This window comes from Sorex araneus, chromosome 2 (genome assembly GCF_027595985.1).
Source record: "Sorex araneus isolate mSorAra2 chromosome 2, mSorAra2.pri, whole genome shotgun sequence".
Classification (NCBI taxonomy): Eukaryota; Metazoa; Chordata; class Mammalia; order Eulipotyphla; family Soricidae; genus Sorex; species Sorex araneus.
The window spans coordinates 278,438,725-278,582,903 of NC_073303.1; the positions used below are offsets into that span (position 1 = coordinate 278,438,725).

Sequence of the window (144,179 nt, forward strand, 5' to 3'; positions counted from 1 at the left end):
TTCCCCTTGCTTTTTCACCTCTGCCTGTGCCTACAAGGGAAGTAGATCACTAGAGACCATCTATCTGTGGCCCTGCAAAACCTCCTGAAGCTCTAGAATGAGGTCAGGACATCCTGGGGTCAACTACGTAGGGTCAAAGAAGAGGGAAGGCAAAACCACCAACTCACCCCTGATACTCGACCGAATAGTGGACCTGATGCCCGGGCACCGTCACTGGGCTCCATGTCAGGAGATGCTTCATGTTCACTGATTGTACAGAGAGGTTCTGAGGGGCGGGCAGAATGGACACACCTTCTGGAAAGGAGGCAGAGAGACAAGCTGCAGGGGCGAAAATTAGGAGGGGCTCAGAGCTTCCACTCAGTATTACATGTTAATAATAAACCAGAGAAAACCCCATACTAATGTTGAGCACCCTTCATGCTAAGTTTTGTCTAGCAATGTTTGCAGCATTCACCAATGGCCGCTTATGTTTAATGATGGTAAATGTTATTGAGCACTGACCATGTGCTCTCTAGGCCACGTGCTGGATGAGGACATGATTCGTTCAGGTAAACCTCGGGACCGTTCTGGGAATAAGGGCTTTAATATCTCTACTGTACAGCTTAGGAAGCAGAGGTTCCTTCTTCACAAGCAACATCCACCCATGCAGGCTTGGTACTGCCACTTACAATGCGACCTTGAGTAAGTTGTGTAACAATTGTTGTGTGTTTGCTATTGTTTCGAAGTCACACCTGGAGTTCTCAGGGGTCACTGCTGGCTCTGCTCTGAGAGATCACTCCTGGTGAGGCTTGGGGGAGACCACACAAGGTGCCGGGTCACCCACATGCAAGGCAAGTGCCCTACCCACTATACTACCACTCCCGACAATAAGTCATATAACTTTAGCCTTGCATAATCCCGTGGTAAACCCACAGAGACTCCTGCTGGCTCTTCATCGTGCCCCTCTCCTGCTACTGTCCTCCTTGGGGACCTGATTCTATCCTCCTTGCACCCCAAACAGGCCTCATGGGCACAGCTGCTGGCTGGCAAGTGTAGTCTGTGCTGTGGGGGGAAGGGCATTATGCCCCACTGCAGGCCCCTGAGCCAGTGGGAGACGCCCCCACAAATGAGAGGGGCCCACGAGTGCACACAGGGGAACTACAGTTTGCACACAGAGTGAAAGCTTGTAAAGTCACAAAGACATGAGGCTGCTGGAGGCCAAGCCTTGCATGTAATCCAGGGTGCATTCTGGACCCTCCGTGGTGGCCCTTCTCTTGCCACTTTCACACGCTCCTCCTACAATGCCAACACCTGCCTCCTGGACTGTTACCGTCGCAGTGATAACATCAGCACCACAGTGGGGCCCACCTGGGGCCTGGCGCATCTCTGTGCACAGCGCATCTCCTGCTGGCACCTGCTGTTGGTTATCAAGTTCCATGACCACAAGGGATGGGGGTGCAGGGGACACCCCCTGCCTCCTCTGCTCCTTCTCTAATGAAAAACCTTAGTCAAGTACCTCCTTCCCACCCTTAGCATCTTTGGTCTGCCCCGTGAGGAAACACCTGGAGGGTACCCTCAGAGGGGACTTCCTGTCCTCACCACCCGTAACCTTCCGTCACCCAAGGACTGAAAAGAGGGGCAGCTGCGAGGGCAGCCTGGGAGTGTGGACATGGTTTTCTGACAGTTCCTGAGGGAAAGTCCACTGAACATATTTCTAGCAGGCTAGGGGCCGTGGAGTGGTGGGGGATTTAAAGCTGTATGAGTACTGAGAATACATGTTATCACTTCAAAGCTCTCAAAAAGGAAATTTCCAGAACCAGATGTTTCCACTGAAGAATGCTATCAAATATTTAAAGAAAAATTAGCCCTGAGCCAGAGAGATAGTATAGGGGTTAAAGCACTTACCTTGCATGTGCTGACCTCATTCTATCCTGATACCACATTTGGTCCACCAAGGACTTCCAGGAGTGATCCCTGAGCACAGAGTCAGAAATAAGCCCTGAACACCACTGGAAGGGAAAAAAGGAAAGGAAGAAGAAGGGGAAGAAGAAGAAAAGACTAGGAGGAGGAGGAGGTGGAGGAAGAGGAGGAGAACAAGGTGGAGGACGAGGAGGAGGACAAGGAGGAGGTGGAGAAAGAGGAGGAGGAGGAAGATGAGGAGGAGGAAGGAAGGAAGAAAAGAAGGAAGGAAGGAAGGAAGGAAGGAAGGAAGGAAGGAAGGAAGGAAGGAAGGAAGGAAGGAAGGAAGGAAGGAAGGAAGGAAGGAAGGGAGGGAAGGGAGGGAGGGAGGGAGGGAGGGTAGACGAAGGGAGAGAGGGAGAGAGGGAGAGAAGGAAGGAGGAAGAAAGAAAGAAAGAAAGAGAGAGAGAGAAAGAAAGAAAGAAAGAAAGAAAGAAAGAAAGAAAGAAAGAAAGAAAGAAAGAAAGAAAGAAAGAAAGAAAGAAAGAAAGAAAGAAAGAAAGAAAGAAAGAAAGAGAAAGTGCAGCAAGTTTTATTGGACATGTATAGATAAGATCTTTCTAAAATTGTAACAAAAAAAAGGCCAAGAAAGCAGAATAATTAGAACTATTTTTCGTAAGAATAAAGCAGGAGGACCAAAGATAATACAGGGACTTAGGTTCTTGCCTTGCATGTGGCAGACCTGGCTCTAAGCTGAACTAGGGCTGGAGATGCTTGCTTTGCATTCAGTCAACCCCAGTTCAATCCCCAGCACTGTACATGTCTCTCCAAGGACAGGCAAGAGAAATCCCTGAGCACAGGGTCAGGAGTAAGCCCTGAGCATCGTCTGGTGTGCCCACCCCCATTTGTCTCCTGCCACCCTACCCCAAAGCCCTACAAGGCCTCCAACATGCATTTAAGACTGAGTACTACTGATCTAGACCTTACATTTTGGTAGCTGAGTAGTTAAACTATCATAGCTAAGTCCCCAAATGCCATAAAGTAAATGTCCTAAAATAAATGCAATAAACTAAAATGCCATAAATGGAAATGCCGTGAACTAAATGTCCAAAACCCATAAACATACACTTAATGTATTTTCCAGCCAGCTCTTAGGTTTCTTGATGACAAGAACACTGCTTCTTCCATCTCTGACAGCACCTGAGCTAGAGCCTGGGGTATGACTTCTCGGCAATGTTCAGTGAAATGTGGAGTGAAAACTAAACAAGTGAACCAACCATGTCTTGGGTCCCTCTGTTGAAATTCACCTCAACCTGATTTCCCCCCCTTAAAAGACTAGCATATCATTCTTAAATTAGATTCAATGATTTATGTTGAGCACCTTTTATGTTCATGTTTCCTAAAATCTTGAGTTAATAGTGAGAACGCAGCATCAGAGCCTTGGGCAGCTTCTCCAGGGAGAAATCTTTGCATCTGATCTCTGGAATGAGGCCATGCTGGCTTTTCCCCACTGGCCAGCTGTCAACTCTTCTTGTTTAAATAGATTCTCTTCTGTCACCTTTACCTCCCACAGTCCTTATGGCAAATGCATCAGAAAAGGTTTCTCTGTATTTCCACCTGTATTTCTTTTCATCTGACCCTCTTCCTGCTCTAGCCTGCTTCAAAGTCTCTCTTCAAGTGCAAGATGGACAAATCAGAGCCATGCTAACCAGAGTCAAATTCCAGTTCTTTCTCTTCTTTACATAGGTACTTGAGAGGCAGGGAAACAAAAAACCTGCACGTTGGGGCACGTTAGGAAAGGCACCTGCCTTGTAGCCAGCCTGGGTTTGACCCTCAGAACACCATATGGTCCCCTGAAACCCTGCCAGGAATAATCTCTGAGCACAGCTGGCTGTGGCCCAAAAACAGAAACAAAAACCCAAAACCTTGAACCTCTCTGACAGTTGTTAGAGTGTACAACGGAAAGGACATCGCCTATCTATCTGCAGGATTGATGCAAGAAGTTAAAAAAACATTTTTGTGGTGTTTTGTTGTTGTTGTTGTTGTTGTTTGCCAGTGGAGAGCAGTGTGTGCGACTCAAAATGGCAGTTGAGATTGTCGGTGTTGTATTATATTGGTAGTGAGGCCAGACTCTGATTTGGAAGAGACAGGGCAGCACAAATGAATTCTATAAAAGAGAGCAAGAGATCTACCCATCTATCCAGAGACCTACTAATAGATATTAATTTGGAATTTGTAGAAATTTCTACAAAATACAGAGGACATGGTCAAACTACATTAAGGCAACATCTGTGAAAGCAATCACCTGCCGACACCTATCAGTTTGCACAATAATGACTAGCAGGAGATTGTGTAGGCAGTACACTGACTTCTTCAGTGGTCTTTGGTTTGCAGCATCCTATCCAACAACATCCGGTCCCACCCCACCATCCCAGTGCCAAGGTAGTTCTTTCAGCCGTCTCACAGATGACTATGTCACAGTCAAAGTTCATATACAGCTTTTTCTGACTCCAACATCCCATGGTTTCTGCCACTAGCTTTCCTTCTGTGTATATGTACAAGAGTAAGAAGTGCAAACTTACTTCTAAGTCTATTTAAAACAGGGATTTCTAGATAAAGGCCTAAAATTAATCACCCACTAAAGAAAACAGTAACCTTTTCCCTTTTCAATTCGGCTCTTCATCTTCTTTCTTGGGCTTAGTGAAGGAAAGTGTCCTGGGAAGTTTATTTGTCCCAACAACTAACTGATCAACTAACTACCAATCGGCCAATATGCTTTACTTAGGTTATGGGGGATGGGGACACCAGGAAGGATCCCCAGGCTCTTCCCTCAGACCAGTGCAGGTAGCAGAAGTCACTCACCAGAACACTGTATGAGGGGTCAAGGGTCAAAGGAAAGAGAAGTCTGGAAGGGATTAATAGGAAGAGGGAATGTCTTGGAATAGGGAAAATAATTGGAACCATGCCTGTTATAGGAAATTATAATCTTAAAAGTTAGGAGGAGGGGCTGGAGCGATAGCACAGCAGGTAGGGCATTTGCCTTGCACGCAGCCGACCCGGGTTCAAATCCCAGCATCCCATATGGTCCCCTGAGCACCACCAGGGGTGATTCCTGAGTGCATGAGCCAGGAGTGACCCCTGTGCATTGCTAGGTGTGACCCAAAAAGAAAAAAAAAGTTAGGAGGAGAAGTGTGGGGATATGATATGCAAACTGTGAAGAGAGCAGTTGCCTGAGATCTGTAGTTGTTTTTTAAAAAAGCGAGAAAGAACAATCTGCATAGGTCATAAAGAGGGATCTATATAGATCATGAATGGATCCATGTATTATGTGCTGAGGGGCTGGGAATTATGAGGGGTTTTGTTTGATTTGTGACGTCAGGCTCTAACTGCTGGCCTCATAAATGCAAGGCATATTCTCTTCTTCCGAGTCACATCCATAGCCCTATAAATGTTTTTTTTTTTCTGAGGGGTTGAGGAATGGAGGGTGAGGTTGAGCTCTGTAGTGCTCTGGGATCACTCCTGGTGGTGATGAGGGGACTATATGTGTTACTGGAATTGAATCTGGGTGGCCACGTGCAAGTCAAGTGCCTTAACCCCATATTAACTCAAACCCACGTAACTTTTTAAGGGGGGAGGGACACCAAAAAATTTGATGTTTAAGCCATTTTGGCACATTTGCTAACATTATATAATATGTTATATTATATAATATAGTACCCAGGATCTTAGAGTATTTAAATTAGAAATTTTTCTTAAATGTGATTTGTCATGATGAATTATTAAAGGTCTAGGAGCTTTGGTTTTGGAATAATAAAGCATGTAGGTACATGCAGACAGTAGCGAACCAGAGAAAATTATGTAATCTTCTTGGCAGGAAAAATGCCCAAACCAATTATTTTAAAAATACTATGTAATATCTGACTGCTACTTTTTTCTACAGTGAACAGGAAAGAAATGTAGTTTTTATAAGATTTATGCTCAATATTAAGGCTGCAAATTATCTTTTAATGCAATGTGTGAAAAAAAATGTTGAACTATCTATATTAAATTTCAACTTGTCCTTACAGTTAATACCTCGCAGGCACCAGCAGAAAGACTGAGATACCTATTTGAAACTTTTAGAACCAGATGAGTTATATAACAAAAATGCATGAGGCTCTGCTAACTTTTCGACTACTGGTTTTGATGCTTTATCCATATAGTTCTGTGGACATTAGAAGAGAGATTTTTCATTAGATTATTTTTCCCTTTGAGATGTGGAAATGGTAGCTTCAGATGTGAGAAATATTTTCTACAAGATATCAAGATGTCCTACGCATACAGTTCAACATAAATGTTCGGAAAGTAACTTTCACCTTCTTGAGCTATTTTTCAAGTCCCAGCTTATTGGCTAATTCATGCTTACCTGTGAGCAAACACGGAACCAAGAAGTAGAAAATCCATGTAAGACGTGTCAAGATTTCTTCTAGGCCCATCGTGAGATGTGGGATTTGCACTCAGCTTCACCTGGAACATAGTTTCCTTCCAGAAGGAAGCCTTCGGTACATCCTTGCTTCAGAATGCAGATGCTGGAACTGAAATGTAAGTGGCTGTGAAGCCTGAATTGCTGGGGAAGGAAGAGCCAGCCCAGACAGCTCAGAAGGGGCGGGCTAATGCATCACACTTCTGCCAGTGCCGATACTGCACCAGAGGGAGTGGCCTGGGAGAGTTCCAGAGCAAAAAGGAGCCTTAGAATTGACCTGAGGGTGGAGTTGGGGGGACACCTAAACCAAAGGCTATATCCTGGGACACCCTGCACGTGACTAACGGCCCAATAGCAGTGAGCAGACAAGATTGTTAACCCTCTAGTCAGAGTTGTCCTCTTCCAACTGTTGCAAGTTCATTTATTTCGGGCACTATTAGCTCTTAGAGGTATGTTATTTGGGTATCTTAGCTCTTACAGGCTAGAGAGATGGCTGGAAGGGGTAGGCACATGTTCTCCATGCAGCAACCCGGGTCTGATCCACAGCACCACACAATCCTGAGAACTACCAGGAGAGACCGCTGAGCACAGAACCAATAGTGACTGCAAAACGAAACAAAATTAAAAATAAATAAAATTAGAAGTTAAAAAAGTGAATACCTTTTTTAAAGTCAGGGGGTGTGGCGCCTGAGCAATAGTACAGAGAATAAGGCATCTGCCTTGCATGTGGCCGACCTGGGTTCAATCCCCGGCATTTCACATGGTCTCCTAAGAAACATCAGGGGTGATTCCTGAGTGCAGAGCCAGGAGTAACCCCTGAGCATTACTGGGTGTGACCCAAAAAGATAAATAAACAAAGTCATGGGGTGAAGAATTACATGTATATGTGCATACATATGTATGTGTATATATGTGTACAGACACATATACATGTGAACATATACATGTATACTATATAATATATATATTCTTCACATTAGCTTGTATTTTCAAAAAGAAAACCTGGAAGCAGATTATAAACTAACAAAACCAGGACAGAGGGGAGCGGAAATTGGAAAGACAGAGGAGAAGACTAGAATAAAACTATTCCTATTACTCTTTTGAGTTAAAAAATTTTATTGTGGCAAAATAGACAACATAAAACTTACAATTTTAAACTATTTTTTTAGTATACGGTCCAGTGATACTAACTACCTCCTTATTGCTGAGCAGCTATCACCATCATTCTTCCCCATAATTCTCGTATATAATACTGATAACCATTAAAGAGTAATTTTTCATTCTTCTCCCTGACTCCCCGACTCTAAGCTTCTGGCAACCACCTTTTTTTGTCATCCTTTTTGGGCAGGGGTTGCCACACCTGGTGATGCTCATGGTTAACTCTGGCTCTGTGCTCGGGGGTCACTACTGGTGGACTCGGGGAACCATATGTGATGCTGGGAATTAAGTCTAGGTTGGCTGAATGCAAGGTAAGTGCCCTACCAGCTATACTATCACTTTGGTCCTTTTTATGTCTTTCTTTACTGTCTTTAGGATTTTTATTATTCTAAATCTAAGTCTATGATTTCTATTATTCAGAATCTCGTGCCTCCACCAGGCTGTCTTCACCAGGGCGCCCTTGGGGGGGACAGGTTGAGTTTTCCTACCCACCCCAAGCAGACCCCCACAGCCAAAAACCTCCAGAACCCAGTCACAGCCATGCTCAAGGCCACTCTCCAAACATTCGGACGAGCCTCACCCATGAAGGAACCAACAGAGGAACCCCAGAGTACGGGACTAGTGGTTGAGATCTCCAAGCCTGCTCGTTATCAGGATTGGACCTCCTCCACCCAGATCCCAAGTTTTCCAGTAGCTTGGCAGTTACACCCACAAACTCCCCCGGTCAAAAACTGGTGCCATGCACTCTCATCAACAGCCACAATCCAGAGACTATAAAACAAAGCTCCTGGAAGAGAACGACACAATTTTTCCTGGACCTCTTTATTTTTATTTTTATTATTTTTTATTTTTTCCCGCACAGCAGAGCCTGGCAAGCTACCCGTGATGTATTTGATATGCCAAAAACAGTAACAACATGCTTTTCATGTTCCTGGAGCTAACAGACACCATTGGGCTACACTAGCACGTGATAGGGACAAATGAAGATGTTACTGGTGCCCGCTCGAGCAAATCGATGAATAATAGGATGACAGTAATACAGTGATACAGTGATTATTCTAAATATTTCACAAAACTGGATTTATGTAACATTTCTCTGAGACTTAGCATGTGAAATTCATTTAATCTTTGACTTTGTATTCCATTAGTCCTCAGGTTTATCCATGTTGTAGCATATGGTACGATCTCTTCCTTTTTAAAATTAAATAATATTCCCTTGTATATACATATCATTTTGCTTATTCATTCATTGATGGATTCTTAGGTTGCGTCTATAGTTTAAGTTACAGTGAAAATACTGTGGGCATGGATTTGCAAATATCTTTGAGACTCTACTTTCAAATTACCTGGAAACTGTAACTTTTACATGGCTTGGTTACTGACCAAATAAATATATTTTTGAAAATTAATTTTCAGTGTGGTGCCACTCTGGGCCTCCAGAGCCAGCATTACTCAGCCACTCCAGCACTGCTAAGAGCTGCACCTGGTGATGTTAAAGTATTAGGTACCAGGTGATATTAAGGAACCAGGTAGGTGATGCTAAGGTACCTACTGAGGGTCAAACTGGCCCTAGGAACTTCTTAACTGTTAGAAAAGATGCACATATGAGTACTACAAATCACTCTGAGTTCAACGGGACAGGGAAGGATATCCTCTGCCCGCATCCCCGTCTCTGGGAACTCAGCAGTCACACCCATAAGCCACCTCTGGCTGGCACCAGATAATCTCATCAACGGACACCATCCAGATCATACGTCCTCCTCTCCCGGAAAGGAGCATAACATGACACTCTTCATAACCATGCCGCCGGACCCTGTGCCAGGTTGTTTCACTCGGGGTGCCCCAGAAGCAGGCGGGTGAGACCCCTCCCCACTCCCAGGGACCCAGCCCCAGCAGCCAAAAACCTCCAGAACTCAACCTCCACCCCACTCTACACACGCTGGGGCCAAGCCTCACCCATGAGTGAACCTATTCCTGGATCATGTGGCCGATACTTCATACAACACACCACCCATACTCCAAGAGTACCATACCACACTTGGTGGGGTTCAAAGTAGGAGGAAACCAATCTTAGAGAGAATTTATATATATATATATATATGAATAGTTTTTGGCATATTGAGTATGCCACGGGTAGCTTGCCAGGCTCTGTCATGCATTTAGTAAATAACATAAGTAAATCGTTAAACTATCTTGTTTCCTTTTGTTTCTTTGTTTGTTTGGGGGCCACACCTGGCAATGCTCAGGGGTTCCTCCTGCCTCCACAATCAAGAGTCATTCCTGATGGTATTTGGGAAACCATGTGGGATGTTGTAGATCAAACCAGGCCCCCAATATGCTAGGGGGCTACATTAGCATGCGACAGGGATGAATGGAGATGTTACTGGCTCCTGCTCCAACAAATCCATGAACAACAGGATAACAGTGATATATATATCATATATGTGATATGTATATATCATACATATCACATATATAATATATATATCACTGTTGTATATATTATATACATATGACATATATCATATGTATGATATATCATATATATATACAGTGATATATATAGGCACACAAGGCTCAACCTTTAACAACATGTTAGTGATCTCTTTTAGAAGGGCCAAATGGTGAAATACAACAAACTTCACACTCCTTCCTCTAAGAATAGTTTTTTGTAGCATTTTCAGCGGTTTTTCATAACAAATAGTATAAAATATATTATTTCGGTTCTGCTTTGGGGCAGGGATTGGGATTTGGGATGGAAGCATCCAAAATATGGTCATGGAAAGATGTAATGGTGGTGCAATTGGTGTTTGAATATTAAATGTAATCAAATATTGTGAAACTACCTTATAGCACTGCACTGCACAGATGTAGAACTGTCTTCCCATTGTTCATCGATTTGCTCCAGTGGGCACCAGTAATGTCTCCATTGTGAGACTTGTTGTTACTGTTTTTGGCATATTGAATACATCACAGGGGGCTTGCCAGGTTCTGCCATGTGGGCGGGATATTCTCGATAGTTTGCAGGGCTCTCTGAGAGGGATAGAGGAATAGAACCTGGGTTGGCTGCATGCAAGGTAAATGCCCTACCAGCTGTGCTATTGCTCCAGTCCCAACTACCTTATAAAATAAAAAAAATTAAATATATATGCATATATATGTTACAGCCCTGCGCACTGTTGCATATGCTCAAAAACAATAGAAAAAATAAAAAAGAGAGAGAGAGAAAAGAGTACTCAAAAATCAGGGCCAAAGCAATAGTACAGCAGGTACAGCATTTGCCTTGCACATGGTCAACCTGGGTTTGATCCCCAGTACTCCATGTGGTCCCCTGAGGCCATTAGGGGTGATTCCTGAGCTCAAGCCAGGAGTAAGCCCCTGAGCACCACAAGATGTGGCCCCAAAGCAAAACAAAAACAGAATACCCATAAGTCAACATTGAAAATGAATTGACAGAAATATTCATAAAGGGCACTAAGAAGAAATATCTAATTCAGACTTGTAGGATGAGAAAAGTTCCTGGAGGAAGGGATGAGTATTGAACACTAAAAAAATTACAAGGTGGAGCCAGGAATGTGGCTCTACTGCAGAGCATTTGCCTTGCAATGTATAAGACCTGCGGTCAGTCCCTGCCACTGAAAATAGGAAATTGTCAGGAATGATGGGTTTAGGAAACTACAAGAAGTTTGGTGAAACTGGAGTGCAAAAATAAAGTGGCAAGAAATGGGACTCGGGGCTGGAGCGATAGCATAGCGGGTAGGGCATTTGCCTTGCACGAGGCCAACCCAGGTTCGAGTCTCAGCATCCCATTGGTCCCCTGAGCACCGCCAGGGGTAATTCCTGAGTGCAGAGCCAGGAGAGACCCAAAAAGAAAAAAAGAAAAAAGAAAGAAAGAAATGGGACTCAAATAACAGATAGAATTAGGAATCCAGGGAGCATTGAATGCCTTATTGATGACCCTCAAGTTTATCTTGATGGCAAAAAAAGGTCAAAAGAGAGGTTTAAAGCTCAGTTTTGGGAACTGGAGAGATAGTACAGTGGGTAGGGCATTTGCCCTGCATGCAGCTGACCTGGGTTCAATTCCCAGCACCCGATATGGTCCCACAAACACTTCCAGAAGTAATTTCAAAGTGCACAGCCAGAAATAACGCCTGGGCATCACCATGCGTGGCCCAAAAAACAAAAATTCAAAAAATTAAAAGCTCAAATCTGATCTTGGATTTAAGCTTTGAAAAGTTTATGACTAGATCAATTATTCATAACAGCAATACAAAATAAATATTCAGCATCTGCCTTTGGGGTAGGCTTGGGTGGTGGTGGGAAAACTCGAAATAATGGTGGTGGAAGGTGTAATGGTGATGGGACTGGTGTTGAAATATTGACTGCAATCAATTACTGTGAACAACTCTTTGAAAATTAAATTAAAATAAATTTTTTAAAAACAAAAGCTTATGATTAGAATGAAGAAAATAGTGGAAAGAGCCAGACTGGTGGGTTAAAGCTATGTGGGTCAGTTATGGAAGAGAAGTTATTGACATTCACTAGGTGTTTTTGCCTATGGGGAAAGAAAGGAAACTAAATTCTAAAACTAAAAATAAAGACGGGGGCCAGAACGATAGTACAGTGGATAGGGCATTTGGCTTGTACTCGACCAATCTGTGTTTGATCCCCGGCATATCATATAGTCCCCCAAGCACCACTAGGAGTAATTCTTGAGTGCAGAGCCAGGAGTGACCCCTGAACATTGCTGGCTGTGACCCAAAAAGTAAAAGAAAAAAAGCAGATGGTAGATTTGACAGCTTCTAGATACTGAGTAGATTAAAAGGGTGGGGGAAAAGGCTACAAACATGACTTTCAGGTTCTAGTTTGAGTAACTGGGTGGATGACAGTATTCATCCAAAATAATGGGTAGGAGGGTGGAGTAGGAATTAAAGCAAGCAAGACTGGGGCGGTATAGAATAATGTTGCATGTGCTCAGCTAGATATTTGAACTTGAGATGCTTACACAAGCAGAGGGAGTCTCCAATATGCAAATCATCTCTTTTCAAGAGTATACACCACTTCCCTTCCCTTCAGCATTTCAGTGGTAGCTGAAACCAGGACGTGCTGAGGGCACTCATGAAGAGTACAGAGATCAAGGAGGCGTGTGGGTGTGGGTGCTTCCGAAGAGGACCCAAAGTTAAGGAACAGCACAAGGGTTGGAGAGATAGTACAGGACGTTAGGCACTTGCTCTACATGCAGCTGAAGTGGGTTGAATCCCTGTCATATAGAGCCTACTGAGCACTGTTAGAGGTTGCTCCTGAGCAGTCATAAATAAACCCTGAGCAGTGGGGTGTGTGGCCATCCACACCCTCCCCACTGCCCCACACACATAAAAGACAAGCACAAGGAAAAGAAAGATTGGTGGGGTGGGGGGATCAGTCTGAGAGGTGGTCCTAGAAGTGATAAAGAATGGAGTGCTGATGAAGGGAGTAGAAAAGGGTCATCAAGTTAATCACTGAAAGGTGTCCCCTGTAGCCTCTGGGATATAAATGGCCCAGATTCACTGCTTCAGGACAAATCTCAGAAGAAATGCCAAGCGATGGAACTTCCAGGTACACAGGTCTTGAGGCTGAAAACTCTGGGACCTTCTTGGGAGGGGTGTGGGCCAAGTCTCACACCCACACCCACTCCCCACAGCCTCCAGCATACAAGCATCCAGCTTCACTGCTCCACGACTAATCTCGAGATGCCAAGCCAAAGAATCGTCCCAGTTCTACAGCTCCTAGAGCACACAGTTGCATACATGGTCATATGATACCTCCAAGTTCTACAAGCCCAGTAGGAGCACAGCAAATTAGATGGAAATGTAGCACAGAAGCCCACTAATAAACAAAAACAGTAACAGGCTCAGCTAGAACCAAACAGTTCAGAAAATCCTCCATGACTGTAACAATACCATGGTGAGATGTAACAATTTTTACAATTTTTCTTTTACTGAACTTTTACTGGGCTGGAGTGATAGCACAGCAGGTAGGGCGTTTGCCTTGCATGCAACCGACCCGGGTTTGATTTCTCTGTCCCTCTCAGAGAGCCCAGCAAGCTACCAAGGGTATCTGGCTTGCACAACAGAGCCTGGCAAGCTCCCCGTGGCGTACTGGATATGCCAAAAACAGTAACAAGTCTCACAATGGAGACGTTACTGGTGCCTGCTCGAGGAAATTGATGAGCAACGGGATGACAGTGACAGTGACAATGACAGTGAACTATTATTTCTATATTCTATCTACCATTTTGTTGTAAAGAGTAATATAAAATAAACCATTTTGTGCCTGCCAAAGGGACAGTCTTTGGAAGAGTGTGGAAACTGGGGATGATGGTGGCAGGAAAGTCACACTGGTGGTGGGATTTGTATTGAACCACCGAATGCTTGAGACAACTGTTTTATGAGCAACTTTGTAAATCAGGATGTTTAAAGATAGGGAAAAAAAACCAAAAAATGTTCCCTGGATGTATGTCAGAGATCATCTGTAATCTCAGTAGAGAGAAGTTTCATTGTAGATCTTGGATTAGAAACCAGAAACTAGGCTGAGGAGTAGGCAGGAAAGGTGATGGATATGAAGAGAGGAAAAAAAAAAAAAACAAGAAAGCAACTCCATAAATTTTGGTTTTCCCCTCCAGTTTTCAATTATAAAAAAGGGATCAGAGAGATAGTACAAGGTTAAAGCTCTTGCCTTGCAGGCACCAAACCTACTATAATTCCCCAGCACCACAGATGGTCCCCTGAGCCACACCGGGAGCGACCCCATAACATAGAACTAGGAGTAAGCCCTGAGCACTGCCAGCTGTGACCCAAATAAAATAGATATGAGGTCTGAAAATATAATGAATCCAGATAAAAAAAAAAGTGCCAAGAACACATTAGGTCTTCATATGTGGTGTTTATCTTTTGTTGTTATGAATAGGAGCAGCAACTACATTATTTATTTGCTCTGACTTCCTGGCAGCACACTTATCTTTCAGACTTCTCTTTGGAGATAAACCCTGTAGATGGCAGCAGTTAAAAGCATTGGTTCTGGAAATGGACTGCCTAGGTTGGCACACAGGCTCTACACATACTAGTTGTGTTGGGTGTTTTGGGTTTTGTTTTGGTTTTTTGGGTCACACCCAGTGATGCTCAGGGGTTACTCCAGGTTCTGCATTCAAGAATCACTCCTGGCCATGCTCGGGGGAACAAATAGGATGCCAGAATCGAACCTGGTTTGGCCGCTTGCAAGGCAAATGCCCTACCCGCTGTACTATGGCTCCAGCCCATGTTTTCATTTTAAGGTAAGTCACTGAGACAATGTTTTTAGTGTTCTGAACTTCATCTTCGAGGCAATTGTAATATCTAAGTCACAGGACTGTTGTAAAGACTATATGAGATGATATACAAAACAGGGTCTGGCAAAGTAAGTCTAAGTATTGGCTGTGTTTTTTTGTTTGTTTGTTTTGTTTTAATTATTTATTTATTTATTCATTTATTTTTACTATTCCAAGGCAAAGAACACTTTGGTGCTGATTCTCCTTTATCCCAGCTGAGTCAGTGACCACCAGCTAGGCGTGCCGACCTCTGAGGTTCATTCAATCTCTCCAACTGTCCCGGTGTCTGATTCGTCTTTGGATCTGGATACACAACCTGGGAGTTTTCAGACATGTTGACCCCCCCAAATCTTATCTTTGTTCTCCTCACCCTGGCTTCCTGATTCCTCTCTCTTAAATCCATTTCTATAGTTTCTACATGTTAAAGGTGAATAAAAGTCAGCGTGTACTGATTTATCTATTGTGTGCCAGAAACTGTCCTAAAGGCTTTCCATAATTATTGCATTTTCATATATTATACAACAGGCACGTAAGGTAAAACTTGGTGCAAACTCAGTGTTTCTCATCTGAGAAGTTAGACTTACTATAAATCACAGAGCTGGTCAGGGTGGAGATAGAATTCCATTTGAGGTGTCTGAACTCCACATTCTTTTTCCTTACCGAATTGCCCCCCAGTTAACACCGAAGGCTCACAATATGACTGATGGAAATAGAGGAGTAAAATGATGAGATTAGCTGAAGCTTTAGAAAATAAATCTCTACATGGATTTCAAAGATTTAACCATTTAGATTTGGGGAGGGGATGCGGTCACAGTTCAGCATTCCACCTGAGAAATGACATGGGAACGGCCTATGGACAGGAAAAGCTAAGGGGAATACGGACTAAAAGGTGAGAAAACAGAAAGTGGAAGAAAAAACTAACCAGCAATGCAGTGGAGGAGGAAGGGGACCTGTTCACCAAACCCTGGGGTCACCTAAGAAAGCCCTTCCAGCACTGGCATGGTAACCTGAGAAACTGCTAGTCGCTGCAAGAAGGCTGCTCTGGGCTCAACACACTGCAAGGGGTCTGTCCTCTCAGACCTGGCTCATTACACAGAAATCGGCCACTCTTGCTCTGGACAAGCCATTCTGTTGAGTGAGGACTTCCGGAGGGCTGCACCTCACCTGCTAGTTCCTGCCATTGCCCAGAAAGCCCAACTGATCATCAACCAACTACAATCTTGGCGTTCCCTTTTGGCTATAAGGTATTTCTTTCCTCATATCTTTTCAACTGGTGGTGATCTCTTATCAATGAACATGCTCTAACAATCCTCCTTCCTGTTGCTTAGATCTGTTAATTTCCATTGCTTTAATGATTGAAGGATTCTCTGCATTTGCTAGGTGAACAGCTAAAAGATTGGACCATATTTCCTATCACAGGTAGTCAAGAAATAAGAATTTCTTTTCTATTACACATTTGCCATTTAGTTATTTGCTATTTAATTATGGAAGAAAGAGCAGTCATACAAAGATATATAGAAAAGTAGAGAGTAAACAAAAAGGGCTAAAGAGGTTGATGGTCAGTAAAGAGATGCCCGCTCAGCCCTCTGAGCACTACAGGAAGAGAATTTGAATAGACAGGCACTAAAATATTTGAGGCACTCACTTTTAGGTTGATTCAAATGCAGGGTAGATCTTGTGGCAGAGACTACATGGCAAATCACTCCATTTCAATAGTATTTCCTTGCCCACAAAATAGATCCCTTCCCTTTATGAAGATTTGTTTTTGGAACCCAGCTGGTGGAACTCAAGGCTTTCTCCTAGCTCTGGGCTCAGGGATCCCTCCTGTCCTGCCTGGGGAATTATATGGACTGCAGGAAATGGAACCTGGAATGGAACCAGGGTTGGTCATGTGCTCGAGCTCCCCTTTAACAAGATCTTTATTATCTATGTCCTGTGTTTCAGCACACCTGATATTTAGTTGGAAGTCTCATCCCACCCACCCCTGTACCTGGAAGTAACACAGGATAGGAAACAGGGAACACTGCCCTTCTCAATTCTCTCACTCCCACTAAGTTGACTTCATGTGTGATTTCCACATACTTTTCAGTCCTCATTTTCAGGATTCTTGTCTCTCCTTTGTACCTCATTTGTCCTAATTCCTTCCTAGCATACTTGGCCTCCAATGTAGAACAACCTCACCTCTTCCTTAGGTAATGCATACTTTATTAAAACTCTTAATTCTGGGGGCAAGAGTAAAAGTACTTGGCACTTGCCTTGCAGGACCCAGGTTCAATCCCTGGCATCCCATGTTGTTCCCCAAGCACCACCATGAGTAATTCCTGAGTAGGTCAGGAGTAAGCCTTGAGCACAGCTGGATGTGGGCCCAAAACAAAGACAAATAAAATCCTTAATTCTATTAAAAAAAAAAGTCCTACTTTAAGTAGTTTGAATTTTTTTTTTTTTTTGGCTGAATAAATGTAGGGCTGGAGCAATGGCACAGCGGTTGGGCTTTCGCCTTTCACGCGGACGACCCGTGTTCGATTCCTCCGCCCCTCTCGGAGAGCCCAGCAAACTACTGAGAGTATGGAGCCCGCATGGCAGAGCCTGGCAAGCTACCCGTGCGTGTTGAATATGCCAAAAACAGTAACAATAAGTCTCTCAATGAGAGACGTTACTGGTGCCAGCTCAAATAAATCGATGAGCAACAGGATGACAGTGACAGTGAATAAATGTAATGTAGCAAAGAGAAGATGCCCAAACCGGACCCGAATTTAGGGAGAAGGAAAAAATCAAGAGGGAAAGGAAGATGATGAAAAAGGGAAGTAATGGGTAATAGGAGTCGGGTTATACTTTCGGTGTAGGAGAGTGGTATAGTTGTATGACCGAAGCACAGACCCAGAAACACTGAAAACATGAGATAGAAACTGAGGCGACTGAACTTAGTAACATGCCTGTCAAGGACACGGGTGGGAGGAGTTGTGGGGTCACTGGTGAAGGGAAGCTGACGCTGGATTGTTACTGAAATGTTATATTCCGAAAACTCAACTAAAATAACTTTGTAAATCACAGTTCTCTTAAACTTTTTAAAAAGTTTTCCTTTGTATTGGACCTCTGCAATATTTTTTGATAGTCTCTTCTTGATACTTTTTTTTTCAAGGCTCTGTCTATCTTTTAAACACATTTTTCCGAAGGCCAAAAGTGATTATACTGTTTTCTGCATAAAAATCTTTATTGGTTCTCCACCAAACTCAAAATAAAATCTGAATTATAATATAGTTTAAGAAAAACAGCCCTGCATAACCTGTAGCTTTGGTACTACCTTAACCTTTTTGTTCTTCTACTTTAGTGCTATTACAGTTGCATCAACAGTAATAATATTAGCACGGGAATAGGGGCTGGAGCGATAGCACAGTGGTAGGGCGTTTGCCTTGCACGAGACCGACCAGGGTTTGAGTCCTCCATCCCACACAGCAGAGCCTGGCAAGCTCCCCATGGCATATTCAATATGCCAAAAACAGTAACAAGTTTCACATTGGAGATGTTACTGGTGCCTGCTCGAGCAAATCGACGAGCAATGGGATGACAGTGATATAGGTTATTTTTGGCAGGGTGTGTGTGTGGGGGGACAACCGATGCTCAAGGATCAAGGATATGCAGTGACAGGGATCAAAATCATACGCAAAGCACACACTATAGTCCTTAAGTGTTACTGTGTCCAGTAACATTCCCCAACAAGTCCTCTTAAGATGTAGAACTGGGCTTTATTCAGAATAGCCCTTTTTCTTAGAACTTTCACATAAATACAACAAATACCATTTTTATTTGTATTTAAAAAATCTGAAAACCAGAAACAGTGATGTTAAAAATTTAGCATCATCTTTAAATGAACTTGGTTGCTATATTTACACTTAGTTTAATCCTAGTCATCAATGATTCTATAAAATAGGCATACAAGATGCTCAAGTAGTTTTTATCAGAGGCCTCCTTTGATACTATATAGATCCAGAAGCACACTCTAACCCATTACTTCCATAGTACTTCTCCACCAAGCATTATGTTCTCTGAGAGCCTTTGGGTAGCTTTATTCATTTTCTTCACTATTATATTTCTAAGTTAGAATAGTATGACACCTGAGCAAATATCTGAGGTGAACTGCTTAGATGAATACCTTCAAAAGCTGAACACTGACACAATTGTACACATCAATAAAATTTAAAACACATTTTCCCTTCTTGACACCATCATTATGTAATCATCATTATGCTGATGAAATCAATACTCATTTTCTAAAACTTTCCCGTATCTGTAATCTGAAAAACATCCTAGTAAGTTCATTGGGCATAACTTCCTCCTAGAAAAGACATGCCTACTCTGATACTTTCTCTATTAGGGACTAAAATACCAATTACCCACCATTTGTGTTTAACCTAAAATAGGCAACACTCGGTATTCTTCTGGAATTCACATCTTAATCTTTAACAGGGGTTATCTGTTTTCTCCATAGTTTGAGATATAAATTATGAGTCCAGATTTTTTTAATAAAGCAATGTCTTTAAACTACCTTAAGTGTCTATTTTTATGTCTGTTTATGTTGTTTTCCTGTTTGAAGTCTTTATCATTCTATAAAGTATAACAAAAATGGAAAGAGGAAATTAAGCAGTCTTTGTCTTCTATAATTTTAAATACAAATAAAATTTGACATTATTCCAAAATACTGAAACCAGCTTTCCCATGAGCTTTAAAAATAGCTTAGAAAATAATGAGTGGAAATATTTTAAAAATCAGGCAGTCAAGTAATTAAATGCTTGTGTTAAGCCACTGTAGGCATCCGGTCAGTTCTGAAATATCCGAGATAATGAAAGCTCCAGTTAACAATCAACGCAAAAAAGATACTTTGGTTTTAAACATTTACCTCTCCGAATATTGTCAATGTTTTGTTTTGGGGGAGGGGGAAGGTACACCCGATGCTCAGAGCTTACTCCTGCTCTGCGCTCAGGAATCCCTCCCGAGGGTACCCAGGGAACCACAGAAGTGTGCATTCAAAGTAGAAGCCCAGCCCGCTGTACTCTTCTTCCTCCAGGCCCCCAAAAGTCATGAATTGAAACAACTCTTAAACTCCAAGCCCAAAATAGGCTCCAGTTCTCATTAAACACCTTATCAACAAACTATGTTTTCAAATCAAAGATTATTGGTAAATTTGGTTTTGAGGTGACTTAGGTCACAGAAAAGCAAGAAATTAGGGTGTGCACAGTAATCTTGTATTTAAAAGAGAATAGAATTGAGTCATATGAACTGGCTAAACCAATAGGACCAGCTATCAGACTGAATTCCTATAGAAGCTTTCCTCAGATACAGTAACGTGATATTAAAATAATGGGCTTCTCAGAAATAGTAATGAGGTATTAAAACGTAAATGGAGGGGCTGGAGCGATAGCACAGCGGCTAGGGCATTTTGCCTTGCACGTGGCCGACCCAGGTTCGATTCCCAGCATCCTATATGGTCCCCTGAGCACCGCCAGGGGTAATTCCTGAGTGCAGAGCCAGGAGTAACCCCTGTTCATCGCCACGTGTGACCCAAAAAGCAAAAACCAAAACCCAAAAAACCGTAAATGGAGGCTGGAGATAGTATAGGGATAAAGGTCCTTGCCTTGCACCCCAGTTCAACCCCCAACACCTCAATTCCCCCAGGTACCACCAGGAGGGATCCCTGAACAGAGGCAGCAGGAGCCCCTGCACACTGCAGGGTGTGACTCAACACCCTTCTCCCAGCATTTCATAATACAAGAAAATGTGGATATCATCTACCTTATAATCAAATATCCCTTAAGGAAAAACTATTGTTGTGAAGTTATTTGGAAACAGTTTTATACCCAAATCTTATGATTACAAGGGAGCATCAGCCTTCCCTCCACCCTTGTCTTAGGGCCACACTTGGCAATGTTCAGTGGCTACTCCTGGCTCCGCACACATATATTATCACTTCTGGTGGTGGTCTGGGGACCATATGGGATGTTGGGGATGCGGGACTAAAGCTGATGAGCTGAGTGCAGGGCAAACGCCTCATCCACTATGCTCTTTGGTGCCAGGACTCCCTTACATTAAAGAAAATCAGTGGAAGTGCTTAAATATGCTATAATACACTGCTTACCGATTTGGATTGCTTCTGAAGTATTTTGGGGAAGTTAGCTGGCAGATTCCAAACTGCTCTCACATTCGGGAGACGTGAACTTAGGTAATAAGAGTGGGATAAAAGTCTTTTAACACTGGTTGAAATGAATGTTTACTCTGTATATTGGTACAAGGTAGTTATCACAATAACAAGCATTATTGTGATTTGAGAGACTTCTACAGTACGAAGGGGAGGAGAGGGAAGGAGGAGGGGAGAAATGAGGAAAGGGTTTTGCCTTTTCCCAGATAATGGTCCTGCTTTGCAATCTCTGAATTAACTGACAGAAATAGAACATTAATACTGGAGACAATTTATGTGCCATGCATTTATAAAGATGATCTTACTTTGATAATTGATGATTAACATGACCCAAATTTTAATGACTTGATCATTAAATAGTGATCATCACTATTTTGTTTAGTGATGTATCTGTGAAATAGTTTTAAATAGTTTTAGGTGCCTGTTACAATATAAAACAATAAAGATACATGCAAATACAGATTCAGCTGAAACCTCACAACCGAGTAACAGAGTATAAGAAGCAACAGCCTTTCATTATTGAACTTATGTAAAAAGTTTTAAGAAATCTGCCAAGAATTTTCAGAAATCACTTAGGCAGTTATGCATACTTATCTTTATAGCTAAGTATCTCCTTACATGTGGAAAAACTTACATAATAATGTTCTTCCCCGAGTTTTCTTGGTCTACAGCTCAGACAGGGCACTGTGTCATGATGCAGAGTATCAAGTTCTGAGAAATTGGTTTCTAATACAAATCTGGCCTCTAGCCAGCTATTTCAATGATTTTTTTCTTTTTTGGCTTTTGGGTCACACCTTACAGTGCTCCAGAATCACTCCATGCAGGCTTGGCTCGGGGACTATATGAGGTGGGGGTATTATAGTCATTGGTATAAGGACTGAAGTTTTAAGAAACTCAATAAATTGTTGAAATTTAAAAAAAAAGTTCCTAGTGCTGTTTTCATCCAGTAAAGAGCACTTAAGAGATATTTCTGGTATACGTGCACTATCTGGAAACTCCAATTATGGCATTCTGCTTCTGTATAGTTCACACTTTTCAAAATCTTTAGAGTGCTAAAAACCAATAATGTCTGCATTATTTCCTTTTACAAAAAACATTTAAAAACCTAAAAAGAAAAATCCACTGAGATGAAGAACCCAAAGAAAGCATTACTCAGTTTGTTTAAAATTAAAGTTTTACTGTTTAAAAACTGCTTTAAAACTATTTTCCTTAATTTATATTCAAGTGATTTTATAGCAAAAAAGTCTATACTTTTTATTTCCGAGCTGATTTTCTAATGAGACGCTAAGATAAAAAATATTAAAAGATTTTTAAAGCAGAATAAAAATGAAAACTATCAACCAATAACTTAATTATATCAACCAGTATCTTAATTGTATTTGCTGATTCCTAGAAATCAGAACAGTGGGAGAGGCCAGAGCTGCCATCCAGTGGCAATACACATCTTTAACATTTTAAGAACTAATTTAAATAACAGCAATTAAGATGAAACAATAGAAGGAAACCTCCAAACAAAAGCCTCACAAATTCAGGGCCAGAGATGTGGCTCAGTGATAAAGCATTTACCTTGCATATTAAAGACCCTGAGTGCAATTCCCAGCATTGCAAAGAAAGAGAAAAAAAAAAAGCCACAAATTAGATACCTTTGATTATAGCACCAGGAATTATGGTATAAAGTTTGCTTATAACATACTAAATAAGGAAAACCTTTTGTTCACTCAACTGCCATTGGGGAATTTTTTTACAAATATATTTCAAGTGTATCACTTCCTATTATTTATTATGTGGTTTAAGCAGTAAAATATTACTGGATTTCTTCTGTGACCTACAAAGGCAGATTTAAAACTCTTTCACTATATCACTGTGTCATTGTCACCCCGTTGTTCATCAATTTACTCGAGCAGGCACCAGTAACGTCTCCATCCGTCCCACCCCTGAGATTTTAGTTTTTTAAAAACTCTTTAGTAGACTCTAATCTATAATCCTAACTTCTACTTGGTTAGAAAAAAAAAAAGTATATATACTTGCAGAAACAAGATTTTAAAAATTATATTTCTCTAACAATGAATATAGTCCATCCTTTCTCAAGGATACTTCAATTATGTCTCAATCAACAAAATTTAAAGCTAAAAGGAAATATATAAAATAGTAGGAATACCATACTTTTTTTTTGGGTTATTCAGATCTGGAGAGGGGGCTAGTGGTCAGAGCTGACTCCTGGCTCTGCAATGAGGGACCACTCCTCGAAGGCTCAGGGGACCATACCGGGTGCTGGAGTTTGCTGGCAGGTACTTATATCTGAATATATGATGCTTGGCAAAAAAATATTAGGTGAAAAAAAAAAACAAGTGCATCTCTATCTAATATTTCAGAGATACCTTTGTTGTCTTCAATAATCAGATGAGAAGCACACAAAAAATTCAAGAGATTGTTTTCAAACCCATAGCTTGTCCTGCTTTACATTAAAGATAATGGATAATTTTTAAAAAATGGAAATACAACATACTTGATATTTACAATGGTTTATGACAAATACCTGAAAATAATTTCTAATTTTTCATTTATTATTGCTATTTAGTCACAGAAAAAACATTCTCAAAGAAATTTATTTTAGGATGTGACACATATGGAAATAATTTTATATGAAATCATTGCAGAAGTGACTAACATGGTACCCTTACAGGGAAATAAAGGAAAGGCAAAAAGGAAATTTTTCATATAAAGACTCTTGATCTACATCATTTTTTCAAATTATAAAACCTTAACATTACAAGTAAAAACAGCAAAGAAAACAATAAAACAGAAGACCAAAAATAAGGAGTTGCTTTATGCAGATGCTTTGCATACGTAGCATACATGTATGAGTTATGTATTATAGTCAATTCTCATATAAAGTTAGAAACAGCAGTTTCCAATCAAGCACAACTAAACTGTCATTTTCTGGATCTTCAATACTAGGATAAATCACAGCTGTGCAGCAGTCACTTCTGGTCCTCAGTATCAAGATAAATGCTTGATAAGATACAATTTTTCTCCTTGTTCACTTGTGAAAATTGGAGCCTTTTTGTAATGTTCTACCAGTTCTTCCATGGTGCTGAATTTACGCTGTCCGATGCAGTAGACAGTGTCCTTTAGCTGAACTTTAAAATGCTTGTTTTTCCCTTGTGCTTTTAGTGATACTGAGAAGTCATTTGGCTAAAAAGAGAAAAAAATATGTAAACACTTTTCTTAAAATCCTAACAAATTAAATGTTAGCACTTAACAAAGTATCTGGAATTATGCTCAATTATTTTTAGATTATCTACTTTAGATTTTCCTTTATAGATTTTTAGATTATCCTTTGTCCCCAATAGTAAACTATTTAATATCTGAATAAGAACTATTTTCTGTAAAAGGAACACAGAAAAAAATCCAAAACATTCTTAAGAGACTGAATTCTCGGGGCCAGAGCGATAGCACAGCGGGTAGGGCGTTTGCCTTGCACGCGGACGACCCAGGTTCGATCCCCGGCATCCCATATGGTCCCCCAAGCACTGCCAGGAGTAATTCCTGAGTGCAAAGCCAGGAGTAACCCATAAGCATCGCTTAGTGTGACCCAAAAAAAGAAAAAAAAAAAAAAGAGACTGAATTCTCAAATGTTGAAGGACACAAAAATAGTAATTAATTTGAAGTGAGAGGTCTTAAATTCAAATGGCTACAAGGGGCAGAAATTATATATGCAGGAGCTGGAGAGATAGTGGCAGGATGCTTACCTTGCATGCAGCCGATCAGGGTTCAATTCCTGGCACCTTATTTGGTCCCCCAAGCACTGCCAAGAGTAAGCCCTGAGAACCACCAGGCGTGGCCTCCCAAAAACCAAACTGTGATATATACAATATTTTAATATATATTATATATTATGGACTGGAACGATAGCACAGCGGGTAGGGCGTTTGCCTTGCATGTGGCTGACCCGGGTTTAATTCCTGTCCCTCTCGGAGAGCCCGGCAAACTACCAAGAGTATCCTGCTCGTACAGCAGAGCCTGGCAAGCTACCCGTGGCGCGTTCGCTATGCCAAAAACAGCAACAAGTCTCACAATGAAGACATTACTGGTGCCCACTCGAACAAATAGATGAACAAGACAACAGTGCCATTATATATTTATATGTATTACATAATTAGGTTATATATATTATATACACACTATATAACAGATGGAGAGGGCACTACTGACCAATCTAAAAGAGCTGAGGTGACAACTTAGGAAGAGTATGAGATCATGGGGGTGGCAGGGGGATAAGTTAGGGAAGGAAACACTAGGACAATTGTGGAGGGGCAAAGTGTCTGCCAGACACAGGCTATGGAGTGGGAGGGAAACTGGGAGACATTGGTGGAGGGTAGCTGGAACAATATATGCCTGAAATTCAATCATAAATATCTTTGTAACTTTGTAGTTCATGGTGGTTCAATTAAAAAAATTTTTTTGGGGGGGCTGGAGCAATAGCACAGCAGATAGGGCGTTTGCCTTGCACGCAGCTGACCCGGGTTCAAATCCCAGCATCCCATATGGTCCCCGAGCACCGCCAGGAGTAATTTCTGAGTGCATGAGCCAGGAGTAATCCCTGTGCATCGCCGGGTGTGACCCAAAAACAAAAGATAAAAAAAATAAATAAATTTTTTCTAAGAAAATTTAAATCTAAGAAAAATTAAATTTCTAAGCACTGATAATAAATTCATCAGTTAAAAATATTATGCAGAACAAAAAATGCCTGTTTGAGAACTCTCCTAAAAAATAATATTATGGTTGATGGTCTATTTTAGCTAACATCTATACTCAATTAGCCATAAGAAAATGCCCAATATTCTTGGTATTCTTATACATTATTCTATTGTAAATGAAAAACTCAGTGTTCACAAAACATTTCAGGAAAACAAAACCAACAGAACTAGACATGGCCAAATAAGCTAGAGTAACATCAGTGCTATGGCTATACTTTATTTAAATCCAATGCAGCTGTAAATAAATGCTGACTTGAGATTCATCAACGTTCATGCTCATGTCCTATCTTTCTAACCTGGTTAACTTTAGAGAAGTCTTTGAATGTCTCCAATCTTTTATTATTTTTTTAATACCCCAATCTCCATTTCCACTCACTTTTGAAACCAACTTACCGAAGATTCACTATCACGAATGAGGAAGTCGCCTTCATGCCCTCTTTCATTCAATGCCATTTCTGCTTGATGCCTGGTGACTTTCCCATAATACCACGGATTGCCAGCAAATTTTCCAGTGAGTGAAGGCCTAATGTAATCACACTGTGGAGGTGATGGCTCCAAACCTGAGGTTAATGGATTATTCTGCATAATAGTAACATAGTTTTTTGGCACCAGACCAACCATTCCATTGATCTTCCTGCATTTCCACCACTCAGGATCATTTTCAGGTTTTTCAATAACATCCATTACATCGCCTTTCTCGAAATTAAGTTCTTCATCATTGGATGAGCTGAATGGGTAAAGAGCTTGTACCACATGCAACACTTGCCCAGTGTTTAGGTTATTGACAACTGCTGCTAATTTCTCTGACAAAGAACCCACATGGTCACCCAAAGGACTGTCACCTTCCTCAGTTACATAATTTGAAGGGAACCATCCAACTTGTCCATTGTAGCTACCTCGCCACCAACCATCACTGCATTTCTCCATGACGATCACCTTTGTCCCTTTTGTCAATGACAATTCATCCTCTCTCTCGGCCATGTAGTTAAATTTGACATAAGCAGGCATGTTGAGGTCATAGAGGCGTTCTCCTGGGTCAACAAAGCTATCATCAGCAGGAGATGCAGAATCGGGAACACTAGGTTTTCTTTTCACCTTTCCAATTCCTGTTTAAATAAAAGGGGGATGGTCAGAAGAGACAACAATGAGAACCCAAACAACTCCAATGCATTCATTTATTTAAAAAGGACCTCCATGGCCTGGAGCAAGAGTATAATGTGGGCCGTTTACCTTACATGTGACAGACCCAGGGTTTCATCCTTGGCACCCTATATAATCCCCCAAGACCCGCTAAAAGTGATCCCTGAGTGTGGAGCCAGGAGTAAGGGTGAACACTGCTGGGTGTGGCATCCCTGCTGCCCCCCCACCCCCAAACTAAGAGAATGATCAGATTATACAAGAGGATGGTTTATTATACAAGAGGATGGTTTATTATATGAGTTCCATGTGTTTGGGAATATTCATATACTGGCTTACTATGACTCTAGGAAGTTCCACATGAAGTGGTAAAAAAAAAGATAATGTACTGCTAGGTGCTGATGAACATGGATATGAAAGAAGAGAGGGCCAGCCCAGTCTCTGGGGCCTGTGGACACTGCTGGCATGCCTGACGGGAATGACAATGCCCAGCTCGTGGAAGGAACCCTCCGGGTGCTGAAAGGAGACGCAGATCACCTGCCCTTTACTTCAGATACTTGTCTTAGTTCAACCCTTCAACAAGCTTCACTTGTTTTTTTTTTTTTGGGGGGGGGCCACACCCAGTGATTCTCAAGGGCTACTCTGGACTCTGCACTCAGGATTTCCCCTGCTGGTGCTCTGGGGATCCTATGGGATGCTGGGAATCAAACCCAGGTAGCTGTGCACAAAGAAAGTGGTCCACATGCTATACTATCACTCTGGACCACAAGTCTGACTTTTTAATAGTCAGAGTTCAGTTTTCAAACTGGGGAGAAAGATCCAAGGACTAAAGCCCTTGCTGTGCATTGCGAAAGGTAAACCTAGGTCAGCTCCCTGACCTGCACGGTTCCCCTGTGCATCGCCGGGTGTGACCCAAAAACCAAAAAAAAAAAAAAGAAAGAAAAGAAATAAAAAGACTGAAATCTTCTCTCCTAAATTAAGCACCAAGCCGCCCCCCACCGCCGCCCCAATTTAAAAATAAAACAACACTGCTCTTTTCAAGGCTTTCAATTTTCACACAAAAATGTGTTTTTTCCCCCTTTGGCAGAAACATTCACCATTCTTGTTCTTCAAGATTCAGTCCAGGGTTTTAGGTATTTGCCCTGCATGCAACCAACCTGGGTTCTATCCCTGGCAGTGTCAGGAGTTGGCATTATATTCCCTGAACACAGAACCAGGAGTAAGCCTTGAGCATTGATCAAAACAAAACAAAGAAAGCAGCAACATCCTCCCTGCCACCTGAAGATTCCCCCCTCTCTTAACCAGTGATACAGGCTCAAAGAGCTGTAGCATGTGCTTTTCATGTGGGCGGCATGCTTGATTTCTGGCACCATAAAGTAGGTCCCCAAGCACCCACCCCTGGAAGCAAATCCTGAACATAGTGCTGGGAGTAGTTAAGTACTCCTCCAACCGAATTCCCTTTCTTTCCCCAAAACAAAGTTGATGCATTCTTCCTTTTGTGCCACAGCCACTCTTGGTAGTTTTACCATAAATCACAATACATATATACCCAAATTATATATTTTGAGATAAAACATATCTTTAAACACCTTTATCACCAGTGCCTGTCCATACTATGTGCTTCATTAACGTTTGTCATGTGAATGACTGAACACCTGCAAAATCCCTGGATTGATTTTCCCTCAGTCTACATTCTCGAGAAGAGTTTTTCTATTGCCTTTGTTGTATTAGAAGCTGGTCCTTTCCATTCTGCAATCAACAGAGTAGATGCGAAAGTACTACATGAAATTATAAAAATATAAGATGTATCTTAAATTCTCGATCATTAATCAGCTACAATTATATCATTCTACACATTCTCAGATCAATGTATTATTTTTTTTCCAAATTCTTCATTGTTAATCATTATCTTGCTAATTTCAGTTAGTGCCATTTATAGCAAAACCTACCTAAACCATCACTTATCTGGCTCTAGTAGACCCAAGTTTAAATTTGGTCCTCTTCCTTACTGGTTAATTTGATCCTGCATCAGTTACTTACTGCTGAGGGGTGAAGGGGTGGTGGGAGTTGCCCACACCTGGCAGTGCTAAAGGGTCATTCTCAGTGGTGCTGCTGTGGAAATGGGAGTCAGTCACATGCATCTAGTTATCTTTCATTTTGTGAAAAAGTGATAATATATAAGTACTCACCCATAAAATGTTGTAAAGAACTTTGAAAAGTTGTATGTAAAGCACTCTGTGCAAACACTCTACTAATGCAGTTACTACTTTCCTACTGCTTGGTCCTTCTGTTCATTTACTTTTAAACAGATTAAAAACAAACAAAAAACAACCAGAATCTCACTGCAACAGCCTCGAATCTCACTATATCATATAGGTGGACCTGGCCAAGATTTGTGGGGATATGCTCAGGTGTAGACATGAAAGGGTATGCACACTCTCGACAGTCACCCTTTAAAACATCCGAAGTTATTTTACTGCTCCCTCCCCTTTGGTCACCTCACTTCTGCAGAACCTAAGGGTTTTTCCAACGAGCATTGTCTAGTCCCTTGCTTTTACATGAGTATTTGTCTTTTTCCTTCTTGGTTTACGTAGCATGCCCCCTCCCAGTTCCACCCACCTATGTTTGTAAAAGCCAAGATTTCATCTTTACTAACAGCTCAGTTAGTGTTCTAATTGTGCATTTGTACCATATCTTCTTAATTCACTCATCTGTTGATGGGCACTTGGGATTTTTCCAAATCTTGGTTACTATAAATAGCACTGCAATAAATAGAGATATGCACATTATCATTTGGATTTACTGTGTTATTCAGATACTCAGGGGTAGAAATGTTGGTCAGTAGTTCTATTTTTAATTTTTGAGATATCTTCATGCTGTTTTCCATAGGGAGCAAGTGGTAATTGACATTTTTGCCAATACTGTATGAGAATTCCTTTTTCTCTACATTCTCAGCACAACTTTTGTCTCTAACCTCTTTGATATAAGCCACTCTCACATGTGTGAAGTGGTACACCACTGCTATTTTGTTGTGTGTTTCCTGCTTGCACATGATGTACAGTTTCTTCATGTGTTAGTTGGCCACTTATATATCATCCTGGGTACAAAGTTAGTTCAACTCTTCCTTCCATTTTCTGACAGTTTTTCATGATTGATTTTTGTGCATTCTTGTCCTTTACTAATAGTTCTTTATTAGATGTATGGTAAGGGAATATTTTCTCACATTCTTTTTATTTCAAGACAGATTCTTTCACTGTGCAAAAATGTTTTAGTTTGATATAATTCCATTTTTCTATTTTTGTTTTGTTTTCCTTGCTTGATAAAAGTGAAATTCCCAAAGTCAGAAATGAGTATCATGAAGTGTTTTTGCCTGTTCTCTTCAATGTTATTTATGGCTGTTGGTGTAAAGATCAAGTCTTTAATCCATTTTAAGTTAACTTGTATGCATAGTGTTGAGATTGTAGTTTAATTTCATTCCTTGGCATGTAGTTATCCAGTTTTCACATAACACCATTTGCTGAGTTTATTATCCTTTCTCCATTTTATACTTGTGGTCCTTTGTCATAAATTTCTGTCCATGTAAGTGAGGATGGACTGGAGCATGGAGGGTAGGGCATTTGCCTTGCACACCGACAACCCGGGTTTGATTCCTCCGTCCCTCTCGGAGAGGCTGGCAAGCTACCGAGAGTATCCCACCCGCACGGCAGAGCCTGGCAAGCTACCTGTGGCACGTTCGATATGCCAGAAAAAGTAACAACAAGTCTCACAATGGAGACGTTATATGTCCGCTCGAGCAAATCGATGAACAATGATGCTACAGTGCTACAGACAATAAGTGAGGATTTAATTCTGGGTTCTCAATTCTATTTCACAGGCTTATATGTCTTTTTATTCCAATAGCACACCACTTTTATATTTTGATTACTGTAACTTTAGTGCATAATGTGAAGTTAGGGAATATATGAAGCAGCCAATTTTACTGTTTTCAGTGTCACTGTCACTGTCATCCTGTTGCCCACCAATTTGCTCGAGTGGGCACCAGTAACGTCTCCATTGTGAGACTTGTCTCAGTATACATACTAATCTTCTCATTTTAGAGAAGTCTAGTCCTAGCCATTTGTCTTACTTTTCTCTTCTGACAGAACTGTTTCCTAATCTCAGTAACTCACATATTTTAATCAACACCATTCTGAGGTGCTGGAGCCATAGTACAGTGGGTAGGGCACTTGTCTTGCATGCAGCCTGCCTGGGTTTGATCTCCAGCATCCTATATGGTCCCCCAAGCACTGCCAGGAGTAATTCCAGAGTACAGAGCCAGGAATAACCCCTGAGCACTACAAGGTGTGGCCCCAAAACAAACAAAAATATGTATCATTTTGAAGTATGTCGAGATTTTTCTTAATATCTACATTATTATAACATCACTTAGTAAATAAATCTTAGTAATCATCTTTTTTTAAGCACTGTCACTGTAGCACTGTCATCCCGTTGCTCATCAATTTGCTCGAGCGGGCACCAGTAACGTTTCCACTGTGAGACTACTTGTTACTTTTTTTTGGCATATTCAATATGCCATGGCTAGCTTGCCAGGCTCTGCCGTCTGGGCGGGATATTCTCGGTAGCTTGCCGGGCTCTCTGACAGGGACAGGGGAATCAAACCCAGGTCAGCCTCAAGCAAGGCAAACACCCTACCCGCTGTGCTATCGATCCAACCCAGTAATCATCTTTTTTTTTAAAAAAAAAAAACAAACTTATTTGGGGCCAGAGACGTGTACTGCTATCGCTCTGCAGGGTAGGGTGGTCCCTGAGCAGAATCAGGAGTAAACCTTGAGCTTACTCAGAGTGTGGCCCAGAACCAAAAACAAAAGTTACTTTTACTTGTAAGGAAGGTGGTTTAGGGTCACAGAACAGAGGTCAGAAGCTATTCTTGTCTCTGTTCAGAAATAACCCCTGGGGGTGCTAAGGAGCCCTATGTGTTATCAGGTATTTAAACCTGAGACAGTGGGATGCATCTTTCTTTTCCAGTTTTTAGCTTTCACTTATATTTCTGAACCTAATGCGTTAGAGATTCTTCCAGCATTAGGTCTTCTTTATGTGGTTTTCCTCCATCAAAATCAGTGGGTTCTATGAATTCAACCAAAGAAATTATTACTGATTTTTCCTATTCTTAGTGAACTGTAATTTTTTACTTATGTTCCTACTTCTCCAAAGCCAGGTTTCTTTATCATGGATTCCTGGAATTCTCTGACACATGTAAGACTGATCAGTCTTATGTTTCACTAACATTGTATGATTTTTAGCATACAATGGGTCTTTCCAGGGCCTAGGAGCCTCCATTAACATTTTTGAACAAAACATGTTTTGTCCCTGCATGAGCTGACACCAAAATTCCTAGCATGCCACATGAACTCCTGAGCACAGCCAGGGTGGTCCCGATGGCCCCAGAACTGCTGGGCCATACTGCTGGCTTGGGGCACTAACGGTGAACTCTCAGACCTCGGGAGAGCGATCCCGAACCCCACTCCCTCCAGCACTGGTTGAGAGGTAAGCGCAAAAAAAAGAGGTGGAGAACTTTTCAGGATCATCTCACTCCCTTTACAAATAAGAAAAATGTCAGGGAAGTTTAGTTGTAAGCCTTTGATGACATGGCTAATAAGTGGTCTAAGTAGAAGCAGAATGGAGGTATGCTAAGTATAAATATGTAGTGATTTTTCATAGCTTTAATTTGTATTACAAGTTTTAAATCTATTCATTTAATTGATATAATTTTAAAATTGTTAATATCTGTTTTGTGTAAGACAGACATTTCTCCAGGATATTCAGGATACCCAACAAGGATATTCAGGGTACCAACAAATTGTTTCTCTATTTTTAGTTTTGTTTGGAGAATAAATCCCTGGTGGTGCTGAAGGGCAATACTAAACTCTGAGCTCAGGGGTTGTTTCCAGGAGCAATTGGGGAATATGCAGTGTCGGGGGCTGAGGCTAGGCCTTGGGCCTGTGACAGATCAGTAAGCTGAGCAAATGCTTGCATGAAGGACGAGACCTGGGCTTGATCCCCTTTATCACATGACCCTGAGGACTGTCAGTGTAAATCCCAGCACCACAGGGTGTGGCCCCCAAACCAAAACCATTTAAACATTTTAAAAACTAAGATGAAATTAACGAGGCCTCCATCATCCAAAACATATGCTCAATCCCTGGAATTATCTTTCCAGCCCTGCTCCTCCATATTTTAAGTACAACTGATTAACAGGTAAGTGAATAACTGTTTCTACTCTGACAAACAATACAGCTCCTCTTCACCCCCAAAGGAAAGAGATATTTTGTTATAAATGGCAAATTCTGAGTCCTCAGTCTACAACTGCATTTAGAATTAATGATGAACTTTCTAAGATCAGAGAAATAAAATTTTTATTTTACTGAGAATACTGCATCTTTATTTCACATAATATATACTATCATTTTTGGTGTATAATAACATTTCATGATCAAATAACATCTTCATAACATCATCTAAATATAAAATCTACTTTATTATTCTTAATAACAATCATATACCTTCTCACCAGAATGTTAATTCTGTGAAATTAATTACTAGTTTTTTGTTTAATGATTTTGCCTAGCTTGCAATACACTCAATAAAAAATGTGCAGATATCAACAGGCTCTTTAAAACGAAGATTCCTTCAAAAACTAAAGTTACTTGACCATTAAAATGAACAAATAACAAAAAACAAAAAAAGAAAAACAGGGGCTGAGGTGATAATACAGTGGGTAGGGCACTTGCCTTGCACATCACCCACCTGGGTTCGATCCCTGGCTTCCCATATGGTCCCAAGCCTTCGAGGAGTGATTTAGTGAGCGAGGAGCCAGGAGTCAGCCCTTGAGTGTAACTGGGTGTGGTTCCCCTCCCCCCAAAGCAAGTTAAAAAAAAAAACTTTAAGAACAAATTTATTATTAATATTATACATTTTTTTTTTTAAAAAAAGGGTTGCTTCTTTTCTACTGTGCCTTCTTCTCCGGAAACTCTCAACAGTTATTATTTCTTTAGGCGCCTTATGCTTAAGAGATTTCCATAATTCCTCTGTTCACTTTTCTAGAAACACCACACAAATGTGCTCTAAAACTTAAGTCAAGTTGGCTACCACAAATCATAAGGCCACCAGCAGAGAAAGAGATCAGAAATTTAACAAATATTAGTATATTTTCTGACTTAAACTTAAAAAAAAATTCACGATTTTTCTGTTTCCTGCTCTCAGATTTCAGTTACCAAAAACACCATTTTCTACCAATTCTACATGGATTAGTCTCTTTACTTCTATTAAATATTACTTCTATTATTTTCTGTACATTCATTTAATTACAAAGTACTAAAACACTGTGCTCAAATACTGAGTATAAAGGAACTTCCTTTATACTAAATCTATTTTTTCCTAAAGTTTTTATGTTCAGAACTTTCAATGTTAACACTAGGTTGAAAGTTACCATATTACAAATGCAACTCAGTCTTTTCCTATATGCTGTTTAAACCTTACTACTAAAACATTTTAAAACTATCTAATACTGTAATAAATCACCAACTAGTTTCTTTCATAAACAGCATAAAGCACTAGCCTATATAAATGAAAAAACGTTCTCTCCATACAGTTCCCTTTTAATTTAAGAATTTGAAGAAAACAAGGATTTAATAAACTTACTGAAAAGGTCTTTAACGACTTTTAGCCAGTCCATTTTCGTAAACTCCCAAGTTCTTTCGGTTTGTTAACACAGCTCAGGATAATTCCCTGAGCTTCCTGGTCTGTTCTGCAACACTGAAACTCCCCACCCAATCCATGTGACTTGGCGCACACCCAGGCAATAGAAAGTTTTTACTGAGGCTTCTCTCTCTTCAAAACGTTTCCCCCCTAACATAACTATACTGGAACCTGTAAAACAAGTTATCACAAAGGCCACAATTGTGCTCTTACTGAGATTTATTTTCGGAGAAGCTTTAAAGCATAAATATTTTCCAATAGGTGAAAATACATTCAGGTATCCATTCTTTCCTTTGTTTTCCCCATTTTTTCCTAAGCTTTCAAACAATGCCTCTACCAGCAGTACAATCACTATAAGCAAATCTATTAATTATGAGGGACACTTAAATCACCAAAACGGTTAAAAAAATTGTGAGAGAAAACAAAACCCATCTCTGATGCAAAAAGCTGAATTTACATTATTTTATCAGGTTAACCATAGATCACCAATTTAAAACAACATTTTGAAGTACAGGTAACAAGAATAGTAAATTTTAATTATAACCTTTAATACTGTGATTGCAGTATTAAAATTAGGACTTACACACATATAAAATTCTGCCACAATTATTTGAATAATATTAAAAATACAATGAAAGACTTCCCAAGAATACCATAAATACTAAGTCAATATGTTTTAATTTTTTTTATATGCAGCAATATCTAAAACTAGGTTATTTTCCTCTGCTCTACAAGGCTTTATTCACTGTCACATCTGCCCTAGTCCCAGGATACCAGTGACCCTTCTTAAAGGGATTTTAATTTTTATTTATTTAGTTTTAGGGCCACACAGAGCTGTGTTCAGGGCTTACTCCTGGTGGGCTAGGCTTATTCAGTGCTAGGTATTGAACCCAGGTTGGCCATGTGCAAGGCAAGTGCCTTACCCATTATTATTTCTCCAGTCATCTCAAAGGAATTTTTTTAAAAGTCTAGGCATGATCTTTACCCTTTTGAGACTTCATAGCTATGAGGATTTCTCGATATAAGCTACCTTTTTATCAACACTAATAAACTTCTTTTAAATATCTACTTTATTGGCTTTAAAGTCTAATCTCTTCAGCTAGTCAAGGAAAGTCTTTTAATCTTTTGTTTCACTGTCGGTAGCACACAGTCCTCCCGTTCATCGATTTGCTCAAGTGGGCACCAGTAACGTCTCCATTGTGAGATGTTGTTATTGTTTTTGGCACAGCCAATATGCCATGGGTAGCTTGCCAGGCTCTGCTGTGCAGGCGGGATACTCTCAATAGCTTGCGGGGCTCTCCAAGAGGAATCGAATCCGGGTCGGCAGTATGCAAGACAAACACCCTACCCACTGTGCTATCGCTCCAGCCCATCCTTTGTTTAAAAACTAATGATGATGGTCTTATATTTGCTAAAAGAGATAACCTAAGAAAAGTTATTTAAGTACTTCATGATTAAAATTCACATTAACAGCTCCATTTATGGGGGCTAGTGAGATAGTACAGGGTAAGGCACGTGCTTGCACATGGCTAACCCCAGTTTGCTAACTGACATCACACTATGATCACCTGAGCACCAGAGTGTGGCCCCCCAAAATACAAAATAAAAACTGACAAAAAAAAAAAAGACTTTACTGACATCAACAACACAATTTGGGTTAATTAAACTACAATCAACTGCAAACCAGTGGTGATAATGCACTGGTATTAACTACATTTAAGAATACTAGAGGGGCTGGAGCAATAGCACAGCGGGTAGGGCGTTTGCCTTGCATGTGGCCGACCCGGATTCGATTCCCAGCATCCCATATGGTCCCCCGAGCACTGCCAGGAGTAATTCCTGAGTGCAGAGCCAGGAATAACCCCTGTGCATTGCTGGGTGTGACCCAAAAAGAAAAAAAAAAAAAAAAAGGAATACTAGAAAATGTTGATTGTTTCTCTTTTCCGTAGTCTGAATTCTTTGTTTCTTGGGTCATGTGGCTACTCCCATCTTTGTGCTCAAGGGTTGTTCCTGGTAATGCTAGGCCATGTAGTTACCAGGAATCAAACCTAGGCCTGAAAAGCGTGCATTCAGTTGATTGAGCCATTTCTCCAAGTTTTCAATTAAGAAATTGATATTTTTGTATTTTATATCTTACTTTGAACTATATTAAAATTTAGTTTTTCAGTCTGTAAAAACAAAGATTTGTACTCTACTGTTGATTTTTGGGCTTTTTCCCCAGTTGTTTTATATATACTATTTCCAAATTATCTTTACAAGGAAAATTTTTTGCTTTCCCTCTACATAATATACAAAGAACCACAAGCAACAGCATACTTGCCTGAATACCAAAACTGAAATATGGTCCCTCCCAATTCCTTCCTGTCAGCCTAGAAGAGTTGAATTTATTTTTAAAAAAGGTGGGGGGTTGGGAGAGCCCAGTTCTCATCTGTGCATATTTCCTTCCTATCAGCTCAGTCAGACTCTATGTGAAGCAGGTTCCACTATCTCTAGCCTTAATAGAGGTTGGTAAAAACAAACAAACTACAGTTAGAGGAAGAAAGAAAAGAAAAGAGAGAAAATACAATAGGAAGAGATCAGCATTGTAGGTATCTATCTACAGCAATAACCCACAATTTAAAACTACCAGACATATAAAGAAACACAGTGATGGTTTGCTAATTTAAAAACTAAACTCAAAATATAAATCAGATAGTGAAACAGATCAGTGTGATGTGTGAAATTACTGCCAACAGGATATTTTGCATTTCACTCACTAATCCCTGTTCCAAATAGATGCAGAATTTGCCTACTAACTCTAAACTACAAAGAGCACCCATACTTCCAAGAGTCTCATGAGAGGTGTCAGTACAACTCAGGCTTCACCTTGAACTCCAGCCTTATAGACTAACAGAAAGCCTAAGATCTTCACTGCTCTTGACTTGAAAACATGCCATCAACTAAACTTATCTTGCTGAAACAGAATTCTAGTTCTGGCCTTTTCTACTAAAGTCTGTTTATTGCTGCCAGTCCTATACCAAGAACCAAGCTCTACAATCCCTTCCTCCCCACCCCCCAAGTCCCTGCACCACCCTGCCTTTTTAAAAGGTTTACCAAAGAAACAACTTACCTAAGGTATCCTTTAGGTTTTTTACAATAGATGCCTTTCGAGCACTATTTTTCCTCTCCACATAATTAGAAGGCACAAAACCTGTTTTATTCATGGAATTTCGAACTCGCCACCAGGACTTAGAATCATCCAGAAGCCATAATCTCTCATTCTTCTTGATGTCCAGCTCTTGTTCTTGTTGGGCCACATAGTCAAATTTGGCAACTACCACCACTTCTTCTGCCATCTTTCACCAGTTTCAGCACTGTAAGCACACCAAGAAAAGAATTTTTCAAGAGTTGCACAGAACTGTGTAGGATTAATCCATATTTTTTAAAAGAGTCATACCAAAAAGCTCAAGACCACCAAAAGGTGGCCCAAAAAGGCCACCAAAAAGTGGGTGAAAAAGTGGCTCAAATTGAGGTTAATGAAGGTTTGAAACTTTCATAACAACATGAAAAAACTGGGGCTGGAGCAAAAGCACAGGGTAAGATGTTTGCCTTACACGTGGCCGACCCGGGTTCGATTCCCAGTATCCCATATGGTCCCCCGAGCACCACAAGGAGTAATTCCTGAGTGCATGAGCCAGGAGTAACCCCTATGCATCACCGGGTATGACCCCCCAAAAAAAATAAAAATAGACTAGGTGAATATCTACCTATTTACTTCATTAATAGTCAAAGTAGCATTAACATTAAATTTGAGAAGTGTGGGGCTGGAGTGATAGCACAGCGGGTAGGGCATTTGCCTTGCACGCGGCCAACCCGGGTTCGAATCCCAGCATCCCATATGGTCCCCTGAGCACCGCCAGGGGTAATTCCTGAGTGCATGAGCCAGGAATGACCCCTGTGCATTGCCAGGTGTGACCCAAAAAGCAAAAAAAAAAAAAAAAAAAAAAAAAAAAAAAAAAAAATTTGAGAAGTGATATTAAAACCATTAAGTTTAATTTTAAACACAAAACTATTTTCCAGAGAAAAGAACATATGTAAAAATTGATCTATTGCAAGAACATACAGAAAATTCTAGTAAGTTTCATTTATTTTGCATCATATAACACCTGTATTCTCTGACAACCATAACAAAAATGAAACCATTTTGAAATTTTACCCCTTAGGTTTGGAAATTTCTGAAAATTCAGTCGTCAAACAAGAAATTTTGAAAGCACTTAAGAACCAAAAATAAATTGGACATCTCAAGCAGTCAGAAAAGTAGACTATAAAATAAAAAAAAAAACTACATGAAAAAGCAAAATTTAGTGTGAAAGAGAAAGCAAAGTACAGATACCTCAACAACAAAGTAGTTCTTTGTTGCAACCAAAAGATATATTTGTAGCAACTGACCTAGTCAAAGAAAGGAAAAGAGCCATGCTCAAATAATAAATGAAAAAGGAGTCATAATTACAGATGCTGAAGACTTTCAAAATACACGGCAATATGTGCTTTCATACACATAACTTACACATGTACATACATATATAATAAATCTGAAACAAGTAAATCTACAATTTACAGAAAAATAAAATAATTGAGTCAGTCACTAGGAAATTTTCCCATAGTGAAAAACAACACGGTCCCATAATGTCCGTATAAAAGACAAGCTTTACTAAAACTCAAGGAATGTATAATTCCATTATACAGAACACAGAAACCATTTTATAACAAAGAAAAAGGAGGGGAGCAAAAACAGGAATGTGGTTCAAAGGGTAACAGAGCCTTGAATGTGTGAGGTCCCGAGGCTTTAGTCCTGAAGTAGTTCTGAATGCCCCAGACACCAGAAATGGGGTGTCTGGGTGTATATATAAGGAATGCCCCCCTATAAGAAAAAATACACACATTCACTCCTGAGCCTAAATCAATTGTGCTTTCTTCAGGAGAAAGCTGTTCATAATTTTTAATGCATAGCTACATGTCTTTCAAGTGCCAACATATTAAAAGAAACTATGTGCTGGATGTAAGACAAAATTTAAATAATTAAAAAGACCTGAAGTCAACAGAGTGTTTCTGATCACAATAATACTTTAAAAAAAAAAAAAGTATCAGGGAAATCTCCATATGTTTGGAACATACTTCTAACTTATACATGTGTTAAAGAGGAAATCTCAAGGAAAAGCGACACTGAAACGAAATTATCATGTACTAAAATTTGTAGAACACTGTTTAAAGCAAGACTGAGACAAAATTATAGCCCCAAAACACATAATTAGAAAAATAGTTTCTAAGTTCCACCCAAAAACCTAGCATCGTAACTGCGGATCCCCAGCCCACATGGAGTTGCCCCCGCCCCGCCACAAAGGCAAGGAAGATTTCTCTCAACACAACCAAACATTTATTCAAAATCACATGAACAATGAATGTGACAGTGCTTGTCCATCCCATATATCTTTGGTGAAAAGAGGTCACAAGAGGAAAAAGGTGAAGCAGTCTAGCCATAAAGGAAAGTAACAACATTGAGGCCAGATGGAGACAGTACAGGGGGAGTCAGGGGCTTGCCTTGCACGCGGCCAACCTGGGTTCAATCTCTGGCAGCCCATATGGTTCCCTGAGCCCACCAGAGTAATCCCTGACTACAGAGCCAGAACTAAGTCCTGAGCACTGCCAGGTGTGGGCCGCAAACAAAACACAAACAACCAAGGAAAGCAACACAGGACCAAAGAGATGGCTCAGTGGACTGGAGCAGATGCTTTGTATGAGTAAGGACCATGCAAGTTCACCAACCTTTTTATATACTTTATATAAAATGTTAACTCAAAATAAATGATGGTATTCAATAATAAACAAAAGAACTTTTTAGAAAAGTGTGCAGGAGAAAAATCTTCAGGGTTCAGAATAAGACAGTTATTTCAAGACCTGAAACTTTGAGACTTGAAACCAAAAGCAAGGTCAACAAAAGGAAAAACAGTGCAGAAAACAAATACAACGAGAAAACAAAAGACATGGTTAAGACATTTACCGAAAAAGGTAAGAAAATAACAAACACATAGAAAGATGGTCATCATCCTTAGCTGCTAAAATTGCAAATTAGGGGCCTACAGTCCTTGTAAGCTGCTAAGCCAGGTTCAAACCCTAGCACTACATATACCCCCAGTTTTACCAGGTGTAACGCTGGTGGCCCAAAGCACCACATGGTGGCTATGAAGGTCTTAAGTACTGATGGGCAATACCTGGCACCACACGATTCAAGCAGCACTCCTGCCAAGAATGATCAGAAGAGTCTCTACAATGACCGGAACCCACCTGCAAGTCCTCCCCAAAATGCCAATTTTAAGACCACACTGAGATGTTACCACATAACTCAGAACAGCTAAAATAAATAATATCAAATATAGATAAAGTATATTGAAAAACTAGTATCTGTACACTGCTCGCAAGAATGTAAAATTAGTGTAAATATTCTGGAAACTGCTTTGGCAGTTTCTTCTAAAAGTAAACATGTCCCCACCAAAAAATAAATAAATAAAAGTAAACATGTTAGTACTAAATAATCTAGCAATAATACTCCTGGCATTAATCCTAGGGAAACATGATGTTCACGCAGAAACTCTTACATGTGTAACAACTTTATTTAAAAAGTAAAAAAAAAAAAAAATTAAAAGTAACTAGCTCAACAATGGGAGACCAAGCCATGGAATAAGTACCAGAAATAAAAACTTCACTGATATGGGCAGTAACATTCAAGTATCTCTGAGGAGATCTTGACAAGTGAGGGGAAAAATAAGTCACTCCCCTGCAGGATATATATGTATATTTCATTTATATGACGTTTTGGGAATGTCGGGGAGAGGACGTCACAATGATGGTACTCAGGGGCGATTTCCGGCATGCAAGCCAGACTTAATTTTTAGTACCACATGAGTAAATCACCAGTTGTTGTGTGGTACTGGAGACACACACACTTGTGCAAAGTCCAGATGGGTGCCAGTACTGGCCCAGTATACCAAGTTGTGGCGCCTGAAGACCCTGAGCACTGCTTGGTAGTAGCCTCTCCCACCTCACTAGCAAAAAAAAAAAAAAAGTTCTATGAAGATACTCATTAAAATCTAAATAGCGGTAGCAATAGTGAGTGGTAAGACTGATTAGTTTCACTCCTTATTCCATAGATACTTTTTTTATTATTTTACAATAGGCACAAAAATTTTGTATTTTAATTTTTTTTGTTTTATTGGGCCACACCCTGTGGTGCGTAGGGGTTACTCCTGGCTCTGTGCTGAGGGATCCTATTTAATGCTGGGAACGAACTTTGGTGAGCTGCGTTTAAGGTAGGTTCCTTGCCTGCTATACCATACCTTCAGCCCTACACTGTTTGCTGCTTGATTTTTAAGCATATATTTAAAGAAAGATAAGCAATTTGAAAAATACAGCTAAAAGGAAATAGCATTCAGAACAGAGGGAAGGGCACCTGCCTTGCACAGGCCTACCCCAGGGTTCGTTCCCCAACAACCCATATGGCCCACTGGGGAGTGATCCCTGAGTGCAGAGCCAGGAGTAAAGAAACCCTGAGCAATGCCTGGTGTGGCCCCAAAATAAACCAAAAGAGGAAAACCATACTCTCCCTCTCCCTCTCTCTCTCTCTCTCTCTCTCTCTCTCTCTCTCTCTCTCTCTCTGGGTGAGAAAAAGAAATATGGAGACATGTGTACAGAGAAAAATATGAGCATCAGTTACAAAAATAGAACTACTTCATAGTAAAATCACAATTAGAATCTAAACCAGTACCAAAGCAAAACAAAAACCAAAAATCACAACTTAGAATTCAACTTTCCTTGGGTGACCTTTCCTTTAGCTAAGTACCAGATAAAAGAGCTAATCTGAATAGAGTCCTGTAGTAGGGAAAACTTATTCTTTCAATACAGTGAAATTATATTCTTACACAACAAGCAAAGTTGGTGATTGAGGCTAACTGAAACAAATCCCATGCTTCCTCTGGAAGAGACAAAAATATCTGTATTATTTCCCCTCCTCATTGGGGGTCCCATACAGCAGAACTCTCAGGATCAGCTGAGCACATACATAAATTCACAGCCACATGTTTGCCCTTTGCACTATTTTTATGCCTCTTCGACATCTTAGGGACTTTCCTATTGCGGATTCCAAACAGCAGAAGAGAGCTAGCTGCCAAAATCCCCATGGTATGTGCAGAAAGCACTGGGATCTGAAATTCAGTTTTACATTTGCCAGGCAAGTTTTAGGCCATAGGAATCATTTCAGAGACCCCATTAATCAACACCCATCCATCCACCTACCATCCCTACCATCCCTTCATCCCTTCTTCCCTCTCCCTCCCTCTCTTTCTTACAGCCAAGCATAGTTCAAATTATATAAATATGAAGCAACTCCACCCTACTTTGATCCAATCCAGAGGTCTGGTAGTAAAGGTCATCATTTGTAATTCTATTTCCCCCTACAAATGTTTTAGCACTGTATTTATTATCTATACTTATTCTCACTGGGATGTTCCTGGCCCCTATTCCTACGTTTAGAAACTGGATTCCTATCTTTTTGTCTCAAGTGTCTACCTGGCACCTGACCCAAACAGTGTCCAAGCCCTTTAATGTAAGTGTTGTGTTTCCTTTATAGAATCTTTGCTGCCTACTTTGATCTCCACTGCCTGACCTGCTTTGGTTATATAACATCATGGACTCTAGATATTAGTCCCAAGTAGTCAAATCCTGCTTGTCCTTTCTTTATAGGCTTATTTACTAATCTATCTGCTTTTTAAATTTACCTACAACCATTCCCAAACTGAACCTGTACAACACATTATAAAATGCCTTGCATGTAGCCAACCTTAGGTAAATCCCCTGCACCAAAAACAGTCCCCAGATGCCTGCCAGAAATTGTGACCTCTGAATACTGCCAGTTAAACCCCCAAATAAAAATTAAAAAAACTCAAGGGGATTCCTGATCCTGTTATCACAACAGGATCAATTTGAAATTACTGTTTACCCCATTCATTCTGCTGTCTGGGTATAATCATTTATCAATTCACCTACTGAAAGTTATCCTGGTTGTTTTTGGGCTTTACCAAATTTTATGAACTAAGCTGCCATTAAAATAAAGAAAAACAAACCAATCTTTTCAGTATGTGACTAATTATACTACAACTTATTACTAAAAAAAAAAAAGAAAGAGATCAGCTTATAAGTTGGGGAATGCCTTACCACCTTGAGATCAGTGGCTTGCACACCACTAAAGTTAGGAGGTGCTAAAAAACCTTAACTTTATACTAAGCAAAGTTTACCGAATGTCCAATATTCAGGAATTATCGTAGCATTTCCTTCACAATTCCTTTTTTTGGGGGGGGCCACATACAGTGATGCTTAGGGTGGGTTACTCCAGGCTCTGCACTCAGGAATCACTATGGCAGTGCTTGGGGGACTATATGGAGCACCAAGAATTGAACTTGGGTCATCTACATGCAAAGCAAGTGCCCTACCTGTTGTACTCTCTCCCAGACCCCCTCACAATTCTTCAAAATATTTCCTTCACTTGGAGCTAGAGAGATAGTACAGACCGTAGGACCAAACTGGGTTCAATCCCTGGCATTTCATATAGTCCCCAAAGCATTGCTAGGAGTGATTTTTGAGTGCAAAGCCAGGTATAACCCCAGAGTACTGCCAGGTGTGGTCCCAAAACCAAACATAAATAAATGTATAATAAAATTTCCCTCATTTTCCAAAGCATACTAGACACTGAGAAATAGTTTCAACCTTGGAAAATAGTGATAAAAATGTAGTCAAATGCATGCCCTTTTCACCTCCCCAGAGTTCATGTTCTTTTGACTATAATGCTTAAAGAACAGAAAAATGTTACAAATACATGGAAGTCAATTACCTGCAAAGATCAGTGATCCTCAAATTATTTTGTGCTAAAACCCTTTTTCACACATTTAAAAATAAAGAGACTCAATGAGCTTAGCTTACATTGGTTTTATCAATCAACATCTACCACATTAGGTATGAGAAGCAAGAAAATCAAAATTATTGTTTAATCCAAATAAATACTCAACATCATCTGACATTTTAAGAAACTGAAACAAAAGCTTTAATGAAAATACAGTATTATTTCTGGGTGTGGCACAAAAACCAAACCAGAAAGAAAAACTCTTTACTTTATCTCTTGCCTTCAACAGCTATCAGCACTCCTGGACTACATTACACTGCCTCCTACTGCTCTTCTATCAAATCTCTCAACTGCACCACAGGTCACTGGAATAGGGCCTCCTAAATACTCCACAAGCTTCCCAGTCAATATCCTTAACTCAATCATACCTTTGCCACATCAAGGTATGTTCAGGAATCTAAGGAGTGGAGATATGAACTTTTTTTGGAGGCTGCCATCCTGAGTAATAGAGGAAAGTCTGTGAACCTAAACACAAATCAAAAAATGATCCAACCTGCAGAAGACATAGGGGATAGTTTTAAAGGAACAGTATTTTGGGAACCAGTAGGACAATACCAAAGTATGCCTATTCATGTCTTTGGAGTCCCTAAAGAAGAGGGCTGATGTAGAAAATACTTGAATAATGGTTGGCATTTTCTACGAGTTAACAGAATCGTAACTTTATAGTTACATAAGAAACTAAGCAAACTGCAAATGGGATAGATATACTCAGAGGATGTTGAGAAGATTACAAGTGCAAAATCATCTATTAAAAGAAAAATCTTAAAGACAGACAAAAGAGACAGACAAGAACAATCTATTACAATCTGAACAACTAAAAATTATTTCATATCCAGAAGAATATCTGACAATGTCTAGAGTCATTTCTGATTGTCATATCTGGGGAAAGAAGTTGGGGAGAGGGATGTTTTACTGGGCAGGGGCCAGAGAAGCTGCAAAACATCTTGGGTTAAACAAGACAGTCCTCCACACATGCAATTAGTGAGAAAACCTGATTTGGGTGCAATTTTATCACTAAGGTTTTCTCATCAGAAACCATGAATCATATCTTTAAAACACTGAAGGGGATGGAGCGATAGTACAGCGGGTAGGGTGTTTGCCTTGCACGAGGCCAACACCCTACCCGTTGGTGCTGCCGGGTTCGATTCCCAGCATCCCATAATGGCCTCCGAGCGCCGCCAGGAGTAATTCCTGAGTGCTAAGCCAGGAGTAACCCTTGTGCATCGCCAGGTGTGACCCAAAAAGCAAAAAAAAAAGTAACACACTGAAACAGATGACAACCGAGAATTCTACAGTCCATGAAAATACCTTTCAGCAATGAAATTAAATAAAAGACATACTCAGATGAAGAAAAATTCTGTTGTCAATGAACTGGCACTAAAAAAACCAAAATTCTTAAAGCTAAAAGAAAAATTATGTCAAAGTAAAATGTGAAACCTCAGTAATGAAGAAAAAGTTACCCAAAAAGGGGGGTAATTATCTCAATGACTCTAAGATTATTTTATCATCTTGTAATCTTTTTTATAACAGGCACAGCATTTAAAAGGGGCATTATAAAACTATCATGGAGGTCAGAATCTTCTGACCCCTCGTCAGGCTGTCTTCACTGGAGCATTTCAGAGGGGGGCGGGTTGAGTTTCCCTCCCTGCCCCAAGCCAGAACCCGGGCAGTCGAAAACCTCCAAGACCCAGCCGCACTCATGCTCAAGGCCACTCTCCACACATTTGGACAAGCCTCATTCATGAGGGAGACAACAGAGGAACCCACGTATGTGGGACCGGTAGCTGAGATCTCCAAGCCTGCTCGTTATCAGGACTGGGCCTCCTCCACCCAGCTCCCCCGTTTTCCAGTAGCTAGGAAGTCACACACACAAACTGCCCCCCCGCCATACTCCAGCCCACTGATGTAACTAAAGTAGCACACATTTGTTTGGTTTTAACATACTTGCTTATATTCTCTTATATATGGCTTAATTTACTCCAGAATGAAATACAACAACCTTCATACACTTCCTTCTTATTGTGGTGGGAAGATGCTCACTGGTGGGGTGGGTGTTGAATATTATCTGTAATGAACTATTGTTAACTACTTTATGAAAATAAAATGTATAAAAATCGGGAAATTTTTTTTAGATAATAAGAACTATAATGGGGTGATTATGTATTACATATATGCATATAATTCAACAATAATTATTATGAAAGTGAGGTGGGCCTATATGGCTATAATATCCTATTTGAAGTGGTTAAGATATAAACTCTAAATATACTGAAAAGTATTATATACAGTGTATCATAATCTTTAACTGTTAAAGAAATCAAAGAGATAAAGACAAAAACAAACAGACCCACTAAATTGTATTTTATTTAATAATGAAAGAATCCAAAATATAAAAGCTGCCCCCTAGTATCACTGAGAGTGGACCCCAGCTTCACCAGAAGTGACCTCTAAATTTTAAAAATGAACTCAAACATATGTTACACTAAACAAAAGATCTAAATAAACTGAAAGACCAAATTGCTGCATGGGAATAGTTGACCCCAGCTTCACCAGAAGTGACATCTAAATTTTAAAAATGAACTCAAACATATGTTACACTAAATAAAAGATTTAAATAAACTGAAAGACCAAATTGTTGCATGGGAATAGCAACTAGAACCCAATATAGGCAGGAACCAATTTAAAATATAATGGATAAATTGAAGCATATATAAAAGGTTCATGCCAACACTAATTAAATGAAAGTTGACAGTTTGGTGTCAGAAGAGACAGCATAGCATGTAAGGTGCTTGCCTTGCATATGATCAATCAGTGTTCGACCCCCAGCACCCCATACCATCCCCAGAGTCCCACCAACAGTGATTCTTGAGTGGAGTGCCAAGTCCTGCCAGCAGTATCCCTAAAACAAATGGAAAAAAAAAAGGAAGAAAATAAGAAAGTGAACAGCTCTACAAGAACTTTTAAAAGAAAAAAATAGGGCAATAAAGTTCTAGATAAAGAGGGAAAGAAAAAGACCAACTCATCAAAAGCACAATTCTAAGCATACATGTACTTAACAGAGTTCCAAAATTACATGAAACAGGGGCTCAGAGGTGGGCAGCAGGGTATTACCTATTCTGCAGGCATGAAGTAGAAAGTTTGATAACCCACACCACACCAACACATATGCGAAACTGATGTTAGCAGCACCACTATCTGGGATAACAATTGCCACTGCGACAAGTTGTGCAGCCCCAGGCAATGAAAGTATTGTGGGATCACAACGGGGTGTGTAGCAAGGATTTTCCCACCATCATTACAACTGTCACAAAGGGAAAGGGGAAGAAAGAAACAGGGAAGAAAAGGAAACCAGGAAGCTAAAACTGAAAAGCAAACAAATCCACAATATTCTTAGGAGCTTTAATACTACATACTTACACTAGTCCACAGAACAAGTGGAGCAAGAAAAGCAGCAAGTAAAACAAGAAAAGCAGCAAAGATACTGAAGATCTAAACTCAACTAAGAGATTCTGACTTTTTGTTTGTTTGTTTTGGGGGGCACCCAGCGATGCTCAGGGGTTATTCTTGGCTCTGCACCCAGAAATTATTCCTCATGGCACTTGGGGGACCATATGGGATGCTGGGAATCGAACCCAGATCAGCCATTTGCAAGGCAAATGCCCTACCCGCTGTGCTGTTGCTCTAAACCCAAGATTCTGACTTTTAAAAAAATGTTTTTTAATTGAATCACCATGAGAGGGAGATAATTACAAAGTTATTCATGATTGAGTTTCAGTCATACAATGTTCTCTCACCCATCCCTTCACCAGTGCACATTTCCCACAACCAGTGCACCCCACAGCCTGCTCTATGGCAGACACTTTCTTCTTCCTTCCCTCCCCTCCTCATCTTCCTTTTAGGCACTGTGGTTTACAATACTATCAGGCTTATCACTTTACCTCCTTTCAGCCCTCAGGTTTTGTCCAGAATGATCAGCCTATTGACTTTCATACAGCACTATACTCAACTACAGCAATATGTTCATCTTTTTAAGTGTACCTGGAATATTTAAAATAAGCTGATTCTGAAACACAATTTGGGGCAGGGAGATAGATACTGCAAGCAATAAAGCACATGTCCAGAAGGTACACAGCCCTGAGCTCAACTTGGTCCTATATGTAGCCCCAGGCATTACTAGCTGTTCCCCAGGCACTGTCAGACTATTGCAACATAGTTGCAGGGCCTAACAAATTCAGGAGAGTGGTCCTGGCCTTTCCCCTAACTTCTCTCAAGGTAAAAAAAAAAAAAAAAAAAAAAAAACCTCACATTAAAAAAAAAAAAAGGTGGGGGGGCCCTAGAGAGATTATACAGGCTGGGTTCTTGCTGTGTATGCCCTCCACCTGAGCATCCTGTATGGTCTCCCAAGCATGGAAAGTAATAATCCCTGAGCACTGCCAAGTGCCGCACGGAAGTCCCTCCAACCCCCAACTCCCACCAGAAAAAAAAAAGGGACTGGGAAGATATTAAAACATAGGGGTTGGAGAGAACACCTTGTATGCACTACATGGCTCCAGTATCACTGGATAGTATCACCAAGTAAATAAACAAATCCACAATACTCTTAGGAACTTTAATGCTACATATTCACACTAATCCACAGGACAAGGAAAAGAAAAGCAACAAAGATACCATGATATCCCCAGGACTCCAACAGTGCCACACCCTCTGCCTCTTGCCCAGTTGGCCAAGAATCACAGGGAATGGCCCTGGGATCTCCTGAGTCTCCAAAAACTGGTGTCACACAGCACACGTTCTCTGGTCATGATAAATTTAAACATATGCAAGTCAATAATATTTACTAGACCTACAACCACCACCAGGTAAGCTCATCTTGTCAGCCCAGCTTTACAGACACATGATTAAATGTCAGAAGAGAATAACCAGCCACAAAAATTCTCACATACACAGGTTTCCAAATGAGAACTTGGAGGCGCACTCAAGAGGGGGGAAAGCCAAGTCCCTGCCCTGCAGAAACCCTGGCAGCAGCACTCACGGCTGCTACCATGCCAATGGCCAGACTCCGCCACCTAACAATGGGCTCTTCAGAGGTGCCAAACTGCCAGAGATTTCAGTCCACCAGTTGTTAGAACTTCTCAGAGTGTAGGTGGGCATGCTATTCCCCTCCCGTCCACCTCGGACGGGACTTGCAGAACCTGGGCAGACACACCCACATCCCTTCCCACAACAGCTGCCATATTAGTTTACCACCCAGTTAACTATTCTGGATTTTCTGAAGCACGTAGGCAACATCTCCAAACTCAACAAAATTTATTTTAATTAAGTACTTTTGATAATTCCATCAGACATTGGTAACAAGCAATATAAAAAAAATTTGGAGCTTGCTATCGAGGAAGCTTGAGAGGTGGTTGAGAAAATGGGGACAATGGTGGAGGGAAGGTCACAGTAATGATGAGACTGGTGTTGGAATATTGAATGCTTGTAACAAATGCATCAAAAACAACTTTGCTTAAACAAAGTGAGGAAAACATTACCAGATTTTTTTCTAAAGGCAACAGCAAACTGCTAATAAAAGTCTTTAAGTTTTTTATTTTTTTAATTTAATTTTTTAAGTCTTTAAGTTTTTTAAATGAGAAAAAAAATAAAAGCATGTTCAGAAAAGAACACTTAAGAGTGTAATGTAAACCTAGGGCTTAATCATTTGTTCCAGCAGAAAAAAAGGCCCATCTAAAATGGAACAAGACAAAGAAGATTGAAGACTTTTATTTTTAAGATATCACAGGTTGGGATCTAGTGCCATTAAGCTGGGAAGTCAAAATACAGGGGAAAAAGGACATCCTGAAAGGCAATTGAGAGATTTTAATCTATAAATTTTGATTGCATATTATGAATTATGAATCTGTTGGAGCCAGTTATGCTTCAAAAGAGAAGGGTTGTAATAAATTTAGGACTCATGGCACCAAGTTGGACCAAACTTACAGAGTCACTTAGTGATTTCAGCATAGGAAAAGAAAGGTACTTCAGACGGCAAATCATCAGTTATATGAGAAATGCAAGTAAAATACCACGAAATGGATTGGAGAAACAGTATAATAATGGTTACGGCATTTACCTTACACACAACTAAGCCAGGCTAAATCACAGCCCTGCATATGGTCCCCCAAGCACCACCAGGAGAGATGCCGACCACAGAGCTAGCAGTAAGCCCTGACCACAGCTAGGTTTGGCCCCTAAACCAACCAAACAAAAGCACTGTAGCACTGTTGTCCCGTCGCTCATCGATTTACTCGAGCGAGCACCAGTAATGTCTCCATTGTGGGACTTGTTACTGTTTTTGGCATATCGAATATGCCATGGGCAGCTTGCCAGGCTCTGCTGTGCGGGCAAGATACTCTCGGTAGCTTGCTGGGCTCTCAGAGAGGGCCAGAAGAATCGAACCCGGGTCGGCCGCGTGCAAGGCAATTGCCCTACCCACTGTGCTATCACTCCAGTCCAACCAAACAAAAAAAAAACCACAAAACGCTATCCTTACACAGCTATTAAATTCCTAAAGATAAGGAAAAAGGAAGTCTGATGCCAGTGCAGACAAAGAGCAACAAGAAAGCATTCGTCACTTCTGGAAACGCAAAATAATTTATCCACTGAGGCTATTTCATTAATTATTACTTACCATACAACCCAGAAATCTCTAACTTAGATTCAAAAGAGTACTTTATAACATCTGAGAAAGGCAAAACACTAAGAACCGAAAACAAATCAGAGGTTTCACAGGTTAATCATATAAAGAGAACATGACTACAGAATGTGAGGCAAACCACCTAAAAACATGGATTTTTTCCCCCAGCCTGTTTTACAAATTTATTAGGTGCTTGAAATGTCAGTTTGTCAACTGGTTTACCAATAATATTGTGTATGATATGTGAACTATCTGTAAGGGCACTGTTTGCTATATAGACAAGTCATGATAAATATGACCCTTTTGGCAACCCATTTGTTATAATTTGTGGAAAAAAGGAGCTAGCTAGTAATTGAAAAAAAATATTCTAAAGGGAAATCTCTCATGCTATTATAAAAGCAATTTTAGATTCTGCTGTACTTTACACATAACTTGACAATTTCCTGTTTCTGATAAAAATCAGCAGTAACAATACCCAAGTGACTAACTCCGGAAGTTTGGTTGGGTTAAAGATCTTTCAGTAAACAATGAAAGGGGGGAAAATCCCCAAATAACTAAGTTCAATATCCTACAAGTAATGAAAAAACATCAGGAAATTCACATAATTTTAATTCAATTTTTAAATTCTACTATCTTGTCTTATTAACACTTATTAATGAAACACACTGATAAGAATCCCACTACCTGAGCCAGAGAGTATAGAAGTCAGGCACTTGCCTTGCATGTAGGCACAATTCAAATCCCAGCACTGTATGCTTCCCTCCCCAGCACCATTCGGTCCTTCACTCCCCCATCAGCGCCACATGTGGTACCTCAGGACCATCATGTAAAGGCGCCCCTTTGCCCAAAAAGAAATACACTTAAAAAAAAAAAAAACTCAGGAAAACTGATCAAAGAGCTGGAGTACATACCTGCAATGCAGAAGACCTCCTAGGGTTTGATCCCAAGCAACACATGGCCTCCAGGTACCACCAGGTCTATCTCTGGTGATCCCCACTACATATAAGAACACCACGACCCTCAACAACCTCACCATTGAGAAAACAATAATATACTGACTAAAAGAAAGATTGCTTCAAATTGAAACCTTTTTAAATGCCATTTTATACTTTCCATTTTGGGAAATTCACTTTGAGAATATCCCAAATTTGAGATGGTTTAGTAATATAACAAGGCAAAAATCCTGTTCATATCCAAATTATTCACTTCTTTGTTTTAACAAATATTTATTGAGTAGTTATTTTAGAGAAGACTTGAGATAGGATCTGAAGAGTCAAAGTATATGAAACAAAACTGCTCTCAAAAATCACAACCACAGGGCTGAGCAATAGCACAGCAGGTAGGGCATTTGCCTTGCATGCGGCCGACCCAGGTTCGATTCCCTGCATCTCATACGGTCCTCCGAGCACGCCAGGAGTGATTCCTAAGTGCATAAGCCAGGAATAACCCCTGTGCATCGCCGGTGTGACCAAAAAAAGAAAAAAATCACAACTACTGAGGCCAGAGAAATAGTACAGACAGTAAATACTCGCCTACATGCAGCTGACTCCCCACTCTGATCCCTGCCAGGAGTGGCTCCTCAACAGAGAGCCAGGATTAGCACCTGAGCTTGGTATGGCCCAAGCAAACAAAATCACAACTGTAATCCTATTTACTGACAATCTATTTAATGGCATATGTAGATACATGGCATTATTCCCTAAATTAGCTTGTCAAGCATCAGAAAATTTTACTTATTGTTCTTTCTGAAGTGCAATAAGAAATTGAAGACAAAACGTGCAATCATGGTTTCCAAAATGTGCTATGTGTAATCCCCAGCACTACAGCAACTAGAAGAACATAACCCACTTTATAATCTGAATTTACATTTTACATAATATAAAGCCATTATGTGTTACTACTAAATTAATAGCAATATTTTGCTAATACTCTCTAATAATCCTGCTAATATTACTTTACTAAAAGCAGACAATTATAGTATAAATATAAAAGTGTAGCATTATATGCCAGAATGTAGATGAATGGTTGAGTACATACTTTGCATGTATGAGGCCAGAGTTCAATACTCATATAGGGGCTGGAGTGACAGTACAGCGGGTAGGGCATTTGCTGTGCAAGCAGGTAACCTGGCATCCCATACGGTCCCACAGCACTACACCCAGAAGTAATTCCTGAATGCAGACAGGACTAACCTCTGAGCATCACCAGGTATGGCCCAAAAACCCTTCAAAAATTCCTCAGCATACCTTCTCACACCCTCTCTCCCAAAACAGTAAAATAAAATGGATTTAATGTCACAGTTAATCAACATAAGCATGCTATTGTTATGCATGACAATTATATAAGTAAATGGGTTGATAATTATATTCTTATTTTTCTAATAGTTTCTGAATTGTGGTCAAACACAAATAATGGACTAGATCCTACTCTTCCCCTCCACGATCACACACTTAAACCCTAGCCTCAGAATGTGACTATTTGGAAAAGGGTCTGTAAAGAGGCAATTAGGGTAAATGAGGTCATTTGGGTGGGTCTTAATCCAGTAGGGCTGGTGTCACTTGAAAGTTGATTAAGTCACAGGGCAGAAAGATAACTTGAAGTCAGTGGGAAAAGGCAGCAACCAACAGGTACAAAGAAGCCCACTAAATCAACCGGATCACAGACTCTAGATTCCAGGATTTTGGACAACCAATTTCTGCTATTTAAACCTACAATCCCATAATACTCTTTTACACAATTTGAACCAATACAATTAAATTTATCATATGTATCACTGTATCACTGTCATCCTACTGTTCATCGATTTACTCGAGCGGATGTCAGTAACATCTCCATTCATCCCAGCCCTGAGATTTTAGCAGCCTCTCCTTCCTCGTTTTTCCCAATGATTGGAGGCTCTTTTCAGGGTCAGGGGAATGAGACCTGTTATTTATTGTTACTGTATTTGGCCTATCGAATACACCACGGGGAGCTTGCTGGGCTCTCCAAGAGGCATATACATATACATATATATATATACACACACACACACACATATATATATATATATATTTAATTTCCCTTTATGATGCGGCCGCGTGGTCAGGAATATGTGTACTCATGCGAGAGGCTCGGCCCAAGCATGTGGAAAGCGGCCTAAAGCATGGTGGCGGTGAGGTAGTGGAGGTCGGCTGCTGGGGCTGGGTCCCTTGGGGTGGGGAGGGCTCTCACCCGCCCCGCTTTGGGGCATCCCTGGTGCGGAGTCCAGTGGCATGATTATGGGGGTCACATTTTATGCTTCCTTCAAGGAGAAGCAGCTGTGAGTTTAAATTTATCATATGAACTCTTTCAAATCCTTTCCCCCACACCTGCCGCCCCTTTTCTTTGGTTCTTGGGGCACACCCAACTCTGGGCCACACCTAACTCAGGAGTACTCAGAATGTCCAAGGGGCCCCACCAGTGAACTGGGCTGATAGTTCAACGCAACAGCCCGATGATGCCACGCAGCTCGGGCCCTGTAGTGCTGGGGATACCCAGGCCACCCAGTCTGCTGGGGGTTAGTGCTATTTCTTAATAAAATTTTATCTTTAATAAGCTGACAAACTTATTTGTAAATCTACTAACATCATAAACTATGCCAACTGTATATGTAAATTGGGTCCAATAAGCAGCAATTGTTAACCTCTAACTAAACCAATGAAACTTACCTGTCTTTTCATTTTATAAACATATTTTCAGGGTCCTCTAAAATAGCCATCGTAAGATATATTAAAAAATATATATACTATCTCTCAGGGGGCCAGAGAGATAGTACAGCAGGCAGGCAGGGTGCTTGCCTTGTGCACAGCCGGCCTGTGTCAAATGATCCCTACAGCCACACCAGGAGTGATGCCTAAGCCCAGAGCAGGAGTAAGCCCCAAGAACAGCTTGGTGTGGCTCAAAAACAAATGGCTTTTCTTGAACAAATAATCTAAAGAGCAAAAAAGTAAAATGGTCTTAATGATAAAAGCTAGATATAAGGTATAAAATAAAACAGATCCAGAAAACTAGGGTAACTTGTTTTAAGACAGAGGACATGCATTCTCCTCACATAAGCTATGCAAAAAAAGAGGAAAACTGGAGAAATACTGCAAAATATTTTTTTTAGGACGAGTAGTTTTATTCAATCTGGACTGTATCTAACCCTAAGTGTTAAGGAAAAGGGTTCTCATAAAGAAACACCTAAGCACAGAGGCTAAAGTGTGTGCCTTGCATGAGGCCCCCAAGCACTGCCAGGAGTGATCCCTGAGTGCAAAGCCAAGAGTAACCCCTGAGTATTGCTGGGTGTGGCCCAAAAAACAAACAACCCAAAAACAACAAAAAGAAACATCTAAGACAAAACAGAGGTGAGTTAGTTGACTTCACATTCAAAAATAAAATTTAGGGAGCTAGAAACTAGAAACCAGAGGGATATAAGTAAATATTTGAATTATTATCTATAAAATGTTTTTTATATTGGGCTATGTGTGCTGTAAGCTAGAGGGAATGAAAACACTAGGTTATCTAACTCTTCAGAAAAACTTGAGAGAACTATTAAAGAATTATGGAGGCAAAAAACAGTTAAAAGAACGAAGAAAACTGCTCTGAGATCAGTTTCAAGGTAAATGGGATCAAACTAGACCTGAGGACAGTGTCCTCACAAGATAATCAATATTCCACAAGTTCCTGTAAGCTATTAGATATCCACACAGAAAGGTCAGGGCCAACAGGATGATTCTCTTCTACCATCATTCCATCTAGTCTCTGCAGACCATGCCTAATACCTTATTTTACTACATAACTGTCACAGATTTTGACAATTTTTTTCTACCCAAAAGTGGAATACAACCATTAGATAAAATTTTTTTTAAATACCAGAATTTTTCTTTTTTAAAAAAAGCCAATCCATTACTTATAATTGTTTTATGCATTAGTCAAAATATAACTGAGATCATTTACAACAAAGTGGCAAAACACAAACTTAAAAAATTTAATGTGTTCTAAAATTCTGTACCACTGTCATGTTATTTGTTTGATGCACCAGTTTCAGTGCTAACTCACATGACATGTTTCTATCGCTTTGCCACAGTGATATCAGCTCTTCAAATCCCTGTGATACATTTGAAATTCATGTCCTTTTGAAATGTTTGACAGCTGTTTCGAATCTGGCATAAGGTCCAGGCTCTTAATTACCCATATGCAGAACAGTTCCATGGACCAAGTGGGCGTCAATTGATCTGCTGTTCATCATCCATTCATTAGGATCTGTTTACACATACAGACAATGCCAGTGAGCTGAGAATTCTAGGTTTGCATATTGCAGTGCACAAGACAAATTCACATCCATGTGCCATTAGTTACACTGGTTATATTGCTGCCCTGTTTACCTTTTAAGTAGCATGATGAATAGAATTATACCATGTGACAATTACATGATGAGAGATTATAAACATGATGAAAGACTAAAAAAATAGGGTTCAACACTTATGCAGTGGCAATGATTATGCAGTGAAGAGAAGACAGAGCTGAAAGGTATCTTTTAGCTCTTTTACACTTTAAATTCACAAGCTATTCTGATACAGAAGGATTTTGCAAGTTTGGTACCTTGGGGAACTTGCTTGCCTGACTCTCATCTCCACTTTGCTTCACTGTCTACATAAGTAGGCTATGACAGTCAATTTCCTTTCTAACCACATTCTAGGTACAAGTCACCACTCTACTGTAACACAGGGAAGTCATGAGTCAAGGAAGGTGGTATCAATCTCCCTCACTATTTATATGCAAAACAAGGTAACTGAAGTGTTCTATCAAAATATCTTACATCTATATATAGCCAAAGGCCAGCACTCTCCGCAGAGTGACCAAAGGGGCTCAGGCTACCACAACCACATGCAGCAGTGAGCAGTGAAAAATGCAATGTTGAAGACAGACCTCAGGGTCATATACAAACTAGGTATGTGTTCTACCATTTGAACTATCTTCCTGCCTCCACAGCGTACTTAAGAGCACCATACCATGATCTACATTTCCTTTAAAATTTTCTGAAGTGGTTAACCAGGTTTGTGTTGTAATTTTTACATTGTAGTAACCCCTAGTTAGACCAATCCTTACCATTTAAGATACTCAACTTTTTCTCAGAATAGAAGCACCCATAAGTTTTTTATTTTTTGGAAAAAAGTAAAACTGACACGGCTACTTCTCCCGGAAGAGAGCATAACATGAGGCCCTCATAGCCATGCCAACAGCTCTGTGCCAGGCTGTTTCACTCAGGGCGCCCCAGAGGGGGGGCGGGTGAGAGCCCTCCCCGCCCCAAGGGAACCAGCCCCAGCAGCTGAAAACCTCCACAACCCAATCCACACCACGCTCAAAGCCTCTCCCCACATGCTCAGGCCGAGCCTCACGTTCGTGTATTCCTGGACACATCGTAAGACACTCCCTACTCATTCTCCATAATTACCACACCATATTTGATGGGGTTCAGACAATAGGCAACAAATCATAGAGGGAAATATATATATGCATATATACATATTTTCAGATATATATACCAAAGCTCTCATCACCCAAACTTTAACAAGTTAGTATTCTATAGAATGTCTTAATGGCTCCTGCCAAAATAGAACAATCTTCACACTGTTTCCTATATGAACACTTACATTCCAAATTTGGTGGTGGGAAGCTGTAATGGTGGTAGGATTGATGTTTGAATATTACAGCACCACTTTGGGAAAAAGAGAAAGGCTGGATGAAGTAGATGCTGTCTCCCCACCTGGACAACAAACACATTAGTAGCAGAATCTGCCTGATACAAATACTTTAAAATTCAGGCGTTTCCTAAGGCATAAACTTTGTAGGAGACGGTGGTTCACCTCAGTTCACTTAAACTCTTAGATCAGCAATAGCTACTCATCCTCCATCCCACCTCCTCAATACCCCTCCCCCCAGGTAACTATGTATGAGATCCAGGAACAGATTAGGGGAGTTAGATATGAATCCTGTCATTCACAAATACTAGAAATCTGTTGAGAGCTAATATTTCTAATCACAGAGGGAGGAAGTCAGTGCATGCTTTCTCCCTGTCTCTTCCAATTATGTAAAGCCACTCACCATCAAAATGAAGCTAATACAGAGGGCTAACACCTTTAGTCATTTCTTTCATTTTCTTTCCCCCATTTTAGGAGTTGGATATTAAGGAACTAGAATGTTAAAAAGCAAATAAATATACAGGGTAGTAAATCCCATACATACACAGGTACAGACTCAGAAAAATCTAAGGAGAGTTTAAGATTACATTACATGAGATTCCTGGCACAGGAATAAAGGAGAATCTGATTTTCATATTTATCACATTAGATTCAAGCAACCAGTTGTCTCTAACAAAAATAAATAAACAAAGACATTCCCAGAAAGTATGGTCCATTAAAGTGAAAAATAAACCAACCATAGCCATTCATAGAAAGAACCAGATGACAAACTTATAAACAAAGACTTTAAACATCTTAACACATTGAGGATGGTGCATAACTATAGGGCTCACACTCGGATGTGACTTAACAACACAAATTGACATCCAGCATCAACATGTAATGACCTCAAATGCCTGAAGGATAGAAACAGAAAAGGTAAATATATATTATTACAGAATATAATTAATAAATGTAAAGCAAAACTTCTCAAAAGAAATTCTTAAATGAAAGTTTAAAGTTCGCCACAGGGATTAAAGAAAGATCTGAGTAAACAGAAAAAATAGATTCTGTGGACAAGTCAACTGAAATGATCAATGCTGAAGGCCACAAAGGAGACAACTAATAAAAGACTTGTGGAACAACGCCAAAGGAACCAACATATTGTGATAGTATCAGGAGGGAGACTGAAAAAACAAAAATAGGGGCTGGAGTAATAGCACAGTGGGTAGGGCGTTTGCCTTGCACACGGCCGACCCGTGTTCGATTCCCAGCATCCCACATGGCCCCCTGAGCACCGCCAGGGGTAATTCCTGAGTGCAGAGCCAAGAGTAACCCCTGTGCTGTGCCGGGTGTGACCCAAAAAGCCTAAAAACAAATTTTTTTTCTGAAGAAAAAAGTATCTAAAAACATTACTAATTTGATATGAGGATTTGAATATGAATATTTAAAACTTTTAATGAATTCTATTTAGACAAAACATACTGATAAATCATTATCAGAATGTTGAAAGTAAGAGAGAAGAGGAAATCACATACTAAAGATTCCCATTAAAATCACCAGCAGCAGAAAGCCAGAAAGGCAGTGCAGGGGCCAAGGCACTTGCCTTGCATGCCTCCAATCCTAGCTAAATCCCTGTCACTGAAAGGGAGCCACCAGGAGTGGAGAGAGCACAGAGTCAGAGCAGCCTTGGGCACTGCAAGGAAAGACCTACAAGAAAGCTCAGAGCTGGTTGCGAACTGCTGGAGGGTCTTCACTCCGACGTCAGCAAGAGGAACCTCCTGGCAGAGTCAGTTGCAACTCCTGATAACTGCCTGAAGAGGTCAAAATTAAAAAACAAATAAGATAGAAGATGAATAAAAATTTCTAAAAGAAAAAGAATATAGTCAATATAAATCACCTGAAAAGTTGACTCAATAATACTAGCAATTGGGGAAATGCAACTCAAAACCAAAACCACTATCAACAGGTAAGCCAAGTCTCATAAGTGTAACGTCCCTTGGAATCAATCCCTGGCACTGAAGGGGGACAGTGGGTAGGGAGAAGGGGTGGAGAAAATGGTTACTAGGGAAGCAGGAAACAGTGAAAGAAAACAGCACATATTGACAAGGACATGGTGAAACACCCTGCAATTGTATTTCCAAGAACTCTACCTTTAGGGACATCATCACTATTAATTATAGAAACAATCCATAAGACATTAATATTTGATCAAGGATGTTGTTGCACTTGTTTATCAGGCACAAAAAGATCTGGGACCTAAGCTGATCCCATAATAAGATTATACTACTTTGGGTAATCAGGTAAATAGATACGCTTCTATATTTCCACTTGGTTAAAAAGTGACTGAGTTATAAGCTTAACTCACCAAATTAATCAACTTAATTTAGTCAATTAATCAAACTTGATGACCATCAATTCATCCAAAGGCAAGAAATGAGAAGGGGAGGGGAAAAACCCTGTGATAAAGCAAACCAAAGGAACATCTATTTGAATCATGATCAAATTAAATATGAATGATTAAATTCATTTACAAAAGGTTATGACAGATAAAAAGGCAAGGGAGATGGCTCAAAGGAACAGAAAGCACAATTGACATGCCAAGGCCATGTTGTGATGACATCGGCACAACATGATGCCCTAAGCACTATTCTCAAGAGACCCTTAAGTACTGAGTCAGATCACAGATCAGCCAAGCATCACGGAGCATGGCCCTTGCCAAAAAAAACAAAAAAACACTTATCAACAAGGGGCCGGAGCGATAGCACAGCGGGTAGGGCGTTTGCCTTGCACTCGGCCGACCCGGGTTTGATCCCCGGCATCCCATATGGTCCCCCAAGCACCGCCAGGAGTAATTCCTGAGTGCAAAGCCAGGAGTAACCCCTGAGCATCGCTGGGTGTGACCCAAAAAGCAAAAAAAAAAAAAAAAAAAAAAAAAAATCACTTATCAACAAATAAATGTAAAATGCAAAACTTAGGGACCAAAGACATGGCTCAACTAGCAGCAACCCCACCACCATGAGCAGCTCCTAAGTACCACCAGTGTTTTTCAAAAAAAAAACAAAACAAACAAAAAACCCCACAAAACTCAACTAAGTCTATTTCTAGCTAAAATCAAATGAAAATATAATTTAGTAAATTCTAATACAAAACTGAGATGTAGAACTTTTAGCATCATACAAAATATTGCATAGAAACATTAATAGCTATGGATCAATGTTGTAGAGTAACAGTAATAAAATATCAAAATATTATAAATATCTGACTCTAAAATAAAACAGAATTATAAGAAAAAATGCATATGAATAAAATAAAATATCAAAATATTATAAATATCTGACTCTAAAACAGAATTATAAGAAAAAATGCATATGAATGGACTCAAAGTCAACAATTATATTACTCTATAATTTACTAAAATTATAAACTAAAAATAACAAAGTCAAAACTTAAGGATATAGAAATATATAGCTTTATTACTTTATATTACAGTAATTAAATTACCTTAATAACTGCAGGCTAATAACTAATAAATTCAATCTGTTATACACAACCCTCCAACAAACTAAAAATATTAAATACACAGAATATGTATTTTCAAAATTTGCTCATATGTATTCACAAAGAAAAATACAAAAACCCCAATAATTTAGATATAAGAAAACATTCTCCAATTACAATGTAACAACTATTTTTTAATGTTTGAAAACTCAAAATGGATTCCTACGGGAAAAGAATCAAAAAGAAAATCACGATATAAATTATAAAATAGGGGCCAAAGAGCTAGTACAGTAGGTAAGGCACTTGCCTTGCATGCAGCAAACCCAAGTTCAATCTCTAGCACCCATATAGTCTCCAAGCACATGAATGCAGAGCCAGGAGTAACCCCTGCTCATCACCAGGTGTCACCCTAAAGCAAAAAAGTAGCAGCAGTAGTAGTTTGAGTAGTTTGGTGGCCAGGAAGATGGTACAGGAGGTATCCTGTATCCTTGTGATATTATATGAGGAAACTGGCCGACTGGCAGGATGGAAAAATTATCACCTCAGCCAAGAAGCCACCTGTTTGGTCTTCCAGGGTACAGTTTGCACATGGTAGTAATGGCTATGGTGTTATTCCCTAATACCTAGAATGCATGAGTTAGAATTACTCTATCTGTAAAATCTGATTTCCCAACCCCAAGATTTAAAATTTCTCCTGTTAGAGGTCTTGAAATAATGCCTCCACCAAAGGACCCAATAAGAGTTTCACTGAGGAAAAAAAATATATATATGAAAAAAAGTCACTGTGGGGATTCTCAAGGTGACAAACTAGCAGGCAAATACAAGGTGTAATTATATTAGCTGTGATAATTAAGATTTTTGTAATGGGAGAAGCAGTCTGTCTGGAATTCAGTGCTTGGTACTAGAGCAAACTGCAGCAAGCATTACCCAGACAGGGAAAGGCAACTAAGGGCTCTATTTTTCTGGCATTAAAGTCTAAAGTCACAAGCAACCTAGAGCAACAGAGTAACTGGCTCAGCAATTGACTGGTGGTCAAAGAAAACAATGAGTATTAATTCCTAGTTCAACACCAGTTGTAGCACCACTACCACTAATATCTGTATTTCTTAAATGACTGCAGTGACTGAGTGACTGCATATTAAAATCACTGTAGGACCCAACCAGATCTGAGAAAATCAAGAGGCAGTTTTGTGGTAACAGTTACACCACAGCAGGAAACTTAATAAAAGCTAGAATCAGGGACTAGAGTGATAGTATAGCAGGTAGGGTGTTTGCCTTGCATGCCACCAACCTGGGTTTGATTCCCAGCATCCCATACGGTTCCCCGAGCACCGCCAGGAGTAATTCCTGAGTGCAGAACCAGGAGTAACTAACCCCTGTGCATCACTGGGTGTGACCCAAAAAGCAAAAAATAAAAAATAAATTAAAAGGCTAGACTCAAAAGAAAAGCCGATGGCAAAAAAAAGATTCAATCAGAAATCCCTCAAATTTTATTATGTCATTAGTGTCTCCTTTGATTCTGGCTGAATAACATTTTCTACTGCTGTGTAACAAATACCATAAACTTAAAGGTTCTTGAAACAAAATTTGTTATCTGAAAGTTCTGAGTTCCAAAATTCAAAACAGGTTTTTACAGACCACAGATCTAATACAGTAGGTAAGACACTATCCTTGCATAAAGCAAACCTAGATTCAATCAGTGTTACCACATTAGGGTCCCCTGAGCACCATCAGGAGCCACTCTTTTTTTTTTTTGGTTTTTGGGTCACACCTGGCGATGCACAGGGGTTACTCCTGGCTCTTCACTCAGGAATTACCCCTGGCGGTGCTCAGGGGACCATATGAGATGCTGGGATTAGAACCCGGGTCGGCCGCGTGCAAGGCAAACGCCCTACCCGCTGTGCTATCACTCCAGCCCCCTCAGGAGCCACTCTTTAAAGAGAAGCTGGGAGTTAAGTCCTGAGCACCACCAGGTGTGGTCCAAAAACAACAACAAAAGGTTTAAGATAAATTTTCTTTTATGACTTGCCTCAGTAAATGTTTGGTTAGCACACCTACATTATAGTCATATATAACGAAGGCCACAAAAAGCTTCTCCGATGGAAAGGGAAGCATCACCAGCAGAAAATGGTTGAAAAGCTCTGCCACTGAGGTTCCACAAATTCATTCCTGTAGACTCCTGCTCTTTTCAGCTATGGGGTTTCTTTGAGAAGAGATCTCTTGGGAACCCACCATGTAGGTTATTATGTGCAAAGTCAAGGCGGGAGGGGGAAAGGAAGAATTAAAATCTTACACTTGCCTTGGAGCCAGAGCGATAGTGCAGAGGGTGTTTGCCTTGAACGAAGCTGACCCAGGTTTGATCCCTGGCACCTCTTGTGGTCCCCAGGGCCCTGCCAAGAGTGATCCCTAAGCGCAGAGCCAAGAGTAGGCCCTGAGCACTGCCAGATGTGGCTAAACCAAAATAAAACACACACTCATACACACAACTTACACTTGCCAGAGGTAACAAGAGCCAAAAGAGTAAGAGCAGACAGGGACCCAGAGCAGATGGAATGGATTTGCTCCTGTCCATCTGACAGTTCATGATTTGAAAAGGACCAAGTATTTTAGAAGTTCCCACTGGGATTGAGTCCTAACTGCCAAAGGAGTGCATAACTCAACACGATCTTGCGTTGGCTTTTTTTTGTTTTATTCACCCTGGTCCCTTGTTCATGATTCCTAGGATCATCTGACAAATCGTCTGCAATTTCTGCTTTCAGATTGCATGTTAAGGGAGAAAACGGAAAGACCTGGTTAAAAAAGAGAGCTTCAAAAAAAAAAAAAGAGCTTCAGAAACAAAATGAAAACATCATGGTTAAATAAAATGAAAGCAGCATACAAATAGTGTACAAGTTATTATACAGTATATGACTTTGTGTCAAATCTCTTAATTTCTTTTTCAAGTGTTATAAATTATAAAATTAATGTTTAACTTCTCTAGTTCTCTACAGCCCTTATATCTCTAAACGTTGACACATTAACAGTACGATGTATGAAAAGTATACCGATGAAAGGTAGCAGCAGGAAAACAGAATGGCAAGATTATCAAGAGATCAAATCGGAAAATTACTGACATAAACTTGTAGAGATAATGTGGTCTGGATTAAAAGGTCATGGTGAAATTAGAATCTTCAAACATGCTGGTGGTAATGTAAAATGGTACAGCCAGTTTTGAAAAAATTTTTCATTTCCTCAAGATGCTAAAACATAATTACCTTAAAATCCAGAATTTTTTTTTTTTGGCTTTTTGGGTCACAACTGGCGATGCACAGGGGTTACTCCTGGCTCTGCACTCAGGAATTACCCCCAGCGGTGCTCAGGGAACCATATGGGATGCTGGGAACCCAGGTCGCCTGTGTGCAAGGCAAACACCTTACCCACTGTGCTATTTCTCCAGCCCCAAAATCCAGAATTTCATTCCTATCTTTATATTCAAGAGAAATGAAAACATATATTCACATAAAAATTTAGAAAGTTGGACTCTTACTTTACACTATAAACAAAAATAAACTAAAATGGATCTAAAACCTAAACTGTCACTGTCACTGTTATCCCGTTGCTCAATTTGCTCGAGCAGGCACCAGTAATGTCTCCATTTTGAGACTTGTTATTATTGTTTCTGACATATCGAATACGCCACGAGTAGCTTGCCAGGCTCTGCCGTGCGGGCAAGATACTCTCGGTAGCTTGCCTGGCTCTCCGAGAGGGGCGAAAGAATCAAACCCAGGTCAGCCGCGTGCAAGACAAATGCCCTATCCGCTGCACTATCGCTCCAGCCCTAAGTGCTAAATCCATAAAATTCTCAGAAAAAAGGCAAAAGTTTCACAGGCTGGATTTGGCAATTTATTAGTTCTTTTTTTTTTTTTTTCTTTTTTGGGTCACACCCAGCGATGCACAGGGCTTACTCCTGGCTCTACACTCAGGACCATATGGGATGCTGGGATTCGAACCCGGGTCGGCCACGTGCAAGGCAAACACCCTACCTGCTGTGCTATCGCTCCAGCCCCAGTAATTTATTAGTTCCGATATGGAAAGAAAAAATGTCAAACTCCATCAAAATTAAATTATTTTATGAATCAAAGGATACTATCACGGACTAGGAAATAACATTTACAAGTCACACATCTGATAACAGAATCCTGAAAACTTACAACTAATAGAATCTTACAACAAAAACCCAAACAATTAAAAAAGTTATAGAAACTGAACAAAAATTTCTCCAAGGAAGTTGGGAATGGCTCAGTAATTAAAGCACCTGCCTTGCCAGAAGCAGAGTGTTTGATGGCCAATGCACCAAGAAATACCTTGCTTGTAGCTGGAGGCTCTGCTGGCTTTGTGGTCAGGCCTCAGCTCTTTAAATACCTTGTGCTACCCTGAAGTCAAAAACGTGCAAGTACCACAACTAAATTGCCACACTGGAAAATAACTAAAAGATGTGTCGGTGATGCCTTCAAGATCACATGTGCAAGCACCACACCCTGATGTAGAACCCCAAGCAAGCACCACTAAACGCGCCAGCACCAAAGCCAAGTGTGGCCAATCAAACCATCCCAACAACAGCAACAACAGAGGAAAAGGAGGATAATGGATTTAATGTGTTTAGTGATTTTTAAAAAATTTTTTCCAAACATATGTAAATTGAAATAAGCACAAGTAAGAATGATCAACACCATTAATCATTAGGAAAAGCAAATCAAAATTATAATGAAATATTCACATAAATGTGGACTATTATCAAACTATAAAAATAACAAATACTGGTGAAAGTATGAATTATAACCCGTAAGTGTTGATAGTAAGAGTGTAAAATGGTAATCAAAACACAAAACCATTTTTTTTAAGAATTACTTTCTAAAAAGATACATGCACACCTATGTTCACTGCATTACATAGTACAATAGGCAAGATATGAAAACAACTCAGATGTCCAACAACAGCTAAATGATTAAAAATGTTGTGGTATAGATACACAACAGAATACTGTGCAGCTGTAAGAAAAGATGAAAACACAAGAGTTGAGTTCACTGGATAAAAAAAAAAAGGATAAACTGGTGGGTATCATGTTAATGAAGTACATCAGAGAGAAAACAAATACCAGATCTCATTCATTTGTAGAACAAAGACAAACTTAGAAAACAGTACCAAACAATGACAAACCTGTGGTCTTATATTATAAAATTCTGTAATAAATAGGGGGGGGAGAAATGTGGGGAATAAAAATCAGACTAGGGATAGCAGCACACTGGTGGGGTGGGGGGGTCATGAGCACTTTGGAGGCAGAGGTGTACAGTAACTGTGTATCACACTATAAACTTTAATACCATTATAACTGGGTAACTTTTCATCAATTTATACTGCAACCTAGCTTTTTCCCCCCATTCCTTCATTTTATTCGTCTCAGTGTGGTTTGTTCTGTTTGGGTTTATTTTGGGTTTTGGGCCATACCTAGTAATGCTCTGGAAAGACCCCTGGCTGTGCTCAGAGGAACCATATGCCATATGCAAAATCAAACTAAGGTGGGTAGCATGAAAGGCAAGCACCTTACCTTCTGTACTATCCCTTCAATCTTTTGTTTCCACCTAGAGTGGGGCTGAAGGTTGGGCCTTCTAAGCAGTACTTCTGGGCCATTACTAAGTCTTATATAGATCACTATAAGGCAAGAGAGACAGCTCAAAGGGCTGAGAGCATGTTTTGCATGTAGGTCTGGTTTGATCCCAACATAATGGTTCCCTGAGTGTAGTCCCAAGCAGCCCCCAAGCACCGCTAGGTGTGGCCCAAGCCCTCCCGAAGCCCACCCCTAACCCCCCCAAATTTTTTCTATTATAATACACAGCATGAGGAAAAAACACTGATCACTGAAGCAATGAAGGCATACTAAAGTCTGTCCTGATAAACACCACGGTTGCTTGAATAATACAAACTTCAAAGAGACGAGAATGATTTAAAACAAAACAAACAAAAAACAATAAATCTGCATCTTTTCTTTGTGTAAATGGTTCTCTTATCTGGACACGGAATTCTGAGGCATCTATAAAAGAGAACTGAAATTTTGCCATATTACCCATAACTAAGTTTCACTACCAAAAAATGGCAGATGCTCTAATGTTGACATAGTAAACTAAGCTTCTATTTTAAACATACCTTCATTTTATTTCAGTGTTATATAAGAACTTATTCTTAAGTTATTTTAAATGCCTTTCAAAGGGGCAACTGTGTTCATTCTCTGGCATCTCATATGGTCCCATGAGCACAACCAGAAGTAAGAAAGCCCAGAGCCATCACCAGGTGTGGTCCAAAACAAACAAAAAACCATTTCTTTTCTCCTACAAATTTCTTACTGCCTTCTTTATACCTTACTGCATATATCACTGTATTCTACTGCAAAAAGTTCACTGACATTTAGTGCACAGAGAACATTTGCTAAGAGCTTTTAATACAATGTTATTAATTCCTACAGAAACCTTTAAATATTAATAATGCTATTTTATAATCTCCATGGAAGCCTTCAAATGAATAGCCATACTAGAGACAGTCACACTAACCACCCCTCTTTCTAAAACTGTCTGCTGGTTTCCTTAATGCTGTAATAAACTGGTTCTCCTCCTCCCTCTCCACTTACACTTACTCCTGGTCTCCATTTTGAAACTCCTCTTTTATCTACTCTGAAGTCAAAGTTCTTCAATACAGACCCGCTCTCTCAATAGATCAACCATTTTTATGACTTTACCTTATCACCTTCGGGCCAAACGATTCCCAAATTGCTTATTCCAACTGTGTTCCCTAATTCAAGTGCCTAGTCCTTGGCATTTTCACTTGAATGTCTTATCACCTCAGTCAACATCAATTGTGACTCAACATTATTTTCAAAATGCCATCTTTTATCTCCTTTACTAATCTCTGTTAAATACAAATCACAATTTATTCATATATTCCTGTTAAGGTTCCCTGTTAAGCTGCATAGTAATTGTAGTAGATTTTCCTCTAAACCATTACTCATTCATTTTTTTTATTAGTAGCCACCACTAAACTCAAGCCCTCATCAATTCACATAAATTATGTGAATTATCAATTCACATAAATTATGATAGAAGCCCTTGGTTATAATTCATTCCAGGATTTCCACCTCAGTCTGTTCTGTGTAATAGTCACTCACTCATTCAACAGATTTACAGATGACTTTTGTACACTAGCATTAGCAGGGTGCTATCGAGATATAATAATAAGAAAGATCTCCAGCAGAGGAGATAAATAAAGCAAACAAAATTCTTATTAAAATAGAGATCATGGGGCTGGAGCGATAGCACAGTGGGCAGGGCGTTTGCCTTGCACTCGGCCGACCCAGGTTCAATTCCCAGCATCCCATATGATCCCCCAGCACCGCCAGGAGTAATTCCTGAGTGTAGAGCCAGGAGTAAGCCCTGTGCATCGCTGGGTGTGACCCGAAAAGCAAAAAAAAAAAAAAAAAAAAAAAAAAAGAGATCATGGCCTTGCACCAGCAGCATATACACTAAAATTGGAACAATACAAAGAAGAGTATAGCCCCTATACAGGAATCACATGCAAATTTGTGAAGCATTCACTATTTTTAAAAAACAACAGAGATTTGATAAATCTTGTCATAGATTTATCAAATCAGTGCTGTCATAAAGGACTGAGAAAATGAGTTACTTCGCTGAGAGGCTGAATTTTTTTTTTTGTTTGGAACTCAATAGTTAAGTATTTAAGTAAGAAGACCCAGACCCAGACCACCACTGGATGTGGTTACCTAACACACACACACACACACACACACACACACACACACACACGGCCTCAGGGATATCTCAGTGGTTAAAACTACCTATCCTGAAAATGTGGAGATATGAGTTCAATTCCCAGTAATACCCACATACAACCAGTGTCTCCCAATGGCTCTGCTGTCTGGAACACCCATAGCCAAAACAGTGTGTGCTTTCTGGCACAGAATCAGTGTATATATACAATGCAACAAAGAGTGTGTGACCCCTGGCAAGCACAGCAAACATTGCAGCCAGGAATGTGATGCCCCCTCAAGGCCAATACATGTGAATACTACAGTGACCCCCCCATCAAACACTACAACCCTAATACAAAGCACTAAGTGTGCCCCAGATAAACACATGTGCAAGCACCACAATGGAACTTGCAACACCCAGTGAGAAAAACCAACACACATGCAACCACCACAACCAATGTGCAGCCCCCAGTCACTGCAAAAAGAAGAGCACAAAGTAAAGTAAAAGGAATAGAAACATTCTTTTAAATTAGAAAAAGGTGTGAACAGGGCCTGGAGAGACACTGAACACACTGGACTGCATGCGTTGCACATAGGAGACACAGGTTTGGGTCACTCCTGGCCGAGCTCAGTAGACTGTATGTGGTGCCAGGGATTGAACCTGAGTGGCTGTGTGCAAAATAAGCAACACAACTCACTGACTGTACATCACTCCAATTCCTAACTAAAAAGGTTTTAAGCAGGGTAGCTCGAATCCAACATACACTATGACACAAACTACAAGTGTTCATTAATATCTGTATTTCTGGACCTAAAAGATTATGGCACAGTGGTCATACATTCATGAACTCAACTCTTCAGTGTCCTACAAGCACCACACATGGTCCGAACAACTGTGTGCTATTTGTCAGGTGCATGTGAGCACCCCAAAAAGGGAGCAATAACCAGCAAGCACCACAACCAAAAAGATATGTGAGCACCACAGCCAAGAAGTACAACCCCTGGTTGGCAAGATATGTGAGCACCACAGCCAAGAAGTGCAACCCCTGGTGAGCACTGCAGAGCCCCCTAGTGAACAACGTAACCATAATTCGTGTGCCTCAATGAAGAGAACCCCCAAGAACATGTGTGCAGACACTACAACTAAAGGAATACAAAACTCATGGGCACCATGGTTGAGTGTGCAAGCACCACAACCTGATGTGCAATCTGCTGGGGGGTGAGGGGAGGCACATGATGACAAGGGGACAATCAGAGCTGTAAGTGTGCAAATTCCAGTCAACTCAACAAGAAAGAAGGGGAAGGAGGGAAGGAACTACCAATTAAGTCTAGGGGACATAAACATAGTACTGGGGGTTAAGACTCCAGCTCAATACCCCAACAACAGTTCGATCCTGTGCATCACATGGTCCCTCAAGAACAATGAGAAGACAGCACCACTGCTACCACTGCCAAGCATAGAACCAGAAACAGCCCCCAACCACTAGGTGTGGACCAAAACCACAAAACAATATAAATACATCTGGGGCTGGGGATAAAGCTCAACAGAACACCTTACTTGCATATGTGAGGTCCTAGGTTCAATCCCTGACACAAAGTAGCACGGTCATCCATGTTCATAGATTTGCTTGAGCAGGCACCAGTAAAGTCTCCATTTTGAGACTTGTTACTGTTTTTGTTTTGTTTTTTGCTTTTTGGGTCACACCTGGCGATGCACAGGAGCTACTACTGGCTTTGCATTCAGGAATTACTCCTGGCAGTACACAGGGCACCATATGGGATGCTGGGAATCGAATCCGGGTCGGCTGCGTGCCAAGGCAAAGCAAAGTCCTAGCACAGAATTGGGAGTAGTCATGAACCACTGCTGGGTGTGGGTTAAAAACCAAAAAGCAAAAATTAAAACTTAACAAAAATTAAACTTAGGCATTTCTCCAACTGGCCAAAAAGCATACAAAAGGGTATAGCAGATTTGGGAAAGAAAAATCAAAAGCAAAGTGGGAAATCATTCCCTAACCAGTACGAGAACTTTGATCAAAATAAAAACGAGAGAGGTTGGAAAGATAGTTCATGGTACAGGAGTGTTTACTTTGCAGGAAAAGCTCTGGGTTCCCACGCATTACCCATCATCCCCTCCAATACTCCAAGATTGAAAAAAAAAAAAAAAACCAAGAGTTGGTGACAATGTGGAAAAAATTCCGTGGAATAAATAATGGTGCAAATGCTGTGAATAGCAGTAGGTTCTCAAAATTAAATAAACAGGGCTGGAGCGACAGCACAGCAGGTAGGGCGTTTGCCTTGCACGCAGCCGACCTGGGTTCGATTCCCAGCATCCCATATGGTCCCAAGCACCCCCAGGAGTAATTCCTGAGTGCATGAGCCAGGAGTAAACCCTGTGCATCACCAGGTGTGACCCAAAAAGAATAAACAAACAAACAGATAAATAAATACAGAATTACTACATGACCCAACAATTCCTGAAAGGAGAAACTAGAAAGGGTATTTGCAAACTCATGCTCAATGCAGCATTTTCCATAGCTAAATATTCTAACACATTCACTGTCATCCCATTGTTCATCGATTTATTTGGAGCAGGCGCCAGTAACGTCTCCATTCGTCCCGGCCCTGAGATTTTAGCAGCTTCTCCTTACTCATTTTTCCCAGCAATTGGGAGGCTCTTTTCAGGGTCAGGGGATGAGACCTGTTATTGTTACTGTATTTGGCATATAGAATATGCCATGGGGAGCTTGCCAGGTTCTTCCTTGCAGGCGGGATACCCTCGGTAGTTTGCTGGGCACTCCAAGAGGCATATATACATTAACAATGGACTAGCCGTATATTTATGCTTCTGGGATAGATCAGTGGAGCAAGCATGTGACTTGAAACGTGGGGGTTCAGACTCCATCCCCAACAAATGGTCTCTTGACAGCTCAGGAGGAAATCCAGAGCCGAATGCTTGGAGTGAAGGGCTTTTAAGTCTCACTGGGCACTGAAATTAGTCAATTTGAAACCTAAAAAAATTCCATTATTTTCATACTAATGGAATACTGTGAGTTTGCCTTCTATAGAAAGTTAGTACAAGTATTAATTGTGTCAAAGAACTGGTCTTCTAACACATTAAGAGGTACAAATTGCAGTATGCAAGGGAGAACAGAAAGTGCTGAAAAAGGGTCCTATGGATCTGGGTGAGAGATACCAACATTCTGGTGGTGGCAACACTGCACCCCTAAGTACAAATTATCTAGACTTTTAGAAATCACTGTTTCTGAACAAAAAATTTAAAAATAAGGAGAAATAAACGAGGTATGCATTGTGAGTTTATCTATGTAATGATTACTAGTCTTAAAAAGGAAAGATGGGCCAGAGTGTGATAATACAGTGGGTAGGACACCAGCCTTACACACTGCCAATAGTGATTCCTGAGCATAGTCAGGAGTAAGCCCTGAGCATCGATGGGTGTGGCCAGAAACCAAATAAAAAAAACCAAATAAATATTTTTAATGGGGGGAGGGGAGGAGGCAGCAGCACTTAGAGGTACCCAGGGGCTATTTATGGCTCTGTGCTCAGGAGTGATCCCTGGCAGTGGTCAGGGGATCATATTCGGCACCAAGATCGAACCAGAATGAACCACGTGCAAGGCAAGTGTTTTACCTCCTAGACTCTCAAGCACCTTACCATCTATACTCTCCAGTGCCCAGGAAGGAAATTTTCATGACCATATGGATGCATTTTGAAGACATACTAAGTAAAATAAAAGTTACAAAGAAATGAATAACATATGATTCCACTTAATAAGGTATCGGAGAGCAAACCAAGTGGCAAGAAGGAATAAAGGACTATTTAATGGGTAGAGTTTCAGTTTCACAAAATGAAAAGTTCTGGAGACTGGTTTAACAATACTGGTTTAAGTGGTTTAATAATACTCAACTGTACACTTAAAAATGAATCTTCTCATCGGCCACCGTCCAGAACTCACAGCTGCTTCTCCTGGAAGGGAGCATACAATGAGGCCCCCATAACCATGCCACCAGACTTCACGCCAGGCTGTTTTCACTCGGGACACCACAGATGGGGGTGGGTGAGAGCCCTCCCCGCCCCAAGGGACCCAGCCCTGGCAGCCGACCTCCACAACCCAACCACCTCCACGTTCCATGCTGCTTTCCACACACCTGGGCCTAGCCTCATGTATGAGTGAACATATTCCTAAACCGTGCAACACATAAGACACTCCCTACTCATTTTCCATAATTACCACCCATATTTGATTGGAAAAATGATGGCACTGACCCCGCCCAAACCCCTCGAGCTCTCCTGAACCTGGCTCACCGTCTCGCCTTAGACAACATGCAGCTCAGACGCCAGGCATGGAATTCTACGTATGATCTCTGCTGGAACTCTACGCTTGATTCTTGATGGACACCACCAGCTGTTTTGCAAGATTCAGACACAATGGCATCAGTGGGGCACGGAGAAACCACGGTAGCGGCTGCAGGATCGCCGTCTGCCCCAGCCAGGCCAGGTCGCAGCACCACTGGACATAGAGTGGCAGCAGTGGCTCATCCACTGTAGGGTGCTGTCAGCCAACCACCGGGTGACCTGGGACTCAGCACAGGTGTTCAACCTGGCACAGACCCTCCGCGATAGGGTCCTGCTCTGCCAGCTGCTCAACCAGCTCTGGGCATACTCCATCAACCTCAAGGAGATCAACCTGAGGCTGCAGATGTCCCAGGAGCTGCCCAGAGATGCAGGCAGGTAGGTGTTTGTCAGTGTGCAGATCGTTACAACATGCCAGTCAACCAAAAGCTTACATTCGGTAGACTGGGAACACCTGTAAAGGCGATCAGAGGCCCCAAAGCCTCCGTCCCTCTCGGAGAGCCCAACAAGCTACCCATGGTGTACTCGATATGCCAAAAACAGTAACAACAATGGTCCTCATGCCCCTGACCCTGAAAGAGCCCACAATACACCATCGTGCTACATTAGCACTTGACAAGGACAAATGGAGAATTACGGGTGCCTACTCAAGCAAATCAATGGACAACAGGTGACAGTGATACAGTGATACACTTAAAAATGTGGTTTAAAAATACTCAGCTGCACACTTAGTAATGGTTAGAAGGGTAGATTTTGTGTTATGTGTATTTTACCACAACTAATAAAACCAGTTAATACAGTGAACCACCGTGAAATAAATATATAAATTATATCTCAACAAAAAAAAAACAAGATAATTCAGAAGTCTCCCCTTCCCATATACACATGAAAGAATATAGGATAAGAGTGGAGCAATAGTACAGGGGGTAGGGTTTTGCCTTGAACACAGCTGACCTGGGTTCAACCCCCACCATCCCAGATGGTCCCCTGAGTACCCCCAGGAGTAATTTCTGAGTGCAAAGCCAGGAGTAACCCTTGAGCATTGCCAGCTGTGACCCAAAAAGCAAAAAAAAAAGAGAAAGAATATAGGATATACAGTTAAGAGGCCAACCATGCAACCAAAGAGATTATAGCAATTTAGAGGCTGGATTTGATTATTAAAGAGTAGATGAATTCGAGATGCATTTGGATGCAGAAGGATAGGACTTGTTGATGAATTAAAAGTCTATGGGGCATAATAAAAAGAAATCAGGTTCTTTAGTCACTGGGCATATAACAACAGCATTTAATAAAATAGAAATGACTGATAACTGAACAAATGGCACGAATGGAATTACACTACAAGTAATAGAATCCAGGGGTTGGTGCAGTAGTACAACAGGTAGGATGCTTTCCTTGCACACGGCCAACCCTGGTTCAATACCTGGCATCCCATATGTTCCCCTGAGCACCACCAGTACTGACTCCTAAGCGCAGAACCAGAAGTCTTGAGCACCAACTGCTGGGTGTGACAAAAAACAACAAAAAAACCGGTAAGAGAACCCAGAGTATGCTTGTCCCAAAGCTCAAAAAACTATGTGATATGGCTCAAATGTCACAACACACCTGTGGCATGTACTAGAGCCCATATTCAACCCCTGGCACTCCATGGGCCCCTCAAGAAGTGCCAGGTGTGACCCCAGAGTTAGCCTGGAGACCACTAGATCATTAGGCCCTGAGCAGTACAGCTCCAGGACTGAGCACTGACCCATCAGATCTGCACACTCACCAAATACCGATGGAGGGTCCCTAAATTAATAAATTTTAAATGTTATGTAGATATCCAAGTAGTACTATCCAACAAACAGCCTGACACATAAATGTGGCAAACTGTAATATAAGTGGCATTATATTTTTCAAAGATTGCTGAAATAGTAACCCCCAAACCCAAAAGCTTTGCTTACTCTATGATTTTTTTGCTTTCTTTTATTTTGAGGCCACATTTAGCAGTGCTCAGGCTATTTCCAGCTCTGTGCGTACGCAATACTGGAGTTTAAGCCCAGGTCTCCTGCACACAAAAAGTGCCGTCAGCATGCAGTTATCTTTCTGACCTACCTTACAATAGGACTTAGAAACTACCTCTTAATAGAATGTCCATTAACCTTTGACCCCTAAATGTAGACTATGCAGAAATGAAGCCCTGCAACTTTCAAATGCTCTCATTAAGAGATTCTGCATGGGCTGGAGTGATAGCAGAGTGGGTAGGGCATTTGCCTTGCACACAGCCGACCTGGGTTCGATTTCCAGCATCCCATATGGTCCCCCGAGCACTGCTAGGAGTAATTCCTGAGTGCATGAGCCAGGAGTAACCGCTGTGTAACACCAGGTGTGACCTCACCCGCCCCCACAAAAAAAGAGGTTCTGCAGCTTCTGCCAGACACTCTAGAGATGCTCTTTGAGCCTACTCATCATTGTATAAAGTCCAAAGAGCTCATGTAATTGAAGATCCATTTAGAGGTGTGCCAAAGAAATAGTTCAAAGGGCTAGAGCACATACTAGGGCGTGAGTTCAATACCCAACACCAAATGCCGTGCCTCTGGCACTGCTGAGCCCAAGCAGCAGTCTACTGCTGGATTCAAGTAATGTCCAAGTAAGCATCACTAGAATGGTCCCCAGGGCCCCTGAGGACTGTTCAATAAGTCAAAAAAAAAAAAAAAGAGGAGGGGCTGGAGTGATAGCATAGCGGGTAGGGCGTTTGCCTTGCACGCGGCCGACCCGGGTTCAAATCCCAGCATCCCATATGGTCCCCTGAGCACCGCCAGGAGTAATTCCTGAGTGCAGAGCCAGGAGTAACCCCTGTGCATCGCCAGGTGTGACCCAAAAACAAAAACAAAAAAAAAAAAAAAGAAAGAGGAGTAAAGAGGTCTGGGGCCATATCTAGCGGTGCTGGGACTTACTCCTACCTCTACGTAGGCTCAGGGATCTCTACTGAGGGTAAATGGCAAACCACATGTGGTGCTGCGATAGAATCTGGGACAGCTGTGTGCAAAGGAAAGCACCTTATCCCTGTACTATCTCTATGGTCCTCCAAAACCACTTTATAAATTAAAAGATACGTACAGGAAAACATAGGCAGAACTCTCCATGACAGGTAAAGGCATGTTTAATAAGATCCCTGGGGCCGGAGCGATAGCACAGCGGGTAGGGCGTTTGCCCTGCACGTGGCCGACCCGGGTTCGATCCCATATGGTCCCCCAAGCACCGCCAGGAGTAATTCCTGAGTGCAAAGCCAGGAGTAACCCCTGAGCATCGCTGGGTGTGACCCAAAAAGCTGAAAAAAAAAAAAAAAGAATAAGATCCCTGACCAAGGAAGTGGAAGCAAACAAACAAACAGGACTAATTACAGTAAACTAGGAAGCTTCTGCACCTCAGAGGAAATGAAGACCAGGACACAAAGATGGCCCAAGAAATGGGAAAAATCATTTACCAAATACTCATATGATAAAGGGTTGATGTCCAAGATATATATAAGGCATTGGTAGAACTTAAAAGAAGCTCCAACCCCATTTAAAAAATGGGGATGAGATGAATAGCACCTTCATCAAAGGAGAAATAAATACAAATGGCCAAAAGGCATATGAAAAAGTGCTCTGCATCACTAATCGGGGAGATGTAAACCAAAACAACAATGAGATATCATCTTATGCCACAGAGATTGGGACACATCAAAATGAACAAAAACAACCAGTGCTGGCACAGATGTGGGGAGGAAGGAACTCTTATTCACGGCTGGTGAAAATGTCAAAACTGGTCCAGCCTTTCTGGAAAACAGACTGACATTCCTAAAAAAAAAAAAACTAGGAATTGAGCTTCCATTTGCTCCAGCAACCCCACTTCTTAGAATAAACCCCAAAGACCCAAAAACAAAACATAAAAAAGCATTTGCACCCCTATGGTCCTTGTACCACTGTCCACACAATCAAAATCTGGAAACAGCTGAAGTGTTCAAGAATAGATGACTGGATAAAGAAACTATGGCACATAAACACAATGGAATATTTCTCAGCCATAAGAAAAGATAGCCATAAAATCTGCTATATGGAGGGACCTGGGTATCATGCTGAGTGAATTTAGTCAGAGGGAGAGACTAACAGAGAAGGTAATCTCATTTGCAGGATATAAAGACATATAATGGTGAAATAAGAAATGCCCAAAGACTATGGAAACAACATGAGAAGAGGGGACTGGAGAAAAGCAATCAACCAGGAGGAGGTGGCGCTGAAAGGTGGTCAAGTGTTATTCATGAAACCCTATCAGCAACAGTACTGTAAACCACAATGTGTGCAAAAACGCATCCATGTGGAGAAAAAAGATCCATGTGGAAAAACCAAGGCACCCAACTCAATCATGAAGCTCCCAGCCAACTGTTAACTCCAATCCATCAACAATGTGAAAAAGCTGTCCTAAAATTTATTCCTTAAGCCAACCTAGACTTTGCTCCATATGGAATATCTCCACCTAGTTCTGTCCAAAAGCAAAAATAAATTATTAAGTCACTGAATTTGTGAGCCAATTTTAACAGGCAGCAAAAAATGAGTAAGTGTATTATTCTGGAACTCAGAGCAGAGGTACTGCCTAGAGATAGAAATTTAAAAATTAGCTATATGTACTATTTAAAATCAGAGAACTGGAAGATTACATGTAAAACGCAAGGAAAGAAAAATAATTCCAGAAAATTCAAAATAAAAACCATACATGAGGCTCTGGGTTTAATCCCTAGCACCAAAATAAAAACTTAAGCAAATAAAAGACTTAGAACACTTTTTCAACTGCTTAAATTAAGACTTAAGGGCCTCCAAAAGTAGAGAGTAATGGGGAAATTGTCTGCCATGGAGGCAAGGTGAGGACTGGGATGGGGGGGCCATACTGGGGACACTGGTGGTAGAAAGTGTGCACTGGTGGAGGAATGGGTGTTCGATCATTGTACAGCTGAATCTCGAACATGAAAGCTTTGTAACTGTATCTCACGGTAATTCATTAAAAAAAAAAAAAGTAATGTGGAGTTCATGCTCAATTCAATCAACTTAATCAATGGCTGAATAAATAGCACTACTCCTACATTAAAAAAAAAAGATTTAAGGGCCTCAGTGGTAAAGACATTTGGGTTTAATCCCAAACAGCACATATAAACATAAAACACAAGTGTGCACATAAGCAGGTAATTATTTATTTCATGTCAAAACTAAGCTTCTCTACTGCTTAAATCTGTACTTTTTTGTAATCTAGCCTGCATTCACCGAATACTCCATTTCTTTGATTTAGGGATATTCTAATTAGGGTGAGCTTTCACACTTAGGAATACCCCTTGCCTCTTGAGAATTTCATTTCCTATTTACCTATCTTATCTTCCTCTTTCATTGATATTTACTTCTTCCTTTTAATGGGTACAACAAACCAACACCAGTTTTCTAAGAGAAATATTTGGAGATATTACATGTCTCAAAATATTTTCATTCTACATTATGCTTAATAAATCCAAATAAAGAACAAAGCAACTTAGAAATAATTTCTCCCCAGTTGTCTCCTAATTTGTTGAGCTGTATTTGAGAATACTGACTATAATTTAACACATTCCCCCAATATCCTGGAAATTAACTGGCTCTCCTTTGTCCAGTTTTCTGATGTTTCATGATGACATACCTCTATGACTGTGTGTATGGGTAATTAAGCTATTGTTCCTTGACTTCTTCAAATCTACTCCTCTCTACTCCATTCTGCAACGCCGAGGGATGGGAATTCTCTAGACCACTTTTTCTTTTGTATGTAATGCAGCTTCCATATACTCTGTCAATAAGAAGAAGTAGACACTGGAAAATAAAGAAGGGGAAATTAGGGCCACATCAACCAACAATACTCACTGTGGAAATAGAAACCCTTTTCCATTAAAAGTATTTGTGTAGGGGACTGGAGCAATAGCACAGCGGGTAGGGCGTTTGCCTTGCACTCGGCAGACCCTGGTTTGATCCCCAGCATCCCATGTGGTCCGCCGAGCCCCATCAGGAGTAATTCCTGAGTGCATGAATCAGGAGTAACCCATGTGCATTGCCGGGTGTGACCCAAAAAGCAAAAAAAAAAGTGTGTTACTGGAAACAAACCAAGTGTCCAAGAAGAGATGACTAGCTATAAAGTGGAATCACATGCAATCTGTTATGTGGATAGATTTAGAGAGTATCAAGGTGAGTAAAGCTTAGTCAAGGACAGACACAGGATGATCTTTCACATGTGGAATATAAAGAAACATATGAGGGGAATAACAAATGGTCAAAGGCAACAGAAACAGAGAATTGATTTTCAGTAGGAAGCACAGGGGCTGGGAGGGAGGGAGCAGCATACACCAGGACAATGGTGGAAGGAAGTGGACACTTTAGTTAGAGAGTAGGAAATGGAAAAGATGTGTTTCAGAAACCCTACCATTAACAATACTGTAAACCACGGTGCCCAACATTTTTAAATAATTTTTTTTTAATTTTGTGTTTTTCCAGCCATTCTCATACCAGTTTTAAATGTTCTAAAATACCTTAATTCCTGAGCAGGCAGTAATTCATCAGAAGTTTTAAATTCCAGCTCACTAGGTCCACTCAACAAGCTTCCAAGTTTTAGAAATCTCAACTTTATAATCCCAACTATTAAGCCTAGTAATTACTTCTTACCATTACCATTCTGATACTTCTGTGTTCCCTTAATGATTTTAGTTCCCCATCTAGTATTAATTTCTGAGGGAGCAGTAGCAAAGTTAAGACAGATTAGGTTGGCTTACACAGAAATTCATCTTAACATCATGAAAACCATAGGTCTGAAATCAACATTACTGACCAATGCCATCTTCCTTGGCACTAGGGAAGTATCTCTTTCTGGACTGCTTCCTAGTTCCCAACAGCCTTAAGAATTCCTTGTCTTGTAAATAACTATTCCCCCCTCTGTCCATGTTGGTGTCCAAATCTATGTCTTCATTTTCCCTTTGTTTGTAAAGAATGCCAGTCACATCAGATTAACTCATACTCAATTGCCTCACTTTAATGGGCCAGGGCCCAAGCTCAATGGTTCAGCAGGATAGGAAACATTTGGTCCTTTTACATGTAAAGTATGTGGTTCAGACATTCAGCTACTTCTCCAGCACCAGGACTGCAATGTCTAGTGAAACACATTTCTTAACATCTGATTAATCAGATTAAATACTTCATAAATTATATTGTAATAAGTATGGGTTTGTGTCCCATTTTCCTCAATAGAACATGACTGAAAGCATTTATCTATTTTCATTTTCCTGACAACCAAGAGATCTCAAGCAACAAAATTATGTTCCTCAATTCTGGAGATTTTCTTTTTCTTTTTTTAATTTTTTATTAGAGAATCACTGTGATGTACAGTTACAAACTTATGAACTTTTGTGTTTGCATTTCACTCATACAGTGATCGTTTACCCATCCCTCCACCAGTGCCCATTCACCTCCACCAATGATCCCAGTATCCCTCCCACCACCCCACCCTGCCTATGTGGAAGGGCATTCCCTTTTTTTCTCTCTCCTTTTGGGTGTTGTAGTTTGCAATAGAGATATTGAGTGGCCTTCATGTTCAGTCTAGAGTCTACTTCTAGTTCGCGTCTTCCAACCCAAATGGGTCCTCCCAACATCCTCTACTTGGTGTTCCCTTCTCTATCTGAGCTGCCTTTTCCCCCAGCATGTGAGGCCAGTTTCCAAGCTGTGGGGCAGACCTCCTAATCCTTATCTCTACTACTCTTCGGTGTTAGTCTCCCACTCTGTTATTTTATATTCCACAGATGAGTGCAATCTATGTCTATCTGTCTCTTTCTGACTCATTTCACTTAACATGATACTTTCCATGTTGATCCACTTATATGCAAATTTCATGACTTCATCTTTTCTAACAGCTGCATAGTATTCCATTGTGTAGATGTACCAAAGTTTCTTTAAACAGTCATCTGTTTTGGGCACTCTGTTTTTTTCCAGATTTTGGCTATTGTACACAGTGCTGCAATGAACATAGAAATAAAAGGTATAGTCATTTCTACTATACCTTTTTGCCTCTCCGGGATATATTCCCAGGAGTGGTATTGCTGGGTCAAATGGGAGCTCAATTTCTAATTTTTTGAGAATTGTCCATATTGTTTTCCAAAAGGACTGAACCAGTCGGCATTCCCACCAGCAGTGAAGAAGAGTCACTTTCTCCTCATATCCACGCCAACACCAGTTGCTTTTGTTCTTTTGGATGTGGGCCAGTCTCTGTGGTGTGAAATGATATCTCATTGTTGTTTTGATCTGCATCTCCCTGATGATTAGGGCTGTAGAGCATTTTCTCATGTGTCTTTTAGCCATTAGGATTTCTTCTTTGAGGAAATTTCTGTTCATTTCCATCCCCCATTTTTTGATGGGGTTGGGAGTCTTCTTGTAGAGTTCAACCAATGCCTTGTATATCCTTCATATCGACTGGAGATTTTGAGTATTTTTTTCACTGATATTTCTTCTCTATTCTTTTCTCTCCCACTGGCACTTCCGTTTGGAAATTAGTCCCTTGACTAATTTTTTATCTTTTCTCACCATTTTTCCATCTTTTCCTCTACTTTATACAAGAGCCCCCACTCTTTAATATCCTTGAAGTTTTTCTTTTCACTATTACACTCCAATTTTTAGGAGCTCTTTTGTTACTGTTTTGCACTGGGTATTCTAAATTTTCTATTTGTTTTGGTCTCTTTATGCCAAAAAACTTTCCTCATGTATCTTAAACTGTCTGCTCATATTTAAAAGTGTCTAAAATGTGATTCTGAATAAAAGCTCTTTTTATTCGTTAATAAGAAGCAATTACTTGTTTGCCAGAGTTAAGGGTATCAAATAAGAGGCATTCCTAAGGATCTTAATGCAGAGCATATCTTACCAAATCCAAGTGTTTTCTGTAGGTTATCTGACTTCAGTCATGCCTAATGCTCACCTTTCTGTCAGAGAGATTCTAGTCTGTCTTCTAAAAAGGATGAATCTTTGGTTTTAAGCATCAATAAATTTCTATAAATTCAATATTTATTAATTTTTTAACATTTTTGTAACTGTCATCTTTCTTTCATTTAGCATTTTTTGTTTCGTAACCCCACAGCAATGCTCTGGGGTTACTCCTGGCGCTACAGTCAGGAATCATTCCCAGAAGAGCTTGAGGGACTATACAGGATGCGGAGAACAGAACTCAGATCAGCCAAATGCAAGACCAGCACTCTACATGTTGTACTATCTCTCCAAATCCCATCATTTAACATATTTTAGGATTTGTATTAAAATATCCTTAATTACCTCATTTCCTTTTTATTGCTAATAACCCATTCTTTGGATATGAAGTTTATTTACTCATTCATCAGCCGATGGACATTTATATTGTTTTCAGCTATTATGGCCCAGGTATCCCTTGGGGGAAGGTGGGGAGGGGGCAGTGCACACCTTGTATTGCTCAGGGCTTACTCCTGGCTCTCACTCCAGAAATTACTCCTGGCAGGGCTCAAGGACTCACAGGGTGCTAGGGTGGGACTCAGGTCAGTAGCAAGGAAAGCAAACACCCTACCCGCTGTATTATCGCTCTGACCCAGAGGCATACATCTTTAAAACAAATCTCCCCAAGTCAGTCCAATGGCTTCATTCCACTATCTGGACAAAAGCAGAAATTATTTAGACCATATTTATGTCAAGATCAGATATTCTTAATTGCAGCTCTAAATAAATAAACAGAACTAACATTGCCTCAACAGTTTATTTTTGTAGACAATTCATTTAAATAAAAATAGGCCATCATAAACAAAAGATTAAAGAACCAGAGAGAATGGGCTGAGATCATATTTACAGGAGGCTGGATTTGAACCCCAATACTGCATGCACCCCTTCAGCACGACAGAAGAAACCCTGAGCACAGAGCTGGGAGTAGATCCTGAGCACCACTAGGGAGGAAGGGATGGAGGAAGGGAAGAAAGATGGGATGAAGAATGGATGAATGGAAAGTAGATACATGGCTTAATTTTAACCTCTTCAAACCAGAAAAGAGATAGGTCAGGGTTTAAGCCTTAGCACCACGATATGGTCCCCCAAAATACCACGAGGAACAAAGCTCAAGCACAGAGCCGAAACCGAGTGTGGAAAAAAAAAACAAAACAGTAAAGAGGGATCCAGTAAAGTAGTCCTCCTGAGATACTCCCCTTTAATCTTTTCTCTGCTATCTGTCCATATCACTCACTCTTGTTAAGAGTTAGGGGAAATGTTAGAGGGAAAAAAAAACATGGCAATCCCAATGTTACTGTTACTAACAAACTTTGAAGAGGAAAGCATGTGAAGTACAAATATATTAAGTTTTCTAACTTCCCAGATGAAACAAATGATTTTCAAAAAGTTTTTGTTCAATAAACAGACTGCTCAATAATCTAGTTCTAGACAAAATGACAGAAGGTAACAAAATGTAAAAAAATTAGTCTAATAATCAAAAGAAGAAAAACAGCACTAAGCTAGATCAATAAATTCAGCTATCTGATCAATCTAGTTTATTTCAAACCATTACACTGTTCACATCTACTTTTAAGGACCCCAAATATTGTTCAAGAGTTTCAAACTGAGGGGTTGGATCGATAGCACAGCGGGTAGGGCATTTGCCTTGCATGCGGCCGACCCGGGTTCAATTCCCAGCATCCCATATGGTCCCCTGAGCACCGCCAGGAGTAACTCCAGAGTGCAAAGCCAGGAGGTAACCCCTGTGCATTGCCGGGTGTGACCCAAAAAGCAAAAAAAAAAAAAAAAGAGTTCCAAACTGATTTGCTGTAGTAAAACTTGTAACTCTTTCACTTTCTAGGGTCAGTCAACTACACAGAGGACAATATATTCCTATTGTGCCATTACTATATCTAGTGAGCATTGTAAAAGACAGTCGACTTTAAGTTACTGTTTAAATAGTCCAAGAACCTCTGTCCTCATACAGTTTTATTTATGAGAATACAAAATAATGTAAATCCAACAATGCAAAAATTACATTGCAAGACATGAATGGTAGTTTCATTTTTAAAAACACATAAAACTTGAGAAACCAAGCAGTAAATCTAGGTTTGAGTCTCAGTTCTACCACTATCATTAGAATTTTATGTAACTACTCTGTATGGGATTCCCATTCTTTATCAGTAAAACAGAAGATTGGACTCTGATGTTCCCACAATTCTGTTCCATAATATGATTTACAAACAAAAGAATGATTAAAGAGCTCTGAGCTTGAAGAAAAGTAACAACTCACAGGAACAAAAAGATCTGGAAGGCTGTGCTAAAGAACCCAAAATGAAACAATACCTGACCTGATTTGCTGTCTGGATAACTTAAGGTGTAAAACTTACTTTAAAGAACAGACTGCTAGGGCTGAAGCGATAGCACAGCGGGTAGGGCCTCTGCCTTGCACACAGCCTACCCGGGTTCGATTCCCAGCATCCCATATAGTCCCACGAGCACCACCAGCAGTAATTCCTGAGTGCATGAGCCAGGAGTAACCCCTGTGCATCACCGGGTGTGACCCAAAAAGCCAAAAAAAAAAAAAAAAAAACAGGCTGCTACGCATAGGCATTAAAAGTCTCAACAGATGTGAAGAAAGAAAACCACAATCTAAAATAACTGAGATAGGTCTGATGAGGACAGACAATTCCTACGCAGGAACAGAGTTGGCAGGACGAAAAGAAAAATATTTTAAGCAGATTGCTTTAGGATTAAGGATTCTAAACTATCTATAAAACAGGGAGCTATGGCTGGTGTAACAGTGCATCTCAAACATTCTTTGCTTAAGTTTATGCATAACAGGCAGGGCAGGCAAACAGAAAACACAGTTAAAAGCTGGTGGAAAAGAGGCAGTGTTCAAAAACGTTTCAAAGAAAGATGAAAATTGGTCAACGTTATGTGGAAAGAGAAAGCAAAAAGTAAAACCAAGATTTGTATCTTGGTAGAAAACTGAAGCATGGAAGCTATCACCAAACAAGTCAGCATAAGGAAGCAGTTTCCAAGGTAAATTGTCCACTTTGTCTTTAGATTACTTTCAAGTAAGGATCATCTTCAAAACAGTACTACCTTTAATAATCTTTTCTTCTTTTCTATTTTTTGAAGCAATACATTTTACTGGGATTTTTTTAGAAAGATATGAGGTCAGAAAGAGGGAGAAGTACATGTTTGACAAAGAACACAGGCTTCTCCAGAGCAGAAGTTAGCAAACACAGAAGCATTGAGACAAGCAAGATAAGTGTTCAAGGGAGAACACAGGCTTGAAGAGCAAGACTTAAATAATCTCTACTGTCTTCTGGTCTTACCAGTTGGCTGGCAAAGTAATTATGAAGAAGTTGTCAAATGCTTGATTTTAAGAATTTTCTCCAATTTTAAACTAAATCATTTACTCGTTTGCTTATGTAAACAAATTTTTATATTCTTCTTTATTATAGAGGAAGTAAACTATAAAACTTTACTATGGTGGGGAAAAAAGTGAACTGCTTCTGGACTTACTAGTCTTGCTAACAATCAATTTGAGCCTGGGAGGTTAATTTCCTAAGTGTCAAAAAAAAAAAAACCCAACCCTGTAGCAATATCTAAATATCTAGCAAAACAGTCTATGTATGCTTTAAGGGTTATTTACAAGGACCTAAAAGTGCCTCCAAAATGTAGAGTGAAAAATGCTTAGAAAATTAAAGCAATTAATTGCAATTAATTTAAAACTTAACGTGAAAAAGCACAGCAACCTGTTTATAGAATTAGAGCAAATTCCTATACATCTATATTTTCCAAACGAAGAAATTCCCACGGTGGTGGTCAAGAGGAAATGAAACTACTACCGATTCAACCAGTTATACACATTTCTTGACTTTCTACCAATTTGTGGGACCATTATTGGAGAAGTGAACCTTACTGACAATCACCAAAGAAGCAAACGGTATCGCCTTCTTGGATTATTTCCCTATTTATTCTGTGACCTCTTCGAAGGCAGGCTTTTCAGCCACAAGGCTTTCCAGGTGCTTCATAAACCGCATGGCTGATTTCCCATTGATCTATCAAACATTAAATAATGAATACCTCTTGCAACACTTACCCGATCTGACCAGACCGAGCTCCCTGGCTCTCCACTCAAAAGCGCCTGAGAAAATTCTCCTTCACTTCCTTCTTCCCTAACTTCTAATGTGTTTTATTTAAAAAAAAAAAAACTATACCGAAAATAATTATTTTATGTTAGTTCCTCTGGACTCCACTGACCCACATGCAGCACTTATCCTTAGGGTACTCGACCCTGAACAACATCAAGTCCGGCTCCGAACGGCAAGCTCAACTCTCGTGAAAGACACTCCAGGAAGGTGACAGAAACCGACCCAGCCCTTTTTTTTTCCTTTTTTGCCGACTCTATTGCAATTCGAGGCCACAGCTCCCGTCGCCCCCACACCCCCACCCCGCGCTCGCCGGCTCCATACAATGAAGGAAGCCGCAGCTTCCCGGGACGCCGCGGGCGCGGGGCGGCGAGGGAGCGCGGAGGGCGCGCCCCGAGGATGTCTCCCCGGGCACCGGGCGCGACTCCCCGACTCCCCCAGACCGCCGCTCGGTGGGGGGGGAGGGTGCACCCCTTCCCTCCTCTACCACGTCCCTACCTTCCCGGCCTCGGATGACGCCGCGACGGGCGACTGGACTTTTTGCCGGCGCCCAGAAAGCCGGGCAGCGCGGACGCCGCCGCACACCGGCCCTCGCGGCTCCGCCGGCGACCGGCCCCGGGCGCACGGCGAGGCCGAGCGGCGCAGGCACCCGGGCAGCGGGCGCGACGCGGCGCGGGGCCGCGGCCGGCAGACGCCCAGGCCGCCCAGCGGCCTCCCCGCCCCCTCCGGCTCCGCTCCGGGCCGGCAGACGGCGCCCCCGGGGCCAACTTCGCCGTGGAAGAGGAAGCGACGCAGCAAGTAACCGACTGTAGGGACGGAACGGGAAAAGGAAAGGCTGTCTGGGAGTCCGTCCGCCGGCAGGGCCGCCTGCGTTCTCTCGGCCGTGCCCCCACGGCCCCGGCTCACCTGACGAGGGCACCGGGACGCCGCCACGGCCTCCGCGATGGCCGTTACGGCACGAGACCTCCGCTCGCCGCCGCGTAGCTCTCGGGCGAGGGGCGGGGCGTAGGCGAGGGGCGGGGCGTAGGCGAGGGGCGGGCGGGGCCGCGAGACCGACGGGTCGCGAGGCCCCTGGAGGAGCGCACAGACAGGAAGCCCCCGCCCGGGCCCGTCTGATTGGCTCCCTCTTCCCCTTCCCACCCACCCCTGACGCGCGAGCGGGCTGCGCCGCGCTGGGATTGGACAGGCCCGGCTCTCAATCAAGGGCCGTGGGGGGCTTGGAGGGCGCTGAGGCTCGCCGGCCTCAGCTGCGGAACGGTTTTCCTCCCCAGCTTCCCGACGTCACCCCCGTTCCCCGGCCCGACCGCCCTGCCAGCTTCCTTCTGGTTTCTGCACCCCTAGTCTTGTCCCTAGAAGGTGTCAGGGGCGAGGGGTGAGGTGACACAAAGCTAAATTAGGCCCGAAAATGGGGGCTGGAGAGGGAACTGTTACACGTAGCCTTAGTGTGAGCCACAAACCAAAATAAACTATTTTATAATAAACTAAATATTCAAAGCGTCCTAGTTGCTGGCTTCTAGTCTCGGCTGCGGAAGCAGCAGTGACCCCCGGGGACACGTCTGTCCTTAGTCGTCGAGCCCCAGCCACTTGCCTGGTCAGCGGTCACTTGTTTTCTCTCCACGCTGGGGCTTCAGGACCCATAAATTACCTCGTTCTTTGCTGTCTGTGGTGCCGTTTAGGCGTTGCCTCCCCAGGGAAGCGGGGAGCAGAGGTAACGGCCCCGCGCGAACTGCTGAGATGTTGGTCCCGGTGCTGGACCGTAAACTCCGTTAAGTCGAGAACCCTGCTGGTGTTCGGCTTTTCACCAGAGTCTAGCACGTGATGGGTGGCCAGAATTAGTGTTTGCGGCATCAGTGTATCTTCCTCTCCCTTCTTTGGTACTGGTTTTGAATTTGAGTCCCAAGAGTTCACACTTTTCGGCATTTAACCTCAGAGATACTCATTTGCGTTCTGATCAATGTGATTTATCTGCCATATAAGACATCACAAATGTCATGCACAAATTATCTACTGCCCCTTCCTGCCCTAAGTTTCACTGTTAACGACCAAAATAAATAGTGACTTTCGTTTGAAGAGTCTTAATAACTTCGCACTTCCTATGGTATTAGACTGAATTACATAAGCTGCCTCCAAAAAGCTATCTATATGGGGACCCTAAACAACCCCAAAGTGGACTGTATTTGGAGATGGGGCTGTGGAAGGTAATTAATATTGAGGTATCTTATAGGATAAGAAGATATATTAAAAGACAGATACAGGGGCTGGAGCGATAGCACAGCGGGTAGGGAGTTTGCCTTGCACACGGCCGACCCAGGTTCAATTACCAGCATCCCATATGGTCCCCTGAGGGCTGCCAGGAGTAATTCCTGAGTGCAGGTGCCAGGAGTAACTCCTGTGCATTGCCGGGTGTGACCCAAAAAGCAAAAAGAAAAAAGAGAGAAATAAAGAAGGTGCTCATAAAAGAAATACCAAAGAACTTGGTCTTTCTCGACACAGTGGAAGGGATCTGTGAAAAACAAATTGCTGACCTGCAACGTTTGTTAAGTCAACCAGTGTAGCATTTTGCTATGTCAGCCAAGCCTACTAACTCAATTCTTTTATTTATTGATACAATTGATAATTGTTTGTGAAAATGTAAAAAGTATTCTCATTGGTTGAAAGGAAATTATAATGACAGTGTTCTTTCCTGAGCACCTAATGACCCCTATTCCCACTCCATCAGGCCCAGCCCTAGAGTCTATTTGGTATTCCTGGAGGCTCCCAAGCAGTCGATGTTGCTGAACCGTAGTGACCGGTTTTAAAGTTGAAACCAATGCAATATCACACTGAGAAACAGGCTTGCTATTAATATACTAAATGCAACAATAGGTATGTATAGATTTTTTGTTTTGTATGTTAAGCCACGGAAGAAGGGGAATTGTGCAATATTCTACATGATAGTAGAATATTGCCAGACCAGAAGACAACTACAAATGTAAGCAATAGCCAAACAATGGAAGTGATTTAACTTGTTATGAGTTATTTAGACTTTATTATGTAAACAATGAGAAGTCATCAAAGAGTTTTCTTTTAGAATGGTCTATGGTTTGACAAGGAGGGAGGGAGAGAGGGGCAGAGAGATAGTATAGTGTGTAAGGTGCTTGCTTGCACGTGCCTGACCCTGGTTCAATCCCCTGCCTTTCATAGGACTCCCAAGCCCTGAGCACTGCCAGGTGTGACCCAAAAACAAACAAACAACAACACAAAATTTTTTTAACCTCTATTGTTTTTGATAGGATAGCCATAATTATCCTTGTATTCCTATATGTCAAGTTTTTTTTCTCTGGCTTCTTTTTAGATTTTGTCTTTTGGTGGGTGCTCTCAGGAGACTACCCAATACTATAGAACCTGGTACCCAATGTGCTTTAGTCTTTTGAGCTATCTCCATAGCCATTTGTCTTTGTTTATGAACTGTTACCGTCTGATGTGGTTTTCTTTGGATTTATTCTTCTTGGGATTCCTTCATTCCCTAGACCTGTGGATTGCTGGTTATTAGGTGGTTGGTTTTATCAGATTTGGAAATTCAGGGACCAATGTTTCTTCAGAATTGTTATGTACTATATACTATCTACTCTCTCTGAAGCTGCAATTATACTTTTGCTAGACTTCTTAGTCTTTACAAGTGATTACAGTCTCTTTTTTTTTCCTTTTTCTTCCTGTGCTTCAAACTGGGTAAGTTTTATTGAGATTTGGCATCTAATAATTCCTAGAAAATTACTAGGGAGTGGCGGTGACTCCTAGGAATAGTGAAAAGAGGAAGCAAAATTGGTTTGATTGTCGAGTATCAAAGTTTAGAGAACTAACCCAGTAGAGCTACAGCGTTGATCCCTGAGGGACTGCTGTTGAGATGGAACTGATACTTCTCAGAGGGATGTGATAAAGCTGGTTGTAGGGTGGAGTGTCGAAAGAAGTGCAGGGCTGAGATCTATTGCTGCTGAAGCAAAGGGTGTTGCTTATTGCTGTAGTAACAATGATAGAAACTTTAAACAGAAAGGAGGAAGTCTTTTCTCTCCTTAACTTCCAGTCTCTTTCTAATATCCTTTATTTGTCGAACCTAGTGAGGTACAGCTACAGAGGAAAAATGTACTTTGAAGGGTCTGGGTCTTAGTACCACACAAGAAAATATAAGGATAAATTTGTTATTACTGTTGAGTTTAACTAAAAAAGTTTCATGTCGGGGCTAAAGCGATAGCACAGTGGGTAGAGCGTCTGCCTTGCACGCGGCCAACCCGGGTTCGATTCCCAGAGTCCCATATGGTTCCCTGAGCACTGCCAGTAGTAATTTCTGAGTGCATGAGCCAGAAGTAACTCCTGTGCATTGCCAGGTGTGATCCAAAAAGAAAAAAAGTTTCATGTCAACATTTGTGTTAAATTATCAAAACTTCACAACTTAGACCCAAATTAATATCACCTGTATTCTTTGGTTTTGGATGTTTGTTCTGTTTGGGGGCCATATCCCGTGATGCTTGAGCTTACTCCTGGCTTGGTGTTCAAATATCATTTTTGGTATTGCTTGGGAACCATATACAGTGCCCATGATCAAACCCATGTCATCAGCATGCCAAGAAATTGATGCTGTAGTATGTCCCCAGCCCTTCACCTTATATGCTTTTACAGAACTTTAGATATTTGAAAAGTCTCAGGATACCATGTCATACCATTTTTCTGCTAAATTGTGATTACTGCACACAACTTTTACAGAGATAATAAGTGCCTTTAAAAGGCTAGAGAGAGGAGCTAGAGCATGAGCTTTGCATACTGAAGAGCAAGTTCAATTCCCAGCACGGCATTGGTCCCCTAAGTGCTACCAGGTGTAGTCCAAAAACCAAACAAATGAAAACAAAAGTGCCTTCACTATAGTTCATGCACATACTTACTACAAAACTATAAAAAAAAGAAAGAAAGGAAGGAAGAAAGGAAGGAGAGTGGGAGAGAGGAAGGAGGGAAGGAAGGAAGGAAGGAAGGAAGGAAGGAAGGAAGGAAGGGAGGGAGGGAGGGAGGGAGGGAGGGAGGGAGGGAGGGAGGAAGGAAGGAAGGAAGGAAGGAAGGAAGGAAGGAAGGAAGGAAGGAAGGAAGGAAGGAAGGAAGGAAGGAAGGAAGGAAGGAAGGAAGGAAAAAGAAAGAGGACAGTTTGAGATGAGATCTGTAAAACTAAGGATAGTAGATACTGTCCCACACCCCTTCCCCACCATACTAGGACTCTCCCCGATCATGAACAAAGTGGCACAGGTTAAGAACATACAGGAATTCAGTCTTCTCTCTACCTCCATTTCCTAATCTTTGTCTAATGTAACCACAGCAAGAACAAGATCAATTTCCCACTCTAGGGTAGGATAAGAACCAGTGTCGCTGAAAAGCCAGCACTTTTGTTTGTTTGTTTCCTCAACTCAAGCTCCCTTACCTAGCCCTATCATCTCTAGTTTTCTTTTTTTTTTGTATGCTTTTGTTTTGGGGTCATACTCAATGGTGCTCAGGTAATACTCCTGGTTCTGTGCTCAAGAATTACTTCTACAAAGGGCTGAGGGAACATATGGCATGCCAGGGATCAAAATTAGGTCAGTTGAGTGCAAGGCAAGGGCCTACCTTCTATACTATCTCTCCTGCCCCTTGCTTCTAGTTTACTGAGACCATAGATGACAAAACAGTTTGCTGTTTTTATTTCATCCTATATAATATACTTTTTACAAATTAAGTTTCCTGAATATTGAAAAGTTTTTGTGGGACACTTATAGAACATTGAACATGAACAAGATTTTTTGTTTGGTTTTTGAGGGCTTTTTGGGGTAGTAATAATGGGTACTCAAGGAATCCTTAGGGACTACTCCCAGTAGTGCTTAGGATACCACGTGGTGCTGCGGATCAAACCCTGAGTCCCTGTATGCAAAAAACATGGGCCTTGCCCTTTGAGCTATCTTCACCAACCCCACAATATTATTTAATTAAAATATTTGTTTTAGCTTTTAGATCACACAAACTCCATAAGTCTTCTGTTCATTAGTGATGGAGGTTAACCTTCTCCTTGTACCATGATTATACCATAATATCTTCATAATTTATTAGTAACTAATGACACCAGGCTCATAGCGTCTCATTTTAATATGTTTTTAATATATTAGACTAGAATAAATTTGTCTACATCTGCATATATTGTTATATAGAACTCTCAATTAAACAACACAGAAAACATCAACATTAAAATGGCAGTGTACCTATTAATTGGTTATTAACAGATAATACTAAGTAGGTATTCATTTTATGGGAGAATCTAGAATTTCCTGGTAATCTTCCCTCCTTCTTAAATTCCTCCAGTAAAGTTTATAGCCAGCAAGAACAAAAACACTAGTCATAATTATTACCCCTCCAAAGACATCATAAACACTGGGAAATATGTGTAAGACTAGAAGCTGCAGAATCATAGCTACCACAATCTCCAGATGTTGTACTGTGCTGACCAAAGCTGGATGGAATTTGTCTAAGGCATAATAAACTCCTAAGAATGCTGCAGTAGAACAAACACAAATAGCAATGAGATAACTCCAGGTTTCTCCATCTAATGGGATGATTGGCTCTTGAAGAACAAACATAGTAGATAGTCCCCAGACTGTCCCAGTCCAACCAAAGGTAAAAAGTGCAGTCCACATGCTAATTTTCTCCTTGATGGATCTGTACACTATCATAGAAAGGGCAGTGGTCAGTCCAGCCATCACAGTCATAGTGTATCCAAAGGCTTCTTTCCAGGCATTTAACAAAGAATTGTCTTCATCAACGATATTGGGGATCATGACAAGACAAACACCTAAGATGCTACAGACAACTGTAGCTATGTCAACATAAGCCATTTTCTCATCTACAAGTAAAAATGCCAAAATAGCACTGAAAACTGTTGTTGTGGCTCTCCACATAGTGGTTCCGTTGCTAGGAGGAACTATTGAAAATGATGTATAAGCACAGGTAATAGAAATGACATTGCACACACCATAAAAGAAGAGTCGTAATCTGTATCCACTTGGTCCAAATGGGGGCTCCTGATAGTAACACACAACCAACACTGATAAGATCTGCAAAACAGAACGGATGAAAATCAATTCTAGAGATGGGACTTTAGAACGATCAGAAACAAGCCTAGTGATAAGAGCTACACATCCGTGAGCCAAAGCAGAACCAAATAGCACGATCCATGTCTTTCTTGACTGAAAAATATTTTTTTCTGCAAAACTCTGGAATTTTCCAATCTCTGTTGTCATTGGGTCTTCAGTTGGTAGAGGTCGGGTATTCATAGTTCCAAAGAGAGTTCTTCCCTTTCTTTTCATTTCACTTAGCAAGCTTTTCTTTGGATTTTCCTCCATAAAATTTCCATAATCTTCATTGATTTCTTCATATCGATCATCCCCAGGTTGGGGGTAATGAGAAGTATATTTCACCATCACTGTGTTGGGATGTATTTTCACTCGTTTTTTAACTGGATATTTTTTGGCAGGAGACGTATTCATTTCTTCAGATAATCAGTTCTATTTAAGAGAAAATATAAAGACATGATATTCAGTTGAAATTTAGTTTAAATTTCATTCAGTAGCAGAAAGTAAAGGTTGTAATAGGTTTGTTTATTTTTAAATAATAGGAAGCGATCATCTGGCAATATGCCTTACCAGAAAAAAAACTAATTAAACTGTCTTTTTTCACTCTTAAATATGCCCCTGTTTCTCATTGTGCTTATTTTGATTCATTTAGTTCTATTTTCTGTATTTATGTAACAATTAATCTTTTTCATTCGTTCTCATTCCTATCTGTTGCCACCAATCCAACAAGGAAAGGATAGAAAAATAAGTAACAAGTTAGATCAAACCTTTCCAGTATCTATCTATACTATAAATTATAAATGGGTAAGTTGAAAATATTTTGTATAATTGTTTAATACCAGAACTAGATGTATAAGTTATAGGCTTCTTTAAATTCATTCAAGGCTTTTCATACATTTTCAGATATAATGATTAAAACTAGAAAATAAATAATGTATTCACATACATGAATTGTTCACGTACCTTCCTTCCACTTGCAGTCTTTCTTTCTGCTGAGCTACAAAAGTTTTCTCCCCACTTTTATCAGGATACTTCCATTTCAAATCATGACTTCAGTTTCACTAGTCCCAAAATGAATAGTCTTGGTTTCCCAAAAGTATTCCCTCTTCCTAATATTCTCATTTATGTTTATGAGACCACCATGATCCAAAGATTAATGAACGCTTGGGAGATTTGGGGAAAGTAGCATGCTGCTGGGCTGGAGAAACAGTACAATGGGTAGGGTACTTGCCTTGCACTCAGCTGATGTGTATTCAACCTCCTGGCACCACCTATGATTCCCCAGGTACTGCCAGGAGTCATCCCTAAGCATCACTGGGTATAGCATGCTCACCATGCACATGAAAGTTTTACATGCTTTCTCCACAATTTGCTTCATGCTTCTGTTGTGTTGTGATATGCAATTTCAAATTCTTGTTTTTAACAAAGTTGTATCATAAATTTCTTTTGAAGAAAATGTCTTGAGGGACTGACCGGAGTGATAGTACAGTGCATAGGGCACTTGCCTTGAACATTGTTGACCCGGGTTTGATCCCGAGCATCCCATATGGTCCCCTTGCACTGCCAGAAGTAATTCCTGAGCCCAGAGCCAGGATTAACCCCGGAGCATCCCTCAGTGTGACCCAAAAACAAACAAAAAAAGATGTCTTGGGTTTATGTTGTTGTCATTTTTGGTTTCAGGGTCACACCCAACTGTGTTTAGAGCTTACCTTTGGCTCTGTGCTTAAGGATCACTTCTGGCACTGTTAGGGAGACCGAAAAAAAATTAAGATAAATTTCAGAGCAACCCAGACAATCTTTCTAAGTCAATTGGGTTACTTTGGACAGATGTTTGTTAAGCATCAGTCATTGCTTAGCAAACAGTCCATCTGTATAATATCTTAAGATATCTTAAGAAAGAAAAATAAGACACATACCCATTTCTTCTTCTGTAATATTTCTATTAAAGCATCCTTGAAATAGGTACACAACCTGGGTTTAATCCTGGTACCACATATAGTCAGTCCCCCAAACCAGGCCAGGAGTGATCCCTGAGTGAAGAGCCAAAAGTAAGGCCTGAGCATTGCTGGGTATACACCCCCCCCCAAAAAAAAAATTCCTTTTCAGTAAAAGTAGAGGAAATATGGGATAAGACAATGACAATACCATCAGTAGCCATAGAGATACTTATATTTAGGTAGACATGCTAAGCACTAAATGTAATTAACTCATCTTTGAGAAACCAAACCTTATTAGGTTTTAGAATGGGAAGAGCAATAGGAAAGGGTGAAAATAAAAACTTGGACATAGCCAATAACCTCCCTCCCTTTGAACTTAAATATTAAGGCAATTTAGGGAAGACGTCTTTAGGGAATTCATCTGCTAGATATTACCGAACATAATCTGTGGGGGCTGGAGCTACAGCACAGCGGGTAAGGCGTTTGCCTTGCATGTGGCCGACCCGGGTTCGATTCCTCTGTCCCTCTCAGCCTGGCAAGCTACCAAGAGTATCCTGCCTGCAGGGCAGAGCCTGGCAAGCTCCCCGTGGTGTATTTGATATGCCAAAAAAGTAACAAGTCTCACAACGGAGACGTTACTGGTGCCCACTCAAGCAAATTGATGAACAACAAACAATGGGATGACAGTAATACAGTGATTCTGTGCACCAGGTAGGCCAGTTAAATTGTGGAATAGAATTTGTTTGAAGATTTTTGTCTAGGTTATAGCGCCTTGAATTAATCTTTTCTCCCTACTCTTCCCATTCTTTCCTCTTCCTTCACCTTATCTTTACTCAGCTTTACCTGCCTCAATTCTACTCCTGTCTCCCACAGACACATCTCTGACAGCATAGCCTATAATCAGCTACTACTTTTTCATGCAAATGACCTCAGAAAGAGTTGATTTGTTCATCACCTTCAATGATGATAGCATATTGTCACTCTCAGAATCACATTCTGCTTTCAACAAATACATATTTTTAAAATTTTTCCTCTGACATCCTAAGTTCATTGACAGGAAACAGGTGACGAAAATATCTGTCCAAATATAAGAGAAAGACTTCAACCATGTGACCTTTCATTGAGAATCCCACCCTACAACTTGACCTCCTGCCATCCAAACCAAGACATAGTGTTTCTTGTTATAGGCCATTTTCTTTTTTAGTTGGTGCTTAGCTTCTGCCTCCTTTGTCATTTTGTTCTTAGTGTATGACATAATGTTGAGTTTTTTTTAATTCTTAAAACAATAATATAGAGACCCAACCTAGCAGTACTAGGTCCAGTAATGCTTGAGGAGCCATACCAGCAGTGGGTGGGATGGGGGGGATAAGCACAACAGATAATAAAAGAGGACAGAGGAGACAAATCAAGTGCATTCATGTTTGCTTCTTAAATGTTCTATTCTGACATCATCTAGGGAGAAAACCTAGTGAAACTTAGAGTGAAATTTAAAGGTTTATCTCCATTCATGTTTTGCATACTTTCCTCAGATCGATATGCTGTTTGATTTTAAAAGGATTTGAGGAAACCATTAAATTATTTTAAAGGAAAAATGAAACCAGAGGAATTACCCGGCCTAGATGTTTCCAAGCACCTGGGATTTGCTCTTTGGAATTGTTTTGTCCTAAATAAGGCTCTACAGTCTTTTATTATAGTGAAAGTTATGTTTTTTAATCCTCTTTATATTTAGGTATATACTACATTTTTTAAAAGTTAAAGATCAACGCAACTCTAAAGTGGTATTATAATTTCCATGTTACCAGTAGAGAAATAAATTCTTAGATGTGAGATAATTTGACAGTCAGTAGATGACATAGCCAGTTATTGCTTTGTAGAGCCAAGATTCAAACTCAGATTTCCTAGCCTTTTTCTATACCACACTGCAAGAAATAATTCTTCTTCCCTCCCCAGCTCCCAGCCCCACTCAAATGTTTAAAGTATAATTCCCAGAATTTGTGAATATCTTCTATGATAAATAATTAAGGTTACAGATGGAATGAAGGCTAACTATCAACTGAATTTATTTGTTTTGAGAGTGGGAGGGCTTGGGCTACACCCAGCAGTGCTCAGGGGCTACACCTGGTTCTGTGCTCTGAGGAACTATATAATGCCAGGGATCAAATCTGGAACTAGCATGCAAAGCAAATGCTTTAACCCCTGTACTATCTCTCTGACCCTCAACTGACTTTATTTTTATTTGAGGGAGTGAAAGTTTTGGCCATATTTGGCAATGTTCAGGGACTATCATGGCTCTACACTCAGAAATACCCCTAGCAATGCCCTGGGGACCAAATGGGATGCTGGGGACCAAACCCAGGTCAGCTGCATGCAAGGCAAATGCCCTCCCTGCTGTACTATTGCTCCAGTCCCTCAAATGACTTGAATATAAGGAAATTATCCTGGATTATCTAAATTGGACCTAACATAATCACAAATCCTTAAAAATAGAAGATTCAGAAACTGTGACTACAGAAGCAAGATTGGATGATGCAATGTGAGGACACAGCCTCTCTCACTGGCACTGAAGATAGGAGTTGTATGCCAAGGAATGTGGGCAGCCTCTAAATACTGGAAAAGAAAAAGAAATGGTTCCTACTCTAGAATTTTCAGAAAGAAATAAATACTGCCAACACCTTGGATATAGTTCAATCATAGCCATATTGGACCACTGATTTACAAAACTATGATAAAAAATGTGTTGTTTTAAGTGACCAAGTTTGTGGTATTTTGTTAGAATAGGAAACCTGCCACATCATTAATTTATGAATGTCTAAGGATCAGATATGTATTTATAAAAGAGTCTCACACAGTACAGGTATGGCCAAAACAAAACAAAAAAATACATCTGCATGTAAACCCATGACTTTCCTAGAAAAGAAATGTTTACCTTTTTTTTTAATTTTTAAAATTTTATTGAATAACTGTGAGATAGTTACAAGCTTTCATGTTTGGGTTACTATCTCACAATGATCAAACACCCATCCCTCCACCAGTGCACATTCCCCGCCACCAATATCCCGGGTAAACCCCCCAGTTCCCACCCTCCCCCTGCCTCTAAGGCAGACAATATTCCCCATACTCTCCCTCTACTTTTGGGCATTACAGCTTGCAACACAGACACTGAGAGGCCATCATGTTTGGGCCATTATCTACTTTCGGCATGCATCTCCAATCCCAACTGGTTCCTTCAGCCATCATTTTCCTAGTGATCCCTTCTCTATTCCATCTACCTTCTCCCCTCCGCTCATGAAGCAGGCTTCCAGCTATGGGGCAATCCCCCTGGCCTTTGTATCTACCATCCTTAGGTGTCAGCCTCATGTGATGCTACCCTACACTCCACAAATGAGTGCAGTCCCTCTATGTCTGTCCCTCTCTTCCTGACTCAAGAAATGTTTACCTTCTTAAATGTCTAGGAAAATATTGAGTAAGACTGCAGAGTTCTGACTCAAAGGACATGGCATGATTTTAACCCAAGATAAACTTAACCTGTTGGCTTGCTTCCCCTCTATGATTCTGTGTGAAATGCCTGCTTTGAAGAACTGCATACATGTGAATCATCTACAAAAACAATTCACTAAGGGTAGCAGACACAGGACTTTTCTTACACGCAGCTGATCTGCTTTGATTCCTGTCATCACATATGGTTCCCCGGGCACTACCAGGATAAATCCCTGAGTACAGACCAGAAAGTAAACCCAGAGAACTGCCAGGTGTAACCCAAAAACAAGCTGTAAAGACCATCAGAATCTGCTAAATTCCGCTCTATCTCTCAGATCACATCTTGTTCCATTCGCTCCTCTTTGTTCATAACTCTTCAGTCACACTGACCTTCTAGAAACATTTCAAATTAGATCCCCTTTAGAATCTTTTGCTTGCTTTCTTTGTCTGGTGTTTCTGATCCTAACCTTTGACTTACATGGTTTCATTTTCAAATTTTTAATTAAAATGTGTCTGTTTTTAAAAATCTATAGGACATACGTAGTTCATTTTTTTATATAGTCACTTTTTAAATACTTTGTATATGAGGAATCAGAGTATAATGTTGGATCAGGAGTTCGCTTTTTAAAAAAATAATTGTGGGGCTTGAGTGATAACATAGCAGGTAGGGAGTTTGCCTTGCACGAGGCCGACCCGGATTCAATTCTCAGCATCCCATATGGTCCCCTGTGCACCACCAGGAGTAATTCCTGAGTGTAGGGCCAGGAGTAACCCCTGTACATCACCAGGTGTGACCCAAAAAGCAAAAGTAAATAATTTAAGAATAAAAATAAATAAAAATTTAAAAATAAAAAATAATTGCTTGGCCAGAGTACAGCAGGTAGGCACTTGCCTTTCCTGTGACCAACCTGGTTCAAACATGGGGATCCCATATGGTCCCTCAATCACTCCCCTCAATATGGGAGTGATTCCTGAGTGCAGAGAAAAAAGTAACTCCTGAGCATTGCCAGGTGTGGCTCCCAAAAAACAAAAAATAAAATTAAAAATAAAATTGCAACCAGGGCTGAAACGAGCATAGCAAGCATTTACCTTGCATGCAGCCAACCAAGGTTCAATCCCCAGCACCACTAAAGTTCTTCAGGCACCACCAGGACTGATCCCTGAGCACAGAGCCAAGAGTAATTCCTAAGCACTGCTAGGTGAGGCACTGAGACAAAAAAATATTGCCATAATTTTCTGTAGAAAGTAATACTGTCTTCTCAAGGCTGGAGCAACAGTACAGGTGTAAGGTGCTTTCTTCGTATACGCCGACCCCCAGGTTTGTTCCCTTTCACCATATATGGTCTCCCAGGCCCTCGAGGAGTGATCCCTGAGCTCAGAGCCAGGAGTAAACCCTGAGCACTTCCAGGTGTGGTCCAAAACCAAAACCAAAACAACAGACAAAGCAAAAAATATATATGTATACTGTCCTCAAGCAATACAAAAGCTCAAGCTAGAAGTACAGATACTAAAATGAAACCTAAAACAAATCTGGAGTCTTTGATATAGCTGGTTATAAATGATCTTATTCAAGTTTTTCTGTTTTCATTTAATGCTATTATATACTATGGTATATTAATGGGGGGGTGGTATGAAGCAAAAGGTGAGGTCAGAAAAGGGATAGGTAAAGGGAAGCAGGTTTGTGAGTTGGTTAAAAGTTAGAGGTGGGGGGCCAGAGCAATAGTATAGTGGGTTTGCCTTGCACAATGTAGACCAAGTTCAATCTCCAGCATCCCATATGGTCCCCCAAGCACCGCCAGGAGTAATTCCTGAGTACAGAGCTAGGAGTAACCCCTGAGCATTTCTAGGTGTAACCCAAAAAGAAAAAAAAAGTTAGAGGAGGAATAAACATTCTATTTTGACATCATCCTGGAAGTAGCTGGTCATGCTATTTGCTATAAAGACAAAATTGAAATGAGAAATCTCAATCATCTATATATAAGTGGTAATGACTTTAGCAGATTGTGATGAAAAATGCATACTGGGAAAGGAAAAAGGTTAACTGAGACTGACAAAAAAAAATTCATGTGGTTGGGGCCAGAGCTATATAGTACAGTAGGTGGGGTGTTTGCCTTATAAGTGCCCAACCTGAGTTCGATCCCTGGCACCCCATATTGTCTCCTGTGCACCGCCAGGAGTAATTACTGAGTGCAGAGACAGAAGTAACCCCTGAGCATCGCTGGATGTGACCAAAAAAAAATTTTTTTTTAATATGGCAGTTTTAAAACAAGCAGGTTGCTTTGGCTTGTGTGAAAGTGATGATGCCTAATTTGGAACGGAGCAGTTTATGTTGTACCATTTTAAAATCCATTCTGGCACACTATGATAAGTGTGTCGGCTGACAGCTAAGAACTTGCTGGAATGCAAGAGTCTTTCACCATTTATATCGACACTTCTTCCAGGAAAGAGACTTCTAATCTCTCAGCGGTGGACTTCTCAATTTGCATAAAATATGCCATCCTTGATGACTGCATATTTGTCATCTACCTCTCCCTCTCTTACAATCTTGAAAACAAACAAACAAAAAACAGGAAGAAACAGTTTGTAATGAATCAACATCTTTAAAATTCAGTTATACTGGGAAAATTTGTTAGGAGTGGTAGGGATCCTCACATAGGTACTTTGCTGTTTCTATGATCTTTTTTGTATGCATCTAAGTGGGTCTTTTTTTTTTTTTGCTTTTTTTTTTGGGGGGGGGTCACACCCGGCGATGCACAGGGGTTACTCCTGGCTCTGCACTCAGGAATTACCCCTGGCCGTGTTCAGGGGACCATATGGGATGCTGGGATTTGAACCCGGGTCGGCCGCGTGCAAGGCAAACGCCCTACCCGCTGTGCTATCTCTCCAGCCCCTGGGGTCTTTTTTTTATTATTTTTTTCTGTTACCTACTTTTTAAAAAATATATATATATTTATTTATTTTTTTATTGAATCACCACGTGGAAAGTTACAAAGCTTTCAGGCTTAAGTCTCAATTACACAATGCTCGAGCACCCATCCCTTCACCAGTGCACATATTCCACCACCAAGAACCACAGTAAACCTCCCCCCACCCCACCTGTGTAGCTGATAAATTTCACTTTACTTTCTCTTTGCTTTAAATTATTTTTTTTTAATTGAATCACCATGAGATATAGAGTTACAAAGCTGTCCATGGTCGGGTTTCAGTCATACAGTGTTCCAACACCCATCCTTCCACCAGTGCACATTTCCCGCCACCACTGTCCCCTGTTTCCCTCCCGCCACCCTTTCCCCAGCTTACATCTAAGTGTTTAAATCACTAACTCATATAGATCATAATTAAATGGAAAACAGATTGCAGGGCCGTTCTGATATGCTTGTTAAACTTATATGTATACTTGACCTAATTCTTACGAAAGATTAAACAGTTCTGCTGAATTCAAACACCAACCTCCAGTGTTTGTACCAGTCCTCGAACAAAAAAACAGGAAGCCTCAGGACCAGTGCAGCCTACTCTCAGATCCCTCTAACATTATATACACCACCTACTTGCATTTGCCCAGTTGTTTCCTGTATTTATATCCACAATAAAGTTAAGACTAAAAACCCTTCTTAGGGCTAAGACTTATGGAAATGGCAAGTGAATTAGATTAAATATTTTCAAATTTAGAGTAGATTCTTCACACAATTACAATAGACAGATTACTCAATGAAATTGTAACTCAATCACATTTTCCCATACATCACAGCTCATTAAAATCAAATAAAGCAATTAATACATAGTGACCAGAAGACGTCTTGTTTCAGGCTACAACTGTGTTGTTTTTTTCAGTTGAATTTTTTTGTGCAGATGTTGAGGGTCTAACCCAGGACCTCACACAAGGTAGGTTCTGTACTACTAATTACATCCCCAAGTTCAGATCCCTCCTCCCCTCCTCCCTCTTCTCCCTTCCTTCCTTTTCTCTCTCCCTCCATTCTCCTATCCCCAGTGGTACTCAGGGCTTATTCCTGACTGTGCTCAGGCAGGGCTTGGAACCATATGCAGTGCCAGGGATAGAACCTGAGTCAGTCGCATCCAGAGCTGCACCTTACCTGCTACACTGTCTCTCTAGCCCCAAGCCATTTACTATTATCTTCCACAATTTTTATACAGATATGCTTCCTGGTAGGCTTTTTTTTTAATGGCTTTCATTTTTTAAAATTTTTAACTGTTTTTTTTCTTTTTGGGTCACACCCAGCTCAGGGGTTATTCCTGGCTCTGCACTCAGGAATTACTCCTGGCAATGTTGGGGGACCATATGGGATGATGGGGATCGAACCCAGGTAGGCCGTGTGCAAGGCAAACACTCTACCCGCTATACTATCGCTCCGGCTCCTCTAGTAGACTTTTACAGATACTTTTAAGTTCATGTGTGTGTGTGTGTGTGTGTGTGTGTGTGTGTGTGTACAAGGCCTGTACTTTACCATCAAGTTCCCATCCAGGTTTTCTTTCTATATTTGACCATCTTTGGATATCCATGTGAATTACCAGATTTTATTATTTTAGTTACCATCCAAGGAGGTTGAAAATGAGAATTAACATAAAATTGACAGTCTTGATTCATTTTCAACAAAATGTTCAATAGTTTTTTTTTTAAAAGATGCAGAAAACATATTTGCATTCCTCTATCATGTGAAAGCTAGATTAGAGACAATCCCTAGAATTCTGCAAGTTTTATGGAAACCTTTTCATTTATAGTCAGGACAACAGCATTCAACTAAGAGGCGAGCAACTGGGAACCTGTTGCTGTCTTGCATATAATGATTCTTGAAGAAGTCTCTCCATGTATGCAAATCAGACGCCCCCATCACAAAATGAAAGGGACTACAATCAGGCCATCTCAAATATCCTTTCCCAGCAGGTTACTCTCATAAAGCATGAATCAGATTAGTACATTCCAAACTGTTTGGAATCAGGGACTTCAAATTCTTAAAATTTAGAATAGTGTATAGCTTAAAATTTAGAATAGTGTACAGCATTCTTAAACTTTCTACTTTTTTGTACATTCCTGTTTAACAGCTTCTTTATAAGCCATAAGACAGCTTTAAGTGATAGTACTGTGGGTAAGGCACTCAGCACACTCAGCATCCCAGCCCCACCAGGAGCGATTCCTGAACACAGAGCCAGAAGTAATCCCTGAACATTGCTGGGTGTACCCCCACAAAAAAAAAAAGACTTCAACAGTTTTTATGCAAATTTCCCACCCTTATCCAGAATCATATGTTCTTCTTGAGTTCTAAGATCCTGGCAAGACAGCGCAGGACGAAGCACCAGCCTCTCTCTCCCACTGTCTGACACAGAAGTTGCCAACAACTACACGACAGCCTCGACTGTCAGATCTGTGAGAGCGATTTGTTTGGAACCAGATTTCATTTGGATTGCCACAGGACCTAACAGAGGAAGTGGCTACTGAGATTTCTGGCTCTGGTTTTTACCCTAACGCCTTGCACCAGCCATGTCCATGTCTGGAAGGAAGCGAACCCGGTGTCAACTGCCTGGTCCTACCTTCACTGGTAGCTAAGCAGCTACATTTCCACCAGGAGAAGGCCCAGCCTGGGAAGCCCAGACCACAGTTTTGAACACTTGGTTGGTTAAACAGCATACCAAGATTTATTACAATCACTTCACTTTAATGTTTATTAAAGAACCAACTTGTATGTAATGCTACTGCAAAGTTGAAAAGAGACTTTACAAAGTCTTTTCATCATTGACCAGAGGTATTATACATAAAGAATAAGCATAATATATGCACCTTAGCAAGAGAAAATTTTTGGAGCACCATGTATCAAAATTTTAAATATGTGAACACTAGAGGCCAGAGAGTATAGCAGATAAGGCACTGGCTTTGCACATAGCCAACCCTGGTATACCCCATACCCTGAGTGCAGAGCCAGGAGCAAACCCTGAACACTGCGAACGTGTCCCCCCGCCCCAAATAAAACAATAACAAATATTGAAATCTTTGACCCAGCAACACCATGTCCAGGCCTAAGGAGATTACTGATAAAGTTCATAAAGATGGCAAAGAAAATAATCATGGTTTGCTTTCTAGATGAAAACTGGAAATAACCTAAGTTGTCCTCAAGTTAGAAACAGAGTAAATAGAAATAGCAATACAGTGTTACATATTGATCCAAAATAGTTAATACATTTATTTAGAGGTGGAGCACATGTCTCACATGTGTGAAACCCTGGATTCGATCTTTGGCACCCCACCACCACCACCAAATCTTCATGTTAACTTGGCTAATTTTAAAAAAGGTATAAAAGACTATTTACTCATATGATTTTCTTTTTCTTTTTATTGAATCACTGTGACATAGACCATTACAAAGCTGTTCATGATTGAATTTCAGTCATACAGTATTTCAACACCCATCCCTCCACCAGCGTACATTTACCATGGTATGATTTTATTTATCTAAAATAACTTATGCATACTAGTAGAGGTTTTGTGTATTTAGTACCATTTTATCTTTTTCTGTGATTTTCTACACCAATATGTATTTACTTGAAAATCAGGGCAGAAAATCTAGCTATTTTAATCAGAGAGAAGGAAAATCATCCTTCTGTATTTCAGTTAGACCAGAATAGTCTCCAGGAAGCCAAATGTAGCTCTTGTATTTTGGTGCCTTCTGTTGGAAGGATAATTGTGGATAAACAGACCATATTACAGAATGATTTTTTGGGAAAAGACAGTGTCTAGAACCAAAATCAAATAGACTGAAGTGCAACATAAATTAAGGGGGATGCCTTTATTGTACATACTGTTTAACAAATTCAATATGCATGTATGTGTGTCACTATATTTTTATGACTAACAAAAAATCATGCATTCCAAATGGCAGCAAAGAATATAATTACCATTGATTTTTCTACATAAGTTACCACTCCATAAATCTTTGTGTTAATGTGTAAAAGTCTGACCTGAACAGATGGACCCCGTGCTGTTTTCTAAAACATGAACAGATTTCTGATCTTCTGGACCAGGAAATGAAGTCAGCACTAAAACAACAGATACTATCATCCATCTCCTCAAATGTCACATTAGTAAGCTGCTAATTAAATCAGTATTTCGGGCCAGGGTGACAGTACAATGGATAGGGTGCTTGCCTTGCACATAGCCAACCCATGTTTGATCTCCGGCATGACATATGGTCCCCTGAGCCCCACAGAGAGTGATTCCTGAGTACAGGGCCAGGAGTAAGCCCTGAGCACAGTGATGTTTCTGTCTTCCTTGAATGAACTCTATATAGTTATAAAACATAAAGTCAGTAAAGTTACTTGTTGACTAATCCTGAAATACATCATCTCATGAAAGCTCTCCTTGTGTTTCCTGGCAGGTGGTAGCATGTGGATGCCTCCTCCTTCATTCTCCCAGTGTCCCAGGGAAGACACATATTGCCTTTCAGCCTGGTTAAATTTCCATCTCTTTAGCCCAAGGGGCCCTTTTCCTTGAGTGCCTTGTAAGTGCAATTGACAAATAGAGGGCCTCGGTATTGAAGAGCCAATAAAGAGCTGTCAAGTAATTAGCAACTTGTACTTAACTCCTTACTCCACCACTTTATAGCTCTGTGATTTAAGGAGTCTGGTGCGACCAACAGGATTGGGACTAAGGAGCTGGAGCCACGGAGGTAGTAGTTGGGTTAGGATACAAGTCACATAAAGGGCAAATGATTAAATAGATTAGGAGGATGGAGCATATCTCTCACCATCTGAGAGGCAGTTCCCTCTATAGAAAAGAGGATGTAGACCAGCAAAAGAGGGTGAGCCCTGGTGGTTTGGAGTTGAGCTAGAGATACTAGATATATACATGGTTTCTATGATAAATATAGGGTAATATATCTATGTAAAAGTGTTGGTGAGCTCCTTCACCATCTGATAACAGCAACACCTTCATAACAGTGACCATTTGTTACAAGCAACAACACCCAGATCGTGCATTCTCTACAAAAGCCAGGACTTCCTTTTGGTTTTTTGGTTTTTTGGGTCACACACGGCGATGCACAGGGTTTACTCCTGGCTCATGCACTCAGGAATTACTCCTGGAGGTGCTCAGGGAACCATATGGGATGCTGGGAAATGAACCCAGGTCGGCCACGTACAAGGCAAACGCCCTACCCACACTACTATCACTCCAGCCCAAGCCAAGACTTCTTGAAGAAATTGTTTTTGAAAAATGACTAATACTTGAAGCAGGAAAACTACATGATAGACTTGAACTGTACCAGAAGGCACTCCTACAATAATACAATAATGTCAGAAGAATATAGGACCAATCTTGAAAAGGATCCAAATCATTAGAACTGGAACATTTTCAACATCAAAATCAATAATAGTAATGTCTCTGATTCAGTAAATAAAATCTACAAGTGGATGCTGATTTAAATTAGGCTGAAGACCAGGGTGATGGCTCAAAAGCTGGAGTATATGTGTGGTGTACAGGAGGAGGTCAGGAGCAATTCTAGCTCCGCCCATGCGGCACTGAGTGTGGCAAAAAGATACAACTAAACTGGACTGAAATCCTTTTTCTCTTTCTTTTTTCTTTTTTTTTTTGCCATGCCAGGTATCCAGACCAGGTCTCATGTGTGCAAGGATGTTCTTTACCACTGAGCCACACCCCCAGGCAGATACAGATTTAAATCAATAAAAAGAGAAGTTTGAATTATTTAAAAATAAACTATTAAAAATATATTGGTGGTTAACAGTATTCTAATTCATAAAGTGAGGGAAATAAATAATTTAATGTGTATTAAATACTTAAAGGCTGAATAAATGCTAAAAAGAATATTAATGGTGATACAATATGGAAGTGATGACGTTCTGAACTTGAAACCACAATTTAGGACAAGGGATGTAGCTCAGCAGTAGAGTCCTTGCCTCACATGTGTGAACCCTGGATTCAACCCCTGACACCTCAAAAAACAAAGCACAACATGTCTTAATCAGGACAAGCTGACTTTGTACACTTTAAAGATTCAATTTAGAAATTTACATAATTTAGTTTTGCTTCGGGGATGCTAACACTAATAAAACTCTTTTTCTTCAGTTAAAGCACACAGTATTCACATGTAAAAATATTCCATAAAGTGATGTCCTCAAAACACATGTTAGGGGATTGAAAAGATAGTACAGTAGGTAAAATAGTTGTCTTGCATGTGGCTGATGAGGGTTCAAGCCCAACCACCACATATTGCCAGGAGTGATCCCTGAACACTGAGCTAGGTATGTTTAGGGTATGGCTCAAAACAAGTACAAATATGTTCGTAACATTTTTAAAAAGTCGAGAACAAATCATTTTTGTCTTTCATTAATTCAGGCAATAATAAGATAATGAGAATGTACATATACATATATACATATATATTTCATACATACTTAGATATTTAATGTAAGATAAGTTACATACAATATTATAAGAAGAAAAGAAATAAAAACCATGATATAAGTACAAAATATTTTGGGGGACTATCTACTCTAATTTCTTTCAAGTAATTCTATCCTTCACAGCATCCCAACAAATATAACAGTTCCTGCTGGAACGCCTACAATGACAGGAAACACAACCCTCAAGGCAGCCACCTGGGAGTCACTCTGATTGTTAGGAAATTATTTTTAACATTGAGTCAAAATGTTTCTCCATATAATTCCCCAAGGCTGTAACTCTGAAGATGCTAATTAATTCCATTTCTTATGACAAGCTTTCCGTATCATAAGAACCATCATTTCCTGCCCTCCCAATCCCAGGTCCGTCCTCATGAGTTTTCCCTTCTCGAGACTGAATATCTCCTGTTCTCAATTATTCTACATGTAATCATAATTTTCAGCCTTCTCAGCACCTTAACCACTTTCTCAGGACAGATACCAGCTTCTATAATCTCTCATTTTAGGAGAGTCTATTTCATGAAGGCATCTATTCTTCAGTCAAGTTTTGGTGAGTGCCTACAACGGCAGCAGGCTAAGATATCATGAGAAGCTGTTTAAGCTTTCTATAAAAGAAAAAAATGTCCTTTGGAAGAGAAAGTAACAAGTAACAAGTAACAAGTGCTATAAAACAGAAACAAGTGCTATGCGTGTTAAAGGGAGGAAATTAAACAATTAAGTATATATTTTCTTTAACATCAGAGAACTAAAATTAAAAAAAGCAATGACAATTCCAGACAAGAACTGTTTTGTTTTGGAATTGCTTGAAAACTAGTAAAAAGTAGCAGTTTGGGGATTAGGAACATTAATAAAAGAGAAACTTCCAGTTTAGAGAATTACCATACAGATTCAGAAGACACAGTGTTTATGTGGCTTTTTTACTCTTGAGCTCTGACAGTGGGATCAATAATAATTTGTTTAGAGTGATTTTCATGCAAACTCACACACACAAAAGACTAGACTACTATATACCATGCTTATACCAAGAGACTTACATTATTATTTACTTAATCCTACAATTCCAATGAAACAGGCACTTATGTATGACACCCTCCACCCCCCCTTTTTTTTTTGCTTTTTGGGTCACACCCAGCAATGTACAGGGGTTACTCCTGGCTCTGCACTCAGGAATTATTCCTGGTGGTGCTCAGAGGACCATATGTGATGCTGGGAATCGAACCCGGGTCGGCCGTGTGCAAGGCAAACGCCCTATCCACTGTGCTATTGCTCCAGCCCCCTGCCCCCCTTTTTTATTGTCGGGTAGCCACAACAGTTTGTCTTCAGAGGCTACCTCAAGCCTGTTCTCAGGGGTCCCTCCTAGCAATGCTAAGGGAAACATGCAGTGTCAGGGATAAAACCAGTGTCTCCCATATGCAAAGCATATGTTCTGCCCTCTAAGCTATCCCTCTGGCCCTTGTGCTTCATTTAAATTAAATCAATTGATAAAGCTCAGCAAGCCTTTGTGATGTGCCCAAGTTCTCAAAAGTGTTAATTATGGTAGCCAGGCTTCAAATCTTGACTGTCACCTACCAACCCAACCTGAGTAACTGTTGTCACCCAGTAAAACAACCTGACAAACTCCCGTCCCTACCAACCTTCCTGGTGACCACATGACCAACATGAAGAAGCATGGGGATTTTGTTCCTCCTCCTGAGTGCAAGAACACTCTCTACAGGGCACTGTTAACAGTCCATGAAGCATGGCATCATTGTGAGCTACGTATGTAACTAACTCCTGATAAAGTCTTACTACTCCAAGAACTTAGATAATGCCTTAGCTTTTTCTTGGTATCCTCAGTTCCCAGAGCAATACCAGACTTAATAAGTAAATGCTGGGAGAATGACTCTTCTGACACAGCTTGCCTGTCTGGAGGAAGTCATCCTCTCAACTACAGGAAATCCAATTAGTTCTGAAGCTAATTGTAATAATGCAGAGCTTCAGTTGCCACAAGTCTGTCACTGAAGTCTTATCATCTTCCCTAACTCTAAATTGATTGAAACCCCAAAATAATGTTACTTTATGACTTTGTTTCACCACCTTCCTCAGTAGCCTTATTCAGCTTTGGAATTCTCACTCTTACTTAGACCAACATCTCATCCAGACTTACAGAGATCACAGGTAAATACAAGGGATATTAGACTCCCTAATATTTTTGTTTTCATCCTGACTTAAAGTGACAATCAGAGTTCAGTAAAGTTGCTGATACTTTAGGGTCCCAAACAAATGGAGTGAGCTACACACTGGTACTTTTAATAGGAAGTTATTAAATACATTTCAATAAGTGCAATACAGGGATTGGAGAGTGGTAAGGCCGCCTTTTGAGTGGCTGATCCAAGTTTGGTCTCCAGCTCCCCATAGGGCTCCTCAAGCCTGCCAGGGATGAGCCACGAGCAGAGCGAGGAGTAAGCCCTGAGTACAGCTGGGGATGGCCCAAAAACAAAAACAAAAAAGCTGTCCCCATGAGAATTGAGATCATCTATAATTGAAACTGTGAGAGTGTTGTGTATCAGAATGAATAAATAATTTAACATATATAATGACATATTAGTGTCATATCTTAAAAAGTAAAGACATGTTAAACTTTGGGGGGGGGTGAGTCATATCCAATGGTGCTCAGGATTGAACCTGGGTTGACTGTGTGCAAGGCAAGTACTCTACCCATTATACTACCACTCTGGTGCCACGACATATGTTAACATTTATAGAAAAAATTGAATTTTGGCCAATAGAAGAAAAAAAGCTGTGCTTATCTCTGACATTCCCTACTAAATAGGAGAGTGTTCCAAACAATACACAAAGTGGCTAAAAAGTGAAAAAAGAGAGGTACTTGAGTGATTATTATTCTCATTTCTATACTCTAGCCAGTGATCAGTGGAGAGTGACTACTAATGTAACATTTTGATTACATTGAGAAATTACTAAGGACAAAATACCAGAGAAAATTAAGTTGGTGATGGAGAAATGTACTTCTTATAATCAGCCTTATAATAAAATAGTGAAAGAAAAACATGAACTACAGAAAATATGACAGTGGCCCATGACATTCAGACAGGTGACTTAGAACGTTTATACTCTTGTGGTGTAAGATAGTGGTGCAAAAGTGAGAATATGGTGGAAATTGTCTGCCACAGAGGCAGGGGGAGGGTAGGAAGGGGGGGTATACTGAGATTGGTGGTGGGGAATGTGCACTGGTGGAGGGATGGGTGTTTGATCATTGTGTGATTGTAACTCAAACATGAAAGCTTGTAACTGTATCTCACGGTGATTCAATTAAAAAAAAAAGATAGTGTTGCTTGGTAGCCTCAGCAAGGCAAATGAAGTGAGAATTTCCGATAAAATGCTTCAAAGTGCTCAGAAAAAAAAAAGACCTGGTTAGAATATGATTGATGTTACCACCTGTTCCCTCATTAACAAATTCCTGTCCTAAACTGGAAACTTGTATTTCTATTCAGATCACCAGGAAGTAGCAAGACTCAAGTACCCAGTAACTGGGGAGGGCATAACCGTTCACTGTGATAACCACAAACTGCCAGATTGCTAGGCCTGACCTGTCGAAGATTGTTGAGATAAGCTAGAAAATCTATTCTGTGAATAGGAATTAAAGATATTAAGAGGGCTGGGAAGATACTCCAAGGAGTAGAGTGCATACCTTGCTTGAGGTACCAAGTTCAATTCCCAACATTGAATGTCCCTCCACTCCCTCAACACTGGGTGTGGCCCTGGTATCCCCCAGCACTACAGTGCACAGCAGTGCCACATTTCCTGGCTCACAAACCTAATCATTAGGCCAAATATTGCAAGGAATAGTCCCTGGGTCTCCCAAGCACAACTGGGGACAGTGCCATAAAAAAAAAGTTAGTAGAAAATTCAGCCATCCACTTAAATCAAAATTTTGTCAAAAAAAAAAAATTGGTCGTAGGGTGGGGAGTTGGGGCCATACCCAGTGTTGCTCAGAGACTATTTCTGGTTTTCTGCTCATCAATAATCAGTAATAGGATGCAAAGCAAGTGCTTGAACCTCTGTACTATATCTCCATCCCCAAAAATACATTAACTTTATATGCTTTTATAAAACCTATAGTTGCTTGAGTTATTAACATACACACATTTTCTTAACTTCTCTGAGACTGTGTCTTTGAGAATACCAACTCATATAAGGAAGCCAAGGATGAAGGTCAGTGGTAGAACTCTTCTTTTTATTTTTTTTTTTGGGGGGGAGAGATTTTTTGATCACACCCAGTGATGCTCCTAGCTCTGCACCCAGGAATTACTACTGGTGGTGCTTGGGAGACCTTGTGGAATGTTGGGCATCGAACCCAGGTTGGCCATATGCAAGGCAAACACCCTACCCACTGTACAATTGCTCCAGCTCCCACTTCTATTGCATGTGTGGGGCCTTGAGTTTGATTCCCAGCAATACATACACATACACACACACACAAGCGTGAGATAACCATTAAAATAAATCATATACAAATATGAGCAATGATTAATCTCAGTCTCCTGTCAGTCTTCCCCAAATACTATAATATCATGTAACTAATTCACCAACTCCCATTTCTAATCGCTAAAACAGAAGTGTAGGTTATATTCATTAAATTAAATCGGTACGATTGCTTCTTTTCAGATTGTGCCTCTCCGTCAGCTAGTCCCTACCCACAACAAGCATATTTTTACAGTTTTGTGTGGGGAGTTCTTTCTATGTGTAACACCCAGGTCATGTATTACAAAGGAAAAATGGGTACATTTGACTCACTGAAAACTCAAAACTGTTTATTAAAAAAATTTTTTTTAATTTAATAGAGAGCCAGAGACATAGTATAACAGGTAAGACATTTGCCTTGCATGCTGCTGTCCAAGGTTAAATCCCAGCACCACCCTGATCACCACCAGGAATGATCCATGAGCACAGAGCCCAGAGTAAGCCCTGAGCACTGCTGGGTGGACACCCCCACAAAAAATCTGATGACACACTAAAACAATCACCATAAGAAAGGATCGATATTTTATCCAAAATCAGCTCTTAAAAACTCAAAACAATAAGACAAAGGTTATGAGCAGGTAATGCATTAAAGAAGAAATAAACAATAGACATAACAAGGCGAATGACTTTGTAAAAGTCTCAGAAAAAAGGTGAGCTATCTCTTTGGAAAAGGAACGGAAACAGGTGACCAGCTCTAGCTGCCTAGTGAGTGAGGAGTCCACAGCACCATCACACACTATTGGCTGCAGAACAAACTGGTACAAGAGTTTTTTATGTCAGACAACAGACAACAGAAAGCAAAATATGCAAACTTCCTAATCCATCAATTTCACGTAGGAATCTATTCTACGGAAACAATCATTACAGGGGCCAGAGCAGTAGTACAGTGGGTAGGGAGTTTGTTTTGCATGTGGCCAACTGGGTTTGATCCCCAGCATCCCATATGGTCCTCTGAGCCCCTGAGCACTGCTATTACTGTCCTCCACCAAAAAAAATAGCACTATTACAAAGAGGTACACAGTCATTTTTCAAATAATTATGTTTAGGGCTGGAGTGATAATACAGTGGGTAGGGCGTTTGCCTTGCACGTGGCCGAACCGGGTTCAATTCCCAGCATCCCATTATGATGCCCCAAGCAACACCAGGAGTAATTCCTGAGTGCAAAGCCAGGAGTAATCCCTTTTCATCTCTGGGTGTGACCCAAAAAGAAAAAAAATGTTTAAAGAGGTATTATTTTTAAAATGTTCAACATATGGGGCCGGAGCGATAGCACAGCGGGTAGGGCGTTTGACTTGCATGCGGCCGACCCAGTTCGATCCCCGGCATCCCATATGGTCCCCCAAGTACTGCCAGGAGTAATTCCTGAGTGCAAAGCCAGGAGTAACCCCTGAGCATCACTGGGTGTGACCCAAAAAGCAAAAAAAAAAATGTTCAACATAGCATTGTTTTTATTATATAAACATTACAAATAGTCGATGTGTACTCAAAGGATATTTACAAAGTCACTGATGTGTGTACCAGATGGGAACATATCCATATCTTCTATAAGAAATTGCAGGAAAATATAATTGGATTTCATTTAGATTTACCAATTTTGAGGTGCACATTTTTCATGTTTCTAAAGGCATTCTATATCTTAAAATGGATAACATTTCACATTCAATGAAACATATGCTTATTTATAAACTTAATAATATGGAAGTAAATGTTCTAAACTGAAATTCATTGAGAAGAATGGCTTATTAAACAGCTTTTATTTTCTCCTCTGGTGTTTTCTCCATTTTATAATCTGCCACATTTTAACTTTAATTCTGTAAAGCAATAAAATTGCTTCCATTTGGCTCTTCTATGATGTTTTTAAACCCCAGGAAGAAAATTATAGAGAGCTGGGGAAACAGCTCAAAGGCCTGGGCACATGCCTGCCATGCACAGGCTCCTTCCTGAATTCAATCCTCAGCACTCTGGGGTGGAGCTCTCATGGTCCACAGCACTGCTGGGGAAGCTTCCCAAAAAAGAAAGGAAAAAGAATACAAAATAGTTCCTCAATGCCAGTAACTTTTCTTTGTGTGTGGGGGGGAGGGGAGTTGGATTTGATTTTGATTTTTAAAACTTCTGCTAGCTAAATCTCAGTAACATGAATTTCTAACTTGGTTAAAAATTAGACTTTGCCATATTTTCTTTTATCTTCAAAAATACCCTAAAGAATAGTTCCTTTGTATGGGCAGGAGCAATAGTGGAGCAAGTAAGGTATTTGCCTTGCATGCAGTCATCCCAGGTTCAATCCCCAACATCCCATATGGTCCCCCGGAGCACCACTAGGAGTGCAGAGCCAGGAGTAACCACTGAGCATTACTGGATATGACCACCACCACTCAAAAAAAAGAGCACCTTTTAAAAGTACTGCATGATTAAAAATCTCTAGAGATGTTACTGGTGCCTGCTCAAGTAAATCGACGAACAACGGGATGACAGTGATACAGTGAATTAAAAATAAAATGAACTGAAGAACTTCAGTGCACACAGCCAACCTGGGTTCAATCCCCAGTACCCCATATGGTTTCCTGAGATCACCAGGACTAAGCCCTGAATACAGAGCCAGGAGTAAGTACTGAGCACCAAAACAACAAAAATTATATATAATTACTTCTTAGAATCTAGTAATAAAATTAATGCAACTTGCAAGGGATGTGGGGGTAATAAACCTGAAGTTTAAGATATAATCTTTCCCCCCAAAATTCCCTTCCCTTTTGTTGCAATGACATTTAGCTGGGAGGGGGTACATGCACACTTGATTGCAGTGCACCCACACTTCATTGTTGTGCTTGTCAGGGTCTCACACTTGATTGTGGTGTTTGTACACACTTGGCTACGGTGTGTTGGAGATCACACACTTTAATCCATCACTAAAGTGCTGGCAATCACAAACAGCAGTGCCACCCAGACTGCAATCCACAGTTGGAGTGGCACCTGGTCAAGAACACAGCAAAGTAGACACTCAAAGCTCTCCCTAGACACCCAAAATGTAAATATGTTAATAGAACCATAAAGATGGTAGATTGGGGCTGAAAAGATAGTATCAGGTTAAGGCTTTGCCTTCCAGGCAGCAGACCTTCCTTCAATCTCAAGCACCACCAGAAGCGTCCTCTGAGCAGTCAGGGGTAAACCCTGAGCATAGTAGAATGTGCCCCCTCAGAACAAAAAAACAAAACAAACTGTCAGTATTGCATTTAGAGATTGATAAACTTGCACTGATAACTTATGGCAACATCCTCAATATACTACTACTCAAAATCATAAAAATAAATAAAAGACAAAATACCTAGGGCCAGAGAGGTAGCTCAGTGGACTGGCCCACATGTTTTAGTTTCTTTATTTTTGTTTTGGAGCACATCCAGCTGTGCTCAGGGCTTATCTCTAGCTCTGTGCTCAGGGATCACTCCTGGCAGGGACTGGGCAACCATATGTGATGCCAGAGATGGAACCGGGTTGGATGTGAGTATGGCCTCTTACCTGCTGTGCCATCTCCCTGGCCCTGGTGTGCATGCTTGGCATGCAGGAAACCCAGTTCAAGCCGTAACACCATAGCCTGATTCCCCAGTACTTCTAGAAGTGACCCCTGAACACTGAGCGGGGAGTAACCTCTGAGCACCACTGGGTATGATCCAAAAGCAATTCCCCTCAAAAAAGACACACCAATAACCTAATTATGGTGCAAATGTGGGTATAATGACATTATAATTCAGTGCTGATACAGTGTATCAAATAGATGCTGAGAAAGAATATAGTAAAAAAATAAGACAGATAAGAAAGGAACCAGAAAATAATGAGATAATATATCAAACACAAAGCAAACCTGGATCATCAAATTCCCTTCTAGGGCCGGCAGCAATAGTATGGAGGGAAGGGCGTTTGCTGTGTATGGTCCTCTGAAAAACTCCAAGAATAATGCCTGGGAGTAAGCCCTGAACACACTGGGTGTGGCCCAAAAGCAAACAAGTAAAATAATCCAAAATAAATAAAATCCGTATACTGAATTGCTTGTCAAAATAATAAAACCATGAGTCCACAGAATCTGCAATTTTGAAACAGATGATAATGATAATTAGTGCCTGTTCAGAGTTCAGAAACATTAGAGGTGTCAAAAAATACAGATGGATTATGGAAAAGCTGGAGTCACTTGCATCATGTGATGGTTTTGAAAACCCGGGTATATTCGCATGTGTGTTACGTTTGTGTGCTTATACACATTCATGAATGTCATACATGCAATAGGTGCGAGTTCCCGTTCGTGCTCACCGCGGGAGCGTGCGGGTCACTCCCAAGGCGCGCCACATTTGCTTCCACGGTATCCTTCGGAAACCCACTTACAGAGGGGCTCCACGCCGGGTTGCACCCCGAGACCCCGCGGCCTTAGAAGTGTCAAAAAGCACTTTTGCCTGTTCTTGCCTAAGGCACAAAGTGGACTGACCCGGCAGGCTAGGGTGAAAGAAGTATTTCAGCACCACGGACACGGGCAACCCAAAGAGCGCCCTTCCCGGAGGAGGGGCCGCAGTAGCCCCCAGCCCTCAGCGCCCAGCGCCCCAGTGCGTCACAGTCTCGGGGGCCCTCGCTCAGCCCCCCTCACCCCAGCAGGAGGCTCCGTCCTGACGTCGCACGTGGCGTCTACACTCCAGCGTCCAGTATCTCGGCGGGCCGCCTCCCTGGGCGCAGCCGTGTCCCTCCCGTCCTCTCCTCCTGTGCATTTGCCACCGAAACTCACCTCCCAGGCCAGGGTCCTCAATGATGGCCCGGTAGATCTTCAAGTTTGGGTTTGAAATGATGGGGTCCCGGGCGAGAGGAAATCGGGACGCCCCCTGCCCCCTCCCCCGCTCCGGTCGTGGAGGCTGGGGAAACTCCCACGGAAGCTGGGGATCCGAAGCCGATGATGCTGAGCCCTGAGGTTCTCCCAAGCAGCTTAGGGAAGTTGGGGGTGTGGGGGTCCACGACTCCGCATGTGCCGCAATAGACCCCGCGAAGGCTTGAGGGGGGGCGGAGCGCCCCTCCTCCCCCATACACACCCCCCTTCCCGGGCCCGGCCCAAGCCCAAACAGCGATCCGCTCCCTTCGGGGTGCTCTGCCACCCTCCCAGCTCGGGGCCCAGCCCGCTGTGGCGGCTCGCGGCTCCCGGGCCCGGCGGTTACCTGCGTGCGGCGGCGAGGAAGGCGCGGGGCTCCGGCCGGCTGCTGCGCGCCCCGACGCAGCGTCCAGGGGGATGAGCGCGGCCCGGGCCGCAGAGGCCGCAGGCGGGGCGCCGCGGGCCGACACTGCGCCTGCGCTCTCCGCGCCCCCAGCCCAGCCCCCCCGGCCGCGGCCCGAGTGGGAGACGGCGGGGGGCGCCGGGGATCTGCTCCGGGACTCGGGCCTCGCCCTCCCCGCGCGGTGGGCGGGCCCAGCCCCGGGCCCCAGAGCAGGTTCCCAGCCGTCGCCAGGCAGCCGGCTGACGTGGTCTCCTGGAAGGGGGCAGGGAGGGAGGCAGCCTCTGCCCTTTCCTCGCGTCTGTTTGTATTTCAAGGCCGGGAGTCTTAGCATTGAGTACAGCATCTGTCGGTAAAGCGTGGCCCGCCAAGGTCAACAGCGTCCGCCCAGCGTTGCTAGCGAGCCGTTTTCTAAGCAAGGGTCTAAACGCTGCAGAGCTGGACCTGGCCTCTGTGAACCCCGGCCAAAGCGGAATGAGGAGAGTCTCTTGGAAACAGCTGGTCACCCAGGCAATTGGACTCGGTGGGTGGCGAGGGCTGTCGGGACGGACGTCACCCTAGACTGGGCGAAAGGGCCTAGACAGGCGGAGAGGGCGAAAAGGTGCAGGCCTAGAACAGGCTGCAGGCAGGGGCACCACGACGAAGCTTCTGAGCTGGCCAGATCCACCCTCTTCCAGTCTGCGACCCACTGCTGACCCTGCCTTAGGATCACGGGTGTCCCTGTAGAGACCAGAGGGCAGGTTATTTTCAGGACCTGTTCCCACCCCTGCAGAGCCCCCTGAACGCTTTCTCGGGGAAGCCACTTTCCCTTCCCCTGGAGGAGACCCTCCTTGCCGCTTCTCCCAGGGCTCTTACCACCAAGAGTTGCCCCTGCACGTGGGTTGGGGGATGGGAATGACTTCCGGAGCTTTCTTCTTTCTTCTGTCGATTTCTGAGCCACACTTGCCAATGTTGAGGGGTAACTGCTGGCTGTGCTCAGGAATCGCTCCTGGCCGTGCTTGGGGGACCACACGGGATGTCTGGGATCCAACCCCATTGGCTGCTCCCTGCTGTACTATCTGTCTCTAAGAAAGTGTTCTTTTTATCTTTTCCACCTTTCAAAATAGTTTTTTCATTGAAGTAAAGTCTCCTTGACGCTTCCCTGGTTGTGCTATATTTTCCTGAACATTTAAAGGGCACTGTAATAGCTTTTACTTTATCATGGTTGGAAAGATGCATTGGGAAGAGTGGGTATGTATAAAAGAAAGATGCGACCTACGGGTGGGGTTGAGGTTCGTTTTCTGGTCACATCCAGTGGCCAGTGCTGGGGATCAGGTGGTACCTGGGAACTTCTGTGTGTAAAGTGCCTGCAGCCCATTGAGCTAGCTCTCTAGAACCCGTGCCTTTTAAACAGTGAACTGACTTTCAGAGTCATCTTTTTTTCTTTTCAAGGTCACACCTGGCGATGCTAAGGTATTACTCCTGGCTCTGCACTCAGTAATTACTCCTGGTGGTGTTGGGGGGACCATATGGGACTCCCCAGCAGCTCAAACCCAGGTCAGTTGCATGCAAGGAAATGCCCTACCCACTGTGCTATTGTTCCAATCCCTTTCAGAGTCATCTTAACAGTTCCTAACACATAGGCTAAGTGGTGTCTCCAGTGGGCGGCACCAAAGACAGTTTGGGTAGATCCAAGAATAGATCCTGGGGCTGGAGCAATAGCACAGCGGGTAGGGCGTTGCCTTGCATGCAACTGACCTGGGTTCAATTTCCAGCATCCTATATGGTCCCCCGAGCACCACCAGGAGTAATTCCTGAGTGCATGAGCCAGGATAATCCCTGTGCATCGCTGGGTGTGACCCAACCCCCCCCCCAAAAAAAAAGAATAGATCCTGATCACTGTGCCCACAGAAAATTGGGGGTCATCTGAAGGCCCAGTGTATCTTTGTCATTTTGTTTTTTGGCTACACCAGGCCTACTCCTGGCTCTTCACTCAGGGATCACTCCTGGCAGTGCTTTGGGAACCATATGCAGTGCCAGGAATTGAACCACCATCTGTTGCATGCAAGGCAAATGCCCTGCCTGCTATGCTATCACTCAACCTCGGTGTACTTTATTATAATATGATTATTATCATTAATATTATGTTTTTTTCTTTTTTGGGTCACACCTGGCAAAGCTCAAGGATTACTCCTGGCTCTGCACTCAGGAATTACTCCGGATGTGTTTGGGAGACCATTGGGATGCCGGAGATCGAACCCCAGTCAGCTGTGTGCAAGACAAATGTCCAACCCCCTGTACTATATTGCTGCACCCCCCCCACACAGTGTACCCTTTTTTTTGAAAGACGGCACCCTTTTTTTAAATATGTATGTATCTATATATGTATGTATGTATGTATGTATTTTTGCTTTTTGGGTCACACCCAGCGATGCACAGGGGTTACTCCTGGCTCATGCACTCAGGAATTACTCCTGGTGATGCTTGGGGGACCATATGGGATGCTGAGAATCGAACCCGGGTTGGCTGTATGCAAGGCAAACTCCCTACCTGCTGTGCTTTTGACCCAGCCCCCACTGTGTACCTTTTAAGGGGAGAGTACAGTCTAGATCTTTGTGGAGCAAGCGCTCGAGCAACCAGGACAGAATTGCTTTCGGACGAGTCAATGTTCTTAGAACACTTTAAAGAATCCTGGGCACAGTGTCTGAAAAAAATGTACCTCTGCAAGAGCGCTAAGTGAGGCAATGTCTGAGAGGACTTTTTGTAGAAAATCCAAACAATTTTCCCAAAGGGAAGACAGAAATGAAAAGCAATTGAGTGAGTAATGGTCGTTAAATTGCCCCTAGCACGCCTCAACTTGGTCTGAATTCAGGACCTGACCTTTTATCTGCCTTATAAAATCCTAAGTGATTTAATTAATTTCTTTTTCTAATTTTATACCTCTACAAAAGAAATGTACAAACAAAACCTCTGAGACACTATCTTGGCAAAACTAACACAAACGGAACCCCAGGGGTAGTTGTTTGCAAACAGAATTAATGTCCAAGCAAACACACCATTTGTACTGAATACAAATGAGACCAAAGAGAAATTTAACATGTATTTTCAACCTGTCACCCTTCCTAACAGGAGAATCCTTGCTTTTCAGAAAAACAGATTGAGGATTAATTATGCCGATCTAGGTAAGAGGTGGGGGTGCAGAGGCAAAAGGAAACTCTGAATGCTAGACTGGTCACAAAACTCAGCTCGATTTTATGCTTCTCTTAGAGAAAATGGGGAAGGAAGCTGTAAAAATGCTTAAGATAGGGGCAAGGAAAACAAAGATGTATAGTAAAGAGAGATTAGGGAGGAAGATGATTGGTGGATTGGAGAGAGTGAGACTGGGATTCTGAACAGCTGCTATTATGAATAACACTATTAAGAGACACAGAGAATCAGGGGAAGGACTTGTGGATGTTTTATGAATTCTTTAATGTGTGGTAATGCTTTATCTTTTCTTTTATTTAAAAGTCTCAAAAACCCAAACTCAATTTTTTTTTTCTTTTTGGGTCATACCCAGCGATCCTCAGGAGTTACTCCTGGAATAACTCCATATGAGATGCCGGGGATCGAACCCTGGTCAGGCGCATGCAAGGCAAATGCCCTACCCACTTTACTATAACTCCAGCCCCCCGAACTCAAAATATTTTAATAAAAGGAATGTACATTGCTTAATAACTTAAAAATTGGGGAGGGGGGACTGGAGAGATAATACAGTGGGCAGAGCTCTTGCCTGGCATGTGACCAACCTGGGGCTGATCCTTGTCATTCCATATGGTTCCCCAAGTACCACCAGGAGTAATTCCTGAGCACAGAGCCAGAAATGAGCCCTAAGAACCACCATGTGTGTCCTAAATGCCAAATAAACAAACAAAAAGTCTTAAAAATCTATGGTTTAAAAAAAATCTTCAGAGTTGACTGGATTCAGGGTATAAACAAGATCAACTCAGACTTGGATTCTCCTATTCTCTCTATTGGTTTTATTATTATTATTATTACTATTATTATTATTATTATTATTATTATTATTATTAGATTTTGAGCCACACCCAGCGATGTTCAGGGATTACTCCTGGCTCTGCACTCAGGAATCACTCCTGGTGGTGCTCAGGGGACCACATGGGATGCCGGAGATCAAACCCAGGTTGGCAGTATGCAGGGCAATCGCCCTACCCTCTGTACTATATCGCTCTAGCCCCTTTCTGTCAGTTTTAGAAGGTATTCTCCTATAGTGATTTCTTCATACCTTTCCCTAATGTTTAATTTGTATCATCTTTATAACAACAATTCTAATGGGAAATAGTCATTATCTCAAAATGGTACCAAGAAGATCCTAGGATTCTATCTTAACAAATCCTGGAGCACATACACAACTATCTGTCTAGGTCTGAAGATAAAGAATGGGGAAGGGCTCATTCTCCAAAGGAAAATTCAGATTCTGTCATTACAAAATACCACATAGTGATGGGCAAGTGTCAGAGAATGTGCGCCATAGGTGCAACTCAAGGAAACATCAGTTAATTCTTTCTTTCTTTCTTTCTTTCTTTCTTTCTTTCTTTCTTTCTTTCTTTCTTTCTTTCTTTCTTTCTTTCTTTCTTTCTTTCTTTCTTTCTTTCTTTCTTTCTTTCTTAGGATGAGGGGAGTTTGGGTCACACCTGGCAGTGCCCAAAGGCTACTCCCAGCTCTGTTCACGGATCACTCTTGGAGGTTTCAGGGGAACCAAACCAGGCTTCAGGGTACTGGAGATCAAACTAGGTCAACACATGATCACTGTATCACTGTCATTCCGTTGCTCATCGATTTGCTCGAGTGGGCACCAGTAACGTCTCAATTGTGAGACTTGTTGTTACTGTTTTTAGCATATCAAATATGCCACAGGTAGTTTGCCAGGCTCTGCCGTGCAGGCGAGATACTCTTGGTACCTTGCTGGGCTCTTCGAGAGGGGCAGAGGAATCGAACCCGGGTCAGCTGCGCAGCTGCGTGCAAGGCAAACGCCCTGCCGCTGTGCTATCGCTTCAGCCCCAACACATGATAAGGAATTCATTTAAGCCCTGTACTATGTCTCTTCCCTGGCCTAGAATTTCTCTTGAAAATGGCACCATGGGATAACTGGGCACATAGGAAGTGAACTTGAAGAGGTTTTTGAATCAGCCATAAAGAAAGGAAAAAAGCAAAGAACATTCCCTTTTAGGAGGACAAATGCTAAAGGATCTCTCTCATATATGGAATATAAAGAAGCAAAGCGAAGGCCTAGAGAGCCAGTATAGCAGGTAGGACACTTGCCTTGCACACAGCGAACCCGGGTCTCATCCCCCAAACCCTATCTAGTCTCCTAGGCCCTGGGCCCTGCCAGCACTGATCTATGAGTGCAGTCAGGACTAACCCCTGAGCACAGCCGGCTGTGGCCCCCAAAACAAAAATGAATAACAAAACATAGGAAAGGGGTGAGAAATGGTCAATGATAACAGATGCTCGAGTCTGCCTTGCGAACTGAGTTTGCAAAGGGCACGGGCAGTGAGACGGAAGCTGGAAACTGGTGGAAGAACTCTGACACTCTGGTGGAGGGTGTGGCATGACAACTTTGTACGCCTGAAATATGACTATTTTTTGTTTGTTTTTAGGCTACATCCAGCCGTGCTCAGGGCTTACTCCTGGCTCTGTGCTCAGGGATCACTGCTGGCAGGACATGGGGAACCGTATGTGGTGCTGGGGCTCAGATATGGGTTGGCTGTGTGCAAGGCAGACACTTATCTGTACTAGCTCTCTGGTCCCTGAAACATGACTATTAACAGTATTATAAATCACAGTGCCTTAGTAAAAAGAAAAATATTGTTAACTAACAAATTGTCCTTTTTTAGAGTGCAAAAAATCCCTGCAGGCCCAGCCCAGCTGCTGTAAAGAGATGAGGCCAGCCACAGTGGCTTAAAGACGAGGATCAACTGTCCCTCTATGCAAATTTCCAATGATAAATTGTTATTTCTTCATTTGCATTTACTTACACCTAGAATGGTTCTTGTTTAAGGATTAAACTCTTCTGTTCAAAATAAGCATTCGCTTGCCCCCATGCCCATCAAAGGCAAATACTTCACCACATTAATGTAATTTCTTTCCTCTGGAGAGCAGCCCACCTGTTCCAAACTGTACGTGAGTTGGAAGCTGGCCTAGAGGAGCATGGAAACAGCCCTGTGTTGGCTTCTTCCCCAGGGCAACTCTCAACTCAAACTCTGAATCATCAAGTTTTCTCCCTTGCAGGCTCACACACTGGGTTCTGGTACCCGAGGGAGCAGGGATTCGGGGAGTATCTCACCTGCCTGTGGTACACACACTTAGTTGCAATTCTCACATATATGTGGCTGTGGTACTCGAGAGATCAGACTGGACAGTGGTGCCAGGGACCCCGAACAGCAGTGCATTCAATGTGGGGGGACACTGAGGATCACGCTCAGCCTCGTGATGGCACTCTACCAACTGAGCTGTCCTCAGGCCCCAGAATGGTTTTTCTTTTTTTGGTTTTGGGGCCATACCTGGCAGTGCTCAGGGAACCATTTGGGGTGTCAGAGATCGAAGCTGGGTCAGCTACATGTAAGGCAAATGCCCTACCCACTGTACTATCTCTCTGGCCCCTCCAGAAAGTATTTTTTAAATGTAATTTATTCTGGGGCTGGAGCGATAGCACAGCAGGTAGGGTGTTTGCCTTGCCTGAGGCCGACCCAGGTTCGATTCCTCCACCCCTCTCAGAGAGCCCGGCAAGCTACTGAGAGTATCTCGCTGGCACAGCACAGACTGGCAAGCTACCCGTGGCGTATTCGATATGCCAAAAACAGTAACAACAAGTCTCACAATGGAGGCATTACTGGTACTGCTCGAGCAAATTGATGAGCAATGGGATGACAGTGATACAGTGATATAATTTATTCTGATTTTCCATAAAAATATAACATTTATTAAAATAGACCTTTTTTTAAACCCTAACAAGCAATATAGATTATAAGGCCCTCCAAAAAGATACTAGATCACCACTAGTTGTTTAATCTCCACGTGACTGGGGAAGCCCCGACGGCTCTCCCCCTCGCCTCCAGGGTTCAGTGGGTCTCGGGCCGCTCACCCAGCTGGGCCAGCCCATGCCATGGGGCAGATGGAGGAGGAAACCAGGGCCAAGCCGGCTGATTTATCAGTTGCCATTTATTCCATTCTCCCACACACCTGTTCCAGTCTCTCTGAGCACTCCCTTCTAGTCTCACACTGCCCCTCACTCCCGTCTTCTCCTGTCTCTCATCTCTCCGTGCTCCATCGTGCTGCCCTGCTCTCTCATCTCTCCCCAACTCTCTCGTCTTTCCACCCCCAGCACTCTGGGCCAATGCTACACCCAGTCTGCCCAATCCAAGGCAAAATAAACATAAGAAAGCCCTTCCTGACTGCCCATCAGGCTCAAGGGCAGAAACACCACCTAGAGGTGTCCCTCTTCTCCTTGGTCCAATAACTTAATTAACACCTTCATTAACATCTTAATTCTACTTCTTAATATTAGTTATTTTGTATGGACACAATAAGAGATACATTGAAGCTTGTAGGGCAGCTCTCCTGGGAACATCTTGCCACAGACTCAGACTGCAGTGCTCAGGCCAGATTAATCTTTCCTAACCCTAGCAGGGTCCAAATCTAGTTATTACTTTTTGGATCATGACAGCATTTGTCCATGACCATGCTCTTAACTTATAGTTGAGCATTATGGCACTTTGGCCAGGCCCATTTTGATACCAGGGTAGCACATAGCTCACTGCTTGCCCTGGGTCCATCCAGTCCCTCTTTGGGACCCTGCTTTTCGGGTGCTAGAAAGTAAGGGCAATTGAGCCTTAAGTTGAGAGAACAGATGTCCAAGAGAAAAATATCATTCAGAGTCAATTAACTCCCAAGTTGCAAAAGCATAGCATTAACTGTCTTCCTGTGTCCATACAAAAAGGGCATTGTTCTGAATTAACTATGCAAAAGACTTAAGGAGAAGAGAAAAACAATATTTGCAAGTTAAAAGAGCACAAAGAAAGAAGTTACAAATAAACACAGAAGACTGGGAGCACTGTGATAGGAATAACCCAACAAACCTAAGCTCCCTGTGGCAAGGCAGAAAGGACAAACCAATGTTATCCTACAGCTCCTGATATTAGAGTTCCTGAGTATTTGCCCATCTGGACCACCACAAATTCCCTCTCACAATCAGACACAAAGCTCTGTATTTATAGCACTCAGATATTTGTCAGTCTCAAGTACCTAACATAATATAATCTGAAGTAAGTGAAGTAAAGAGCTGTCACAAAAGTCAAGTGCTATCTAGTCATCAAATTGTGTATGAAATGAAGAGTACCATCAATAAGCACAGATATTTCCCCCAATCTAGTCTTTCTTCATCACTATTTATTATTACCATATTTGTTCATGTCACCATTTATTAGCTCTCAGCCTATGATTTCTTGAAAGGAAATAACCTTCTATGTTAGGCTATTATGAAGATTAAATTAATTAATAAATGTAAAAGGCTTAAGACTGTATCAGGCACCCAACAAATACGAAATTAACATTTGCTTTCTTCTAATTAGAGTGGCCAGACAGTAAATCCCAATAGAATAGCAAAGTCAGAGAAGCAATTTAAAAAGAGATCCGTCAGAAAAGCACACTGTATAGAGAACAACTGCTATTTCAACATCAGAGGTCAAAAGGAAATGTGAATGAATCAAGTGTTAAAAGACCTTCTATTTTTTTATTAACTTAATTGTGTTTTCGGCCACACCTGACATGCTCAGACCTCACTCTGGATCACTCCTGCAGATCTCAGAGAACTCTATGGGATGCAAGTGCCCTACTAGCTGTACTATCATTCTGACCCCAGAGCTTCTAGTTTTAAAACTGAGTTAGTAATCAGGCTGGAGTGATAGCACAGCAGGTAGGGTGTTTGCCTTGCATGGGGCCAACCTGGGTTCGATTCCCAGCATCCCATATGGTCTCCCGAGCACTGCCAGGGGTAATTCTTGAGTGCAGAGCCAGAAGTAATCCCTGAGCACTACCATGTGTGGCCCTAAAAACAAAAACAACAATAATAATAATAAAATATAAAAATATATATCAAATGAGCAATCACTAATAGGGAGATTCAAGCAGATTCAACAGGGAAGACGGTCTGGACGTACTTTGTTCTCACTAGCTCTATGAATTCCCTAATGTCTGGCTGTATATCCCAGAGGATTCCCAGCACAAGTTATGTGCCAGAGCTTTTGACTACTAAGTGACTTTAGTGCCAGCATGACATTCCTCTGGCACTAAAGTCAAGTCACTAAACTGGCACCATCAAGGACTTTCTATGTTCTTCACAGCTCGTGCAGAAATCCCTGCTTTTCCCCCTAAGCCCCTTGCTGACATTCAGGAGGATGATCAGTCAGGAGTGACACCGCAACACTTAACACTGCATTTAAAAAAAATTGTTTTTATCGAAGCACTGTGAGATGGATCCTTACAAAGCTGTTCATGATTAGGTTTCAGCCATTAGGTTTCAGTATTCCAACACCCATCCCCCTACCAGTGTACATTTCCCAGCACCAATGACATTGCATTTTCTGTGTCAACTGAACTTTCAGATCCCTTTAGCCATCCTCCATCAGTGCAGTCTCCCTTGTGGAACTTCCTCTTCCCATATTTTCAACTAGGAAGGGAAACTGAAACTGCCTCAATTTTCAACATTTTTCAATTTCCTCCCATAAAGTTAAAATCACAATGCAAGAATCTACAAGATATTCCCACTAGCTATCTCTTCTCCTTTCTGTACTTACTTAGAGAATTTAATTTTGGGGGTACGGTGCCGCCAGCAGGTCAACCTGTACCTGCAGGGTGAGTGCATCAGCAGCCTGATGGTGCCTTCAGGCTTCCTGGCACTCCAAAATTGCCTCTGTGCCTTTGGCCGGACCCCAACAACTCGGGACCAAGTTTACCAAGAAATTAACGGAATTAACGGCCAAAAGTTAGGTATGTGGAGCTGTGCCCACAAACCACTGCTGGCTCAGCTATACAAGCTCATTTATTGACCTTATTTCAGAGACCCATAGATAAATCTCAAAAGAGATCAAAAGCCACAGTTAATCTCAGACCTGTGCGTGGCTGAACAGACCGGGGCAAATCAGAGGGGGGCAGGTTGGTCTGTGCCCGCCCAAGCAGGCCCCTGGCAGCCACTTGCTTCAACAATCCAAAATTGCCACCATAACTTCATAACAGCCTAATTCCACCACCTCAGGTCAGATTTCACTGAGACATAATCTGTTGAAAATTCTGGTATGCGAGTCTTGGCTTTCTCAGGGTCAGGATGGGCTACCTCCCTCTACCTCCCTGTACTTCCAGTAGCTTTGGCAGTCATATCCACACCCCAAAGCTGCCACCAATTGAAAAGCTACTCCAGCCTTACTGTCCTGATTAAAATATCAAATGTCCTGAACAAACACCATGACCTCTTAGCACCTGTATTTTCAAATGATAATGCACAAGAGGAAGAAGAAAAGAGAGAGCAAGAACGGAAGTGCCTCTCATAGAAGGAGGCTGGGGGTGGGGAGTGGGGGACTGAGTGGTGGTGGTAGGGAACCGGGGACATAGGTGGTGGGAAATGTACACTGGTGGAGGGATGGGTGCTGGATCATTGTATGACTGAAACCCAATTATGAACAGTTTTGTAATGGTTTATCTCACAGATATTCAATTAAAAAATGTTTTTTTTTTTAAATAATGTGGAGTTCATGCCCAATTCAATCAAGCTTAATCAATGGCTGAATAAATAGCAGTACTCCTACATTAAAAAATGTTTTTAATTAAATTTTGACTTTTGGGGTGGAAAGAGGGAGTTTGGGTCACACCTACTGATACTCAGATCCTACTCCTAGCTTCATACACAGGGATGACTCTTGACAGGGCTGGGGAATATGTGGTATTAGACATTGAACCCTGGCCAGGCATACAAGGCTAGTCCCTGACCTTCATCCTATCTCTTGGCCCCATTTTTTTTTTTAAAAATCCTTGTTTTTTTTAAAAAATATTATATATATGTATTCAAAAGAGAAGATCAAGCTGACATATTCTTTAAGTAAAATGAAGGTCAAAGAGAGTTCAGTGACTGGAGTGCATGCTTGTAAGCAGGAGGCTGCAGTTCAATTCCCAGTGCCCCATATAAGTCCCCTGAGCACTGCCAGGAGTGAGCATCTGAACCAGGAGTAGTCCTTGAACACTGTCAGGAGCACCCCCCCAAATTGATTATGTAAGATGCTCCAATTTGGGCAATAGGAATAAATTCCTCATGGAGCTTAACAATCCAGAATTTCAGGCCAGATTTATCTAGATGCCGAAATGATGGGATTAAGACATCATGATTTTCAAAGTTACTTATATGGAGTTTTAGGCATACAGTATTCCAGCACCAGTGCCAACTTCCTTCCACTGGTGTCCCCGGGTTTCCTTCCCTCGTTCGACCCCACCTCCCACTCCTCAGTCTGCCTCCTTAAAGGCACCTTTTTCCCACTTTATTTGAACACTGTGGTTTATAAAGTTGTCCATGATGCATTTGTTATAGGCATTTAACATTCCAACCCCAATCCCACTACCAGTGTGACCTTCCTCCAACGGGAATCCCATCTTCCCAACCAGTTCTCAAGCCTGCCCCCTTAGTAGGCCCAAAATAATTTATCTTATATTTCTTGTTCCATTAAATAGTTAACAGAATTATCAAAATAAATACTTCAGTAAAAGAAAATTGTGAAAACTGTTATATCTGACAATGGGGATTCTAAGTTACTACGCTATTGTTTCTAGTTGAGTCTTTCTGTGTTAATGATTTTGTTAATTGAGCTTAGCTGGCTCCTACGTTACTTTCTTATCTAATTTGGTGTGCTCCTACTGGGATGTTCGTAGCTACCCTTTTCAGAAAGTCCGAATATTTAACTAGGCAGTGAGTTTACGTGGCAGTGTTTGTGGGATGTGTGTGGCCGCTGAGGCTTCCAGAGGTCCGGAGGGTTGGGGGGAGGCTTCCTGCCCCAACTCTGAGAAAATCCCTGAAATTTTCGGCAGTTTGGTGTCTCTGTGGAGCTCAGTCGTGAATGATGGAGTCCGACCACTGGCATGGCAGCAGTGTATCACTGTGTATCACTGTAGCACTGTCATCCCACTGCTCATCGATTTGCTTGAGTGGGCACCAGTAACATCTCCATTGTGAGACTTGCTGTTATTGTCTTTGACATATCGAATATGCCACGAGGAGCTTGCCAGGCTCTGCCGTGCAGACGAGATACTCTCGGTAGCTTGCCGGGCTCTCCAAGAGGGGCAGCGGCAGTGGAGGGGTATGAATGCAACTGCTGCGGCTTCAGCAGGATGGCCACTTCGCCTGGCCCCTCCCAAGGGTGCCCCAGAGTTCTCAGCTGAAGACCTATATGTCCATCTTTTTTGCACTTGGTTGATCTCCTCTGAGATTTAATCCTGAGTCTGTAAAGCTGGGCCGGTAGATGAGCTTACACGGTGGTGGTTGTGGGATGTGGTTTGACAGGCACCTATTTAAGTTTGGTTGCTGTGGTTTGGATCTTCAGCTTTCAGCACTGTTGACTGTGCAGTTCAGCTATGTAGCTATAGCACTCCTCTGCACCGCCAACATACCTGAGCCCCTTGACCCCTGCCCTCTATAACTTCCTGTCTGCTTCTTCTTGCTTCAATATCTTTCTCTTTCTGTTCTTCCTATGTTCTGGGCTCAAGGTTGACCTAGTTATCCCCCCTTTAATAACTTGCATTCCTTCTTCTAGTCATTCCGTATGCCACAGATGCATGAGACCATCTTGTGTGTGTCCTTCTGGCTTATCTCACTTGGCATGATATACTCCAGTTCCATCTAAGTTGCAGCAAGTAGCATGCTTTCCTGTTCCTTGCAGCTGCATATACCACATCTTTATAATCCACTTATTTATTATTATTGGTTCCATACCTTAGTGATTGTACCTAGATATAAGATATTATATTAATATTAAAACATATATTACTAGATATAAGAAGCTGCTGTGTCACAATGAATAATAATGTGCAAAAGTCCTTTTGAACGAATGATTTCGTGTCCTGGGGAAAGACAGCGAGGAACGAAATTGCTGGTTCAAGACCCAGTTTCTATTTGTCAAATTAACTTCTTCATTCTTGGTTTCATTCTTGGTTGGCTTCTTCCCTTGTGGTTTAAGAAAATTGCCAGAAGCTTCAGGTCTCATGTGCTTTCTTGTTCACTTGAAAAATGAAATTCTTTTGGGCTGGAGTAATAGCACAGCGGGTAGGGCATTTGCCTTGCATGCGGCCAACCCGGGTTCGATTCCCAGCATCCCATATGGTCCCCTGAGCACCACCAGGAGGAATTCCTGAGTGCAGAGCCAGGAATAACCCCTGTGCATCGCCAGGTGTGACCCAAAAAGCAAAAAGAAAAAAAAAAAGAAAAATGGAATACTTTTCCTCTGTCACTTGTTGTCCTAGGGTTAATTTGGTTTCATTTACCCTTTCATTATGGTGATTTGGCCAGTGTTATTAGTTCAACATTAACACTTTATCCTGTATCCTGTTTCAAAAGTGGAAGAGGGGTAATATCATGTTCTCTTGAAGCTCATGCACCATGAGACTGGATCCTAAATACCATTATGGAGAAAAAGAACTATTCTTTGGTAACCAAAGAATTCTCATTTTCTCTGATGTCTGATAGACCTGATTCTTCTTACTACTCAACCTGCATTTACTGAATAGAAAACTAAAAATGAAAGGAAAGTACAAAACAATGAATTCAATATTGGTAATGGTTCCCCTGGGACAGATTCTTTCTGACTTATAATTTTTGCTTTGCAATTTAAAAAAATAAATGTATGTTCGAGTTTCTACACATGGTTTCATCCAAATCCACTGATCTCCTTGGAGCCCAGGACCCACTTTTGCTTTAAGTCTCTGTGCTTATTCTAGGACTTGATAAGTGTGAGTTTCTCTCCTCATATTTAAATGTGAGAATAACTCACAAAGAGGCCCTGGCTTGGGTGGAGGGCAAGGTCCTGTTTGGAAAAAGGAATCAATAAGGCTAGGTCCCTAGAAGTTCCAGGGATATAGATGACCCTCCCCAGCCTCCTACATTTGACTTGCTGTTATTTTAATTCCTCAGCCCTCTAAACACAGATAAAGACAGCCAGTCTCCCATCAAATTTCCTACACGCAAAATAATCTCTTCTCTCCTCATCTTCAATGACTTTCTCTTTTTCTGAGGGAAGGGGTGGGAGGGCACCCCCAGTGGTGCTCAGGGGTAACTCTTGGTTTGATGCTGGGGGACCCTGCTATTGTGCTGCTTGAACTTGGGTCTCTTGCATACAAAATCCAGGGAGCATTCTCTGGCCCAGGCTTCCTCTTCTTTCTCTCTCTTCCTTCCTTCCTTCCCTCCCTCCCTCCTTCTTCCTCCTTCCTTCCTTCCTCCCTCCCTCCCTCCCTCCCTCCCTCCCTCCCTCCCTCCTTCTTTCTTTCTTTCTTTCTTTCTTTCTTTCTTTCTTTCTTTCTTTCTTTCTTTCTTTCTTTCTTTCTTTCTTTCTTTCTTCCTTTCATCTTCCTTCCTTCCCTTTTTGCCTGCTTTATTATCCACACACACTTCATTTTATTAAAGCATGAGTTACAAAGGCATTCATAGTTGGATTTTTGAAATACAGTGTTCCATCCCTGATCCCAACATTAGTGTCAACTTCTGCCCATGAGTGTTTGCAGTTTTGTCTCCTACGTGCCTCCCCACCTTAGCCCTGGCCTACCATCTTCACAGGAAACTCTTACATTTGCTTATTAAAGTTTGTGTTTCATGATTTCAGTGTTGCTGACTCTGTGGCTTAAGTGTTTAGCTCTATCCTTCCTTAGCACCACCAATGTACCCGAGTCCCCTTGACCTCTGCCCCCATTGCTTCTCATCTATTTCTTCTCTCCTTCTCCTCACTCTCTTTCTTTCCCTCTCCTCCCTATACTCTGGACTTCATCATTTTAAAACTTGGGATGTGACTGCCCACACTAGGTATCTCATATTATGCGTAATAATAATCAGTGTGGTAAAAATTAGAGTGAACCTGCCTTTATGTTCCGTCTTCGTGAGCCCTTTAATGGTCTTTAAGCAGATGTGGACATGCAAAACTGGCAGGCTGCCCACACAGCGTGTGGTGCTGGCAGAGGCCCCTGGGAAGGATGGAATGCCTGAATTCCATTGTCAGCTCTGCTGCTCTCAGCCGGGTGACCCTGAGCAAATCAATTAACCCCGCTCTACCTGCTAGTTTCAGGACTCTCAAATATCAGGGTGAAATGATGTTTTGTAAATGTTTCACATGCAGCATTCCAAAATTCTCTAAGAAATCCATTTTGATTTTAACAGTTCATGAATGAGAAAGTAATAAGGCAAAAAGGTCTTCAAGAGACATTCTTGTGGGGTTACATAGAGTTAAGGAAGAGGTATCGTGTTGTAGGGTCCTGCCAAATGGTCAGGACCGAGGAAGACAAATTCTGCAGTGGATCCATGTCCTCTTTGATAGTGTTTTCATGAGTCTTAAATTACACGGTAACAGTTTCAAAGGACTGTGTGGGCCAAACTGTAAGAATTTCCATACACTTTGGGCTGGGAAGAAAATGAAGTTGTAAAAATATTTTACATTAAATTTTTTAAAATGAAAAAATTGTAGTTTTAAAAATTAATACTTTTTAATTAAAAAAATTTTAAATAGGGGCCACTTCTGTCAGACCTCAGCCTGACATACACCAGCAGTACTGGGAGAAGACTACAAATCCCTACCCTAAGATTATCCCTGACAGTTCCTGGGGTACCCAGCAGTATCAGAGATTCAGCTCAGGGTTGTGCATGTGCTAGACATCTGCTCTATCATCTGAGCTACCTCCGCAGCCCTAAGAAGTTAAACTCACAGGATGCTTCTCCTCTAAAGTTTCTGCAAGGTCCTGTCTCCTATTGACCTATGATTCCCAGGAAGGAGCCTTGGGATGGGTGGAGAATTCAATGCTTTGTGCCATGACACCCAAACTCTTGACCTTGGATCAAAAACTCAGATGACCTAGCAGGGTGTGGATGTGGGTCTTTAGAATGAAGATATGGGCGAGAAGTAGCAAGGACAGTGCTGGACAGTCTTGGGCACTTTGGTGGTTGTAAGGAGCAGAACCTTACATCAAAATCATAAACAGTAAGTTCTTGTACGTATGTTATCTAAATTATAATAATAATTTAAATGAATTAATTAAGTAAATAAATAAATAAAATCTTATATCTTTTGTATCCCACATGGTCCTCCAAACCCACCAGGGTTTGTTTCCTGAGCACAAAGCCAGGGATAAAACCTGAGTGCAATCAGGTGTGGCTCCAAAACCTAAAACCGAAAAAATTAAAATTTTCTTTTTGTGTGGGGAGTTTGGGGCCATACCCTGCAGCTCTGCACTCAGGGATCCCTCCTGGGGATCCTGGGGATCCCAGTTCATGGGACCATGTCGTGTGGTGGAGATCAAGCCAGGGGTGACCACATGGAAGGCAAGTGCCCTACTGGCTGTACTATCACACAGTCCCCCCAACCTTTTTTTTTTTAAAAGAAGTTCTCAGATACTCAGATGCACTTCCCAAATTTGCAAAGAAGAGCAAATATTCTGCTGCCACCTTGCTGGGAAACTTAAGGTTCTACCTCTAAAAGTGCAGAGGATCATTTTGTAGAGAAGGAACATCTGCAGTTTGCTGTGCTGGTTGACATTTGGCACAATTGAGAATGGGGAGGTTCATGTGGAAAGCAGGAGAATAAGCATGTTTGCACACTGAACAGTGAAGTTACTGGCCTCTTCTCTCTCTCTCAGCTCCCAGAACTCTGGCAGCCACACCTCTACTGTTCAGAAGACTGTGGATCCCTCTCAGAGCATTCTGACGAGCCCAAAATAAAGATTTCAAAATTCGGACATGGAATTTTCTAACTGTGTGGCCCTGTTAGATCACTGCATTGCAGTAGATCTGACTAATTTCTGTGGATGGTGTGTAAGATTAGCATGCCAATCTCCAGAAGTCTTCAGTGTTACTCTTTACAGTTCACGTAAGTACATCTCTGTGGTCTGATTCCTCAGTATAATCTTTAGCAGCAGCAGAGACAGGAATATCTTTATCCAAGACAGCAATCTCAACCACTGCATCATATCTATCTAAACTGGATGTTTCTGTAATCTCATTGGTTACATCGGATGAGGTCATCTTTCAGAGAGACCAATTGGAACACATATGTAACTGAAGGTTAGGATGATTGTGGAGCAATCAGATTGCATGTGGTCTTATAAGGGTCTTACGGTGATCCACTGGAGACTTCTTTATCTGATCCCTTCCTCCCTAGTTTCCTCTGTGGCAGCTATATATCAGCAACCCCCTTTTGTGTTCTAAAAACTTTGTGTCAACTTCAACATAAACAGAGGCCAAAGATCACCAGACATCTGAGGAAAGCCACAGAACAGAGAGACCAAAACAAAGTTACGACTCTAAAGATAGTACAGGGGTGAAGGTGTTTGCCTTGTATCCCGCTGACCCAGGTTCTAATCCCTGGTACCACATATAGTTAGTTCCCTAAGCACTGCCGAAAGTCATTCCCAGGTACAGAGCAAGGAATCACCCATGAGCACTGCCAAGAGGGCCCCAAAACAAACAAAACAAAAAAACTGCTCCCACTCCCCCAATACCTTTGAAGAACAGATCTCTTTAGAGGAGAATTTTTTTAAACCAAAAAAATTGTCTCAAGAAGAGCCTGGTCCATTTCTGACACTGCATGGTTCCCCAAGGACTGCTAGCAGAAACCCTTGGACACAGAACCAGGAGTAGCCCTCAAGCACCACCTTATGTGGCCCCAAAATAAAAAACAAAAAAACCCAAAAAATTTTCTAGTGCATATGTTTCACATATGAGACCCTGGGTTCAGTCTCTGGAACCAACCCTAACATCCCTCAGAAATCATCAAAATCCTTAGAAGTGACTATTAGATTAGTCACTGTCACTGTCATCCCGTTGTTTGTCAATTTACTCGAGCGAACTGGTACCAGTAACGTCTCTATTACACTTAGCCCTGAGATTTGTTTGTTTTTGTTTTTGTTTTCTTTTTGGGTCACACCTGGTGATGCACAGGGATTACTTCTGGCTCATGCACTCAGGAATTACTCCTGGTGGCGCTCGGGGGACCATATGGGATGCTGGAATTGAACCTGGGTCAGCCGCATTGCAAGGCAAATACCCTACCCACTGTGCTATCTCTCCAGCACCTCAGCCCTGAGATTTTAGCAGCCTTTCCTTACTATTAGATTAGTGAAATTAATTAGGGGGCAGATCTATTCACTTATTAGATTAGTGAAAAGGAATATCTTTGAGTACCACCAGGAGTGGGCTGGTAGCTTGGTTGCCCCTGAGAAGTTCCCGGAGTGAGCTTCTCAATAACTACAACAAAATTGCTGGAAAGAGAGAATTGAGAATACTCAGGAAGAGGAATAATTTCTCTAACAATTGAGGACAGTCTCTTAGAATATAGAATTTGAAAAATGTGCCTCTAGTCTAGAGTACCTATCATTAAACTCCAGATAGTGCCATCTCAAGGTATATCTTAGTGAGATTTCAGAACTACCAGGATAAACAGAACATTCTCAAGCTGCTCTGAGGACAATAAACAAATAAGGCCTTGTTTTAAAAGAAAAGCAAACAAATTAGAATTTTTAGGGACTCCTTAATAAGCCCCTCCAATGTGCTCAGCGATCCCAATCAAATATTTTGTTCTCCACTCATAGACAAATCAAAGATAGAAGTCAAAGAAAATATGTGAATATATTGTAACAGCACTGGGCTGGAGCAACAGCACAGCGGGTAGGGCGTTTGCCTTGCACAGGGCCGACCTGGGTTCGATTCTTCGGTCCCTCTCAGAGAGCCCGGAAAGCTAGCAAGAGTCTCTCACCCGCATGGCAGAGCCTGGCAAGCAGCCCATGGCGTATTCAATATGCCAAAAACAGTAACAAGAAGTCTCACAATGGAGGCGTTACTGGTGCCAGCTCAAGCAAATCGATGAGCAATGGGATGAGAGTGATACAGAGGGTGATTGCAACAGACTGAGCATAATCAAAAAGTCCTTTCCCTCGCCACTACCTCTTGAATAGCCGTTGGGATAGATAGAGAGAAACATTGTCAGGAATCTGCTTATGGAACCATCTCTTTACTCTCCCCTTAACTTCCGCCTCTGCTATCCTTCTCTGTTCACTGTGGGCATCCTCTGTTTCTGTCTCCTTCTACACACACACACACACACATACACAGAGAGAGAGACAGAGACAGAGAGACAGAGAGAGACAGAGAGAGAATGGTGAGGGGGAGGAAAGAGAGGGAGGAGAGAGAGACAGAGAGAGAGAGAGAGAGAGATGAAGGGGGCAGATATCATGCTGCTTTTTCTGATAAGAAACATTGTTAATTATAACTCTGCCCATGGAATAGGCAAAGTTCCCAAAAATTCAAGCCTGGACAGCAGGGAGCAGCATTTTTAATGGACAAAACTCAGACAAGATTTAGTGATGAATTCTAAATTGGTATGAGACTTTTCCATTTCCTTGAAGCATAATGCTCCATTGATTGCAAGCTGAGTCATATATTGAGCCTGCTTCTCACTGTCAGCAGGAAGAATAATTCCTGAATGACTCCCAGCAGACATTTATAGATTTTTCAGTCTGTTGAGTTATAAAAGATACCCAAGTTCTTTTTTTTTCTTCCTAAAGATCTTTAGCTATATCTTGATCTTGAGCGCTAAATCATTGAACACAATTATATACAACACACTAGGAGTAATCTGCATAGATGCAAAAGATGAGGTAATCAAAACAAAAAAATATCAAGTAAATGTATAAAGAAACAACAGAGGACTCATCAGTGGAATTGCACCCTTTACTTCTTTTTTATTTAAGAGTTAGATGAAGAAAAATAACTATTCATGAAGATTGAGAGGGCAAAGATGGAAATAAGAATCAGTTAGCCAGACCGGGGTAAATCGGAGGGGGTCAGGTCAGCTTGGTGCCTGTCCAAGCAGAGCACCCAGCAGCTGCTTGCTTCCACAATCCACACTTATCACCAGTACCCCAAGTCAGACTCCACTGTCTCGGGACAGACATCACCAAGATATAATCTGCTGATAATTTGTGTATGCAGGTTTTGTGACTGAAATCTCCAAGCTTTCTCTGGGTCAGGATGGGCTACTTCTCCCCACCTCCCTGTACTTCTGGAAGCCTGGGTAGTCATGTTCACACCCAAAGCTGCCAACCAGTTAAAAAAGCTACTCCAGCCTTACTTTCCTGATAAAAATACTGAGCCCAGGCCATAGTGATAGTACAGTGGATAGGGCGTTTGCCTTGCACGCTGCTGACCTGGTTTGATCCCCAGCACTCCAAATGGTCCCCTAGGCACTTCCAGGAGTTATTTCTGAGTGTAGAGCCAGGAGTAACTCAAGAGCATTGCCAGGTGAGTCCCAAAAAGCAAAAAAAAAAAAAATACTGAATGTCCTGAACAAACACAATGACCTCTTAATACCTGTATTGCAAACCATAATGCACAAAAAGAGAGAGAAAGAAGAAAAGTGCCTGCCATAGAGGCAGGCTGGAAGGGGCGAGGGGGGGCGGGGATGATGTTGGGGGATGGTGGCAGGGAAACTGGGAACATTGGTGGTGGGAAATGTACACTGGTGGAGGGATGGGTGTTAGATCATTGTATGACTGAAACCCAAACATGAACAGCTTTGTAATGGTCTATCTCACAGGTATTCAATTAAACAAATTTTTTTTAAAATCAGTTAGGGGGCTGGAGCTATAGTATAGTAAATAGGGCATTTGCCTTGCATAAGCCCATCTGGGTTCAATTCCCAGCATCCCATATGGTCCTCTGAGCACCGCCAGGAGTAATTCCTGAGTGCAAAGCCAGGAGTAACCCCTGTGTGTCGCCAGGTGTGACCCAAAAAGTTAAAAAAAATTAAATAAAAAATATAATAATAAGGGGCCCAAGCGATAGCACAGTGGGTAGGCGTTTGCCTTGCACGAGGTTGACCCGGGTTCGATCCCCGGCATCCCATATGGTCCCCTAAGCACTGCCAGGAGTGGTTCCTGAGTGCAAAGCCAGGAGTAACCCCTGAACATTGCTGGGTGTGACCCAAAAAAGAAAAAATATATATATATAATAATAAAAATCAGTTAGGGTTCAAAAAACAAAAAAAGAATCAGGGCTCAAGGACTGAAACCAAGGAAAGAGAATATATTAAGAAAAATAATAGAAACTAAACTGGAAAGTAGTGGAGGCACATGGGCACTTTGGTGGCTGTGGTGTATATCAATGCTATAAACTTTACTGAAATTATTGTAACCACATTGCCTAAACTATAATAAAACTTTTTTTTTCTTTTTGGGTCACACCTGGCGATGCACAGTGGTCACTCTTGGTTCTGCACTCAGGAATTACCCCTGGCGGTGCTCAGGGGACTATATGGGATGCTGGGAATCGATCGAACCCGGGTTGGCCGCGTGCAAGGCAAATGCCCTACCCGCTGTGCTATCTCTCCAGCCCCCAATAAAACTATTTTTAAGAAAGAAACAGGGGCTGGAGCAATAGCACATCGGGTAGGGCATTTGCCTTGCATGCAGCTGAGCCGGGTTCGATTCCCAGCATCCCATATGGTCCCCTGAGCACCGCCAGGAGTTAATACCTGAGTGCATGAGCCAGGAGTAACCCCTGTGCATCGCCGGGTGTGTCCCAAAAAGCAAAAAAAGAAAGAAAGAAAGAAAGAAAGAAAGAAAGAAAGAAAGAAAGAAAGAAAGAAAGGAAGGAAGGAAGGAAGGAAGGAAGGAAGGAAGGAAGGAAGGAAGGAAGGAAGGAAGGAAGGAAGGAAGGAAGAGGATAGGAAAAAAGATAAAAATAAGTTGGGGAGAGAAAGAAGGAGGTGGTAGACTCACTGGGTTGGCTTTCTGTGTGTATAATTTGTTTTCACAGTCACATGGAAATCCCGCCATTCAAAGCCTTTTTCACTTCTGGAGCCCAACCTGCCCAACAGGGTCACAACAGAGGTGCTGGGAAATTGCTGTCTTACAGTTTTCATGCCAATGCAGCAGCCCTCAACCAATGACTGACTCAAACTTAGATAGAAGTTCCAGATAGGAGATTATTTGGACATAGCGATCACCTCTCCAAATCGGACACCACCGCCATCTGGGCACATGAGACCATATCATATTTTATTTGCTATTTCTTGGAGTAGTTTTCACTAAGTTATATAAAATAAATTGACTCTTTCTGTCATTATTTCCAGTAAGCCTTTAAACTTTCAGCAAATTGTAATAATCTATTTAGGAGTTAGCTTTGGCTGTACTCTTAATAGAAAGTGCATGTTTTAAGTCTTTCTGTACAATGTAAAAGATGCTCTTAGCATTTTTTGTCAAACTATTTTTAAATATCACTTGTATTACTTCTCATCCCGTTGTTTATCAATTCATTTGACTGAGCGCCAGTAACGTCTCCATTCGTCCCTGTAGTGTGCTAGTGTAGCCCAATGGCATCTGCTCGCTCCAGGAACACGAAGAGCCTCAAATCGTTCATTCAGGGTCTTGACGAAGAAGTCTGACCATCTCATAGGTGGGCAGCCACTCGGTCTTTTGACATCCTGTGGAATCCAGTCGATAACAGCTCTAGTCCAGCAGTCATCTCTAAATTGCATTATGTGTCCAGCCCATCTGATTTTTGACGCAAACGAGACAGTGTCCCTGATTCTTGATTGTCGACAGAGGTCGGAACTCCAGATTCCTTCTCTCACTTGGGGGAAATGTGATACTCTAAGCATAACTCTTTCAACTCCTCTTTGGGATACCCAAATACCGTTCTCATCCTGTTTTCATAGGGCCTAGGTCTCTGAGGTGTTTGTTAGTGCAGGAAGAAGAGTAGAGTTGAAAAGATGTGCCTGGAGCTGGAGGTTCTTCGTCCTCTTAACCACTTCTTTGATGCTCTTGAAGGCATTCCACGCTGCTCTCTCCCTCCTGCACAGTTCAGGTGCCAGGTCATTTGTCATGCTGAGTTCTTGACCTAGGTACACATAACTGCTGCATTTGGAGAAGTTTGTTCCATTGAGGGAAAATGGAAGGAACATCAGGAACTAGTCCGTTTCTCATGAACATTGTCTTCATGAGATTCAGCTGCAGTCTGACCTTTCCACACTCACAGTCGAAGTCAGCCAGCATTTGTACCACTTGGCTGATATTCAGTGTCATGAGAATGATGTCATCAGCAAAGCGGAGATGGTGCAGTTGCCGACTGTCTATCTTCACTCTCATTCCTTCCCATTCCAGTCGTTGCATAATGTTCTCGAGGGTGGCAGTGAAGAGTTTTATTGTTAAATATATGCGATCGATAATAATAATAATAAGAAGAATATCCCGGGTTCGATTCCTCCATCCCTCTCAGAGAGCCTGGCAAGCTACTGAAAGTATTTCGCCCTCATGGTAGAGCCTGGCAAGTTACCTGTGGCGTATTCAATATGCCAAAAATAGTAACAAGTCTCACAATGGAGACATTACTGGTGCCCACTTGAGCAAATCGATGAGCAACAGGGTGACAGTGATACAGATACTACACCTCTTAGTTCAGACAACTCTGAGCCGATGCTCTGCTTTGATTCCTAGACCTCCTTAGCAGAATTAAGTTCTAATTACTCATGGTGGCATTTAGTGGGTACCATTCACTGGCTTTCTTCTTCTTTTCTCACTTCCTTATACTCCTAGTAATGCTTTCTGGCACCCTCTGCTGAAGACTGGCATGAGGAATGGCCATTAATAAACAGCCTGAAGATTCTTGAGCAACTGAGGTAAATAGAATGGAAAAGCTGAAGTCACACTTCTAAATTTGAAGAGGAAAGTTGGAGAGTAGAGACAGAACACAAGTTTTTCTAGAAATTTAGCACTCAGAGGAAGGAAAAAATAGGGAAGCATACTTAAAGCAATAGGCATAAGCAAGAAAAAGGTTTTTGCTTATACTTATCAAGGAGAGATCTGATGTATATTTTTAGATATTTGACTTTAGGACCATTTTTTATCTTTCTGGAAGCTCCTCTTTCTCTCTAGGTTTACCTTCTGTCATTGGCATAGTGGTCCCTTCTCTGTCCTAATGGCCCTTCCTTCTCTTCTGTTTTTAATCATCTCTTCTTTGGTCAGACTTAAGTGTTTCTCTTTCAGTGGATCCTGCACTTGACCATCACCTCATCTCTGTCTATACCCTCTCTCTGGGTAATTTAACCCTTTCTTGTAGTTGGAACTTTACCAACACACTACTTATTCCTAAATCTCTATCGTTAACCCTGATATCTTTCCTGGACTCTGACTCAGGTGGTGCTCAGGGCACTGTGCAGTGCCGGAGATTGAACCCAAAGTTTCTGTGTGCAAAACATGCTTTAGCCTGTTGAGCTATCTCTCTAATCCACATGCTCTTCTTTTTCCTTCTTCCTTCCACCTTTATTTCTCTTTCTTTCTTTCTTTCTTTCTTTCTTTCTTTCTTTCTTTCTTTCTTTCTTTCTTTCTTTCTTTCTTTCTTTCTTTCTTTCTTTCTTTCTTTCTTTCTTCCTTCCTTCCTTCTTTCCTTCCTTCCTTCCTTTCTTTTTAACCGAATCACCGTGAGACACACAGTTATAAAGTTGTTATGAAAACCCATCCCTTCACCAGTGTACATTTCCCACCTCTCCCCAGTTTCCCTCCTGCCACCCCCCCAACTGCCTCTATGTCAGACACTTTTCCTCTGTCTCTCTGTCTCTGTCTCTGTCTCTATCTCTCTGTATCTGTCTCTCTGTCACTGTTTCTCTGTCTCTGTCTCTATCTCTCTTTCCTTTTGGGCATTATGGTTTGCAATACAGGTAATGGAAGGTTATCATGTATATCCCTTTATCTCCTTTCAGCACTCAGTTCTTGTCCAGAGCGATCATTTCCACTGTCATTCGAATAGTGGTCCCTTCTCTGTCCTATTGGCCTTCCCCACCCCAACTTGTGTCAAGCATCCAATCATGGACCGGTCATCCTGGCTTTCGTTTCTACTGTCCTTGGGTATTATGTCTGTCATTATGTTTTTTTCAATCCCACAAATGAGTGCAATCAGCTTATTTCTGCCCCTCTCCCTCTAACTCATTTCACTCAGCATGATACTCTCCAGGTCCATGTATAAACAAATTTATTACTTCCTTTTTCCTTGTATCTGCATAATATCTCACTGTTTAGATGTACCATAGTTTCTTTATCCAGTCATCCGTTCTTGGGAAATCAGGTTGTTTCCAGTTTCTGGCTATCATGAATAGTGCCGCAATGAATATAGACTTGCAGATGGCTTTTCCATACTGTGTCTTTGGGCCCCTAGGGTATATTCCCAAGAATGATATTGCTGGATAATACGGAAGTTCAATATATAATCTTTTGAGGAATTCTCATATTGTTTACCAAAAAAGGTTGGACCATTCACCATTCCCTCCAACAAGGAACAAGAGTCCCTTTCTCCAAAAATTGATCTTTTTC

At 41.5% G+C, this 144,179-nt stretch overlaps 3 protein-coding genes and 1 pseudogene across 10 annotated transcripts in view; 1 reads left to right on the top strand and 3 right to left on the bottom strand.

The window, feature by feature from the left end:
- Positions 1-7,575, bottom strand: part of IL20RB (interleukin 20 receptor subunit beta) — a 20,618-nt gene extending 13,043 nt beyond the window's left edge. Inside the window, exons 1-3 of the mRNA XM_004603222.2 lie at positions 7,560-7,575; positions 6,284-6,373; positions 168-294 (exon numbers count right to left, since the gene is read on the bottom strand). Coding sequence (XP_004603279.2) covers positions 168-294; positions 6,284-6,373; positions 7,560-7,575 — 233 coding nt within the window. The remainder of the gene's footprint in view (positions 1-167; positions 295-6,283; positions 6,374-7,559) is intronic.
- Positions 7,576-23,839: 16,264 nt separating this feature from the next.
- On the bottom strand, positions 23,840-87,856 carry NCK1 (NCK adaptor protein 1). Of its 4 annotated transcripts, XM_055128625.1 has the most exons (5): positions 87,759-87,843; positions 79,364-79,530; positions 37,792-38,035; positions 26,184-26,896; positions 23,840-24,225 (listed from the first exon to the last, which is right to left on the bottom strand). In XM_055128625.1, exons 3-5 carry the CDS (start codon positions 38,015-38,017, stop codon positions 24,031-24,033), a joined length of 1,134 nt encoding a protein of 377 aa, XP_054984600.1. In that variant the 5' UTR covers positions 38,018-38,035; positions 79,364-79,530; positions 87,759-87,843; the 3' UTR covers positions 23,840-24,030. The 4 variants fall into 4 exon arrangements, with proteins under 4 accessions (XP_054984600.1, XP_054984601.1, XP_054984603.1 ...); XM_055128626.1 differs by lacking the exon at positions 79,364-79,530 and having other exon boundaries at positions 87,759-87,856; XM_055128628.1 differs by lacking the exons at positions 79,364-79,530; positions 87,759-87,843 and adding an exon at positions 87,351-87,493.
- On the top strand, positions 69,048-69,147 carry LOC129402903 (U6 spliceosomal RNA; annotated as a pseudogene).
- A 5,118-nt stretch (positions 87,857-92,974) lies between the features above and the next one.
- On the bottom strand, positions 92,975-119,038 carry SLC35G2 (solute carrier family 35 member G2). 5 transcript variants are annotated; one of them, XM_055129411.1, is made up of 4 exons: positions 118,503-119,038; positions 95,881-95,994; positions 95,674-95,706; positions 92,975-94,396 (listed from the first exon to the last, which is right to left on the bottom strand). In XM_055129411.1, exon 4 carries the CDS (start codon positions 94,376-94,378, stop codon positions 93,137-93,139), a length of 1,242 nt encoding a protein of 413 aa, XP_054985386.1. In that variant the 5' UTR covers positions 94,379-94,396; positions 95,674-95,706; positions 95,881-95,994; positions 118,503-119,038; the 3' UTR covers positions 92,975-93,136. The 5 variants fall into 5 exon arrangements, with proteins under 5 accessions (XP_054985386.1, XP_054985387.1, XP_054985385.1 ...); XM_055129412.1 differs by lacking the exon at positions 95,881-95,994; XM_055129410.1 differs by lacking the exon at positions 95,674-95,706.
- Between the last annotated feature and the right edge of the window lie 25,141 nt (positions 119,039-144,179).

Bases quoted from the DNA above. Each gene is read 5' to 3' on its own strand.
- SLC35G2 (XM_055129412.1), bottom strand. From the start codon at position 94,378: ATGAATACGTCTCCTGCCAAAAAATATCCAGTTAAAAAACGAGTGAAA.
- NCK1 (XM_055128626.1), bottom strand. From the start codon at position 38,017: ATGGCAGAAGAAGTGGTGGTAGTTGCCAAATTTGACTATGTGGCCCAA. The intron at 26,897-37,791 runs GTAAGTTGTTTC...TTATTTAAACAG, and splicing joins AAACCTAAAGGATACCTTAG to GAATTGGAAAGGTGAAAAGA. The intron at 24,226-26,183 runs GTAAGTTGGTTT...TTCTCTTTTTAG, and splicing joins TTCGTGATAGTGAATCTTCG to CCAAATGACTTCTCAGTATC.